The sequence below is a fragment of the Semicossyphus pulcher genome, unplaced genomic scaffold (genome assembly GCF_022749685.1).
Source record: "Semicossyphus pulcher isolate SPU_LCO1_2020_fin unplaced genomic scaffold, fSemPul1.0.p SCAF_4, whole genome shotgun sequence".
Taxonomy (NCBI): domain Eukaryota; kingdom Metazoa; phylum Chordata; class Actinopteri; order Labriformes; family Labridae; genus Semicossyphus; species Semicossyphus pulcher.
Genome location: NW_027211715.1, coordinates 12,401,425 through 12,545,603, shown reverse-complemented (window position 1 = coordinate 12,545,603; position 144,179 = coordinate 12,401,425). Strand labels below are relative to the sequence as shown.

Sequence of the window (144,179 nt, the reverse complement as noted above, 5' to 3'; positions counted from 1 at the left end):
ACTGATTTGGCCAAAATGTAGTATGCAGTATGCAAACAAAAGCAAAATGTGCACTATGCCAAAAATACCTGGATGTTGTACTAATTCAGAAAAAATCTCCAGTATGCATCAGACCAGTCCACCTTGCCAACTGTATCCCACAATGCAAAGTGCTGGAACGTCACAACGGCAGTTGAAATTGCGGTCGGCAGCGGCATTCCTGAAGAGCAGAAGGGGGCGCTATAGCTAAAGAAGCAGCGTCTGGCGTTGCACACTGTAAAATACATTTGAACAGCTCCATACTACCGCTGGGCGCAGTATGCAGTATGGTTAGTAGTATGCGGTATGTAGTATGCAGTATGTGCAGATGAGAAGATTATGGACAAGGGGGCGAGTAGAGAACAATATCAAAAGTATTTTAAAAAGTGGATATTGACTTTTTTAAAGGCGACTGGACTTGACAAACAGGTTTAAAATAATACGAAAATGAGGAAAAGTAAAACCTGAAGGTGGCAGTAATGCAACAAGAGACAAGTCGTGAAGGCCAAGGAGGAGGTACAGCACTAGTTCTGTTCATCAATGTTTCACATGTGTAGTAATTCAAAGCCACATTGAATCCACTTCAAATCTCTAACATCTCATTTCTTCCTCAGACGGCCATCCTCAAAATGTTGAAAGAGCTCGACTGTGGCAAATTCAACATCGTCACACTGAACGAGACTTTCACTTTCTGGGGACGATTCTGTCTGGAGTTTGAGAAACTGGACATCAGCCTCCGACAGTTTCTACACAAGAGATGTTATGAGACCCTGAGCCTGATGGAGATCCGTCCCATCATTCAGCAGGTAGGATTTTGTTATAAAACTAATTACAATGTAGAGTCTAAAGCAGGAGATACAGACATATATGACAGTTTAGTGACAATCAAAGTTTTACCTTCCATCAAAATATATCTTTCTTCTCAGTCTGAAACTGTGATTCTTACTCTTTGTCCTGATCTCTGTTGGCTACAGGTCTCAACTTCTTAAAGTATGCAGGGATTGTTCACGCTGACCTAAAGCCCGAGAACATCATGATGGTGGACCATGAAGGGCAGCCCTTAAGAGTCAAAATCATCGACTTCAGTTTGGCCCTGAACAATCCTGCTCAATACACCAGTGTGACTATAGGGACGCGATGGTACAGGTATGTGAATGACGACACGTCTGTGTATCTGCAGCCCTTTTCACACATGCACTCCTGACAAGCTGAAAGAAAAGTTCAAGACGGTCTGCCCCTGAAATTTTCTCGAGTTTCCCTTTCACTCGTGTCCCCGTCGGATCTCATGAATCTGGACGGAACATAGAAAGTGTGTGGCGTCCCCCACAACTGGTGAACAATTTTGGCGTCGGCCCTCACAGCCAGAAGCTTCCAAATCTGGTCATCTCTCCAACTTGCAGACATCTCTGCTTTTATCGTCTTGTAAATGATCCTTGGATGTTTAAATTCATCCTGTTATGTGTCGCTCTTCTGGTTTCTCACTGATAGCATGATGTATCATCACCCTGCCCACTCGCTTGCGGTGAATGTTCCTGAGTATTTCACAAGGACAATGTTTTCAGGAGTGCAGAGTGTGTGTGAGCGGGGCTTGTGACAGCTGATTCAAAAAGGAGGTCAAATAAGACAGCAACCAGGAGTTTAGCTCTTAGTGAGTCTTTAAAGTGTCTCTAATGTGTTCGTGTTTCTCTGCTTGTCTCAGAGCTCCAGAGGTAATCCTGGGACATCCCATCAGCGAGGCCATCGACGTGTGGTCTCTGGGCTGCATCGCTGCAGAAATACTGATGAACACAGTCTTGTTTCCCGGCTGTACCCAGTATCACACTTTGATAATCCTCCACTTAAAACCCACAAAACAATGTCAGTTTAAACAATAATGACTTTATTGTGAAAATGAAACAAAGCATTTGTTTAAAGCAATTCTTACCTTTCTGGCATGTCCCTCAGCACTTAGTTAAAATTTGAACAAGAACAACTCTGCCTCCCTTCAAAGTCCCACCCTCTTCCCCCTGCCTGACCTCTGACGCTCCCCTCCCTCCTCCATGCATCCCTGACGCGTGCGGTGAGAGAAGCAGCGCGAGTGAAACGGGTCAATGGAGTCAGAGGCACAGGTAAGTGAAAACTAACCAACAGTAACTAAATAATATTCAATTCTGCATGTGGTATAAAATAAAATTCCCTCCCTCGTAACATTTAGTTACCTTTTGTAGTCTGACGAACTACCAACATTACTATCATAATTATAGCATTTCATCACCTGTTTGTTTACAGTCAAATGCGTCGTTTTTCGGCAGAATTAATATTTTCTTGCTGTCATAACGTCTTACCTTGCCTGAATTGTCCCGGTAACGTTTGTCATTAAATTAGGAGCAGTTGAAGCAGTTTTGTTTAAAGGTTAACTTTGTTGAGAACCTGTTTGTCAGCTAACGGTAGCTAACGGTAGCTAACTTTAGCCCTCGTTAAGACGTTTAGCTTCAACATTTTTTTCTTTTAACTTAATGTTATAAAGTCACAAAGTAAAAGGCTCTTTCTGTTTTTTAAATTGTGGTGCTTCTTTGAGGAGAGTGTGGTTGGAGATCCCGACTACGTTCCGGATCTTCAGAGGCAGGGGCAGACAGCAGCAGCCTACAGCGGTAACCAGCACAGGAGGTATAAGAGCACCGAGAAGGGCAGGTCCTTCCAGGGGCTGCCAGGGTAGGAGCAGCAGGGGCAGTGGGGTGATGCAGAGTGGGGAATCTGCTGAGGAGAGGCCCGGAACCAGCAGACATGCTGCACCAAGCTCCACAACAAGAGCCAGAGGTCGGAGGGCACGTGGACCTGCTGTACTCAGTCCTGACGATCTCATCCGAGTCCAGCAGTTCATACAGTTTTGTATTTTTTCTTATTCACGTTGTTCAATAAAACCTTGCATTGTATAATTGCCTTTGTCTTTTTACTCACATAAAGTAATGTTTATTATGCTTTACTTCCATTATGCCCCTTTTTTCATATTCCCACTTCATCTGAATGAACTGCAGTGAATTACTAAAATCAATTTTTTAGAAAAACATTTATTATTGTACACAGTTTATAATTTTTTTTACAGCTGTCTTCTATAACAAATTAGTTATTTGGTCCCAATAAAAAAAACAAATAACATAGGGCATTTGCAAGATTACTGTTTAGTAATGCAAGCAAATCTTTTAGATGTAACATTCAGCTCTTGATGAGTTCCAGGGGTGCCAAGTCTTGGCTGGTGCTGGATGTCCTCCATTACTGTGGGAGTGGTGTACCTTGACGAAGAGTAAAAAAAAATCGAAACGTGACACAGGATTTAAATTGCATAAACTCAAACAGGCTAGATTTTATATAGATCTTAGGCTGCTTTGGCACAGAGTGATGTTATCACAATGTACAGTAAGTGGAGCAAGTGTATGTATCAACTTATTACAATTTAAAATTCACTACTGGTAAATGGTACTTCTTCCCAAGGATAGAAAAAGTCACAAACATAGACAGATCGGTCTTATTTACACATATGTCAGCTAGCCAGCATTATCTATTAGCCGGAGAAGTCTTCTAGCAATGTGCTGAACTAGCTCTGGTTACTGTACAACCAACCAAGTCAAACGCAACCCAATATAATAAAGAAAGAAGAAGAATTTCTAAAGAAAGAAATAAAGGTATTGATAACTACAGTCTTTTCGCTGTATCTTGAGACATGAAAGGATTTATTTAAACATTCATGGTGGTCTCGACCAGAATACATGAACCATCAGCTGTCTTCATTTCGACAATAACCGTCATCTGTCCGCATAGAAAAGCAAAACTACGAACGCTGGAGTCTTACTCGGAAACGCCAGAATTCAGCTGTCACTATTAACTTCAATACTCATTTTTCACGAAACCACCACGGAGACATCGGGGACACAAGAGAACGATTCCCAGTGCCAGAATTTGTCTTTTGTAAATGCTTCAATAAAACCCTTCTGCATCTAAGGTGAGCGATTCGTAGCATTTTATATTGTAGCCAAACAATAAAGTAGCTTTACAATATATTGACAAAACAGGCTACTTTTTCTACCCATCATCATTTAGACCCACAGAAAATATTGCAGATACTGTGACAGAAGGAAAGACAAAAATAATCTGATATATTTGACTTTATTTGTCGCAGGCTTTGCTTTGCTTTCTCTGTAGACAACGTGTGTGGTACCACATGCTGTTGGGTTCACGTCGCTCATCCAAAGTACGATGTACAATGAAATAGTAATTAAAAATATTGTATGGCTTTGTGTCTGATCGTGGGTATAAATCTTATCGATGTTGAATTAACTTGTGATATGTTCAGAGCAAAGACTATGGAACGTCAACGTTGGTGTCTTTGTCGATGCCTGTTCAAAACAATGCAAATGTAAATAAATTATTCAGAAACAATTATTGTTTTCAGTGTTATGTCACTAGTCTTTATAATCTGATGTTAAGTTAATTTATATTTACTGTGCCCCCCAACCCCCGATAATAATTAGCCTACATTAAGTACCTCTACTGACAAGAATTTATTTACGTGTGCGTCAACGTAGGTGATTTTTTTCGATGCCTGTTAAAAACGGTGCAAACGTCAATAAATTATTCCCAAACAAATCTTGTTGTCAGTCTTACATTACTATCGCTTGTCTTTATAATCTAATGTGAAGTTAATATGAGATGTGTTTCTGCCTTAATACAGCCTGTAAGTGAAAAATATATGTTGACATTCAGCTGGAAGTAGTGTGGTGTCAACGTGAAACGCCCAGATTAACTTGTGATTCAACATCTGTCTACTACGATCATGTTTCATATGAAACGATACAGACGTTTATTTCCTTCACCTTAATGACATTCTAAAACAATGAGTAAACAAACTCGTGCATCCAAATTACACATTAATGATTTGATTTCGCTGCATTTGCTACACCTGTGTGCCAACACTCAAGTGTAGAAAATGTAGGCTGATCAGCATGGGGGGAGTATATATAGCCTTGAACATCATTTCACAAACTTGTGGGTTTGTTGAGGAGTTTGGATAGAGACAGTTAGTTTGACAGCGAGAGACAGCGTGAGAGTGTGAGACAGCGAGAGACAGCGTGAGAGTGTGAGACAGCGAGGGACAGCGTGAGAGAGCGTCAGAGTGTGAGACGGTGTGAGACAGTGTGGGAGACAGGTGAGTGTTGAAGTTGTGCTTGTGTGTTTTTGTGAGGCTATTATAGCAGGTTTGTTTTGCATGTTTGTCTGTGACAGTGTGGTCTGTGTGTATTTGTCATTGTGCTTGTTGTATCTGTTAGTGTGTGAAAAGGTGGGGTAGGGAGGTAGAGGTGGGAGTAGGAAGGAGAAGGCAGAGAATAGACAGGTGAGACAGGTGGAGGTAGGTGGAGGTAAGTGTAGAGAGGGACAGAAATGGATCCTAAAATAGTTCGAGAGGTGCTGGATGTGAAACTCCTCAACCGGTATCCTGAAGGGTCAACGAGCAAGGACAAATTTGTCATTAAAAGGAGAGCTGACACCTTCAGGATGGAAGGTAAGGATGCATGCCATGTGTACTTCAGAAAGCAAGAGCATCTGCTATGGTAAAACTCCCAAAAAATGTAAATTACATTTTAATTGCAGATGGCAACCTGCACTACAACTGCAGGCGCAAAATGGACAGATCAGAGCATCTTGCCAAGGTTGTGCAGAGTGCAGAGGAGGCAAGCACAATCTTTGAGGAGTTTCACTCCAGTGAAATTGGCGGACACTGTGGTGTTGAAAAAACCCACGGTGCCATCATTCGTCGCTTTTATTGGCCTGGCATGGAGCAGGACATCCGCAAGTGGATGAGTTGGTAACCATGTCCTAAATTTTGAGGAGGAATTAACATTCAGGTTGTTGTAATGCACAAACGTCTGAAATGCGGTGTGTGTGTATAGAAAACCCAACATTCTGCAATTTAATTTTCAGCTGATAATTCCTCATAGGCCTACTAAATGCTCAAATGACTACTGCTAGTTTTCTATAGTGTGAAATTAATGTCCATAACATTTGTCATGATCCTGAAATCACGTTTGTCTGTTTAGATTAACCAATGTCCACAGTGCCAGGCCAGGAGAGCGGTCATCAAAGAAAAGCGGGAGTACAAGCCAATAGAGGTAAAGGAAATAATGCCATACATTGTCAACTTTCCAACACATTCCTTTAATGCTGTTTTTTGTCCTCACAGGTATCGGAGCCTTTCGAACTAGTTGGGATGGATCTGGTGGGTAAACTCACTCAAACAGATGGTGGCAACCAGTACATTTGTGTCATGGTTGATTATTTCACCAAATGGGCAGAGGCCTACCCACTAAAGAGTAAAACAGCAGATGAGGTGACAAATTGTATACTCGATTTCTTTTACAAATTTGGTTCACCTAAAAGACTGCTAACAGACCAGGGCTCTGAGTTTCGCAACAAGGTAAAGTAATTGTGCATTATGAATGTCAATATGAAACTGTTGTGCTGACACAAGTTTCTATCAATTCAAGGTGAACTATGGCTTGTGCGAGAGGCTGGGCATAAAGAGGAGCCTGTGCTCGCCATACCATCCACAGACTAATGGTCTTGTGGAGAAACTGAATGGTACTATACAGAGGTATGTTTTTTTGTTGTTTTTTTAAATACTGAGTTCTAGTTCCTGTTCCTTTCTGAACAAGCAAATCAAGTACCCTTATACTTTATGAACATGTTGCTGTATTGCACCAGAGAACCCAAATTCTCTCCTGCCTCATCATGCCTGTACTTCAATTTTTCATTTTGAGGTCCCAGAATAAATTGGTGGCTGATAATCCGAAGACTTGGGACAAGTACCTTCAGTCCACCATGTTTGCTCTGAGGACCAAAAAACAGCTCACCACGAAATACAGCCCGTATTTTTTGATGTTTGGGAGGGAGGCCAGGTATCCCTCAGAGGTTCCAGAGGAGTACAAAGTTGGCTTGTCTTTTCGTCCTTTAATATTTTTGTATTTGTTCTATCTTTATCAAGGGTTGTTAATCTCTACATTCTAACTGATTTTTGGCAGGTAACAGAAGAGAAGGTCTGCATGTTGTTGCAGAGCGAGACTGTCTGCGAAGGCCAGCAACTTCAGGACTCCACTTTTGCTAAAGTGAAAGCAAATGTGACAAAACAACAGGAAAAGGTCCGCAAAAGGAAAGAGGAGAGGGGCCAGGCGGACAACTTTGAAGTGGGAGATCTGGTCTTGCGCAAAAATGTGCGGCAGGAGCAAAGGAAAGGGGGGAAGCTGGAGGCAGACATGTTGGGTCCATTTAAGATCCTGAAACTGGACGAGAAAAATGCAGACCTGGCTTCTGAAAAAGGCAAGAAATGCATAAAGGTCAACATTGACCATTTGACTCATTATTTCCAGCCAGAGGAGAGGATCCCTGCCAAATTGGAAAAAGGGATGGATCCTTCTCCTCTGGCTGGCCCATCACAGGCATTAGGGCAAATGTCCTCTGAAGTTACACCTTACAAGGACCCTGAACATCCTGATGCCGAAATATGTGATTAAACCGAAAATGTACACTCCAAATTTAGCATTTCCTAAATAACTGACATTGATATCTTTACAGTAATCCGAGACATATGGGCAGGGAGGAGGACACAGACCTTATGGTCAAAAGTTGGGCCTTATAAGGTCCACTCGGAGAACCTTCGGGACTTGGCCCCAGGGAAGGAGTTGGAGAGTGAGGTATTTTACTCTTAATGACATTACTATTGGACTGATTTCTTTGAGCCTGTTGGAGAAACAGCAGATAACGTTATTCTTGTACTTCATAGGTTGTGAATGCCTATCTCAGCACTGTTGCCCGAGCAACTGGTGCTCTGGTCATAGAGTCGTATGCAATTACTTCCCTCTGGCAGGGGAAGCACAAAGATTTGAGAAGAGTAAGTATTTTGTTTGAGTTTTACATGTTCAATATAGTTATCTTTGTTTATGATCTGTTATTTATTTATTTTTAGCTTGACCTTATGAAACATGATGTGGCAGTTTCCGCTGTCTGCCATGATGGTCACTGGACACTCATTGTAAGTAATCTTAAATATTAATTGGGCACAAACATGACACTGTCGGTATGAGGGTTTGACTTTTTTGTTCTTTCATAGATAATGTATCTTAAGGAGATGAGGGCTTTGTACATCGACCCGTTTGGGGCAACTCCAGCCAAAATTCAGCAGTGTAAAGATGTGACAAGGTGAGTGAAATATGAACAAATGCATGTTTGGAAAATTTTTAAGGGAGCAACACAGGCCACATTAAATGCATTTCTTTAACTACTGTTCATTAAGCTAACTCACCCTTAGGAATTATTGAACAGGATTCAACTAATCAATATGTACTCTGTGTGTAGGGCACTTGTCAGGAAAAAGTGTCCTGCTCTAGGGAAATGGGCATGTACAACCACTGCCCACCCCAAACAGCAGGACACTACGTCATGTGGGGTTTTTGTTTGCAAGGTAACACTTTCTTTTTGTAAATCTCTATCCAGCAATCATTATGAAGTCATTTATGATGTACATTATTAGCTTGCAGAGCAAATCTTGAAAAAAGAAGATGTCCAGTACCCTGTGGACCAGGAGGGTGTGGCCAGGTTGCGCCTCGACGTTGCAACGAAATTGTTGACTGATTCAGGTATACAGTACACTTAACAGCGTAAATGTTGTCTATTACCATTGACACTATAATCATTCCTGTCTTATTTTTACAGATCTTTCCCAGCTCTGCAGGGCCTGTGGCGAGGAGAGCTCAGGGGCTGGGGTTGCAACCGATGAGTGGGTAAGAGGAGAAATTCAACAGGCCACCGTTCAGCTAGAAGACTGGGATGCACCTTGGATAGGTTACCTCAACATCACTGGGTGAACACTCTCAATCACACAGCTATTGCAAATGTATAGTTTAATTCACCCAACTTGCACGTCTTAACCTTTGGAGGACAATGGAGCAACTAATTTAAATCCAGAATCTGACGGTCATAAAATGTTCAACTATTGCTTCATTGTACATCCTGCTTTGGATGAGTGTGAACCTGTCAAAATGTTTAACAATGCCCTAAAGATTTGTTTTTTTTTCCTTTTCAGATTGAGTGCACAACATGTGGCTTGTGGTACCACACAGTGTGTGTTGGCAACCCCTCTACAGAGGGAGAGTATTATTGTAACGGTTGTGACAAATAAAGTCAAAATATATCAGATTATTTTTGTCTTTCCTTCTGTCACAGTATCTGCAATATTTTCTGTGGGTCTCAATGATGATGGGTAGAAAAAGTAGCCAGTTGTTAATACATGTTTCATTGTCTGGCAACAATATACAATGCTACGAATTGCTCACCTTAGATGCAGAGGGGTTTTACTGAAACAATTTACAAACAATAAAGGGGTCAGGATGTAATGATTGTAGCGTCATTTCTTTAAAATCATTTTGCTGTGTTGGGTGAAATCCTGTCTACACAAGGACGCAATTTCAACACATTTTATCTTGCATATAAGAAAACGTTAACACGGCACTTTATGGGCTGTATGGTGTAGATGCTGACGTAACTGATTGATACCTAACGAACAACTGTGAAACATGAATCGTCAATAGCAGACAGGGATAAGAACTCGGATTGAGTGCTGTTGATGCAGGATCGAATCCATACGTAACTAATTTTGCATAAAATAAATTTTTGATGACTGTGATGCACTGCTCACTTAAATAATAATTTTAGGCACCATGAGACTTGAAAATTGCTGTAAATGTGTGTGAATGTTTATTGAATCTTGTGCCAAAAGCAGATGAAATCTGGTCTACACACAAACGGGCTCGACTCCAGCGTTCGTAGTTTTGCTTTTCTATGCCGACAGATGACGGTTATTGTCGAAATGAAGACAGCTGATGGTTCATGTATTCTGGTCGAGACCACCATGAATGTTGAAATAAATCCTATCATGTCTCAAGATACAGTGAAAAGACTGTAGTTATCAATACCTTTATTTCCTGGTTAGTAGACGTGGGGTCCTAAAAGGCCACGCCCACAACACATCTGCGTACTATCACCAGTCAATCCAACCACCAGTTAATCTTGCACACCGGCGCTAACGCTAACGCTAGGCTAAATATTCCTGCACAAATAACATAATATTACAGAACGATAGTAACTGGTAACTTATGTTATCACATGTAATGTTGTGTTTTAGGATTAGGCAAACTAAAAGTACCTGTCCAGCAGAAACTCCGCGACCATCTCATCTCTTTTTAGCTCCGGATGTAGCTGAATTAGCCTCCTCCATTGCTGTAAAGCAGAGCCGATGTTGACTCCAGTCTTGCTTCTAGCCGCATCAAGCTCTTTCTTTATGGCAGCTTTTTGTGAAATAGTCTTCTTTGTCCTGATAATTTTCTCTGTGGGGGCAGCTGATGATGGAAGTGGCGGCTTGCCTTGGTCAGTCATTGTCAGTTCTCCGTTCCTTGCTCTCTCTCACCGCTCTACTGCTCTGCCAGAGAGGCGCGCGACTTGCAAGCCGTGACAGCGGTGCAACTGGGAGGTTACGCAGCGACGGATGACAGACAGGAAGCTCGGCAAATCAATTTACTCGGACCGAATAAAATGATTGGTCAGACTTTTATCAGAAATATATGAGAATTAAATATTGATGAGTTTCAACGCCTAGTGGATTTCTTTTACATTTTATTGTGCTATACGCTTATTAGGAGCATTTTATGATTACAAAAAAATAGTGTAAAAATGCCAGACAGGTAAGAATTGCTTTAAGACAAAGACTAAATCCATGAAGAAACACCTTGCAAACATCTTGCGTCCTGACCTGAGATCATTTATCTTTAACTTGTTGGTACAATTCTCCTGTGCAACATAAGATACATTAAGAAATTGTGTTGTGTCCACAGATAAGACATATCTTCTACACCATAGGAGCAGTTCCTGACCACATGGTGACCGCTTCTCTGTATGGTCAGAAGTATTTCACGGTCAGCTACTCAGCGCTGGGATGCCACACCTTGAGATTTATGGTATTATTTCATTTATCCGAGTCTGATTTTAATGTCTGTTTGACGCTGCTTAAAGAATGAACTTAAAAACTCACATCTCCAAAAGCGTCTGCTAAATGAAATTGTAACATCTCTTCTCTTTAGTCAACACTTGAGGCCAGAAACCCTCATTTGCGCCCACGCACCTTAAAGAGCCTGAGCGGCCTGATGAAGGTAGGACATCTCTCAGAAAATCTGTTTTTATACCAAGGACGTATCAGGAAACTTAACAAACTTCAGATTTACTGACTGTTTTGTTTTATTCTGCTCCAGTCCATTGGTCCTGGGACCTCTCTGGAGAAGATTGCAGAGCCGAAGAGTGCGACCGGGCGAGCTTTGTTGACCTGGTGACAAAGACCCTGAAGGTGGACGGTGCAGAGAGAATAACACCTGTAGAAATTCTCCAGCACCCCTTCATCACCATGAGCCACCTTGTTGGCACCTTTGACCACAGCTGCCAGTAAGTGTGTGTTTACATTCTGTGTGTTTTATCTGTGCTGATATATGGAGATCAGGCTCTGACTCTGTGATTGGTTACCTTTCAGTGTGAAGTCCGGCATGAAGCTGATGAGCGCCTTTAAGCCACCCTGCCCACAGAGCGGCATCAACACCAAGAGCCAATCAGCAAAGAGAAAGAGGAGCGCTGAGCAGGACACAGAACAGGTAAGTATTTAAATGATGTACATGTATTTATTATTTCTTGTTTCTGAGAAATAGTTTGACATTTTGAGATATAGTTTTATTTAAAAACAGTGACAGCATGTAGCTTCATATAAAATAGTCTTTGTCATGTATACATTGTGGTTTGTGTCGGATTAAACAAGTTTGATATCCAGTGAGCTTTAATTATGATGGTAGGTGGATTTAGAGACATCCAGGTCAGCTGTTTCCCCCTGCATACAATCTGTGTGCTAGGCTAAGCTAAGATAATCGACTCCCAGCTCTACAGTAGCTCCGTAGTTAATGCTTTTAACTCATTCATTTATCCAACTGATGTTCCTGATCAATCTAGAAGCCCTGACACCACCCCTGTGAAGCAAGCGAGGACTGAACGTGAGGAAGCAGCAAAACCGGGAAACACCAGCCCACAAAAGTCTCAGCTGCAGAAGCAAAAGAGGGATGATGCTGATCAAACCTCAGACGGCGACCCCCCATTAAAAAAGATGCCCACTGTAAACTTCGTCCAGAAGCTGATGGAAGGTGTCAATAGTAAGTAAACCTGGCAACACACACTATGATCCATTTAGAGACAAGGTCAGACTTGGTGAGATATTTGTGCAGTATTAGTTTGTTGAACAATCAAACACCTCTCTTACAGAACTGTTCAGTAGATCAGCCCGAGTCCGGTCGATCAGACCAGTAAGAGGACGAGGGCCGATGGAGATGCTGCAGGCTCCAAGGAAGAGCAAAGAACCTCCCCCGTCAAGACAAGGAGAATCCAATGATTGTATATGTTACGGGCAATGACTATATATAGATGGACAACGAGTCTCCATCTGCTCCCATTGTACATAATTGATGCCAAAATAGGCCCTGGGACAGGCGCTGCCATCTTGCGATGGTGACGTCATATGGACCCAGAGACTGCGCAGTAGAGATCGGCGAATGAAGCGGCTGTAGCCACTTCCGCTAACTTATTTGTCCGAGCTTTGAAGCAGTAATCAGCTCTGGTCATGTGACAATTTACACTAAACATGTGAAACTGCACATGTGTTATTAAGAGGTTTTATTCATATTTTCTGGAAATGCATTGATACAGCATTCAGTAACATTTTAGGACCGTTTCACTGAAAAGGTTTTTTATGGTCACTTTTGTGACTAATTGAATTCAATGTGTCCTCTCGCTGCCGTCTGTTTGTTGTTTCATTGCAGATTCACTAGGACCCTCCTCCACCCCGATCACCTCCTGTACGTCTCATCCATCGCCTGGGTCAAGCTCATCAGAAGTCCACTCCTGATCACATCCTGCATCCTTCCTCCACCACCTCCACCAGTGTCCAGACTCCATCGGAGGGTCTCCTATCCTGCTCTCGGCCTCACTACCCCTCAAAATACGTGGAGACGCTTCGACTTTGCACATTTCTTATTATGCACTTTGAAAATAAATAATTGTTCACTCATTATAAAGTCACTCCTGGTTAAAATATAAATGTTATATGAAGTGAAGAGTTTCCCTTTAGATGGCATGATTAGACTTAAAGATATGGTAAACAATTTGTTAGAGAAACATCTCTACATCCTGAACAGGAAGCATTAAATCAAATGACAATAGAAAGAAATTTGCTGCTTTCGCATAAATGTTAAAGTCTGTCCAATCACGTGATTCAGATCAAGTAAGACTGCGTTAGGCATGAAGTTGTTGACGTAGCCGAGAGGCCAGCTTTAGGTAGCAGTCTGGGTCAAACAACACAGGAGCTTCATCCAGGAGACCAGGGGCCTCATGTACAAGGGGTGCGTACGCACAAAAATGTGGCGTACACTCTTTTTCACGGCAAAGTTCAGATGTATCAAGAGTGAAATGATCGTGGAAATGTGCGGTGCCTCATGCCAACTTCATGGCTGGCGTACGCATGTTTCTACAGCTGTAGATCCTTTGGCGACACTTAGAGGTGATGCTGGGAAATGTGAAAACAATAAGTCCCCAGACTGAGCGATGTGCACAGACACATGAACAATTAACACTGATGAACAATTAACACACCCCCGTGTCTGCAATTACATGAGTGGATATAAAAGCATGCGCAAAGTGCTGCAAAAAATACCGTTAAAAACAATGGCTGCTTTAGCAGTATTAGAAGACATTGTAAATGGTGCAATACGAAGAGAGCGTGTTCAGAGACAGAGAGGATTTACAGGCACATGATGACAACTGGCTCATCAGCCGCTTTAGGTTCCCGAGGGCAATTCTCCTGGAACTGTGCGCGGAGCTGCGGCCGGCCTTGGAGCGCAACACAGCGAGGAGCCATGCGCTGCCTGTGCCCATACAGGTGCTAACCACACTGGTGTTCCTAGCAACCGGGACATTCCAGAGGGAGCTGGCCGACCGATCGGGACTGTGCCAGTCGACTCTGAGCCGAGCCATGCCAGCCGTGTGGGACAGAGTTATCCGCATGTCAGCCAGGTATATCAAATTCCCATACAATGCAGCTGAACAGGTCAACATTAAAGCGCAATTTGTAATGTCCTAATATTACTCCCCGTGATGCACATTGAGCATGTGCCCCCTAATTCTACCCCGTCTTCACAGCATCATTACTAGTCAGTGGTTAAAGTTAGTGACTTTTTTTTGCTGGTTAAACTACAGCTTAAGATCTTTCTAACAAGCCCCTGATTGTCTCTGTGTGCAAAGTACTCATGTTAATAATCCTGTGCGTAAAGTGTGCAATGTCTTAATCAGCCTCACCTTTTCCGCATTTTCCGCATGAACCTCTATATTATAGGGCTGTGAGCAGGCTACTGTATGAACACATTTGTTGTGATTTACACAAATACATAGGTATTTACCTTGGGGGTAATCAGAGTCACCCACATGTGCTCCCACCACCCCTGAGAGAGCAGCGTCACCCACAATTGCGGCTACTCTCTGTTCAAACGGGGTGGGCCCCTCTTCTCCTGTCCCTCCGCCTGTTTTGGCCACACTTTGGCGGTGGGCAGCCATCCTCCACTTCACATCCACCTTGATGTCTGACCACTTCTTTGTCCATAAAACCCCCCCAAAACCGGCAGAAAGGGCACAGATGAGAAAAGATGAATGCTGTGTGGGTTAGAAAGACGGTCATCATATAGAAATGTGATGACATTCCAGTTTGCTAGGACTTGCTTCGATAAGCGTCATTGCTGCAAGCGCGATTGATAGCAGGTGAGCAATAAGCGTCCGACCTTGGTGATGATACGATACCATACAATACGATATGATACAATATGATACGGTACGATTTGAAACAATACAATATGGTACGATATGAGAGGATACGATACGACACAATACAATATGATACAATACAATACGATACGATATGATAGGAAACAATACGATGCGATACTGTATGATTTGAAACAATACAAAATGGCACGATACAACACAATATGACATGATACGGTACGCTTTGAACGATTATAGCTGTAGAACGATTCTATACGACATGATACAATACGACATGATATGACAAGACATGATGCGATATGGCACGATATGATAAGATACTACACAACACAACATGGTACGATTTGAAACAATACGATACAACACGATACGACACGAAACGATACAATACGTTATAACACGATAAAACACGATACGATATGATTTGACACAATACAATATAATATGGTACGACACAATGCGATATGATACGACATGGTACGATACTATATGATTCAGTATGCTTTGAAACAGCGATATGACACGACGGGACAGGACATGATACAAGACGATGCGATGAATTACGATACGACAACACGATAGGATTCAGTGCGATTTGAAACGATATGATATGATACGATACAATATGATACAAAACGATACGAAAGGAAACTATACGATTCGATACAGTATGATTTGAAACAATACGAAATAGTACGATGCAACACAATATGACATGATACAGTACGCTTTGAACGATTCTATACGACATGATACAATACCACACGATATGACTAGATATGATACGATACTACACAACACGACATGGTACGATTTGAAACAATACGATATGCTACGATACAACACGATACGAGATGAAACAATACAATAGTTTATAACACGATACGATATGATTTGAAACAATACAATATAATATGGTACGACACAAAGCAATATGATACGACATGATACGATAGTATATGATTCAGTACGCTTTGAAACAACGATATATCACATGATACGATACGACAATACGATATGATACAGTACGATTTGAAATGATATGATACGATACAATGTGATAAACTTGTCCCCGTAGAGAAATTTGTTTTGGGCTCGCATTGTGCATAGATTGATGTTGACAGCAGCTTTTCACGCTTTGCAAGTGGTGGCAGGGTGAGACGATGACCCACATACGTGGCAGTTGAGACCGGAGCAGGCTGCGAAAGTGCGGCAGTACAGCTCTTGATCCAGGCGACCCCAGGAGGTGCCCTGATTAAATTGCTGCAGGCAAGCTGCTGCATTGGAGGAGAACTGGACGCGATATTGGTAGAAGCCTGTGCCGCCGAAACGGGGGGCTAACTCGAGGACCAAGGAGAGGTAATCATTAAGCTCCTGCCTACGGGCTGGGTATACAGAACAGATGACGTCTCTGTACAGGGAGAAGGCGTAAGCGAACTCCACCGCTGTCAGCTCCTTGGATCGAGACGGGGCCTTGGCAAGCATGATCATGATGCCGTCGTGGCTGTTGAGTAGGCGTGGTTGAGAAGGTTGGTCGAGGGAGGGAAGAAGCAACTCCGCAAGGTCGATATATTTACCAGTCAGGATCTGATGTCAAAGGTGAGCTGCGACGGGAGATGGTTTAGAAGGAGGCTGGTTAGCTGAAGGGACAGCTGAAGCCAAGGAGAACTGAAGACCGCCTGCCGGCAGGATTGTTGCGGCCAGAGGAAGAGCGAATGGCATGACGAATGAAGGCTGGTGGGCGAAGCCAGGTGTGGGTGCCAATCCAGTTGGCAGTGCTGATAGTGGAGGTTGCAGGGAGGAGAGACCTTGGCTGCACGATGCCAGTGGATGGTGGCGGAAGCGAGTGGGAGGAAGAGGCGGCAGGTAGAGGACCTGGCAACCCGGTGCCTTTGGAGGTTGGTGGAAGCTGGTGGGAAGGAGGGGCGGAAGGGAGAGGACCTGGCAACCCGGTGCCAGTAGAGGGCATTAGAAGCAGGTGGAATGAAGAGCAGAGGGAAAGAACCTGGCAACCCAGTGCCAGTATAGAGTGGCAGACGAAGTTGGGATTGAGAGGCAATGGGGAGAGAAGCTGGCAACTTGGTGCCAGAGGTTAGGCTAGGTTGAGAGAGTGAAAGCTTGTCAGAGTGAAGCAAACCTGGCAACCTGGGAGGAGCCGCGGGGAGCGTAGTGACGTCATGCCTGTGCGTGCTCCGTCGACGTGTGGCTACGGAAGTAGCAGCTTGTTTTGGAATTGTTTGATGCTGGAAGGAGTATGTAAAAACTTCTAAGAGTTTCACTTGTGTTTTACTTACGATGTCCCCGCTCGCTCGACTGGAGCGGGTAGGTCGTCTGCGGGATGAGCTCCTTGTTGGCGTCCGGACTGCCGGGCCGACGGATGTGGATAGCGGAGTCTCCAGAGCGATCACCGCACCGAAACCCTCCGCATCGTGCTGCAAGCCGATGTGCGAGGAGTCCGAGGCCGGGCTGAAGAGCTCTTCTCGGGAAAGATCCATGGTAAGTCAAAATTTGTTTGCGTTGAGCGAGTTCGATGTTCTGTGGCGTGCACGAGAAACGAGAACGGAAGGGTGAGAAGGGAGGTGCAACTTATATAGGCACATGACAGAAAATGAGTGATTGAGGTGTGGTCCTGCTCCTGAACCTCAGATTAACTTTATCTCCAATTAATTTTTGCCAGACATGGATGTGGTTAGCCTAAAGTTTGTTTTGATTTTGTTTGGGTGGGGGATGTGGAGGTGTAAGGTGTGTAGTATAACTCTATCTGGTAGATATGAGCTACTAAAACATTTTAGACTACAGCACCGGCATATGCAACATTACCCATGCCCACACATAAACTGCCCATGTACTTTTAAGACATGGAATGCTTTGAACATTCATTTAAGTAGAGTCCATCCTAAACAAAACATCCAGGAGCTGCAGGAATTGTCAACATACAGTTGTCATTTGTGCACTTGTAGCGATCTTCCTACAGAGAAGGATTATTTTGTACACATTGGCACTCATTTGAAGAGTAATGAAACTGTTACTTGTATGTTTGGGGGTTGCAGTTTTCAAACAAATGTATATGGAACATTTCACTCTCACAAGAACAGGAAACACAACCCACATACGTTGAAAGATTTCAAGCCAGGCGTAGTTAGAACCACTCGAGTTTCACAAGAATCCTCTGATAATCCTGAGGAAGATGCAGGTAATCAAGATGACTCTGCAGTTGAAGCAGACAGTGCATGTTCAAGTAGTGATGTGGATGTAACTAAGAACTTGCCTGAAGTAATTGAGAAAAAATTTGCTGCAGCGTTGCTCAAGTTAGAGCATTTTGCACATGTGCTAAGCACAAAAATTAATGAGTTCTTAGAGGAACTGCACTACTTGTTAAGTTCAGCAACATTGCCCCTCTCCATTGACATTCTTGAAGGGGTATTGCAGAAACATAGTCCCACAACTGATAGGTCTGTGGTAACAGAAGTAGCCACTGCTCTCTGCACATCTAACCCATTGCTCAAAGCCATAAAGAAGGGGGGTCCCCTAAGCTCAACTTATCTCCGCAACCAGTATTATAAAGAAAGCTTTAACATTGTAGAACCCATTGAGTACTTTCTTGATGCCAAGGAAAACAGAAGTTTTCAGTACCTCTACTGAAGTCTTTGCAGCAGCTCTTTGTTAAGAAAGATGTTGTGGACAAAGTAGTTGAAAACCACAAAGCACAGCAGAGTAATAGGGTGACTGGTGAACAACATACTTACAAATCTTCTCAGGATGGTTCACACTTAGAGCAAAACAGTTTTCTGTCAGGGGATGAGATGAGAATTTTGTTCTGTTTATACATAGATGATTTTGAAATTTGCAATCCTCTGGGTACTTCTCGCAGGAAACATAAGCTTTGTGGAATCTACTGGACTTTGAGTAATTTGCCTCCAGGCTCACATTCATCACTATCATCAATTTACTTGGCAGTCTTGTGTAAAACTGATGATGTGAAGAAGTATGGTTATGACCATGTCTTACATCCTCTTGTTTAAGATATGAAACCTCTGGAGCAAGAGGGAGTTTTCATTCCATTACTTGGCAGATGTCTTAAAGGTATGATCCAGGTTGTTGCAGCAGATAACCTGGGGGCTCACAGTATAGCTGGTTTTAATGAGAGCTTTTCCAGTGGGTATATCTGCCGATTTTGCACAGGAACAAGAACAGACATCCAAACAAAAGAGGTACAATCAGGGGCATTCACTCTCAGGACAAAAGAACTCCATGACACTCGTGTGAAATCAGCTCAGGAGAATGGTGCAAGCTGTTTTGGGGTGAAAAGACATTGTGTTATCACTAAAACTCTTTCACACTTCAGTGTTCACACAGGTTATCCTCTAGATATTATGTATGATGTTTTTGAGGGTATAGTGCCAGTGGAGCTTGCACGGTGTTTGGCATTGCTGATATCCAAGAAATATTTCAATCTTGAAACCCTCTACAAATCCATCCTGCATTTCCCTTACAAGTGTGCAGACAAGACAAATAGACCACACGTGATCCCACACACACTTTCAACTAGGAAAACAATGGTTTTGGGAATGCCCATGAAAATTGGGCTCTGTTGAGACTCCTCCCATTCATAATTGGGCATCTGGTGCCTGTGGGTGAAATGGCATGGCAAATACTGTTGGACTTAAAATACATTGTAGAGCTTGTGGTTGCTCCGACACACACAGATGAGTCCATTGCCTATCTTGAGGGGAAAATTTCAGAGCACAGATAAAAGTACCAAGAACTCTTCCCTGAAGTGCAACTTCTCCCAAAACATCATTATTTAGAGCACTATCCTCAACTGATAAGGATGTTTGGGCCTCTCGTCGGACTCTGGACAATGCGTTATGAGGCCAAACAAAGTTTTTTTAAGCAGGTTGTGCGACACACAAATTGCTTTAAAAAACGTGCCCCTCTCGCTAGCTACTAAGCATCAGCTCATGATTTCATATCACTTGAGATCATCCAGTTCTGAAAAAACTGCCTTCGAGGTCACAAATGTCTCAACAGTTCCTGTGGATGTTTTGAAACAAGAAATAGCTCAGACTATTGAACAGAACTTCCCTTGTACAACTGAAGTTCACCTTACCAAGTGTGTGTCAAGCAAAGGTATACATTTCAGAAATGGTAAGATAGTTGCTTATGGGTCTACAAGTGGACTGCCTGACTCCTTCTCCTCCAACTGGTGGTGATAGTGCTGCCCCAGTCTTGTTGCTTTGGTCTGAATCTGTGATAACCAGGCCCCATTAATTTGAATATTAGAAATGGAAATAAAAACAGCTGGGAAATAAATGTGGAATTATGAAATCAAAGTTCCCTCATTTATTTCAGGATTTATTTCATAGCCACATTGAATGGACATGGCATTCCATACTTTTGTCCTCAGTGCTCTGTTGAAATCAGATCTACCCTTGATAAAACAGTTAATCTTTTCTTTCTTCAATCAGACTGTCGTGAAATGGCTGCTCCAGTGAAACTCAGAATCATTCTTGGAGAAAACGATTCCCGGAGATTGATCCTTCCAGATGGGATGCCAGAGTCTGTCAGTGAACTTGCACAGCAAATAAAGAGACAGTGTGGAATTGAATTGAATTGAATGAATTCACCAACTTGGTCTCAATATCAGACATTCAGGACAAAAGTTCCATCAAGGTCATCTTTAACTTAGTTGCACCTGCCCAGCCTCTTCCCTATTCAGTTGCTGCCACCTCCCTGCTCCTTCCCTACTCAGCTGCTGCCACCTCCTGCCCTCTAGATGACTCCTCATCCCTTTCATCTGCTGGTAGCTCATTTGATACAGACATATTGTCTTCTCCTGAGTCCACCTCCTCAAGATCCACTGCATGGCCCATTGTCTTCCCCCATGCCCCGGTTCTCTTATGATACTCAGCTACAGCTGGACAGGGCCAACGCTGCTTTCAAAGAAACTGGAGTTTTGTTGAATCCTGATACTAAACTTAAATCTGCCATTCTTGATGGCTTAGCTGAAGCGAACGTCCAGTACAAAGTGTACCTCTCTGACAGGGAGTTTAATGAGGTAGCAGAAGCTCTTGTAACAACACATCCATGTTTGAAAGAGCCAGGTTCGGTCACCGGGTATGGCGGATGGAAGACAAGCCTGAAGTATAAACTTGGTGAATGCCTTAAAACACAAACCTGATGGCAAATGCAGTCCTGCATATGGTGTGAAGAAGCCGAAAAAAGCCGAAGTGAATTACCGCCCCACCTATCCAGCCAGTGAAACAGCGGAGACACTAGAAGAGATAACGGTGGCCCTCCACTCAGAAGTAAAGAAAAGAAACAATGAGCACAAGGTGGCAGCAATGATGGACAAGACCTTTGCACAACAAAGGCAAGCGGTAGTTCGAGAGGCACCCATGATAGCTGATTTCAAAACAAGGTGGCCAGCTCTCTTCCATGTGCGTGAGGTAAGTGAATGAATGTGTGAAAGAACATCCCCATTTTACTTTTATTGGAATATACTATTTATGGAGTGCACTGGATGTGTCATATAAAATACATATTGGCAAAATCTGAGGAGTAACTCCTGAACTGATTAGGATTTACTTGAAGGCCAGCAACAGCAGCCTTTGTTGGCACTCTGATAAACGGGGGCATTTGAATGCAAGAAACTAATATATAGATAAATACATGTATTATGCATTTACATGTCTTGAACGGGCTTAACTGCTATATCAAACGTGTACCTAATAGTGACATCACAATAGCCAAACTAAGTTTTGTCTACCATTGTTTTGTTTATTGTAGGTGATTGCAGAATTCAAGAGAATCACAACAATCCATTTGTAGTCAAAATTCTTCTCCAATCTGGATATTCACTCTGCAAACCTGATGAAGGCGTATGTCAAGAGAGGTGGAGTTCAAGGGAGAAAGATCAAGACCATCATGGCACCCATAACCCAGGTATGATACCAATGGAAAAGTGACAGAAACTTCACTGAAAACCTGGCCATTGTAGAAATGACTTTGAGCACCACAGCCATTCCCCCATTAGGGATCATTGTATCAGAGTGAGTGGCAGTGGAGTACATTGCTAAATATCTAAAAATCTGCTCTGATAGGAATGGTAACAACTATTTGTAGTGCAAAAATGCAGTTTTCAAGCACAAAATAAGCATTGACACTGTATACTATTATGAAGGCCTAAAATAAGGCACTACAAAGCCGTCCCTGACAGCAGTCTTTCATGGAGATGGCAGGTGTTCTTACCACATTGGACACTGTGTTTATAGTGATACTTGAAGGATGTGAACCCTTTTGGAATGTTCTGTTTTTCACACATTTCGGGCATAAATATTTATTAGGTAACATCTTCAGGTAGGTAGCATAGGTAACATAGGTTACATCCTCATCTAAGATACATTTATTTAAAGCATGACATGATTAAAGGAAAACATAAGGTAGTAAATAATAGTAAAATAACAAAGATTTTTGTCTGAAATACGTTATAACAGACTATCCCAAAAGGATTAACATACATTTAAGAATCGCTGTATACAATACTAGCCTCTAAACACTTTTAATGTTGTGACTTCCTGTGAATTTAGTTCAAAGTTGTCTCAAGAGTGTGAAACCCACATTGCTGGTTTGTTGAGATGGTGTTCCTAATGTTTTTTCTTCTTCTCTGATCTGCATATTGAGACTGACACTATCGAAGTCAGATGAGAATGCATCCTCAAAAGCCTTTGCGTGTACCTGAATGAAGATCCAGAGAAGCTATAAGGTGAAGGAATACCTGGTATGTTAATTCACCTGTATCTTCACTAAGGAGATGATCGAAGTTGCAGTGGATGGGGTTTCCTGTGGGTTCCCATTAGCTTTAAAATTAGGAAAAGATGAGGCCTTTAAAAACTTACAGACAGTAACACACACACACACACACACACACACACACACATACACCATACTCTCTCTTCCTCACACTCAGACAGTAACACACACACACACACAAACACACACACCATACTCTCTTCTTCTCCTTCTCTCACTCAGACAATAACACAGGCCATACTTTAACTCCTTCTTTTTCCCTTACTCAGACAATATACCTTATTCTGATGGAATAAAAAACACTGAACTCATGATTGCAACAGACAGGCCATTGGTAGGGCTTAGTTGTTGAAGTAGCTCACCATGACTCAAACAGTGAAACAATTTAATATCTTTAATCTTATCTTTGGGATCTTCGTGAAGGTGCAGAGCCCAGCGATGACCCCGAGAATGTTGGGATTGTTCTGGAGGGCGTGGAAGTGATGGGAGAGTTGGGCAATGTAACTTTTGCAGTGGCGATGTTGCTTGGTCTTGTCTACGTGCTAAACCTGAGCTACCCTCAGGAGCTCAAGTACACGTTTGAGGTTCTGCAGAAGATCATTATGGAACTGGATGGAAACAAACTATCCAACAAAGGACAAGTTCTCAAAACACTGCTTTCCCGTTGAGAAACATCGCCATTGCAAAAGCTACACCATCATCCTCACCTGAGGAAAACACCTATACCAACACATGTCCTTAGCGATGGCTTCATGGAGGGACCTATAATCAGTCCTTAAAGACCCTGTGCAATCCAAAACATGATTTAAAGTTTGTTATAAAGCTCAGAGTTTAAGAACATATTCACTGATTCTTAACTTTATTTTTTTGTTCCATTTTTAATTTGATTTCTATTGTTAAAAAACACAGTGTCTGAGACTGCCCACTATTTTGGGAGTTAAAATTGTATTGCAAGATCTCCCATTTGTTTCCACCTTTGATGCCAGCCAGGCATGTTGAAACTTGTTTAACTGTAAACATTTTAAATATGTTTAAAAAATGTTTCTGTGTTAAATACAGCTGTGGTTAAAAGTTTACATACTAGTTCACATAGACTCAATTTAAAATAAATAAAATTAATCTTTTTCCTCATCAATCTACACACAATACATCATAATGACAAAGCAAAAACAGGTTTTTAGAAATTTTAGCAAATTTATTAAAAATAAAAAATTGAAATATCATATTTGCATAAGTAGATTGATGAGGAAAAAGATTCTTTTTTTTCTATTTTAAATTGAGTCTAACGCAACAACGTTTGGATAAAGTGAAGGAGTATGTAACCTTTTAACCACCACTGTATGTTTTTGTTAACTTCTGTGAGTTCATCACAATAAACCACAGGTGCAAAATTTGACACTGTATTGTTCCCTTTTGTGTTAATAAGCAATGCACTGTGTAAAACATTTTGAAAATACAATTTTATTGCAACTTTTCACGTTTGTTTTGTGTTATGTTTCCAACCTTGACTCCAACCAGACTGTAGACTTTGTTGAAACTTAAGTTTCAGTTACTGTAACTGTAAACATTTTAAATATATTAATACTCAAAAGCTATTCTTTGAATTAACTTAATTAAATCATGGAAAGTATTTCCATGTGATTAAATGGCTTTCTTTCAGCATTAAGCAATTCTGTTGGGCTAACTTAATTTGCATGGGTTGGATCAACATAATCTACTAGTGTAATTGTACTACTGTAAAAATTAGTTGGATCAACCCTATTAAATTAAGTTGGACCCAACCATAGTAAATACGTTGAATCAACCTTAATAAATTCAAGTACATTAAGTTGGAATAACAGAATTGCTTAATGCTGAAATAAAGCAGTTTAATCATGTGGAAATACTTTCCATGATTTTTTTATGTTCATTCAAAGAGTTATTTTGAGTGGCTGAGAGGACGGTTGGCGACCTGGAGCTGATCAGTGATGTGGGAAACCTGCGTGCTGAGGTTTTGCAATGGTTCCATGATTCCTTGTAGCATACTTTCATGTTGTCCAAGGCGGATCCCCTGATTGGCGAGGGCATTTATGATTGAGTCCGGGTTTGCTGGGTCCATGTCTGGCCAGAGTATTCTGTGACGATTTGTTATAAATTGGAACCCAGAATGCAAACCAGACTGAAGAAGCTTTTAACAGGTTTTATTTGGAGGTATTGTGCAAGGGAGGGGGGAGTCCAGGGTCCGAGGGCTGTGAGAGGATACAGAGGAGTGTGACAGGCAGTGTGGGTTAAATCCTGGAGAGTGTGCTGGGTTTGTGGGCTGGCGTGAGGCGAGGAGTGAGGCACACAGTGTGGAGTGAAAATACTCTGGCGCTGAGGCTTGTGTCTGCAGCAATCTTGTAACCAGCTTGATTGCAGAGCAGCAGCAGGTGAGAGCAATCAACCTCAGCGCCGTGGGGGGGAAGGGAGCAGCCTCTGGAAGCAGGTGAAGGAGACAGCACACAGCCCACACAGGAAACAGAATCCAACTAAAATAAAAAGTGCAAAGTTCAGGCTCACCACACTTACAGATAATCTTTAGCGTTTACAGTGGACCGGGGATAATACCAGAACTATTCCTTTTGTGTGTTTGGAGGGACTCGAGCCAACTGAAACTCTTGTTGTGAACAGGGGGCAGGGAGGTAATTGATTACAAAGTGCTGATCGTTATTACTCAGTAGAGCCCAGCTGCTATAAAGGTGGAGGCTGAAGGTCATCTGTCAGTAACATTTGACAGGATTTTGTAGTCAATTGTTGGGACCGGACTATGCCTCTAAGTCAGATTCCACAAGTAAAGGGAGGTATTTAAAATGGCTATTAAAAGAAATGAACAATTATTAAAAATAATAATTAATTATAGAAATGATATGATTTAATTTACATTAAATCACCTCTGTATGGGGCACCACTTAACGAAGTTAAGAAAATAACCATTTAATTACCTCAGTCTCATAAAATACACTAGACTATCAATATAGACTATTACTGGCAAAAAAGGAAGTCATACACAAGAAGTCAGTCAGTACAGGCTCACAAATCCAAAAAAGTGAAGAGGCAATAATCCATAAACCAGGCACAGTCATAAACCAGGCACAGTCAGAAACCGTAAATTAGCAAAACTATGAATAAGCTGGAAAGTGATGTATTCACAGGAAAGAACAAAGGCCAGAGGCCTTTCTCATTTCTCTATTTTGTGCCTCCTCGTCTCCTCGCTCCTCGGTCCTCCTGTATGTGACCTGGAAATCGATGTCAGCACGCCATCTTGAAGGATGTCTCAGTTCATAAAATGCATCTTGAGGAGAGAGGATAGAGGATCGAGGAGGCTTGCCGGAGGAGCTACAAGCGAGGATACACCGGTGTATCCTTTGCGGAAGTCTTTCCGGCACCGTGACGTAAAAAGAGGTGTGAAACACAGCTGGAATATACAAACCTCGGCGGGAGCCTTTTGTTGCATATCTCTGCTCCTGGGACACCTGTTCCACCTGAGCAGGTATTATCCACGGCGTGTCTCACATTTAACAGAGTGCACACCAGACTATACCCACAGCATGTCCACATGTTGCTATTTCTTCATCAAAACCAGAAGACAAATTGTCTCCTACAAAATAAGGACAGGTGTAGGCCTGGACTTTTTATTTTAAGCTTCCACAGCCTGATGTTCATGTATTGACTGTTTTTGAGCAGAAACAAAACATAACATCTTCGCGCGAGGCACAGCAGGTAACTCATTAATTATTTAAATCTGCAGATTTGACGCCGTCAGGTCCGGACAGGATCTCATGTTTATGAAAGTTCTGTGTGCTGACCATCAACGAAAGGTCGGCTGTTTATTTACTTATTGTTGCTGCTGGATCACACGGCTGTATGCTCACGTGCGTGCATAAAACGGACACTGGACAGTTAATATCTGTGGGCATGATTATTGGTGCCATGTAGTTATGCTTGAGGATTATAATAAATGTATCTCTTATTTGTGTGAGTGTGTGTGTTAAATAAAAAAATAAACGTGTGACATCTGTACATTCGCGAGAGATTATTGTTGTGAAGTGAATTAAAGGTAACTTGTCATAAACACTGTTCTGCTGACAGAAATCATAAAAACAGCAGGCTGTAACTAGACAGACAGTTGACGCAGCTGTGCCACACATCACATTTAATTGACGTCGCTTTTAAATGACAGCTCTGATGCAGGGATGTCTCATGTTGTTAAATGTCTGTTGCCTCGACTCCTCTCTCCTCGTGTCTCTTCCTCACCTCCTCCGCTCGCATCACCGGTGGGAGGGACTAAGACGCGAGGAGAGGAGTCGAGGAAAGGACTCGAGGAGGTACAAACTGAGAAATGAGAAGAGCCTCATATGCTAAATGAGGGAAAACAAAGGAGGACATGAACAGGGTTTACTTAAGACATAATCAGGGGCAGGTGTGTAACGAGCACAGGTGCTGATAATCAAGGGACCAGGAGACACATGAGAGCAGTGACAGAGATTTCAGACTTTCAAAATAAAACAGGAAAAGTAGAGTTCAAGACAAACTGAATGTCACAAAGTTTGGTCACAAATATGAATTCCAAATCATCACAAGATGATATTATCTCCTTCCCCTGTCAAAGCAATTACATGTTAACAGCATCAGTCAAAGAATCGTGACGGTAGCCCCATTGGAACAAAATACATTTATCAAAACCATCTTGTAAAGTGTTTCCAATCTATTGTAAAATGTTGCACTTAGTCAGCTCCGGCCAGTTCCATCTCTGTTTACTGCTTCAGATAAAATTACATTTCTAACAGCCTCTGTGATCAGAGAAAAAAACGTCCTGATCAAACACTTTGTCCTGAGGTCTGGTTGTATTACAAACTAAAGCAGGCGATACTTAGATCCTACAGCCCTGTCAGCACTGACACCAGAGACCTCTTCCTCTCCTGAGAACACAATATCCTCGCTCTGTTTCATTTCTCCTCCTCTACAGGCTGTGCTTTCATCTTCCTGTTTAAAAGCTGCCCTGTCACCCAAACAAGCACCTCAGTAAAAGGAGCGGGACCTCCTCATCCTCCAGCAGCCGACACAGCCTTCAAATGCACAGGTATTGACAGTTACAATAAACCCTTAAAGAGAACAGTTTAGTGTAAAAGCAGCTGTTAGTGTGTCTGTCACGGTCCAGAGGGCCAGCAGCTCTGTTAGATATGGAATTTTACATTACTTGTCTGTGAGTCACGTTTGTTTTTTTACATCCTGCTGACAAGTGTCACAAAAATCAGGAACATTAAAACATTCTACTAGACAACCAGAAAAACAGAAAAAGGCACAGAAAACAGAACGTCCTCAGAGAAGGTATTCATATAGTTTAAGTGACTATCAAGTCCTGAATGTCTGAGTCACCCTGAAAGCACCACCAAGAAAAGTTTTTAAACTGTTTTATTCTCCCAAATAATTTACATTAAACAAAAACTAATCAGAGTGTGACAAAGAAAGAAAAAGGTGTGTGACAACATGTTCACTGTGATGGATTGCCTCAGTCTCTAATTTACATTTAATACTGGGATGAAGAGAGAGCACTGAGTGGAAAGAAGGAAATCAGAGTTATGGTTTAGAAAATGTCCAGCAGTGATGTTAAGTGAACATGATTTACAGTTAATGGGCTAAAATGTGAAAGACCAATGGTTTGATACTTTAGTGCTTCAGTTTCACACTTAAATGACACAAATTTACCTTCATAACCCCCTAAAATGTAGAAGGAGAAGAATTTTTAACAATGGAGCAAAGCTTTAGTGAGGGAGAGTCACACTGACATTGTGTCTTTAGTGGAGCCAACTCTCTTTTTTTACAGTCAGTCAGCAGCACTCTGCAGCCCTGTTATAAATCTACATAATGAGGCATTTATCAGTATAATTAGCACATGGGTTCATGCACACAGTCAGATCTGTAATGGCACATGACATATATTCTCCATTATTGACTCACACAGAGAAGAAGCGATCACCACCTCATCTCTCCCTTCCCCTCTCTTCACCAGCTCACCAGAGGCCTGTCACAGGTTTGTACCGCAGAAGACTCATCCACAAACATGCCAATGAGTCTGAGGTAGAGGGCAGGAAGTGATGACAGAAATCTGAAGTCAAAAGTCAAATGTAAGGCTGTATTAAGCACTTTTTACTGCACTGAAGGGTTGAAAGTAGAACAGTTGGGCTCCAGACAAACAAACAGAATAAAATATAAAAACAATAAACGAGAACCAGAACTTTTCTCCTTCCTGTATGTACTCTTTCTCTCTTTCTTCTTCTACCCTTTGTTTCTCCAGAACCATTCCCCTCCTTATCTTTTCTGCTCCCCACAGAGAGCTCAGTCCATCCAGAGGGTGGGCCTGTTGAGTGTCTCCAATCTAAAAGGAAGCAGTTCTGTCGGTGCTGCTCGGCTGCTGGACGACAAACACACAGCCCAAAGAGGCCCAGCAGTGATCTGTCTGCTGAAGCGTCTCCAGTCCGCCTCCCTGCATAATCAGGCCTCATACAGCATACTGTCCCGGACCCTTGGCTTTATCTGAAAAGACAGCATGTGTAGATAGACCAGCTCAGGGAACAATTTGTACAATGGAGGCCAGAAAAACAGTGGATATATTTCAGCCCAAAAGCCTGGTTTCCAGCTGTAGGAGCCTCATTCATTTGAGGAGGCGGTCTGCTCTATTCATCTCTTCACTCTATAATTACCTCGAGCATATAATTTCACTCCTGCAGTCTTTCTCCATTCTCTTGCATCACTCTTTATTTCTCTGACCTCCAACAATCCCTGCTAAAACATTCAGCATCTTAAGTTTCTCACATCGTTACTGTTTATAAATCCAACTGCAATCATTAAACATGAAATGTGTTGTGTTCAAATATTTTACTGTGTGGTTTAATCACGATTCATGATGCAACAGATCCATGTATTGTACCTTAAATAACATTGTGTGTTTTATTAGATAGTTATATGCTCATGAATTAGCCTTCAATAATAAAGAGATTTTCTTCTAAAGTCATAGAAATAAACTGATAACCAGCATCCTCAGCTGCCCTTTATTTAACAGCTAATAATCTTTGTCCATTAGTATCCATAGAGAGAGGCAGGCAGAATGATCACAGCTTCCTCTGCATATTTCAGCATTACTAAGAAAGCCTGGGGCCAAAGCAGTCTGTTTCTTTCTCATGGTGATCTTTCTCTTTTCTTCTGGAGTCACATGAAACTAAAGAGCAGAGCTGCCGTTTTAGTGGCTCCATTATGTTGACTCCACTGTAACAACAAACTGTAATCATGCTGTTGCAGTAATGTATAAAGTCAGATGTCATATACATTTGGGTAAATGTTGGAATTTGAATGCTGCAAGTCTTTTCATATGAGCTCTTCATGAATGAATAAAGCAAAGAGCCACTGATCTCTGTGGGTTCATGTCAAACAGGTGTTTCAGGGCAAGTGTAAAATGTCTGCTTTCTTTCAGACAGTTCCATCTGTCTTTTCATGGCATTTCTAATAAAGGTGACCGTGCTCGCATGCACAAGTATTGCATGTGACTGTTACTCAGCTCTTGTATCTTGTGCTGTTGTTTTTTAACTGGAGAAATATTCAATCCAGAAAGTAAATGAGACCCATGTCTGGAAAAATGCACTGAATTCTATTTGGCGTTGATACTAAACCAGAATAATGTCAGAAAAAAATAATTTTTCTGTGTTTTAAAAAATTACATCATTTTGTCCTACAAGTCATTCTTGCATCCCACATAATGTGTTTGTTCCACGCAGAGTCTACAAGTGGTGTCTACCAGGACCTTTGTTTAAATAATGGACGGAGCTGAGCAGCAGTCGTGTCCATATGGCCGCCTCCAGCTCTTCCTCCTCTCACGATCATATATCAGGACTCAGACGCTGTAAGCGGTCCTCCTTATGAATAAAGAGCTCCTGTCTGCACCACATCGTTATGCAAGATTGAGTAACAAACTGACACTTCAGACTTAATTGAGTTTAAATTCTTTACTGGCTCCACCGCTGGGGGTAATTAAACAAAGTGTCTTTGCATAAAGAGTTTCCAATGGTAGAGGCATCTGTCTGAGTGAACTGCACAAGGTTCCTTATCTGAGAGATCAGAATATAACGTTGAAGGCTTTCTTCCATCATCAGGTTATCACTCATTGATGATTTGTTAAACATGTGTCATTGTCAGAAGCGACAACTAGCAGACTCACTCTCTATTTTTCTTTCTCTGCCGTCTTATCATGTGACCTTTGTCTGTTTTATTCATGATCATTGTTTTAACCGTCCACGGCACATTGTTGAGCTGCATGTGAAATATTAGATGAAGTCTTTCAAGATGCCGTCTCATACGTTGCTCTGTGCTGTGTTTGATGTTTGCAGAGGAAGTCGAATAAGGACGTATGAAACTCTATTCTTTCTGCTTTTCTTGCTCATTATCGTCTCTAGCACACACACACACACACACACACACACATATACCAATCTTCAACCATCAAATGTACCGCCCGACCAAAAGAAACATCAGGAACATTTTACAGTCTTTGACCTCACAGCTGTCTTGCCAACAACAAACTATCTCTCAGACCTGCATCCCAGGTTTTCAGGTAAACTCTTCTCTAGCTGGACGGACTGCTTATTCAAAGGTTGTGGCTCTTTCATCAGGCACACAATCTGGTCACCCCCGTAGCAGCTAATGTCCTCTCTTGGACCTGGCCAGTAGAACTTGTTGATCCCATACTTATGCATGCATTTCACTCTTACATCCTCTTCAACTTCCAGGATGATTCGTGGGTAGGGTTCACCATCGTATTCTTTCATGATGACCTCAGGCCATGAAGGCTCTTCTCCCAGGCTCACCTCCTTCAGCCCATAGCAGGCACACTCCAGTAAACCCTTGTCAGCCTGGCAAAGGCAAGTTATGTCCCGGTATTTAATTGTCCCTGGAGAGAAACTGATAACATGGTGGATTTTCATTGTCCCTTTGACAGGAAGTTGGGGCGCTTCCATCATTTCCTGCACTCTCCTCTCAACATCTCCTTCTCCCACAAAAAAAAGAACAGAAGTGTCCACGTTCCTCAACTGGTGGAGCATGGCCTCTGCGTTGGGGATATCCCCTCCATTGCGGACAATCTGTTTGTATTGTGTAGCTGGGCCGTCGCTGAGGACATGGAGGTGATTAATCAGAGGGTATCTCTCCATAGCCATGTCTAACACAGGGTCGAGGTGGGCCCAGACAGCTGGGGGACCGTACCGCCTAGAAGGTGAGATAGAGCAGAGTCACTGGGGACTGTTCAGCTGCAGTGTACAGCACTCCAGTATGTAGGGCTGCTTGCTGATGTGACCCTCCGAAATGGACTGATTGAATTTCTTGAGAATACGTACAGGAGTAGTTCTCACTGACATCTACATGTAGTAGACATTTGTTTATCCTCAAGTTTTAATCTAAACAGCCTGTCATGAAATTCACTTGCAAGTGCATCCTCTGCTGTCATCACATTTTTCTTCACAGTGATTGTTGACCTTTTCCCAGACTCCTCTCCATCGTTCATTTTGGCGTTGTCTTCCAGAGACCATTGGGTTAGGGCTATCTCTGTGTTTTCAGGAGCTCTCAGCATTGTGTGGGTTGAGCAGACACAGTCTTCACACTCACCATATGTGCAGTGTTTTGGTTTTGGATGGCATATTGCTGCATCTACCATCTCCTCAAGGTTCTTTGTTGCTAGCAGACCTTGGCTGTACAGGGTGTTGGTCATGAACTGTAAGTTCTCTTAGTTTTACACTGACAGGTTTCATGATCAGCCTCTTTTGGCACCACAACCCAAAATGGTCTTAAGGTGCAGAAACAGGAATAGGAGACATAACGTTCATTTTCTGAAAGGAACTTCTGGTGCAGATTCTTCATTGTGTCAGCAAACGTTTCTGTTTTTTCTTCTTCTTTTGAGTGACAGTTTGCTTTTGTCCTGTTGTCATCTGGATGACGTCATCTCTTAAAAAGACAGCCTTTACATTCTGTTTGCATTCAGCCAGTAATCTTTTTCCCTTTTTTCTTTCATAGGTCATGAGCCCTGCGTCTGGTCTTTTACTTCGCTTCTTTGAAAAACCCAGAGCCGCCTGTGCAGCCCCCTGCAGCCTGTGTTTCGTTATCATTTTTCCAATTGTTGTTTTTGCAATAATTTGCTTCTCCCGTTCCTTCTTAGTGTTTATGTATTTATTTCTGATGTCCTCAATTATTGATTCCTACAACAACAATCTTTTCCTGATGCTGTTGTTAACTATTTGATTGTGCAGCGATGCATCTACTGTAGAACATGGCGATTTTTCCTCCTCTACCAAGTGCTACTACCTCTTCTTATATTTTTCTTTCTTTCTCTTTTCCCTCTCCAACAAGGCCTTTAGTTCTTCAAGCTTGTTCTGGAGCCTCCTTCTGTCCTCCCTAGCATTCCTCCATACATATTGCCTAAAAATCAGGACGCATATTGTCACATTTACAACACAAGATACTAGAATAGAAGGCCATTACTAACATACAACCCATCCAGAGAAGCAAACATAGAAACAAATACAAACATACAGTGAAGTGTTTTTTGTTCTGTCTCTAACATATGCACACACATACATTCAAATGTAATAAAGTCACCTAAACCTCCCTGACCATTCATTTTGTTTTCACAGGCATGCAGTGATGTAAAGCCCAGGGATCAATATAAGCTGCTTCTTTGTTTACTCTCTTGTTTGTAGTTTGATGCCTTCTGGTCATTCTGTGAGGTGGAGAAGCAGAAAGAGCAGAGAGGTGAGGAGCAGAGAGGAAGCACTGTCTCTGTAGTCTTTATCGTCATCTCCATCATCATCATCATCAGAAGGTCTCGCCCTTTGAAGAGTGTGTGTGTGAAGAGATGTGATCAGCACGAGCTCAGGGTTTGTGGCGCTGGAGCCCTTTTGGTGTCAGAGCCACTGGAGAGTCTGTGAAGCTTCAACGCTTCTTTAATGCTGAAGACGCTCTGAAGCACACAGCCAACAACAGTTCTCATGAGCTGCTTTGAACAGGACGGGGACTTCAGCTGTCCCCGCAGCACAGCAATTACGCCACCAATGAGCTGTCTGCAAATATCACATGATCAGTACTAAGACATGAGCTGTGTCTTTAAAAGTGTTCTCCCAGCAGGGATCATTAAAGTTGTGTTGCAAGTTTTTCCATCTCATCTTAGATCAAGTAATCTGAAACCAATCTACTTTATATATTTGCTGTATGGTTGTGATGTTTTATGCATTATAGTTTGGACAGTTGTCTTTTTCTCCTTGTCAGCTGACCTAGATCAAGAAGAAATATGGACGTAATGGTGATTAAACAAAAGATCTAAAGGTCACTAAAATCATCTTCTGGGAACCTCCTTGCTGCTCCCTTTGAAACTGAAATACTCTTTAATACTCTATACTCTTTAAGTGCTTTAAGTACATCTTCTGCTCACATGTTTGTGGAAACACACTGACTTGAACTGCACAGATTCAGGACCATGGACAGCTCCTTTAGCGCTCAGGGACAACATAAGTGCACAACGTTTTCTTCCTTTCACTGAGCTCCCTTCCAACATTCTCACTCAATTTAGATAAAGAAAAAAGATAAAGATAAAGCGCGGAAGCTTCATTTTGAAAATACACTCCGCCTATAGGAAGAGATACATTTTTGTTAAACCAAAGCCCTGCATGCGGCGTCACGTCTCATAGGATATCATTATTTTTTATATGCAACTAAGCAGTGGGTCGCAAACACAATGTATACCAGCACCTCTTTCAAGCTATTTTATACAGTATGTCTACAGGCATCACTCCCCAACTGTGCTTTTTACAAGCATTATAATGATGATTTTTTTTTTTATGTTAACTAAGTCAGTCAGATTATCACCGTAAATGTATATTAAGCAGTTTTGTGTTGTTTGGTATTTGAGGGCGCAAGATGCAGGAACTTCTGGTCATCACGTCAACCTCAAGACCAATGTCAACCCCCTCTCCCCTCACTAGAATAGAGAGCCTGCGGAGCGCGCTTTTGTTCAGTAGTGCTCAGCTGCTGGAGAGATGGGCACCGCTCTGGCGCTCCACCACTCATCACTCCGACTGAAGCACAGACACTACTCGAAACAGACCCGGCACCCAGAGCTGCTCTGTTTTCCGCCGCACTTTCAGGGATTTCTACGTGTCGTTGGATGCTTCAGCTCCTGTTCTCCTGTGAGGCTGCAGCATCGCTCTACATTACTGAGGACTGGACCTCACTCCATCCCGAAGGTAAGAGCTTAGCCGTTCTTTTCATTATCTATCTACATGTTTTTGGTTTTATCCTCCAAAAAGCACAAAAATGGTGTTCCACAGCATATATTAACCACAGTCAGCGATGAATTGCAGATGAGCTTGTAAACCCTGATGAGATGATAAGATCAGAATCACAGCTGCACTGTTAGACATGTGTGTGTAGCTGTTGTTGGAGAATTGTTCATTTACTCCTAAATTCACATCATACTTCTGTGGTTAATGTTCATATTGGGCTGATTTCACAAAGAGTAATCACTTTGTAATGTTGGAAATGCATTTTGATTTTATAAGAGACCTTTGTTTTCACTCATCCTACCACATGGCTTAGGGAAATTTCCATTAGAAACATAATATCTGTTTTCTATTTGATCATGTTTCTGCCTGTCTCTGTAGTTTCATCACTGTAAATTTAAGCTGCAGTTTAGAGGACAATTCTCACTCGTTTCCCTTTGAAAGCTGCTTGTGTTGAGCTTCTTCTGCACACTTTAACGTTTTTTGTGTGGCTGTAAATAAATGTATAAGACTGTGACCCCTCTCCTTCTCAAATACCCCTTTATGATTTCTTATCAAATTTAAAAAATTGTCATTTATTTGGGCTGAAAGTTTCTTATTGTGCACTTTGCTGTTCTGGACTTTATAAGGCTAATACTGACATTGAGTTGAGCAGTACAAACTTATGAAGGCTATGTAAGGAAATAAATTCCAGAACACAACATACTTGATAACCTCCACAGCTTCCTTTCACTTGTAAGTGCAATCATGCAATGGTTGCAGACTCCTCCATGGAGTTAAGCTCAGACCGTGAGATTAACTTTTACTAAGACAATCAACCTTCCAAACTAACCCTAACCTCACAAGGTCACTGTAGGATCTGTTTGACCAGCATTCCTCCTCTTGCAAAAATAAACTTCCCTGTTCTTCTTCCTGCTGTAATTCTCCAGGAGAGGCAGATAGAGACAGAGGGAGCTGCTGGACGGGTGGAAGTCGATAGCATCGACAGCCCCGACTTCACTGCCTGTCATTGAACCAAAGAAAGAAACACAAGACATTATCTTGGATGGCACTTAAACCACACAGGTCTCTTAGTTATCTCTGTTGAAGGAAAGTTTGCTGCCTCACAGCAGCACTTCCAGGCTACACAGGGATCAGAGTGGAGAAGGTCCGAGCTTGGCTTCACAGTCAGGTACCGTAACATGACTTTTAGTCTCACATTGGATGTTGTTGAGGATGGAATTAAAACAACATGGACTTTGTTTTGTTCCTGTCTTTGGAGTGAATGTCGGTGTCAGATAAGATAAAGAATGGCAGTGGGAGCAGGAGCAGAGTTACTCATGGCCCCCTGGGAAATGAAGCAGATTCAACCCAAATGGTCACCAGTCTCTTTTTCTCCTGCTCTCCTATTCTGTTGTTATTCTGAAAATATGTGTGTGTATTTGGACAAGTATCACCGGAAACACAGTGAGACTACAGGATCTACGAGCTGTCCTTGGCAGCAGAGATCACACTCCTCTTTTCTCTCATATTTTCTCTCTCCCGAGCTCCCACTGTTCCACACAACTTTACCTGTATCTGACTGCAGCATTGGCACAGTGATCCTTAATGTTGGAGGCCAAGCCAGTACCTGCACAGAGGCTGGCTGATGGATCAGGAGCTCCTGTTTCCCAGCTGATACAGAGCAGCACCTAGCTTCATTTTCATTCTGTGTCTGACTGTAAACATAATGTTCTCACTGGTGCAGCAGCCTTGTCTGTGTTTAACACTGTTTATGTGCATGTGAACTGCGGGTGAACAGGATCTGGCTCCACATTAAACTGCTCTTTAAGTCATTCTGCAGCTTCTGCTTCTTCCTGCCTTTCGCTCTCTCATGCATATTGTAGAAGGTCTCTGTGTTTGTCTCTCTGTCTCTCTCTCCTCTCATCACTCTCTTTCTTTCTCTCGTCTCACTCTGTTTACTCTCTTTTACTTTTGCACTGGATCACAGGCTCTGCTGTTTAACCCCATTGTTCTTAGAAGAGGTTTTTCTTTTTGTGCTATTGCTACTTCACTGCCGCTTTTTTACATTTCCTGTGTGATGAGGCGTTACAATGGATGAACAATATTCCCTCAGAGAGGGGTTCACTGCTTCTTAGTGGCTCTGCTCCAACTGTGGGCAAGGCCAAAGAAAGAATGACAGAAAGAAAGAAGGTAACAGACTGGGACTGACTGGGGAATTTTCCAAAATTATCTCCTCTGTGCATGAGGCTGCGTCCTCACATATTTCCATAATGTGCCTTCTCTGCGTGGCTGCGCTCAGCTTAGTGCAGACACTCGTAGCTGAAGACGTGAATGGGCAGGAATTCAATTTTGCACTTGAGTAGTGTCCAAGCAAGTGAACAGGAAACTGAAATCACAGACAGAGGTTTTTGTGAGGGAAATTCTCCTCTTGAAGATAATTTGCCGATGAACTGACAAACCCAATGTTATGAATCAAGTCTCTTTACTTGCATTTTACATGCAGCATGGAGAGAAGTACAGAAGTTCTCTGACTCTCCCTCAGAATGGTCACACTTATATACACTTTCAGCCCCCTAACCCATGACATTAAAAGCACACCCCCAAATGGTACTCACAATCAAAAGTTTGGGATTCATTAAACAGATGTCATTGTAAACTAAATTGCCCCCCATATAAGTTCTACATTTAAGGAAGTTACCCCCCTTAATGATTCCAGGAAAATTCCCACATTTTGCAAAGACATTAATGTTCCTTCAAGAGCAGCCAAGCAACTGCTCAGTATCAGTACTGAGGATCTGGCGGGAGTTAGTCACTTTGAATGGTGAGGGCCTCCAGTTGGAAGCGTGAGGTGCTTTGATCAGCTGTGATCCTGTTGTTGCTGTATTTAATTATTTTAATTCTACAATGGAAGAAGAGGTGTTCATTATTATGCTTAAATGTCAGTGCTGAAGGCTCATTGTATATGTTACAAATGTATGTAGCTATAGTGGTAGACAAGGTAGGAGGAATACTGGGAGATTCCTGCAGAGAGAGACTAATTTATAGACTTTGATGACCCTGATCCAATTAAGCATTGAAAACACTCACAGCAGCAAAATGTACAAATGTTTGTGATTTGTGCTGTCTGCATGTGGCAGTGGAGCCTGTTAGCATACAGTTTATCTTTTATCCCTGGTACCCCCAGTAAAAGTGTTGTTTTGCCTGCTTAATGAAGGCTTTACCTTTGCCCTCCAAAGGACGTCAGTCTGCTTGATGGAAAGCTCTGCATCCCTGCACTACTCTACCCGGACATGGCAAACTACATGGAGCAGAGCCTAATTGTGCTGCTGCTAGCTTTGCCTTGGCTAATAACATAATAGTTTGGCATTAGCCATATTGAACTAAGCAAAGCACTTAGAGCCAAGCAAATGAGCAGCACAGCTGGGCCATCGATGCCAGTGTCAGAGCAGACAAAGCCCAGGAGGCACAGAGGCAGAAAGGAATGTAGTTTGCCACAATTGTTTTTGAATATTCATCAGAGACCCCCCCCTTCTCCTCAAAGCTCTGCACCCCTCTCCCACCAAATATATTATTCAGAGGAAGCATTCTTCCTATTAAATACTATGAATAAATGATGACATCTGGTAACAGTTTTTGTCTGCTGAATTAATGACAGGGACACATTGAGTATCTTCAGTGACTGGAGACGGGGGTGAGGGTCTGGTGGGTTTCCTTGCAGCTGCCTTCCTTTGTCTCACCAGTTGGATGCAATGCTTCCTTTATCATCTTTCCTCTATCAGTCATTTCCTTAAACAGCCTGGAGGAGAAGCAAACACTACACAGCTGTTTGTTTTGCCATTATGCTGTTGTTTTCCCGTTAATTCTCAGAGAAGTTAATCCTCAGAAAAGGAAAGGCTCCCTGAAGGCTCTTTATGTGGTTTCAGCACTGGACAGCTCCTGAAGCATTGCCTGTGTTGTCAGCCTCATAGTTTTCTTTCATGGTTAACAAAAAGGACAGGGCACATGTTCACACACAGTGAGTGACTGAAAGATGCCTCACTGAAGGATATCAGGTGTCTGATGTTGACAGCATTGTTGTACGAGTTCTTTCTGTCAGACTGATGAGCTGCTGAGCAGGCAGTGCTTGAGCAACTGGTCGACCTGCAGTCAGTGGTTTTCAAACTCAGCCTTTTTGTGATGCTGGGATTTGTAATTCATTTCATTTTAGCCAACCGACAGATATCAGCAAATCTTCTCCTTCCGGGTTTTGACCTGTGTGTGTGTGTGTGTGTGTGTGATTGTGTGTGAGCACCTTTGTGAGTGTGTGTGTGAGTGGACAGGTCAGAGCCAGGAAGAGATCTGTATACCTATCATCTTCATTTTTATCAGTGTACCTTCTATCCTCTGTCTCTTTACAACAAACCTCAGTGAAATTATTATATCTTTAACCAGTCCTGACTTGACTTTGAGTCCTCACTCCTATTTCCCTTCATCTCCAGCGTATCGCCTTGGGGTGCTGAATGAAAAATGTGAGTCATCATCAAACTGAATGTAATAATATAATAATAATTGTTATCAGGTCAGATGTCCTGCCAGTACAGTCGCTAGTCGTTTTGCAGTCAGCAATAAGATTGCAAATGCTCCATGCAGCTATGAAGCGTGCCTTCAAAGCTCAGAGGCCTTGGGCGCTGGTTTAGCTCAGCGGTTAATTCGGCGACCATATATAGAGGCTACCGTCCTCAATGTTGCGGCCCCAGGCTCAACTCTCGCCCCCGGCCCCCGCCGCGCATCCCCACTCTTTCCTCCCCCATCTCATCAAAAGCATTAAAAGCCAAAAATATAATCTTAAAAAAAAAGAAGCTCAGAAGCCTTAGAGCCGTGTGTGTGTGAGCAACTGAGGGCTTGAAATGTTTACTCAAGGGGATTCAAATATGAGATTCAGTTTGTACAGGGGCCAACATGTTTTCAGGAGAAAGGGCACCAGTGTTTCTCTTACTGCTTAACAAACACTGAGAAAGCAAAGAAATGAAATATCATTGTTTGCTTTTCAAATCAGGAGAAAGACAGTCACCCAGTCAACCAATAGGGTTTTGTAATTTACGGTCATGCTGTAAAAGTAATAGAAAGAAAATACAATGTGGAAAATTCAGAAAATTAAGCGACAGAGCTTCAGACATTCAATCAGTAGTCATGCAAGAAACATTTTCATCAACTATTTGTGTTTGTGTGGGTTTGTCTGAGTGTGTCTGTGCCTTTTTTGTCAGAAATATCACATTGTGTCCTTACTCTGTCTATTTTCATGGGCTTTCCCCCTAAGCTGTAATTAAAGAGGTTGTCTGTCTGTCTAAGCCCCTTTTATATCTGTCTATCTCTGTCCTGATAATTACTTCTGTTGAGTGGTGCTGGAGCCCTCCGGTTTGCTCCTGGATGTCTTTGATAAATTTGGCAAAAGCTCTCAGAACTGTTGCCAGGGCACCTCGAGGGACTGTGGATGCCAGAGACTTGTGCATGCTTCCCTTTGGGTTTCTGTGCGTGTGTGTGTGTGTGTGTGTGTCCTGCTCTGTGCTCAGATTGATTGTAGACTGCTGTCTGTGATGGATCACTCTCTGCACTGGACTATTGGCTGAGCTGTTGATCCCTGACCACTGACTGTCTGTCACTTTGTCGGGTTATTGCAGCTGCACTGTGCTTGTGTATACTGTCATTAATAGATAATCATTGTTTCAGGCTGAGTCTTTTTCTGTTTACTTTCTCAGTCCAGATTTGATATTAAGTATTACAGTTCCATTGGCTTAGTAGAGAAACAGAGCAGCTCGTTTTTAGCCCTTTGGTTGTTGAATGTATGCTGGGATGTGTGCTCTCATGATGCCTGACTGCTCCATTGCTTGCTGATTTTGTCACGCACACACTAAGCACTAAAGCACACATGCAAACTCCAAACACATGAAACAGTCAAACACAGAAAAGCACTTGCTCTTCTAAGTTTGCAGGGCAGCAGGAACCTCAGGCGTCTGAGGCCGAGCTATGATTTCGACTGTATGTCTACTTTGGCTGTAGTTTTACAAGATGAGCACCCGAGAAATGCAAATTCTCCAAACAGCGAGCTGCCTCCACAGTGTGTGATGTGATTTAGCACTGAGCCATTAGCAGTCGAGCTGTGTGTACTTCAGGTGCTCTCACAGGGAATTGAGAAAGAAATACTCCCCGCAGCACTGCACACTGATTATAAAGCTCCCTTGTGATTTATGAGGAAAACATTTCTTTAGACCACCTTCACTGCACAGTCTGAGAACTTATAGACAGAGTTTACACACACTCATACACTCAGTGCTGAGGCGGCAGGAGAGCCATTTGGAGTGGATTTAAAGGGGCCACGGGAGATTCACAGTGATTCACAACGTAAGAGACTCTTCACTAAATTGTGGTACTAGAATATGTGTTTGTGTGTATTCAAAGTTCTACATGAGCTTCTGTCATCCCTCCATCTCTTTCTCTTACACCTCTCTGAATGCAACTTGTGTTGGTCACAATTTAGCATTTAAGAGGCCAGTCCCTCAATCAGGCTTCTTGATTGTGCTTTTTCTTATTAATCAGGATCTCAGACAGAATATCGTCTTCAACAACCCATCACCTCACACCGGAGCAATCACAGCTTTTGTCATTTCTGATGTATCACTACAAACAGCCTTAATTAGCTGCGTTTTTTCTTCAACCATTCCTGCTGCTGCTGATGAAGAAGATGCTCACTAGTGTTGTGACGTTCGCGAAAGATCCGATTCTTTTGAACGGCTCGCGAACGACGGGAACCGAGTCTTAGATTGAGTCATTGATTAATTGTTCCGACATTATTCTGCTGTTTCCTTTTACATTTTAAAAGCTCACAATTTTAAATATGCGTGTGTGTTGACACGGGAGAATATAATACAGGCACGTTCGCGAGTCCGAACATTAACAAGGCATTACAAACAAAAATGTCACATTCACCCTTTCACACACACATTCACACACTGATAGCAGAGGACTAAGTGCCAATCTCAAACCACATCTAAGCCCATTCACATTCCGATGGCTTTGCCTTCGGGAGCAATTTGGGGTTCAGTGTCTTGCCCAAGGACTCTTCGACATGTGACTGTAGCAGTCAGGGATCGAACCCCCAACCTCCTGATTGAGAGACAACCCAGCCCCAGCCGTCTATCTTTTTCTCAAAGTAGCATTTATTTGCCCCTCAGTATTGGCACCTGCAGCTGCTGTACTATACATCTTCTCTTGACATGTGATGGCAGGTATTCTTGTGTGATCTCATAGCTTTCGACATATTTTTAAGTACAAAATAACCAGCCCATATCCAGGCCATCTTCTTTGTAATATACAGATACAATGTTAACATAAAACATGTTGCTTGTCAAGTTAAAGTTGGAGGAGCTAAGGAGATATGAAGCAAAATGAAACCCAAAAGAATTCTGACTCCAGTTCAGCACTCCAAATTCACTTTTTTTATGTGTTCAAAGGATTATCACGACTTTGTGGGAAATACGCTCGTTTTCTGTTATGCTGAGATTATGATGAGGCCTCGCTCTGCAACTTAGCTAAATAAAAGATAATAAATACAAATGACAGTATTTAATGCACAAATAAGAGAGTTGTATGAACCTAAAATCTATTGAAGCAAACTGTCGTTTCGGTCTTGTTGACAGAGCACTTCCATCTCTCCTTTTTGCATTTCTCTCAACACTGACAATGTGCCAAATGCTCCCACCGTCTCTCTGCTACTTGTGATGTGTTGTGAGCTGATCCTGACACTTTCTCTTCAACTCATTGTGAGTGAACAGTCTGCAGGCGGTACTGAGCTTGAGGTGCTATCAGTAACACATTACACACACCACAGGCTGGAAAATGTGTCCAGTTACTCTGTGATACATGTTTTGGTTGAATGCATCCATCACTCCTTCATACGTTACCTGTCCCTTTGAGTGTCTCTTTTCTTCCAGCAAATTCTTCCGCCATCATTCACCAAACACTGAATCAAAACAGAGTGGAGGAAGCAGAGGAAAAATAGGAGAGACCCCCGGTTTGGAAATGCACATTTCAAAGCCGCTGTAAGACCATTTGGTCTTTAGGACATTAGACCAGTCATCTGAAATATTTCGTACTATTTTCTAGATACTCTATTGCCTGATAGAGGATCATTTTTGCAGTGATTTCTTTGGATTAATTAAGCATGTGCTGTTAAAATCTAAATGTGTCTCTGGGCTGCAGCTCTGCATCTGTGTAAAAGCAGAGAATGAAGGGTGAGACGCAGCCATTGCTGGAACAGTTGGCTGCACTGACAGGAAAGCATCCATCAGGGTTTCATGTGTGCAGCAGGTTACCAGGTATGAGCCCAGAGGAAGAGCAACCTGCACCCATAAACACACACTGTAACAAACACACATGTAAATTGCCTCACTTATTACTGTGGGACCTTTTATTTCATGCATGTCTCTTCTGTCACATCATGCCTGTAAGGTCCCACTATAGAGGTAATGCATAAGCATTGGTGAGAGCTTTTGGCTGTGTGTGGATGTGATGAGATGTGTAATTAGACAAAGCAGCCCGACATGTTTGAGAGAGTAAGGGAAATGAGCCAAGAGAGAGGTCAGAGGAGGTTATTGTATCCTGTAAGATTCAAGGTTTTGCCAGTTTTATGCAATAAAGCAATTACATTTCTTTATCTTTCTCAATGCCAGACCCATATCTGAACTCCCTTCTTATGTCTCTGGGCCTGAAGGAACGCAGCGGTATTGAGGATTAATAGTAAGCAGGGTACAAGGCTACAGTATGAATCAGCCGGGTTTGATCGAACCGCCAAGAGTCCATGTGGAGGAGGTGGAGGTTAACATCACCGATCAGGGTAATTAATCGCTCCAATGTTGTCCTTAAGTGTGGAGCTGGAGAGAGCTGACACCTGCGAGGCCTCTGTGAGAGGAACAAAGAGAGAGAGAGGAAAAGAGTGAAAGTAAAAAGAGATGAATGGAAAGTATTCATTGTTTTTTAAAGAGTTCATAGAGTAACAATGAATCAAATGTGATTGTGTTTATGAAATAAGTACTCTAACTGCAAAAAGACATTTTCATCCTTCATGTCGCCCATTCTGCCTGTAGTCTGAATGTATGGGGTACTGTATGTCCGAGTTTGTGTGAGTGGATGTTTAGGGAAATTGCAACAGGCCCCTAGAGTGAAACCTTCACCAGGTCTACCTCTGCCAAGAGCGAGGAGAAGGGATACATACAGAGAAGAAGGAAAAGGAATGGTATCTCAACGAACAGCCCAATAAGTCGGAGTCACACAGAGAAACTGTCTCTAAGGCTCTCTCTCTGCTCTGTGGTGAACAATTAGGGTTTCATGTTACAGATGGTCCAAGGAAACTGCCCAGCATCTCTCTCCCACCAGGTTAGTCCGATAAAGAGGAGAATGATGGTGGTAACTTTACATTCAGGCTCTCCTCATATATCATCTGTAACTTTCTCTCTTCTTTTTCTTGTTAGTCCACATTTTCCTGCCTTGTTTTCTCTCTCCTTCTGTTCTCTCCTTCCTTTCTTTCATAATGCTCCTAGAACTCCACCTGTCCTCTTTGTCTTGTCGTCTTTTATGCTTCAAAAAAAACTGTGATTCCTCTTGTCTTGCAGCGTTGAGTAATTACGGTACAGGCTGGAGGAGGTGACGTAGCCACGCCTGCACTCTTTCTCTCTGATATTTAAATGAGCCGTTGTGACCTTGTTTGTCATGATTTTGCGTATGAATCTGCATGTGGTGTCTAGTCTACGGTGGCCGACAAGGACAAACGCACTGCAACAGCCCAAATGATTTCCATTAGAAGAAACAGGCTGCAAATTCAGAAACGATGTCAATTCAAAAACACATAAGTCCAAAAAGAATACAATGATGGAAACGTGCTGGAGCAGAGTGTCTCTTTTATTCATGTGCTAGTACCTAATAACATGAGCAAAGAAATCACACTTTTGTTGAGAAACGGCTCCCGATCAAAACATCGCTATGCTAAAGTAACCGCTGCTAAATGTAGCTTCTGTTAGCCGTCCAGCTAGCGGTGCTCTTTGGTTACTCTGTCCAGCTCGGCATCAGACTGTTTAAATAAAAAGCGATGATAAATATGTAAAAAGTTATTATGGTAAAAACCAACACTGCTGCTGCAAATAAGGCGAGACTACAATAACATAACATAACATAACAGTGCCTCCCATTTGTGATGCCTGTATTTGCTGTTGCAGTGCGTTTGCCCTTGTCGGCCACCGTACCAATCTCTTATTTCGAGCATCATAAGGAAAAGACATTAACATCGGTCACGTGATACATTACAAACAGGGCTGATTAATTCCTGTCTAAATGTAATGAAAGGCTCTTCTCTGCCCTGGTGTTTGATGCGGGAGCAGGAGTTACCTGCAGTGTGATTGAAGGCGGCTGCTCTGCTCTGACTCTGTCATTCATAATCAGCAGCCTTCAGGAAGATTCATGCTGCCATGTGCTGCTTCAAAGCACTGAGCCATTACACATGACACTGAGGGCTTGATATATGACGGGCTAATAGCTCTGCACTCCAGCTGCAATGCTGAGGAACAACAATAAGAAGCATTAAACTGTTGTCAAACAAGATTAGAAGAACAAGGATCAGTTTAGTATAAATGGCAGCTTGTTGTAAGGCTGATTAACAATGAGTGACTGTAATGAACAAGTGACAGTTTGTTTCTGTTTTATTAGTTTGGTTTATATTGTTAGAAATAAGGAACTCAGCTACTATGCAGCTTTCTCTTGGACCTGTGTGTGTTCATGTGATGTGAGGTGGGAAAACACATCCACTCTGCTGACTCATCAAGAAGAAACAGCATTTCTGAGTGTAATGGTTTGAGCTCTGTGATGCTGGAATCATTCTCAGTTTGTCGGCTCATACAGTAAAAATGTAAAAGTCCACTTTCCCTACTTTGGGTTTAAATATAATAAATGTTATCAGCTGTACATTCAGCTAACTCTGTCCTCTGCTGTAGAGCAGGTTGATTTGCTTCCAATAAAGCAGCAGTAGAAACTAAATGACTTTATGACTTTACTTTCAGGCTGCAGCGCCTTCATTTTCTCCCTGACTTTCCTTCTGAAGGTGGATTCAGCAGAGATGAAGAAGCACGTCATGGCTGTCTCTAATTGTCCCTGCTCAGGAGTTAGCTGCAGGTGCTAATCTGTTCCATTACATTCACTCTTGTGATAAAGTTACTTGGAAGGTTGTGTAAAAAGGGGGGTGGCGCTGTATGCCCTCATGTTTTCTTTTAATTTATATTTTTAATATACTGATTATTCACTGTGGGAAACCTTGATAGACTTTAACATTAAAGTAGCTTTCATGAACATGTTAGGAGCAACTTCCAGTTGTGTAGATGAGATGAAAAGACCATACTATGTATCAGAGGACATAGATTTTTTCCATGTGCAGATGAAGCTTCTGATTCGAGGGCTACTGATAGCAAACGAAAGAGCTGTGCTTGTTCTTGTCTCAGAGGATTGGGGGCGGGGGGGTATTGATGCATGGCTACGTTTGGTTCATGCTGCCTGCCTGCTTACAAACACACACACACACACACACACGCATATTTGTCCAGATTAAAAAGCAAACACAAACTGAATGCACATGGCTGCATACAAACTTCATAAACACTTGACTATGACGTGCTCATCCAAACATGAGGATGCACAGTGATTCATCACATCATGCATCTGTCACAGCTCTGCATGAAAGCTGCTAGAAAAGCTTCAAACTGTGTAAAACTGATATCATGCATTTTCCTGTCGTGCTCCCAGAGAGACCTGCCAGGTCAGAGAGATGATCACCGTGCCTGAGATTGATTCCAGTTTGTCGCTAATTATATTATTCCACTGTTTGAACTGTTGAAATCCAATTATCAAACCGTCTGTGTAGCTTACAAGATTGGGGCGGCGCTGAGGTGAGGGGAGGATTGGAAGGGCTCAGTGTGAAACAGCAAGCTGCTGGGAAACACTGTCTGACTGTGAGATATGAGGCATTTCATCAAAGGAAAACCTTTGTACAAGACGCTTAGAAACACTTGTTTAGGCTGAATGAGGGCTGCGCTTTTTCTGACTTAGTCACCAGATAAACACCTCTGGTGTGAAGTTTGGGGAAATACAGCACATTTATTTCCTTTCTGGAAGCGAGTAAGATGAAATGATCACTAAACGACGCTGCAAAAACAGCCTGAAATCAGCACCTCAAATGGAACTACTCCCCTCTGTGAAATGTCAATTTGTGTTTCTGCCTCCTGTTGATTTATGTTACAGTGTTACAATTTCATCTAGTAGACGCTTTCGTCCAAAGCACCGTACATCTGAGAGTTAATGCAACACAAGCAAGGATCTAGACTGGAGGGAACAACATGCCAAAAAACAGCTTCAAGTCTGATTGGACACAGGTGCCAACAGGCAAGGCACGGAGGCATCGTCATCATCAACAACAACAACATTCTCAATATCATTACATGTGGAGTTGTATGGAACGTGTGCACAATGTAGGTGGCCCTGCTGCATGCTTCTCTCTCTCTCTCTCTCTCACACACACACACACACACACACACACACACACACACAGACAGACACACACACAAACACACAGACACACACACACCCTGAAATTAGTTCTCCTGACCGGACGCTGGGAGCAGCTGAGCCCCAGCAGGTAGCTCATGGGGATATTTCCTTATCTTTATTCAAGAGCGTGTTTTTCATTTTGAGAGCATGACTTATTGATTTTGCGTTCAGATTTTGTAATACTTTCCTTCAAAAACCTGCTTTTGCACCCAAATAGCCCCTGTTTGTGCTCAGATTTGCTCTTCTTCTGTTCAAAACGTATGTTCGCACTTAAATATATTGTGCTTCCACAAATTTCCTGTGCTCAACCATTCAAACATTCTCCTCTCACTCAGACCACTTCTGTGCGCTTCTGAAACATCCGCTCTTGGAGTGTTTTTCTGCTCTTGGATTTTTTAAGCACCAGCCAATAAGAAACCAGGTACATGGTCGACCAATGATGGTGACTCTACCCCGTTGTCAGTGCATTAGCTTTACTTCCTTAGAGCTCCCCATATGGGCAGTTGGGTCAAGTGAATCGCCAAATTCAAGGACCTCAAGTAGGTTTTTACATTTTTATTTTAATGGTGCTGATACGTCGTTGAACTAGAATTGATGAAATCATATTTGAGAAAGAATACCGAATACTGTTGCTCGGCAACGTATAAGACAATGGACACCAGCATGTTTCTTTTTTCTGTATTTAAATGTTCATGAATGGGGACATTACCAACAGTAAGAGCTGACATACAAGGACAGCAGAAAACAAAAGTAAATTGAACATTTCAATTTTACATTGCGTTACAGTACACTGTCCTCTTCAAAAGCTCAACCTTTGCTTTGTCACAGTCTACTCTATTTTAAAACTACTACTTTCACTCTATGGTAAATACGTCCTTAAATGCAAGCCTATAGCCAGTGATATTTGGTGACGTCAGCAACAGGGTAAGCATTGGGTTGTGATAGCTCGATAGCGTTATGAAAGCCATATTACAACTAGTGTTTCTAAACTAATGTTACTGATCCCAGAAGGCACATTATGGAAGGTGGTACCTCTACTGTATAACCAGCTTTATAACTTGATGAAAAAATGTCAACATTGATGACTCCTCTTGTTTATACTCCTTTATCACACCTTAACTTTAGTTGCTCACAAGTAAAACTTAATATCTGCTCATTCCTCATTACCGATTACGCAGGAATAACAGACGCACATCGACTCAACGTCTGAGTTATGTATAGTAGAACTGACAACAGTAGATAATACTTATCTTACAATTACATCTCTGGTTCACTTACTTTCATTTCTAACCCTGGTACAAACAAAGGCTGACAGACACCTGGGTATTTGGCCATGATATCCAGCAAGCCATACAGCCTCAAGCCATCCCTTTATCAAATACAGAACAGTCAACTGACTAAAAACAGCAACATGAAAGTTTCAAGTGCAGAGCAGGCAACTGACTGAACAGTTGCAGCATTATTCATTATACATGTGTTCTTTTCTCACATTTTCAAGTCAAACCTTTAAGCACCAAGATCTTCAACATACCGGATTATTCCGTCATTTTGCCCCAAGCCGATTAATCCCTTGAACCACCTTAAATTAAACAGCCAATGCCTTATGTGTTGTTAAGAAACACATCACATCAAGCGATATAGCTTACTTGACTGATTTGAGAGATGTGTGAGGGCTTTCAAAGAATCAAACAAATTAAGGTACTATTATGTTGGCGTTGTATAACCTTCTGATTACAGGATTGTATGATTGATTGTATACTATTGAGATAGTCGGTTTAATGTTCTGACCTGTTGATCAGTTAAGTCTCCATGCTCTGTCAGATCTACACTGCTGAACAGTCCTCCTTTGTTAAGTCAAGGAAGGCTTATACACATTATACATTACATAGACTGTCTTACTATTAGGGCAGTCATTTTGCTGTAATTGACATTTTAAGGCTAGTCTATCAACTAAATGTTCACACTCTTACTCTTGATAACCGCTCATTATATTGGCCATCCCCCACATCATCTTTGTCTAGGTTTCCAAACTCCAAGGACCCAGTGCACCATATTTGTCTTTTTAGCATGTTGCTACCGACTGGCGAACTGCAGGTTTAAGTAAATTATCAGTAGTCAGTGGTTGCCTAGATTACCCAATATTGATAGCAGACACTGAAATGGAGCATTTATCAAATACCTGAAAATACCTTTGTCCAAGTCTGACAGCGAGTAGTTTGTTCTTCTGCCATGTGAGCCCTTTTTAAAGAATCCCTTCTCAATAACTGCCACCATTACTTAAACATGATTAGAAATATGTAGTGCATTACATTTCATGATACAATTCACAATTAGAAATGTTCTATATACAACATTTAAAGTACCAATTGTATGCAACTATTGAACCTTTTTGAATACTACTAGCAATTACCTGTCAAAACTTCTCTCCGGAGAGCCCCTGTGTCTATACCAGCCTCTCCTCAGAACACGACTTTGACTCGGTTAGCTGGGAATGCTTTCTTATGGTGCTGCCATTGCATCAGGCCCCTCTCCAACATGTTTTGCTGAGACACTGTGATGTCAAAGGTTTTTTCGTCTGTCAGCAAATGCCTGGATAACATGATCGACATTAATCAAACAACAACAATCAGACAATTACAGGTGCTGCACAGTGGTGCGGTGGTTAGCGCTGGCGCCTCACAGCTAGAAGGTTCCTTGTTTGAACCCCGGTTCGGACAAAGTGGGCCTTTGTGTGGAGTTTGCATGTTCTCCCCGTGCATGTGTGGGTTCTCTCCGGGTGCTCCGGTTTCCTCCCACAGTCCAAAAATCAAAAAGTATTTTTGTGTCAGCCCTGTGATTGACTGTTATTAACAACTATTCAAATAAAATTCAAAGCATATTTCTGTTTGAGTTTGAAACTGTTATTAACAACCAGTCAAATAAAATTCTGACCATATTTCTGTTTGAGTTTGAATCCATCATTATCATTAACTCTTTACTCTGTTGTAGTGTTCAGAATATTTTGTTGTGAAAAGAATGTTTTTTATTTAACTCATTGCTTAATACTTGAATGTTGATCTTAAATGAATCAATTTGACCAACATCTTAAGCATGTGATGTTGTAGTGAGCAGCTTCTGTAAGAATCTGTGCGGAAGCACCAGTCCAGTTACTTTCAAGTATCTCACTGTTGTGTTTACTTTGTAGAGCCAGTGTGTCCTTTTTTCATTTAAATAAGTTAACAGTAAATTACAGTAATCTAAGACTGAAGTTAATGCTGCATTTTGAAAATAATAAAGAAAAGGTATTTTTTAAGTAATTGAATATTTAATCCGATTTTTCTTATTGATTGCTTAGATGAAAAGTATTTCAGTTCATGTCGGGAGCTGTGAATAAGTCTTTACATTGAAATGTTCACCTTGTGTGGCTCAGTGCGTTCTGTGAGTGTTCAGCATTGAACTGAATAAAGTGTTTGACAAATTGTTCCAGTTTAAAGTATTTGTTTTGTGTTAATGCAACTTAAAAGGTTTAAGGTTTCCTCAATTGAAATGAGTAGACACGGGAGAGTTTTAAGTTGAGATAAACTATTTAACTAAGTTTATAAGTTCAAATACTAATTTTAAGTTCCACGTACTGAATGGAATGGGTACTGTTCACTTAATTTATTTAGGTTACCTTAACAATAAATAAAAGAGTTAGGTTTCCTCAAATGGTTTGAGTTGAACTAACTTATCAGGTTTTACAGTATAATTGGATACATTAAGCGCTCACTTCTTTAAAAAAAAGTACAGCTTACTAAAATAACACATTCTCAACACAGAATCATTTCACACAACTTGACACAGTTAAAGGGGCTATATGAAAGATTTTACATATATTCATCAATCAAATATCATTTTTCATTGCCAATGTATGAATGGATAGTAGACGAACTGATAAATTGAGACCTTCCCCAACTTCCTCCATTGGCCCTAACAACCTGTGGGCTGATTTTTATGTAAAGCACTCGGGACGTTTTTTCCGGGAAATGAGGATGTGATGTATCTGCGCGTTCGCGAGTACCTCTGCCGAGAGCTCATTCTACGCCATTACAGTCGACAGTGTGCAACACGAGACAATGCAAGCTGTGAAATGGAGATGGATAATTCCAACAAACGACCGGCACCCACAACAACACCAACACAAAGTACACACAAGAATAAAAAACAAAAAAAGTTTGATCTAGTGAAGCCAATCTGACCAAAAAGGAAAGTGAGCGGTTTGTGTCCACAAAGGCTTAAAAACAACCACCAGGAATGAAAAACTGCCCATCCCTCCATTGCCAACTATGGCTTACACTACAAAGACCATTACACCGAAGAAGAGAAATGAGAAAAAGGCAAGCTAAAAAGAAAGAGTTGGACCTAGACCAAAACAAAACGAGCGTAAACATTGGAGCGGCATTTCTGAGATGGAGAGAGAGATAAAAAAGTGATGCTGAATTACACCAGCTTCATGTCTGCTGTATTTGTTTTAAAAAAAATGTTTCCACATTACTAAGATGTCTGTGGTGTGACGTTATATTGGTGTTGCAGTCGGGCTAACATTAGCTTTTTCTCAATGCAGCTGCTGTTTAGCGTTGTTTCATGGCGGTGTGGCTGAAAATAGCTTTGTGAAGTGCCCAGGCAGTATTACCGTTTCAGATTTTCTCCTGATAGTTCTGTGTGCCTGTGCTCTCACGGCTAAATGTTCTCGAATGATGTTGAAAGTGGTGCTGCTTGCTTGGATTAATGTTAAACAGCAAAGGAGGCGTAAAGGCAAGTTACTGTTGGAAAACCACAGAGCTAACGCAAATTCTGAATTATCAATCATATCTAACTAGTAATAATAATAATAATAATAATAAGTAACGAATGCAAAATTTAGATTTATTGTAAAGCCTTGGAGTGAGCAAATGCTGTTAGAGTAAAGAGTAACCGCCCGTACTGGATGCTCTAAGGAAGTAAAGCTTATGCAATGGTGTAGAGACAACGTCATTGGTCGACCCGGTACCTGGTTTCCTATTGGCTGGTGTTTAAAAAGTCCGTGAGCAGAAAAACAATCCGCGAGCAGAGAACAAATCCGAGAGCAGATGTTTCAGAAGTGCACAGAAGTGGTCTGAGTGAGAGAACGGTTGAATGGTTGAGCGCGAACATACATTTTGAGCAGAAGAGCAAATCTGAGCACAAAGGGGGGCTATTTAAGTGCAAAAGCAGGTTTTTGAAGGAAAGTATTACAAAATCTGAACGCAAAATCAATAAGTCATGCTCTCAAAATTAAAAACACGCTCTTGAATAGAAGTTAGGGAAATGACTCCATAGTAGCCCTGTATTCTAAGACAGATGGGGTAGCACCAGATACATAAGGAAATAAACCTTGGCCTGGGCAGGTCTTATCAATTCTGATTCTCCCAAAGGATTGATAGATTTACCCATATACCCTAAGACCTTTCCAAAACACTTTTCCTTGACCTTGATGAAACACGTCATGAGGTCAAGGAAAGGTGTGAGGAGAATTCAAAAGGAGTAAAGAAAAGACAGCTGCAGTTCAGAGAAAACGTCTGCGCTTGCACTGGGCGGATGTGACTAATGTCACGTGGTTCTGCCGTGTAAAAACTACAATCTACCAATGATTGACTACATAGGGCGCATCTATCGCCTGATGCTTCCTTACTGTATTGTTTTGTGCATTCATAAAAACATGGACAACTCCGTGAAAATGTGGACAACCTCATTAAGATGTTTACAATGTGTGAACCGTACGGACCGTCACAATGAGGCAACTTTTAGCAGCGACAGTCTGAGGACAGGCCTGAGAACAGCTGCTGTGTTCATAAACGTGCACTTCAAACTTCTGCAGCCTGTTTAAGATTAAGAATTATTAAATCGTTGTATGTATGTTTTTTAAAATCTCTTATTTTACTGTATTTATGTTACACAGTCATATCCTGTTTTGTTGTATTTGTGTTATTTGTTACACGGTCTTATTCTGTCTTATAAACTTATCTTATTGGTATAATTATTACTGTAGTCTACACTTGTTCTGTCTTACTATGAGCTCGTAATGTGTGAAGCACACAAAACTGCAATCTAACACTTATTTATTTACCATGTCATGGGCAAAAGAACAATTACATTTTAGATATAAACCTTATCAGTGTCATTAAACAGAAGAAATAAAACAGAACCGTGGGTCATTATTGTCTTCTCTCCTTTCATAAATGATGGTCCAGTGTTTCCTATGCTAAAGGAGATAAAAAAGGAAGCAATGAAGCTCCTTTCCTTATCATTTATAGAATTCGAACCGCTCTAATCATGGCTGACGCTTAAACACTTCCGGGTCGTTTCATTGCGTTAGGAACCTTCCAAACCAAAAAGAACTATTTGACTGCAGCCGCAGTCTGACCAGGGAATAGTCAACGCTTAGCAGTGAAGCTAGAAATAACCCGGCTGCCCCATCAAAGCCAATTTTCATCTTTCCACAGAGGTGTCTTTACTCTCCCCCTCAGTTGTTCCTCTTCTCTGCATCTCCAGCTTCTCACACCTTCCTCACGCAGCTTATTTACACTTTAACAGCTTTCTCTCTGTTTGCTGCTCCTAACAGGAACTTGAAAACACTGCATGCATCAGCCATTCTAAGCGTTATTATTTAATAAGTACAGAAGCTGAAGCTCCTGCTGCTGTCACCGTGCCTGCCTTCTATTCACCCTCCCTCTCCCCCCTGGCGTTCTTGTTTCTGGTCCTTTGTGCATTACATTTCTTCCTCTTTCATTCCCACACTTTTATTGTGTTCCCGGCATGGTTATCACAACGCATTTTCTTCTCTTTTTTTTCTAACACTCTGTCTTTTGCTCAAATAACAATTAATCCTTTTTTTCAGTGTACTTTGAGAGAAACCTTTTTTTGTGGCAATTTCTTCTTTTTAAATTCCAGTTTCTTCCCATGTTGTCAGCCAGTAACTGTGACACTGAACGTAATCTCACCTGTGACGAAACTCCTCTCCCGTGGCCGCAGTAGTGGAGGAGACTTAGCAAACACACATACATCCCACATTGGCCACTAACAAAATACAGATACACTATCTGTTTGTGTGCATTAAGGTGACTTGATTTGTGTTTGTTTGTTTGTGTGTGTGTGTGTGTGTGTGTGTGTGTGTGTGTGTGTGTGTGTGTGTGTGTGTGTGTGTGTGTGTGTGTGCGTGCGTGTGTGTGTCCTCCGCCTGTGCCTCAGATGGATGTCTGTATCTGTCACTGTCTCTGATGCTGTGATGTTGATGACATGCAGACTGATTTAACAGCACATCAAAGCAGCACATTATCCCCGTCAATGGGCATTTTTCTGATTGTGTGTATTACAGGCACAGAGGCCACAGACCCATATGCTTCCCAGTGTGTCGTCTGCTTGTGAGATGATTTAATGAGCTGCAGTAGTGGATTGGATGGAATTTGGGACTTGGAAGAGCTGAGGTATTGGACAAGAGAGAAAAAGACACAAGACAAGACACAAGACAAACACACACACACACACACACACACACACACACACACACACACACAACACACATACTGACAGGGTGACAGGGAAATACATATAATTCTAATTGCCCACATACTATCCATCTCTATCATCCTGCATGTGCTAGTGAGTTTACAGCTTTCACTACAGACATTCAAAATGCCCAGGCTTTAGGTGAGCCTCTGAAGTATCTATCTAGATTTTTCTGCGTTTCTCCTTTTCCAGTGTTTTTACGCACTTTGTGTGTTTCTACCTACAAGCTAACCCAAAATTAACCACATGAAACACCTTTAAACAATTAAAATTCAGTGGATTTGTTAAAAAGAAAACCCACAAATAACCAAATCATCAATTATAGTTCAACTAAGGACAAAATAATAACACACAAAAACACAAATTTCCAAGCCAGGACAAGCCAGCAGTCCCAACTCAGGAAGCCTCTGTCTTCTGAGGTCAGCACAGGATTTTTAACGACTCATTTCAGGACCAGGTGCACCTCGTTAAGCAGTCAACATCACCTGGGAAGAGCTGGAAGAGACTACAGGAGGGGAAAAGGGACAAACAGAACAAGGAGAACATACAGCAAGAACAACTGTAAATTCAAGTCACCGTAACCTTTGGGAACTTGCTTGCATAACTCACCCCCCCCCCCATTTTATATTTAAAGAACTGTTACAACTATGAATTTGTTCATGTTATTTATTAATTTAGAAATTAGACAGGCTTAAAATGTTTAACAATCAGATATCTGCTGTAATGAAAAGCACAGAGCATCTTATATTCAGACTTTGTCCTTTATCACAATCCACATAAAAAAACTGCATTGACTTCATCATTTTTTTCACTTGAACCCTGAAGGCATCTGCCACTTTTTAAAAACTTGTGTGTACAAGGTGTCAGGGTTAGCTATTTTCCCAGTACCCTTGTCTCCAACAACATTTACATTCCAGGCGAACACAAGCAGGCGGCCAAGGGGACCATGATGTGCCCAGAACAAGTTTAACATTTGCTACAGTATAAAGTGGCTTTGCAGATGGCAAATGAGAAGTCCTAGACTCTTGAAAATTGCCTGGCCATCCGTCCTGCAAGTAAAAAAGCTTTCTGCCAACTAATTTTTCAAGAGAATCTCTCTCAGTCTCTCCCTCTCTCTATCCCTTTACTTTGCCTCTTCCCTTTTCTTTTATCAGTGTTGTATCTATCTGTCTCAATCTTTGCCCCTTTTTTATTCACATGTGCTGTAGCATCAGCCCTTCCTTTTTCCTTTTTGAAGGAATGATCTACTTCCAGCTAAATCCACCCATAACAGGGTGCCTGGATGTGTTGGCTGCAGGCGTGTGTGGACGCCTTGTGTGAATGAAGGAGACCTGTGTGGCTCTCAGCTGTAAGTAATAGGTTTCTATATAGTTCTGGGCAGCCCTGAAGCTCATTCCCACTCTGCACCATCAGGAGGCTCAGCAATGTCAGCCCCTCTTTGGGTTGTGGAGCCTGTTCAGCAACATGTGGTACTCTCTTTCTCTATCTCAGTTACCATTTACAGCATCATGTTTATTTCATATCGAAGCATTAAAGCAGAAAAGCATCTGGATACACCCACTTAGTCCACCAGGAACACCTAATGCAAAACAGGTAATGCACTTTGTATGGGTTTGTGTCTGCGTGTGCAGACAGGCTGTGTAGTGAAACACTTCACTGTAATCAACACCACCTTGCAGCTCCACAGTGATAACTCTGGATTAAGCACAGTCCCATCCTCGCTTTTATTTTCTCTCCCTTCCGTCCTTATGTCCTTCCTTTCCAACAATTTTCAGCAGCTCCTCATTCATGCACAACAGAGATTAATAATAATAATCTGCCTAAAATTTAAAAAAACTTAAATCGCAGTATAACAAGTGAAAATGTAATTACATACAAAATAGAAGCAAAATCATTTAAAATAAAAGCTCTGTACACATCTACAAGAAGCATTCAAGTGTGTCTTAAATTGAGGTGTATGCAGATGTATGCACTAAGGAGCTTATACCATGTGCATGCATGCACGTGTGAGTCTGAGTGTGCATCTGCACATGTCATTAACACTCTAAGCTCACAGTTTCATTTACATTCCCATAGGTATTTTGTACATTACCTATTCAATTTCCTTGATACTGCAGACTTCATTATAATGTCAAGCTGCTGCAAGTTCTCCTTCATAACCTGCGTCTTTATCAGCCTCTAGAGCTACAAGGAAAATATTACTGCCTGAGTGTGCCCTGTTTTGTGTAGGTATACTGCATGTAGGCTACCTGCCACTTGATCATGAAGTGTGCCTCAGCCGTCAACTTTAAGGATAACAGCATTATGGATAACAGCCTTCCTTAAGGGGTGGCTGTGGCTCAGTTGTAGAGTCGGTCGTCTTTCAATCGGAAGGTTGGAGGTTCGATCCCCAGCTCCCTCAGGCTACATGTCGAAGTTTCTTTGGGCAAGACACTGTACCCCAAATAGCTCCTAAGTTGGGCACTTTGCGTAGCTGCCTCTGCCATAAGTGTATGAATGGGTGTATGAATGGGTGAATGTGATATGTAGTGTAAAAGTAGCTTTGAGTGGTCGCAAAGACTAGAAAAGCACAATATAAGAACAGTCCATTTACCATTTACCATCTTAAAGATATAATAATTTTCCTACAAAAATAAAATATAGAAAAAAATAAAATATAGACTTTTACAGATATAACATAATATATTATAATGTTGTGGTTCCCTGCGCCAATCACAGCGTAGGGTAGGACAACCGGAGGTTAGCATGCTAGCGCAAAGGTAACCGGTGGTTAGCATGCTAGCGCAAAGTTAACCATGATGCTGTGGGTGTTAGCTCGGCGGGGTGAGCATGTTCTCACATGAGAGAGTGAGAGTGAGCATCTGGTGACGAAGAGCCCAGGAGGTGGGGCCCAGTTTGAATGTGTTGTTGACAAAATGCAAGGGAAAACCCTACTTATTATACCTTTAACCATAACCTATAATAGTTGTCGTAAAGTGGTTTGTATGCAACCTGTGGGTGTTACGTAGGGCATGGGTTTTAGGGGAAGTATATCTCTCGTGTGTGCACTAAAAACCAAAACATGTGTACTAAAACCATGTATATATCCTGCTAATGACGGTATTGCAAAATCCATGTTGTGGCAGAATGTGACACAGGTAAAAAAAAAAAAGTAATGTAAAACAAATTCCCTGCATTTATACCCCACCTAACCTCTTAGATTAAGTCAAGTATCAGCCACCTGCTCTATTCTAGATTAGTTAGATTGAGGGTCTATGAAATCCAAGAATGCATTAAGAGCTTTACTATAATCGGGTGGATCAGGACACCAAATGATTATTAGAAGAATGGCACACTCATACTCATATTTGAAATTATATATTATATTTATTTTGTGCACACGTTCTATTGCTATTCTCAATAGCACTACTAGCTGGTGTATTTGTTATGTTGTAACAGGAATAAATAGTCATAACTTCAAAAGCATATCATTTGAACCCACATTATCTCAAATCATGGATTTTTAATGCACAACTCAAAAGGTTACTTTTGCTCCTCAAGACCTAAAGGGCCATTTTACTTGAGGGCCAGACCTTACTGTGAAACCACCCCTTAGAGTAAACTTCCTCTCATTTACCCTGTATGAAAAAAAGAGAGAATAACCATAATAATGATCACTTTATTTTCATAACAGTGAATAAATGATTGGATTGATGGAGGAAGCACAAAAACAAAATTAGCATAAACATGCACAAACAATGTTGACCATGCACATACAAACATGAATGTGTTTATGACTAGAAAAATCATCTGTAACTCAAGACAACTTTGACGCCTTCAACAACTTCTGCATTCATATACACATCATGGCAACAGTTATACAATGTGTTAAAGTATGAACAGTTAAATTCATATAATATCTGCACAGTGTTAGTGTTAAAATCCTTTGTTTAAACGTTTGTTCAGCACATTCATCACTTCAGTTTGAAGCATGTAGGGATGCAACCTCATTTCCTTCCAATTTATTTCTTCAACTCTCCAAACATGTTTTGGCGCTTTGCAGTCCTTGCAGCAAATTGTTGAGCAATGGCATAACGGCCCAAATTGTCTGTTTCGTCCTGCTGAGTATGCAGGACAAGTAGACCATTCAGTCTCATTTGTGACATTGTGCTTCTCATGTCTTCAGTCTTCTAAGTTTTGAGAAGCTCCTCTCAACTGAGGCTGATGAGCTTGGCAAGACCAACAGTATTTTCAGCAGTGTCCTGACCTCGCTGAAAAGCCTCCTGGCAGTCCTTAGATTTTGTATTTTAGCAATTGCCATTTTCACCACCTCGGTATTGCTTCTGTTTGGGTTGATATTGATCATGGTGGGCAACGTGCTCAGTTGAAGTTTCAACTGACGTAGGTCACAGTCACCTGCATAATGTTTAGGCACAAGGTCCTCGGCGCAGTTTTCCTTCTCGCTTGTTTTCACAATGAGATTCTCCAGGCTGGCATTTACTGTGGTGTCCAGGTTACGAAACCTCCTCAGACCTCTTCATCATCATTGAAATCATTGGATCCCAAAGCTTGGATCTGAAGAGCTGTTTTGCGCAGTAGTATGTGTCAGGATCACTACAATCTTCATCCTCAACTAATCTCCTTAGTGGCCATCATGCTCTAGGCATTGTGGGCTTGTCATGTTTTTCGGACAGACACAGACACCAACAGGCTTCACAGATGAGATGGTGACATAGTCTTCTGCAGAGAATGCATCTGTGAATTCAAGGAGAGGACCTAGAGCCTTGCTCACAGAATCAAGATCTTGCCATGTTAGCACCAGGTGTCTGGTTGATCTTTCAGCAGCCAAGACCTGTGTAATGGCCTTTTCTGGTTCTGACAACCGCTCTGTGGGAGATTCTGTGACAAGTTTGTGCTGAGGTTTGTGCTATGATTTCAATAATTGTACAAAAAAGAATTCAAATAAATAATTTCAGTAAAAGATTAAAAAGTGTGAAACTAGGCTAGTATTTACAATTTGGTTATATTCAAGAACATTTAAAAGTATTAATAATTTAAAGGACTATTTACAATCATCTATGTGCCTGTTATAGTATAGTGTGTGCATGCTTGCGAGAGAGAGAGACAGGGAGAGAGAAAATGACATGAGAGACAAAAACTAAAGTCCTAATTGAAGCAGAGTTTGATGATTTTGTATAGTTTTTCATTAGTCATCATTGCCAAACTCTGCTTCAATTAGGATCTGCATAAATTGTACTTTCACTTCAGCTCTTTTTCTTGGTGGCAAGCATTTTGCTGCAGGGATCAAGCTCATAAAAAAATTAGACTGTGGTCATTTTTACATGTAGTCGCAGGGCACACACCGGTATAATTAATAACTTTATTTAAAGTGCCATTCAATTTAGTGTCAGGGCCCTGATATCGTGCATCATGTCTCACTGGAATAGCTGTGACACACCTAAATGGAATGGGACCATCATTTATTTCATCAATTTAACCCTGTGTTTACCCTATCAAAGATTGCAAAATTATGCTACGAAAACTGCCCATTCACTTTGACTATATCGCCCTACATTGACAGGTCCCTTGCTCCACCTACCTCAACTTGCGACACCATGGGGAGAAGAAGAGACTCAGCAGTACAGTCCTGTCTGCCTGTGTTAAATGCATAGTTAGAAGTTGTTGGCCTCTCCTTCACGTGTGGCTCCAGAAATGAAATAATTGCCATAAATTTCCACCTCTTCTGAATGCCTCCTTCTACCCCACTCCTTTTCTCCTTCTCTGCCTTCCTTTCCTTCAAATATTTCCATTTCTTCCTGCATTCCTCCTCTTAACACAGGGTGAAAAAGGATGTCAGCTAACAGCTAGTCAGCTCTCTATCATTAACCCTTAACATAACAAAGTAGTTGAGACTCAGTTTGTTTTGATATCTCTTGCCGTTTGCAGAGAACGACGTTGAAAGTGAGCTAACGGTCGCACAAGACAAACCACAACACATACCACAAACTGTAACGTTACACTACGTTAAAGTGAACTATTTGTAGCCTACAGTTGAAATTAATCAAAACAACTTACCCGAAATTTCAAGAGCAACGCTTATTTGCCTCCAGGCCAGTTGTTTCTTGTTGACATCATGGTAGTTTGGATTAGTAAAATCATAAAGCTCTGGGTATCCCGCAACAGCTACCACTAATCTCTCTTCCATGTTTGATGTTTCCATGGAAATCAACCGGATGTCGTCATCCACACAGAAGGCCCGCCTTTCCATTCATCCGATTGGACAATAAGAAAAAAATGGCCATGACGTCGGGCGCTTTTCTGCTTTGAGTTGAAGTTTTTTCAACTCAAGGTGCATGGAGCGTTTCCTCAAAAACACGAGGCGCACAGAGCGGAAAAATGCGAGGCGCTTTGCAACGCAAAAGCAGTGCGCAAAAAGCGTCCCTCTTTTTGAAAACAATGACAAAAAAGCTGCCCCCAGCTGCTGAAATGCGCCCTGTCTGATCGGGCCCTTAATCAGTCGCTTAGAGCCCTCATTTTCGAACGTTTCAGCTATTCTCTGCTGCGTCATTTGGTTGTTCTTGGGACGCACATCACTAGCTGCTGTCTCCTCATTGCGTGCCTTTATGGCCTGGTCATACTGGATGTTGTGCTTTTGCTTCAAGTGGTGAAACAAGTTGGTTGTGTTTCCACCTTTTGCTGTAACAATCTTCTTGCAAATTTTGTTGGTATGTTGGACAATAATTTCTCATGCCTCTCCTTCCCCTCATAACAACTACACAAAGCTTAAGTAGCGCCAGCATGGTAAGCAAAGGTGCATATAAACGGTTCAATGTCAACCAAAATTTATGTCTGGAGATATCTAGAATACGTCACCGACAGACAGACAGACAGACAGACAGACAGACAGACAGACAGGTTATCAACTCAGCCTATTAACTGAGATCATACTTTTTTAAACTAAAGCGGGCCTGAAGCCTCAACTATTTCTGTCATATTTCCATTTCCTGCATCTCACTTGGGCCCGTCCCACTTGACTCTCCCGCTGTGCTGTCCTCCTCCTGAACGTAGTGAAAGCAACAAGGTTGGGGAGTATGACAGGATTTTCAAATAATCATTCATTAACATTTTGGCTACGTTTTCACTGTTCGCTCTCCTCACCTCACTCTCTGCAGCTCCAGCTGTCTCTCCTCCTGCCTCTTCCCTGCTTGTATTTGCATTCTCCTGATGGGACAATTGATAATAACGAGGACAGCGCTACACTAGGGTTTGTATCTTAATAGTTAGTTACTGTCATTGAAAATGCTTGGTGTACACTAGACCAGCCTTGTTGAAATGAATAGTCACGTTACACTTAAAAGAGCTGAATCTTAATATGGCTTCTTCGTCCTATCTCCACAGCTGAGAGCAGCGGATGAACATTCTAGATGAACACATTCTAGATGAGATCAGTAAGATCAAAGCTTGATGAGTGTCATGCAGATGTTGAAGCATATTTTGTGCATCTGTATGAGACGGCCATGAAAAGCCATTGGAATTTGACGCCTTGGAATAATAACAGGCTGTGATGTGTTAGACTCTTTGGGTGGCTAATGTGAGGTCTGACTCAGGTGAGCTCATCTTTTGAAAGGACTCGCGGCATGTTGCCTGTCCCTGAGCTGCTTTTGGTTACATACAATAGAGACACACAAAAGAAAACTATAACTACTGTCATAGTCTTGGAATGTTGTCTTATTCACAGCAGTAAATGTCTGAAAGTCAAATGGAAAGACTTCAAAGATAGTGGGAAATAATAGAGGCAGTAATCAATAGCAGAGTGGGTGAGCTGGAGAGATGATGGGTGGAGAAATAAAAGGAAGTAGTGTAATATCATGGTAACAGTAAATATAACACTGGAGGAACATTTGAGTTGTTTCTATTGATGAACTGGAGAGAGAAAAAGAGAGTGAGGCTGTGAGTAAGTTACCAAGCTCTTAGACGAGGGAGGATATGGCTTATTAATTTAAGAGTATTTCACTTCTGGGCCTGGATGCAGAATGTAGTGGCAACTAGCAGTGAGTTGCAAACAACTGATTGACTGAAGAGCAATGAGGGGCAGGGTCAGAGGCAACATGGATCTTATAAACACAGGATTTTCATACAGGACACCGGGACTTGTAAGTGGGACTGAGTCTGCTAAGGAATCTTACCCTTACATGGCAGCTGTGATCCTTGAATGGTCTGGTAACTCTTTCTAGCTGTTATGAAGTGCTTTTAAGAGAGTAGAAAACTCTCTTTTAAATCAAAACTCACATCAGCAAGTGAAATAATGTGGGTCTGGAGAGTGAAGACTCCTCTGAAGAGAATCACATCAAAAGGGGTAATTTCTCACCCTCATTGCAACCACACTTATGTATTTCTCGCTTCATTGAAGTGATGCACTATGAGGCAATGAGCACCTTGTTTAATCAGAAAGTGTTCCCTAAAATAAATGTACACCTAAATGCTCCATTATGGTAATAGCAGCTCTGTATTCAAGTGCAGTCCTACCAAAGATATTAAAGTAAGATGCAGAAGAAACATAGGACTGAATTATGCTATTATGTAGTAGTACATTTTTAATTATTCAAGGACGAAACAATTTGTGCAGTTTTTAGGGTGTATCTGTAAAAAACAATGTGAATCTACACGGAGACACGGTTATATCAGCTTCTATTCAGCCGTGGCCCAGCGGAGGTATTTGATAAGAGGTCACTGTTTTTGTCCTTGGCTGTATCTCTGAGATTTAGTCAAAGCAACCGCCGCTGCTGTAACTGACACCAGCTATCTGTGTCCAGCATCTCCTCTACCAGCCGCCTAATCCACGCCACCCCCACCCCCATTACCTAATCTCCTCCCCCAACAGCTCCTCTCTGCCCTCAGGTCTGTTCGGCCTGCTAAGTCTGCAGAGATGCCATATTCATTATTTACAGTCAGGGTTTCTGTGGCCCCACAACAGGGCAGGGAATTGCACCTGGTGAACCAACCAAGCATGCAGTGTGTGTCAGACGAGCCTCACAAGGACGATGTGTTGATCTCAGCTTCCATTGTGTGCTCACATTCCCTCTCTCTCTCTCTTCCTCTGTGTCTGCAGGTGCAGCAGGATGCAGGGCGGACTGCCTGTGTGTGGACTGCAGCCCCTGCTGGCCCTCCTTCTGCTTCACACTGTGGGCTGTGGTGAGTCCTCATTACGCTGTAGGCCGTCCCCGTCATCTGACCTACAGTGTAGACAGAACATCACTGCTCATAATCATGTTCATACGCAAACCTTTGAACAATCAGTCTCATAATTAAAGTAGAACATTACTAAACTTCTCAACTGTGTGTTTGACAGACAACTTGTGCAGCCCTCCTGCATATCACAGTGTTGATCCCCTCTATAGGTGAACACTGAGTTTGGATCGACCTCCTTTCACCTACCAGGTTCAATGCAAAGAATGCAATAAATGATGTCCTCAGTGCAATTACACTTGTGAAAACATCCGCTTAAAGACCTGGTTGTAGAGCGAGTAGGGAAGCAGAGGGGCTGGATGAGCGGCAGAGTAATGTGTGATAAAGGTTAACAGGTGTATCCTTCCAATCAGAGATAAGCAGAACCTATAGCACCACATGGGAGACTGCAATCACCCTGTTTTGTCCTCTCGCCTAAAGATCTTTATGAAAGAACATTTCAGACAGACAAGAAGAAAACATGATATATTATCTTATAAGAATGAATTTAAAGGTATAATAAGTAGGTTTTGTCCTGCATTTTGTCAGCAACACATTCAAACTGGGACCCTCCTTCTGGGCTCTTCGTCACCAGAAGCTCACTCTCACTCTCTCGTGCGAGAACACGCCAACCCCAACACAGACAGCTTCACGGTAACCTTTGCGCTAGCATGCTAACTGACGATTAGCTTTGCGCTAGCATGCTAACTGACGGTTAGCTTTGCACTAGCATTCTAACCGCTGGTTCGCTTGTCCTACCCGGTTTGAGGCACCTACCTGTCCAGCACAGGTTCACTGTGTTCGCTGGTCTGAATGGGGCCCAGTTGCTAATTTGAACCACACCCACACTCACCTTTACGCTGTGATTGGCTCAGAGAACCACAACAGCGCCCCTCCTGAAAACATCCAATGCAAAGCAAAACAACAGAATAGATGCAGAGGAAAGGGTCTTACACACACACTCACCAACACACATGTATAGAGGCCCATAAGTGCTGATTTATAATATATTATATTTGTAAGACTCTATATTTTATTTTTCTAGGAAAATCCTTGTTGTTATGCCTTTAAAGTACTGTATTTGTGGAAAATAAATGAACTTTCAGTAATCTGTTTTAAGAGCTCAAAACTTTCTCAACACCTGTAATATAACTTTATTGGGAGATGCATGCTAAATTAAGGCTTAAGAACAATCTTCAGGTTCTTGAATATTTCATGCTATTAAGTTTTAGAAGTAAAAGGTTTAACACCAAAACACACGTGAGGGGCTTTTAAAACTTAACTGTCACAGCTTAATAGCCCATTTATTCCTCTCCTTCCATCTGCTGATAATCCCAACAGCACTTCCGAAAAGAGGCAGAAATATGAGATGTAAGGAGAAAAAACAAATCTGACATCTCCAAAGCTCACACTCATCCTCTCAGCTTTTTCTAAGACATGAAACCATTTTGATATTTTGTGAAATCCCTGAATACATTTATTTCAGATTTATATTTTCAAAGCTCATTAACATTTCTTCTGATTGGCTTAAAAAGCTGGATCTTCATCCTCATTATGTGTCAGCAAGTTATCCACATTGTGGAGAGGGACTTGACATTTAGCTTTTGTAAGAACATCTATTTTACTTACTTTTTTTAATGCTTCTAACACAGTCTGGCTCACAAAGAGTTTGAGGCATGATAAGAGAGAAGTGTAAAGGTGGAGATTGGGAGTGAAGTAAAGGAATGGCAGTGTTCAACTTTAAGAAATAAAAAAGCAAGCTGAGTTGACCCGACTGAAGTCCAGTTGTTTGTGTTGGACCAGCTGTCATTCTTTAACACAGCGATCAACTAATGCTGCCAGGCCTCTGTCGGACAGCTCATCTGCAGGAGTAATGACAGAAACACATTTCTACACTCACAAACACAAACATACACTTAATCAGCTGATACGCAGGCAGCAGCAGTGTCGGGTGATGACAGGAGAGGATGCACTCGATCAGTCCCAGCAGCAGAGTGGCAGGCTGACGGCTTTGATGTGGACAAATTGAAGACAAAGGCAGAAAGAAAGCGAAAGAGAAGGCGAGAAATAGAAATAATGTCTGCAATTGTCTTCCTATTACAGTGAGAATGCCATCACCGCCCCCCGTGTCTGTCTGCAGCTCTGTGGCAGCCACATAAAGCCTCTCCCACTGTGTTTAACAATTTGATGATCACGTGGATGCCACTGTGAACCAGCAGAAAGAAAACAAGAAAATGTCTGCAAGCTGTTGAAACTTCCAGGAGGAGGTGGAGGAGGAGTCCTCTCACACTTTGCCCTTCTCAACACGCAGACAGACACAGACAGAGGAGGTCAATAAAAGGTCGCCTGTTAACATTCAGTCCTATCATACTGGCTTGGACTAAACTCTCCAGTGTTTTACAGTGGAGGACTTTTACTGAACTCTTTTTTTCTGCACTGTTCTTGCTTTGTGTTGACATTCAGATTCAATGTTTCCCCTCCTCTTTATCACCAGCAGCCAGGTGAGCCTTGTTTAGAAAAGAGAGACAAAGAGCAAATTAAACACAGATATCCAAACAAAAGACAGTCTCTCTGGGGACATGCTTGTGATAACATTTCCATCTAAATGCAGATTTTATATAACCATGGCAATACGTGCCAACACATTCATTACCACAGAGGTAGAGGTACTTGTTTCCCCTTTCAATGTAATTCAGTCTTTTCAGGAGGATTCCTGCACTTGATTTCATTTGATTTAGTCTTTACAAATTGCAGCAGCAGCTGAAAAACAAAGATAAACATTAGTCTGAATAAAATGGTCAGAAAGAGTGAAAGAGGAGAGAGGATGTGAATGAGATTGTGATTGTAAAGGTTGGTTGGCTTCATTTGTGCCTCTGTCTTGCTTTTGGCAACATAAGGAGCATAATGTTCCACAGATGGTGTTTAACCAGGAGGAACCTGGAGAGAGACTGACAAACAGGTTAAGGTTTATTGATGCCTCTTAGCTGACGAATACATTTGCTTGGTTTTGTTTCAATCACACTCTCTGCAAGGTGTCTTGTCTTGTGATCAACTTAACTCTCCATGTGTGTGTGTTAGTGTGTTTCAACCGGAGGGTCACATCTGTGAGTGTGCGGTAAACAAAGATGAGTGACTCTCAAAAAGGATGTGTTCTTTGAGTGAGTGTGTGTGAGAGAGCAACAGAGAGAGGACATGAGTGTGTCACTGTGTCAGTCTGTACACACATCCTGCTGAATCAAAAAAGTGCATCTCCACTTTTCCATCATCTCCTCTTGGCAGCTTTTCCACATCACATCACTCCAGTTTCCCCGTTACACAAACACTACCTGCTACCTTTTTCATTTCCCTCTCCTGTTGGCAAATCTGCTCCTATTTTTCTGTACTGTCATATTTTTTCCTCTGTTGGTGTGAGAGAAAGTGCATTACTGCTGCTGCTATGAAGTGAAACAAATTCAAAGAGAACAATACTGTGCTGGCCCGGTAAACTGAAATACAGGGAAAGAAAATAACATTTTTAACAGATTGCAACAGTCTAGAACATTAAAAATATTAGATTTATGGAGAATATTACTATATTGAACACTTTTGTTTTGAAAGGTAAATATGATGCTAAAGCAAACAGCTTATAAACTTAGCTTAGCATGACTAGGCTTCAGGAGATTTGAGAAAAGTGCGATGCGAGATAGTGTCATGGTATAAGTTTTAAACAAAAAGGAAAAGGACCCAGGTGCAGACAATGGTAAAGAGTTTAATTAACTAATGCAAAAATGCAAAATCTATAATCCAACAAAAGACAAAACAGAAAACCAAATGTTAGAACAAAAAGTCTTACAGTCCAGGTAAAAGAATAATCCAAAGGAAAAACCGGAAACACACAGGAGCAACAGGGAGCCACAGGGAAAATCCACAAAAGATGATGGTATCACAGGACAGGATGACACAATACACAGGTAACACAACAATGAACCAGCAACGAGACAGGGGAGCACAAAGACTAAATAAACTTAGGTGAGGCTAATCAGACACAGGTGAGGCTAATCAGACACAGGTGAGACAATCAAGAGCAGGTGAAAACAATCAGGGCAGGGCACATAATCAAACAAGTAGGAAACACAAAGGCAGGAAGTGGATATCACAAGAGACAAGGTGACAAAGTAAAAATGAAAATAGATGATCCAACCAAAGAGACACAAGTGAAATACTGAAGACTAAATTGTGACCAGAACATGGAATACACCAAACACAAATCTAAACAATAAGAATACATGACAACAACAGACAAACTGACAAGGTAAAACAGGAAATGATATCCAAATACTATACCATAACTAAACTAGTATAGCTCATGACAGATAGTCTAACATAAGACAAAACTAGCTAGCAAAATATTAGTGTTAATATGAGCGTACATTAATATTAAGATAATTAAACTAAATAAGAATAAATCAGTGTTTCTTTGTCCGTCATTAGTCGGGAGGAGCCTCTAGCCAAGCAGCCAATAACATAAGCTCAGAAGGATTTCCTTCTGTGAAATGAGCCAGGTCATATAATGCACTGTGCGATCCTATCTAAGTGTACTTAGAATCAACCGATACTCATTGTATGTATCTGTACGAAGCTAAACCAACTAGCTGCTAAATTAAACCTCAGTTTTCTCATTTTCACTCTCCCCCAGGACAGACATGTTTTTACCCAAATTTATATTAATATTTATTACATTTATTTAATAAACAACAACAAACTGATCAGAAACACTGGTCTTGCAGGGTTATCACTGCTGGTTACTGCACTGCTTTGCTTGTTTATTTCTCACCTCCCCTCTCGTCTCCTCTTCTCCCTCTGCCTCTGAACGACTCATGCATTTTGTTTCACAGGTCACCTCACTCAAGAGGCTGAACTGCTCTCGAGTGCAAAACGAGAGGCCTTCTCAGAGCACAAATCCTGTTTGATGCTGCCGTGCAGAGCATCAGCTGGTGATGGAGTCAGACAAGTAGTGCTGGTCTAAGGCGATGTCACTGGGAGAAGCAGAGAAGTGAATATTTATGTCTGTTTATGCATCTGCAGGGAGGCAAAAATGTGATGGTGTGTGCTTCAATAGAGATGACCTGTTTCACCTCTGTGAGCATTCCAGGACACACACACACACACACACACACACACACACACACACACACACACATGCACACACACACACACACATGCACAAAGAAAGCCCTCTTCACTACATCCACTATCTGAAAAATCAGCAAATATGATGAAACTGAACTGATGAAAAGTCCTTCTTAAAGAACAAAGATAAAATAAAAATAAGATGAACAGTAGTTGAGCAGAGGAACTGAAGTTTTTAATCTTAAAGCTAGCAGGTGGTCGTACTGCAGGGGAGGAAGAGGACAAAAAGAGAGTGACAGGAGAGGAGGAGAAAATGACAGAGCAGACAGAGGGACAGAGTGTTCGAGCAGCTTGCACAGCGGTGTGTCTGTGACCGCTGGGAAAAACATTGTTCCACATCTCTGCCATCTAATTACAGACAGGTGAGGCGGCCTCTGTAGTCAATCAAGTAAGTCAATCAAACATGAGTGAAGAAGATAGTCAGATAGTTAGATAGATAAGACACAGAAAGTGTACATTGAAAACTGTCCCTGATTAAAATAAAAACTGGATCATTTACCCCACTGTTCAAACAAATCGCCTGTTCCTAAAACCTATGCAGTTCATCTTCTGGTTCTTTCTTATTTTTGCCTTCTCTTGCTGCACTCATTCTTAACATCTTCATATTAGATTTCCTCTGACATAACTTTTTCTCCTGATCAAATTCTATTCATGTAGTTTCTGACAGGCACTGTAGGAGACAGTATGTGTTTTGAAGGAACATCCTAGTAGATTATAGGTGCCGTCAGCTTTGTGCTGTCTGCATTAAGGCACAGTGGTGCTTTGAGCTGAGTCATAGCAGTTTTACAATGAAAATGCTAACATACAGATGTTTAACAGGTAAGGTTACCATGGTCACCATCTTAGTTTAGTGTGTTAGACTGGAAACCTGTACTAATATAACAGCTAAGACTGATTGGATTGAATATGTTTCAGGTGTTAGGTTATTGGGAGCAGTGCAATTCTTACCTGACAACATTGGATGAAAGTTAGATGATCACTGATGTAAAAACATTTCATCCTAATAGGGGATATCTTTATTGATTTATTTTTTCCAAATTTCAAAGAACTGTATGGGCGGTGGTGCAGTGGTTAGCACTGTTGCCTCACAGCTAGAATGTCACAGGTTCAAACCCCGGTTTGGGCAAGGGCCTTTCTGTGCGGAGTTTGCATGTTCTCCTCGTGCATGCGTGGGTTCCCTCCGGGGTTTCCTCCAACAGTCCAAAGACATGCTTGTAAGGTTAATTGGTGACTCTAAAATTGCCCATAGGTGTGGGCGTGAGTACGAAAGGTTGTCTGTCTCTATGTGTCGGCCCTGTGATTGACTGGCGACCAGTCCAGGGTGTACCCCGCCCTTCGCCCAATGGCAGCTGGGATAGGCTCCAGCCCGCGACCCTGAACAGGATAAGCGTTATAGATAATTGATGGATGGATGGATGTATGACGTAGAGTGGATTTCACATTTCCTTCTCCACTGTAAATGAGCCACCTTTTTAGGCAAGGTGACATAGGATTAGAGGACAATGATAATGTAATATATATGACTATATCACCGTAAAACTCTGATGTTCTGATGCACCACACTCTAAATGTCTCATTATTATACCCTTTCTCTCTGTCATCAGCTGTTATCAATCAATCAATCAATCAAATTTTATTTGTATAGCGCCAAATCATAACCAGAGTTATCTCGAGACACTTTGTTATGTTATTTAAAGAGAGGCCCAACATGAATCCACCATGAGTAGCACTTATCAATATTCGGCACATTGGCAAGGAAAAACTTCCTTTTAACAGGCAGAAACCTCGAGCAGAACCAGACTCATGTTGAACAGCCATCTGCCTCGACTGGATGGGCCGAAAATGGGATAGAAGGAGATGCAGGATAGAGACAGGCAAAGAGAGCAACAACAACATATGTCCTTGTTACATGAACAACAACAGACACATACTTATGGTTACAATGCCAATAATAGTGGTAGACTAGGGTGAAGATAGCAAAATAAATAAATAAATAAATTAGCGAGAGAAGCAGAGTAATGATAAAGGCTGAGGTAATCGTAATTGTAAAAGTTGAAGTCAACAGGTCTACTATTAGCATTAGCAGCAACAATAATGATACTATTGGGAAGGCTGATGTTAGTAGTTGTTGCAGTCGAGCAGGTCCACAGCAGCAGGTGGTCTGCAGCAACGATCTCCAGGAACCTTCAAGACAAGGGAGCACAAGAACTCCCAGGAAGATATGTGGTTAGTAATATTAATGGGACCAGAAGATACAGAGTTAATGAGCTGCATTAATATGACAGAGAGAGAGAGGGAGAGAGGGAGAGAGAGATAGAGAGAGAGAGAGAGTCAGAGAGAGAGAGAGAGAGAGAGGGACAGAGAGGGAGAGAGACAGAGAAACACAGAGAGAGAGAGAGAGAGAGAGAGAGAAACACAGAGAGAGAGAGAGAGAGAGAGAATGAGACAGAGAGAGAGAGAAGCTTGTTGTGTCAGATCCCCCCGGCAGTCTAAACCTATAGCAGCGTAACTATGGGCTAGTCCAAGCCTGAGCCAGCCCTAACTATAAACTTTACCAAAGAGGACAGTTTTAAGTCTACTCTTAAAAGAAGAGAGGGTGTCTGCCTCCCAGACCTTGACTGGTAGATTGTTCCAGAGGAGGGGGGCCTGGTAATTGAAGGCTCTACCTTCAACACTACTCCTATAGTCTTTAGGTACCACAAGCAGGCCTGCATCCTGGGAGCGCAATGTTCTAGAGGGGTAATATGGCACTATGAGCTCTTTAAGATATGATGGTGCCTGACCATTAAGAGCTTTGTAAGTAAGAAGAAGGATTTTAAATTCTATTCTAGATTTTACAGGAAGCCAGTGCAGAGAGGCTAATACAGGAGAGATGTGATCTCTCTTCCTAGTTCTTGTCAGCACACGTGCTGCAGCATTTTGTACCAGCTGCAGAGTTTTTAGTGACTTAGTAGGGCAGCCTGATAGTACTGAGTTACAATAATCCAACCTGGAAGTAACGAATGCATGGACTAGTTTTTCTGCATCGTTTTGAGACAAGATGTGTCTGATTTTTGCTATGTTGCGAAGATGAAAGAAGGCTGTCGTTGATATTTGTTTTATGTGGGAGATGAAGGACATATCCTGATCAAATAGAACTCCCAGATTCCTAACAGTAGTGCTGGATGCCAGGCTGATGCCATCTAGGGCAGCTATATCATTAGAGAAAGAATCTCTAAGGTGTTTTGGGCCGAGCACAATAACTTCAGTTTTGTCTGAATTAAGTAGCAGAAAGTTTCTAGTCATCCAGATCTTTATGTCCTTTAGGCATGCTTCTAGTTTAGATAGCTGATTGGTTTCGTTTGGCTTCATAGATAAGTATAATTGAGTATTATCTGCATAACAATGAAAATTAATGGAGTGTTTCCTCATGATATTACCAAGAGGAAGCATATATAAGGTAAAAAGAATCGGTCCGAGCACAGAACCTTGTGGAACTCCATGACTAACATTGGTGTGCATAGAGGACACATCATGAACATTAACAAACTGAGATCGATCTGATTGTTATGATGAAAGTAATATTTGTGTCTCTTTGGTGGTGATGGTTCTTCAGTCTGCACAGAGGTGGTTGATATCGATCCCATCAGGCATATCCAGGTTTGACGAACAGCTTATAAAAGGACTTTTGATATCTTCCCTCCACAGTCTGGCCCCGCCTCCCACTGTTCAGGTAGCACAGTAATGGTTTGTTGGATCAATGACCAATAATCAGAGAGACACAATGAGCTTCTGTTCTTTCCCTTTTACTCCACTATCAGGATGATCTGATGGAACTAAAGATCCTGGAAGCAAATCATGTTTTCTTCTGCAAGAAGCAATGAACTAACATTTTTCCTATGTAATGAGAAATAATGTCCTGTGGCCTCATTTAGGAGACAACACTGATTCTCTCTCCTCTCCTCTCATTAGGTGTAACCATCGCAGACACTGTGGTGAATATGCGGAAGGTGACCCATCAGACCATCAGTGAGGAGCTGTCCAAAACCATTCTCCTCCCCTGCCTCTTCACCCTCCACCCCAGTTCCAGTTCATCCCACGACCCCCCCAGGATCAAGTGGACCAAGGTTTGGGGCCAGAGAGGCTCCGATGGCCTGCAGAAGGAACAGTCGGTCCTGGTGGCCAAAGACAACGTGGTCAAGGTAAAATAGAAGATGAAAAGTTGATGAACCTCTCACTGGTGTTTTAGTTGTTTTCCTGTCATATATTCACCATTCCCCTTCCTCCTCTGACAGGTGAAGAAGGCCTTCCAGGGTCGTGTGACGCTGCCTGGTTACAATGAGAACCATTACAATGCCAGTCTCGCTCTGTCAGGGCTTCGCTCCAGTGACTCTGGTCTGTCCCACTGTCGAGCAGGACACGGTTCCTCTGGAGGTCGCAGGTGAATAAAACTGCTTTTTGAGTTGATGTCATATAATTATGGTGTGAAATGTCATGCTTCAACAAACCCCACTGTATGGTCTTATAAAACATTTGGGGGAGAATTCACGATTAATTAATTGCGGCTGCTGAAAGCACCATCAATTGGGAATCATTTGCACTCGCTATCTGCTCCGTCTCAATGTCCGATTCACAAAGCAAATTGCACTGATGATATTCAAGCGCAAACACGGCCATAAAGTTTCGCAGATCTGTGCATTTTACTCTTGTTTTGCGTCTGATTGTGGAGAGAACCTGTCTGCACCTCCGCTCTCTGCTGTGCGGTGCTGCATTCTCATACAGTAGTTGAGCGCACACTGAGGGATCTCAAGTCCATCTACAGATCGATGATGAGCAGGGACAGGAGGGGGCAGCTCTTTCAACAGTTTATTGTAGAGTCCAGACTTGACAGGTGTTAGTGTCGCTGTCTGTAATGCAGCTTCATTTTGTAAATGAGTGTGCAACAGCAGCTCGTGCAGATAATAATCCCCGTCATGCATAACGGCTCCAGGCCGTCTCCACACATGTGGACAAAGTGTGCCCGTGTGCCGAGGTTGAGCCTCACACAGCCTCGGACTGATTACTCTCCCGATTATAATAATAATGACAATATATTATTAACAGATTGTTTTTAGACACAAATACATTTTATGATCTCACAAAAGGTGGAATTGTCGTCATGTTCACTGGAAACTTGTGACAGCCCTAATAATAATGCGCTGCAGTTACCACCAGCTCTTTGCAGACGGTAATATTGTCACTCTAACTGTACGGCGCTGTTAGCAGTGCTGTTTGTGAATTAAGTGCTTTTTGCCACGAGGTTCATTTACATACAAAGGGGCCAAATTTGCCCTGAATGTTTGCATAATGACTCGGATTCTTTTTGTGTCATTTGCACAGGTTTTAGCCGTGCAATCCTTTAGTGAATTCCCCCCTTAATGTTCTGCTTTATTAGGAATGTTTTGAAGATAAGAATCTGGAGATCATATCAACTTTCCAATCTTCGCTTGTGTACGGCAGCCCTCCCTTCTCCAAGGTCTGCTACCAATATTAAAGAGTCGGTTTATATGTCAGACTAAGGCTTTTGTGGCTCAACTAAATAAACCATTATTGCATCACCCGATCTGTATCCAGGAAACCCATATTTGTGGAATTATCAGACTACCTGGAGGAAGCTCACTGCAGTAGAACCATAATTACTTTTATCTCTAGAGCTTTCATCAAATTCTTTCCAGGCCACCCACTAATTTTAAAAGGTAATATTGTAATGACCACTGGGAATCACACTATTCACTAGCCACTGCACACGGCTGCTGTTTTCACAAATCAATGCTGGTGGTGCTAACAGCAGCTCTAAAAGCCTACAAAGCCTTTATCTTTACTCAGATACACAGCACGCTACAGTAGTTACCATTACATTGCCTGCATAAGACTGAGATGTGAATAAGTGCTAGCAAACAATTAGTAAGCAACACCCCTGTCAGATTACATAGGAGACCCTGCGTCCTCCCCCTCTTGTCCATTCAATTAACAGGCCATGAAGAGAGAAACCAATTACGCAGCTGGTGAGGAGTAGCCATCTGCAGGGCTTAGTCTTAGTGTAAAGACAGCTGTGGTCTGCCATGTAGCATGACTGCCAATTAATTCCACTGAGTGCTTAACGTGTTAATGAACAGGTATTGATACTGCTCAGCTATATCAATATCCTATTAATCCGCCACGCTCCTCACATGGACTCATTTGTGTGTGCCTAAGCTCCTGTAAGACGTCCTATTCTTGCCATCTTTTTCTTCTTTTCTCCCCTGCTGCCTTTGTCTCTCTCTCCCCTCGTTTTGTCTCCATTTGTTTTGTCTTTGCACATATTGACGAGTCAGTGGCCTATCTCACCAATTAGAGAACATAGCAATTGATTTTGTGTGTCAGCCATTGTCTGTGCTCAGATATGGCTGCCTAACGTTACTTTATGTGAGAACTATTGATCGTGTATCAGCACTCGGCCTGCTGAAGAATGTATTCTAGTTGTTTTCAGCAGCTCTGCTTAACATAGTTTTTACCAAAGCAGTTTTATCCTGGATTGCTAGCTTTCAAATTTTGACTGAGCTACAATCTTAATGGCAAAATGATGCTTTTCTCACCCAGATTCTGGAGTGCTGATGTTATGTAGATCATTCTGTTCTGTTGTCTTTCCATCATGTGTGCAGCAGCAGCAGCATGATGTCATTGTGTGTATATTGCATGTTACAGTGTACAATAAAATGGAAAATAACAACAACAATGGGCAACATCTCTTCTGTCTAATGATAAGCCGAGCGCCTGATGCAGATGAGACTCACGTACGCAGGGTGCTGAACCTGAACGCTGTTGTTCCTCCTGCACAGATGGAACAACGTCAGAACATGATGGGATGTCTAGAGGGCTTTGTGTTCATGTATCTGTGAGCGTGTACATGCTCATGTTTTAATGGTTAAAGGTTGCAGGTCATACATAATTCTGTGACGATGGAGGTCATTATTGCAACTAGTTTCTGTAGTGTCCTCTCTACTTGCTATCACACGCTGCTTCTCTGTGTTCCAGGTGTGGTGTTTCACTACCGGGCCCCTCATGACCGCTACGCCCTGTCCTTCACTGACGCCAAGAGGGTGTGTGTGGAGAACTCAGCAGTCATCGCAACCCCAGAGCAGCTGCAGGCGACCTTTGCTGATGGATATGACAACTGTGATGCTGGCTGGCTGTCTGACCAGACTGTACGGTGAGGATTTACACTCTGCAAACAAAAGGTTACTCTGTTTGAATGTTTGGGGATGATCACCAATCACAGAGTGCTAGAGGCAGTATCGGCCAATACAATCACTGATCACTAAATTGTGCAGCAGTAAACTTGATGCATTCTGTAGAAGTATGAATATGACAGCATGAAAGTCATTTTGATCTTCTTGGTGTTTTTATGAACACAGAACTGTGTAAAATAATTGGACCTAATTGTTTGTTTGCACACTGGAATGGCAGTTAACTACTGCTGCCCTCTGAGCTGTCTGTCAGGCTGCTGTCTGTGTTTCAGCCAGTCAGAGCTTGTCTCTCAGCAGTGTTCTTCATATCTACATTTTAATATCAAAGTCGCTCCAGCAGCAGATCGACTCTAATTGGTCCAGATCCAGAAAGCTCCGACTGCACATGAGCCAGGAGGAAAGAGTCCAATTAATACCTTGGAAAAAATACAGACATCAGCCATCGCTTCATCAGCCACGAGCAGAAATAAAGGGGCTGAGGCCAAAGACTTACAAGACTTAGTTTTCTTGTTCTGCTCTGATAGAAACAAGCTGCTGTTTAAGAAAAACAATGTTGGTTTATGGTCATGTGCGGGCATGTGGGTCTTTTGCATGTATGTTTGATTCGGTGTTTGTGCCTTTATTTGTGTGTGTCTCTTACTGTACTGAATAAGTCCCTGTTTGCCCAGTGTAATCTTTTAGTCAGCCTCTCTGCCTGTGCCCTGGTGCTGCTGGAATCAATGCTGTCATTGGAATAATTGCTCAGTAGGAGAGTATATAGATTGTTGTGTTCTCAGCCCCACAGGCAAACTGAGAAACTGAAAGAATTCCTGATTCTGACTTCTTCTCCCTCTCTCTCTCTCTCTATCCCTCTCTCTGGACTTTCTCTGCAGGTATCCCATCCAGTCGCCTCGGCCCGGTTGCTATGCCGATCGATAGGACTCACCTGGAGTCCGTACCTACGGCAGTAGGTCAGTAGGTTTGATGTCTACTGCTTTGCTAAGCAGCTCCAAGGTAGGAGTCGGGAGCTTCAGCCATAAATGTGGGTTTAGTCCTGCATGGGTCCACTTAGCTGTGGGTGTGCAGCACGCAGGAACACTGTGACCAGGATTTAATACTCTGTTAGCTCAGAGAGGAAGAAGGCAGAAGCCCGTGGTGTGGACCATCTACAACCACCCCGACCGAACTGGCTTCCCCGACACCACCACCCTGTTCGACGCCTACTGCTACACAGGTACTGACTAACGTCATGCACCATCATTGTGGTAATTACCATGGCAACAACAGAGGGGTCTGGAGACTTCTTTCAATTCTTCCATTCTGGTTATTAATTAGCACGACATGTTTGTGTCACACATGAGGTAGTTGCAGAGAGATTGTGTGACATTTGTGTCCCCCTTGTGTGGATTTAAGGGCTTGTATGTTGTGTGTAGTGATCGGGCGGAATTGATTGTACACCACATTATCTTATTTTATATTGCGTATTTCAAAATGTAACACTTCTTTTTCTGGCTTCTATTGATTGTAACTGACATTTGACAATTATATTTCCACAGAAAGGAAGAAAGTGACTTTTCATCTTTCACATTATCAGCTTAAAAATGTGTTATTGAAACAAAAGATCTGCATCATTAAATCAAATCAAATCAAATCAAATTTCATTTGTATGGCGCCAAATCATAACCAAAGTTATCTCGAGACACTTTACAATAAGAGCAGGTCTAGACCGACTCTTTGTTATATTATTTAAAGAGAGGCCCAACATGAATCACCATGAGTAGCACTTAGTAACATTCGGCACATTGGCAAGGAAAAACTTCCTTTTAACAGGCAGAAACCTTGAGCAGAACCAGACTCATGTTGAACAGCCGTCTGCCTCGACTGGATGGGCCGAAAATGGGATAGAAGGAGATGCAGGATAGAGACAGGCAAAGAGAGCAACAACAACATATGTTCTTGTTACAACAACAACAACAAGTAATAAATACTTATGGTTACAATGCCAATAATAGTGGTACACTAGTGTGAAAATTAGCAAAAAATAAATTAGCGCGAGAAGCAGAGTAATGATAAAAAGACTAATGTTAGAAGTTGTTGCAGTCGAGCAGGTCCACAGCAGCAGGTGGTCTGCAGCAATGATCCCCAGGAACCTACAAGACAAGGGAGAATTCCATGGAAGATATATGGTTAGTAATGTTAATGGGACCAGAAGATACGAGAGATAAGAGAGACAAAGAGAGAGAGAGGAAGAGAGACAGACAGACAGAGGGAAAGAGAGAGAGACACACACACACACACACACACACACACAGAGACAGAGAGAGAGAGAGGAGCTCAGTGTGTCAGAACCTCCCCGGCAGTCTAAATCTATAGCAGCATAACTATGAGCTAGTCCAAGCCTGAGCCAGCCCTAACTATAAACTTTATCAAAGAGGAAAGTTTTACGTCTACTTTTAAAAGAAGAGAGGTTGTCTGCCTCCCGGACCTTGACTGGTAGATTGTTCCAGAGGAGGGGGTCCTGGTAATTGAAGGCTCTACCTCCAACACTACTCTTAGACTTTAGGTACCACAAGCAGGCCTGCATCCTGGGAGCGCAATGTTCTAGAGGGGTAATGTGGCACTGGTAATGTGCTCTTTAAGATATGATGGTGCCTGACCATTAAGAGCTTTGTAAATAAGAAGAAGGATTTTAAATTCTGTTCTAGATTTTACAGGGAGCCAGTGCAGAGAGGCTAATACAGGAGAGATGTGATCTCTCTTCCTAGTTCTTGTCAGCACACGTGCTGCAGCATTTTGTACCCGCTGAAGAGTTTTAAGTGACTTATTAGGGCAGCCTGATAGTAACGTGTAACAATAATCCAGCCTGGAAGTAACGAATGCATGGACTTTTTCTGCATCGTTTTTAGACAAGATGTGTCTGATTTTTGCTATGTTGCGAAGATGAGAGAAGGCTGTCCTTGATATTTGTTTTATGTGGGAGATGAAGGACATATCCTGATCAAATAGAACTCCCAGATTCCTAACATTAGTGCTGAATGCCAGGCTGATGCCATCTAAGGCAGTTATATGATTAGAGAAAGAATCTCTAAGGTGTTTGGGGCCGAGCACAGTAACTTCAGTTTTGTCTGAATTAGGTAGCAGAAACTTTCTAGTCATCCAGATCTTTATGTCCTTAAGGCATGCTTCTAGTTTAGATAGCTGATTGGTTTCGTCTGGCTTCATTGATAAGTATAATTGAGTATCATCTGCGTAACAATGAAAATTAAAGGAGTGTTTCCTCATGATATTACCAAGAGGAAGCATATATAAGGTAAAAAAAATCAGTCTAAGCACAGAACCTTGTTGAACTCCATGACTGACTTTGGTGTGCATAGAGGACACATCATGAACATTGACAAACTGAGATCGATCTGATAAATAAGATTTAAACCAACTTAATGCAGATCCTGCCAATTAAATATTCTAGTCTCTGTAACAGGATGTGATGGTCTATCGTGTCGAAAGCGGCACTAAGATCTAACAGGACGAGTACAGAGAGAAGTCCTCTGTCAAGACATATTGATCATATCTAGTAAAGAAGTGCGAATTGAGGGAAAGACTTCCTTAAGCAGCTTGGTTAGAATCGGGACTAAAAGACAGGTTGATGGTTACCAGTGATTCTCAAACTGTGGGGCGCGCCCCCCCCTGGGGGGCACGGCGGCATCACCGCTCATTTGTTTTGTTTTGTTTTCGTTTGGAAAATGTAGCAGGCGGAAATATGTTTTGACGTCGGACAACCCGGACTCATTTTCGGGTGGAACAGTACACAAACTCGTTGCCCTGGTGATTTCCATGACAGATTTTACATTCAGACACACACACACAGAAAAAGTCTAGCATTGCCAATGGACAAGTATATTACAGGGGTGAAACGAAAAACAGCTGACGCGTCAGATACCAACAAGACAACATCGGCCGACGTAAATGCTGATTAACCGCCAAAATCCAAGAAGTCAAGAAAATATGACGACGCTTATCTTGCTCTTGGATTCACAGCGAATATGGTAGGAGATGAAGAGAGACCTGTCTGTGTTACATGTATGAAAAGTCTAGCAGCTGCAGCAAAAATCTGTTTGTTGTTTTTCTTAGCACTAATTGAACTTTATTGTTATTGTTCTGAAAAAGTTATTGCACATTTTATTATATTTCGATTTGAAAAAGTCTGATGGAGCAATTGAAATAGTTTGGTTTTTTTTGCACAGGAAATTGATAAAAGTTAAACTTGACCCATTTGTGACAATTTTGTTGGGGTGGGGGGCCTGGAAATTTTTCTTTCTCCAAAGGGGGGCATGACAGCAAAAGTTTGAGAACCACTGGTTTAGACGAAAATATCAGAGAATTTAGCTCAGGAAGGTCAATTGGAGAAAAACAGTCAAGGTAAACATCAGGTTTTTGAACAGTTTCCAAAGATACATCTGCACCAGTTAACGGCAGGAGGTTACAAATTTTGACTCTAATCTTTAGGATTTTGTCATTAAAGAAGCTCATGGAGTCATCACTGCTGAGGCCTATAGGAATACATGGCTTAATGGAGCTCTGACTCTCTGTCAGCCTGGCTACAGTGCTGAAAACGTACCTGGGATTGTTTTTATTTTCTTCTGTAAGGGAGGAGTAGTAGACACCTCGAGCATGCCGTAGGGCCTTCCTGTATTTATTAAGACTATTTTGCCAGAGTAAACGACATTCTTCTGTTTGGGTGGATCGCCAAATTCTTTCAAATTTACGTGACATTTGCTTCAGTTTAGTATCCGAGTCATACCATGGAGCTAGCCTCTGTCGTTTAATCAAATCATTTAAAGCTAACAGCATGAGAGTAGAGCAGCAGTGCATTTATCAACACACAGAGCTGATAGATGAACCTCTTCATCAGCTTTATTGCACACTGACGTTAATATTTAAAACAAATAAAGCATTCAGATAGCTGAAAGACAATGAAAAATTGTAATATGTTTTGTTAAATAGTTAATCAAAATAATATTAGAAGTTTGTTCATTTAAAATTGATGGGGTTTTGTTGTAAAAAAAATTAGGCCCACGTGATTAAATTCTCCACAGAGCAGCAAGCGCTGAACGTTTGAATGTTAAGATTAGTTCACTTCAATAGAAGGAGGGAGGTAAAGTGAGGTTCAGTGCTGTGTCATGCAGCAGCAGATAAAACAAGTCACATGAAAAACAAAGCTGTTCCCCTGGTAAAATGTTGCTTTCATGTGTTGCAGCCGACCAGCCAGCGGGGGTCCAGGCTGCAGATACTCAGACTTTGTACCAGACCACCAACCCAGCAGCAGAGACCCTCTCCTCAGTCACTGAAGCCCAGCACAGAGCCCCTTTCTCCAAGACTTCTACCTGAGCACGTAGTCGTCCACTTAAAGCCAGTAAGAAGCAGCCAGCCCAGCCAGGAGGAATCTGATGGCCCAAAGAGAAGCAACGCTTTGGGCCTCTCTGACTCAGGGAGTCATGGAGGTTCTGCTCATGAAGAAGAAGATGGAGGCTTTGTTGGATCATCTAACACCGCTACATTACCCTCCATAGCTTCTTCCACTCCCCAGGCTCAGACTAGTAACAGTGTGTTGGCTGAGTTTGTTAACACTCTGATGAAGCCCTTTAGGTATTGGAGAGGAGGTGAGGGGGTGGAGGAGACAGAGGAGGGACCTTCAGAGCTTGAGGAAATATCAAGAGAGAACCAGACACAGGGAGAAGCATCCAGCAGAAACCAGAGTGAACCAAACCCCAGTGGAAACAAGGGCACCATGAAGAATGCCATCATGGAGCACAGGAGTGGTAGTTTTTCCTTCAGGGCTCCTACCAGTGGACTACAGAGTTCAGAGGAAGGTCTGTCTGAGCAGGAGAAAGAGGTGATGCCACTGGTTCGATTAGTGCCTGCAGTCCAAATCACAGGGCAAAGTGACACCAGCACTCAGCCAGGAGAATGAGCCTCCAGCACATCTGCTGACGAGCCTCCATCCACTGTTCACGGTATGAGCTCATCATTAACTTGTGTCTGTGTTTAGTATGTAATTAAGTTGGAAATGTAAACAGAATCTAGATTAAATTAAAACAGCTCTATTTAAAATAGAGGTGTGGTGCATTTAACTGTCCCTTGTAAATATAGGATTAATGTCATGCTTCTTTCTCTATTTTCCAACCTCTCTACTTTTTGCTTGAGTCTGCTATAATATCTTCCTCTGCAGGGCAATTTGAAGTATCAAGTTTTAGAAAGCTTTGTTAAGAAATAAGGACAAATGTTCTGGGGAGTCGGAAAAGGCCTGACAAATGCAGGGGCCCATTGTTAGTTAGAGTGTGTTTGTGCTGAAGAACCTGGAGGCCCTGTCAGACGGGTAACATCCACAGTGGAGTGAATTACCCTCATGAGTGCTGCAGTGCAGTACAACACATGCAAGGATAGAAAAGGTCAGCATTCACCCTTTCAGCTTATGTCTTCAAGAAAGCACCCTGATATCAACCTTAAATCACTGACTTTAATTTGTAACTGGAAGGTTGCTGGACAAATAACTAGCAGGGCAATGGACATTCTGTAAAGTCTAATAGAGCTGAGCAATCATTGGAGAAAAGAAGGAAAAGTACAGATAGAAGCCAAAAGGAGCTGTGTGCTAAAACCTTGGCTTGAAGAAGCAACTTTCTGTTAATGGCCGCCACAAATAACACATCCTTGGCTTCAGCTCAAGAGGAAGGATACAAAGACTGAAGTCTCTCCCACAGACAGCCAGAGGAATGATTCAATAAAGGTGAGAGGCTTTTCTGACCAGCAATCAGCAGCTTTATTAATATAAATACTCACTGCTGTGCTACCTGAAAGCCAATACCATCCCACGAGGTATTAATGAAAATCCAAGCTTTAGTCTGCATGCATTATTCACAGCCGTATCCAAATAACGTGGAGGGCTGCTCTGCCGTTCGCTCTCACCTCCATCTATGTCTCTGCCAATTAAGCCCCGACTCTCTGAAGGTAGGCGGTAATGATCACTACAGGGAGGACGAGCAACACAAGAGGGGGATGAGTAGAGTAAGGAGGAGGGAAGAGAGGGGAAGACGGAGAAAGAGGGGTGAGGAATAATCGTTTGTTTCTTTAACGTTGCTGTGACAGAAAGCTGCCTGACTGATGGCTCTTCTTAAACCAGCATGTTCTTGTGTTTCAAATACATGGGCCAGACGTGGCCATCACGTGGCCACGGGGATCTGGCACCGAGTAGTTCCTCGAGCATCATTTTGTTAAGCCCTTAGTGGAGCGATCTGCCTCCAACAATGGAAGGTTGATTTTGAATGAGCTCCACGCATAAGCCTGTCAAGGAAAGCGTATTTGCTTCACAGCAGTGTCATCGACCCCCCAGACAGAATTTTTATGAAAAAACACAAAGAGTTGTCTGTGCTGACACTCAGTGTAGATGCTCCTGACGTGAGTCAAACTGCCACGCATAACTTCCCTTCAGTCTCTTTTATTACACGCCATAACTTCAGATGGGCTGCAGTGGCATCACTACCATCTCTCTCTCTGCCTCATTGTCAGCCTCCTCTCACAATTTAATATCATGTCTGTCTGACCCGAGAGATTCTCTCAGCCCATTTACTCCAGTAAAGTGGAGTCAACACAGCAGAACCAGTTACAGTGTAAGCACACAATTACTGTCTGAACAGGGTTTATTATGAGTATGTTTTTCAGCATTTCACTGTTGAGTTGTAGCTTCCGTATGTGTTTAAAACGGCACCATGAAATTTTCGCAAGCTGTGTCTTCATCTCATTTTATTCATTACATGGGTCATTACATAGATGATCAAACCAGATTAATGTATTTAATTATTCACACTTTCACCAGTCGTAGTAAAAGTATGTAATTAGCTATTTGTATTATTAACAGAACAGTTAGGCCGGTCTACATGGCTCTTATGGAAATGAACCTCAGGCTCATAAAACTCATTTAGGCGTAAGGCAACGACGGACCTTCTGAATAATTAACATACATTGTAATATTTTATGCATGGACATATTTGTGTATGTTCTCCCTCTCAGGGTGATTTGTTATGTTGGGTTGTGTTGCACACTTGCTGCTGTATCACTGTACATGCCATACCACTGCACTGCTGCCCTAAAAAACACACGCCAGCCGTGAGTCACACATGCAGACAGAATTAATTATTGATGCGTGCAGACAGTGTTTGGTTTAAAGCTCTAAGCTGATAAGGCAGTGGACCACTTCATCTAAATAAACAGGTCTGAGATGGGAGCTTGTTATGGAGCATGTCATTTGCTTAACGTAATGCAAGTGCTCCTGTGTATTTCCACACAGGAGAGTGTGTTCCTGAAGGAGGCTGTTTGAGGTCAAAGAATCCAGACGGAAAAGAAAACAGGAACAGAGAAGAGAAATTACTTTGAATGCATCTTTCTATCCTGTTGGTGTGTTTGTGTCTCTGACTTAATCTCTCCAGACACCACTTGCATCTAGATAACTTAGATAATACTTAAAAATGAAAACTTTACACACTGGTGTTTTAAAAGGCCATTTAAAAGTATAAATCCCCCTAGAAAAAGACTTGGTGGTGCAGGCAGAGAAAAAGAGAACATATGAAATAAAAACTAATCGCCCACACCAGAAATCCTGGTGACTCACATCGCTGATCCAGACTCATGTTTGCAGAATTGTGTTGACACTGTGCTCACTGTAAGGGTTCTGTGTGGCTCATGTAACCAGAATTGAGTTTTAATTGCCTATTAAACACCCACCATTCCCCACCCACATAATGAAATTATACCAATCAGTCTATTTTGTTTCTCTGTTCCCTTTAGAATTCACTTCATCAGGTCCCAATGAGACATCACCACCCAGTGAACATGTCAACATATCTGGAACCAAGGGTCCCAGAGGAAGCTTGACCTTTGATCCCACCACTTTCGTTGGTTCAAATCAATGCTGGGCTCCAAACCAAGCCCCCCTGGAACTGTGGTTTATGTGGGCAAACGTCCCTCCTGGGAGCCTATGGAAGCCAAAGCAGGGCCACTCGAGATGATGACCCTGCCCACCTCCCTTCGACAGGACAATCCCGAGAACTATTCAGGCCAGGAGAGAGACCAGGAGAGAGACCAGGACGGAGACGATGCTAACAGTCCATCAGCTGCCAGAACTGCATCAGGAGAGGAGAGGGAAATGGAGGGGAGCAGTGAAGGAGGCAGCTTCCCTGGTGGGTTTGGATTGGCGTTCCGCCAGTTGGACCGATCCTCGCTATCCTATCCTGTCTCTATAGTTGCCCCCTCCTAACTGTCTCTTTTTTCACTCCCCCCCGAACCACCGGCCGAGGTGGAGGGGTAGCATCTGTATTTAAATCCAGTTTTCAATGTCGATTGTCACCGCTGATCTCTTTCTCCAGCTTTGAGCTGCAGACATTCACTGTAAACTTCACTACACCCGTCCTGTGCGCTGTGGTCTATCGTCCGCCTCAGTTAAATAAGGATTTTATAAAGGACTTCACAGACTTTGTGGCAGGAGTGACAGTGAACTAAGATCGTTTTTTAATTGTTGGAGACTTTAATATCCATGTCTGCTGTGAATCCCGTCCCATGGTGAAAGACTTTCTGAATCTCATTGACTCTTTTAACCTCACTCAGTCTGTGTCTGATCCAACACATGAGTAGGGACACGCACTGGACCTTATATTATCCTTTGGTCTGCAGTTAAATGTCAGTGAGATTTGTGACACACATATTTCCGATCACTTTGCTGTCTTATTTAATGTTACACTGACTCACTCCCATGTTAAACTGTGCGCACAGTTAACCATTCAACTGCTTCTGAGTTTTCTGCAGCGTTTAATCATTCTGTGCTACATACTCAGGATCATTATGGTACGCTTCTGATGGTAGATCATCTACACGTTTCTTTGGACATTTTAAAAAACAGTCTATTGCATTATCAGAAAGCTGTTAAAGCTGCCAAGAGTCAGTTTTTATCTAATCTTGTGTCAGTCAATAGCCATAAACCCCAGTACCTTGAATACTCTTTTAAACCCCTGTGACCACAATGGTGTTGTTCCTACCCTTAAACTGTGTGAAGATTTTCTAAGTTTTTTCATTGGCAAGATCTCCGATATTAGGTCCTCTCTTTTGCCGTCTGCATTAGATCCTGCCGTCTCTCCCATTTGCCCTGCAGTTTTTGACACATTTGAGCAAGTGTCTCTCTCAGCTTTAACTGATATTGTCCAGCACCTCAAGCCTTCTTACTGTCCTCTTGACAGCATCCCATCCCGTCTTTTTAAGGACGTTTTTCGTATCATTGGGCCCTGTGTTATGGATCTGATAAATTCATCTTTGATGTCTGGATGTGTCCCAGCTGCCTTTAAACATGCTGTGGTACAGCCCCTCATCAAAAAACATAATCTTGACCCCACAGCTTTATCCAACTTTAGGCCTATCTCCAAACTTCCTTTTCTTTCTAAGGTCTTGGAGAAGGTGGTTAATGAACAGCTGCAGTCCTTTATTGATTTAAATGGCATTTCTGAGAAGTTGCAGTCAGGTTTTAAGCCACCTCCTTTTAACAGTTGACTCTGGTAACTCTGCGGTCCTGGTCCTTTTGGATCTGACAGCTGCCTTTGTCCTATCTCTCAGACAGGAGCTTCTCTGTCCAGCTCGGCCAGTATTCTTCGGCCACTTCCCCCCTGAGTTGTGGGGTGCCTCAGGGTTCTATTTTGGGCCCCCTCCTCTTCTCGATATATATGTTGCCATTGGGATCCATATTTAGAAAGCATAATGTCTCATTTCATTGCTTTGCAGATGATGTACAAATATACCTCAGTGCAGGTCTTATTAGACTGCCTCGATGATATTCGATCTTGGATGGAAGTGAACTTTCTCTCCATGAACAAAAATAAAACAGAGATTATTTTATTTGGCCAAAAAAATCTCTTAGATGGCTATGATAGTGCCATTGGCACCCTTAAGTCTCACTGTCACCCTTTTGCAAGGAACCTTGGTGTTATTTTGGACAGTGACTTAAGGTTCGATAAGCAGATAAGCTCTATTGTCAAAACGAGCTTCTTCCAGCTAAGACTACTAGCAAAAGTAAAGCCTTATCTCCCCAGAAATGATTTCGAGAAATTTATTCACACCTTTGTTACATCACGCTTAGACTACTGTAACTCTTTGTTTGTTGGTCTTGACCAATCAGCATTGCACCATCTACAGGTAGTCCAAAATGCAGCCGCCCGCCTGCTGACTGGAAAGAAACGACGTAATCACATCAGTCCCATCCTTGCATCTTTGCACTGGTTGCCCGTTAATTTTAGGATCCAGTTCAAGGTTTTATTAAATGTCTTTAAGTGTTTAAATGGTCTGGCACCGTCTTATTTATCAGAGCTCGTACAGCCTCACAGTACTTCCAGAGCACTTAGGTCGTCAATCCAGCTGCTCCTGGCAGTACCTCGGTCCAGACTCTCTACTCGTGGGGACAGAGCCTTCTCAGTGGCGGCCCCAAAGCTGTGGAACAGCCTACCTTTCCAGGTTAGAGCTGCACAGTCTGTTGAGCACTTTAAAACATTACTGAAAACCCATCTTTTCTCCTTGGCGTTTAGTCCCAGCTAAGCGAGAATTCTTGGCTTCTATTTTTACTTTTATTTATTATTATTATATTTATGTATGATTATATTGTATTTGTATTGTATTTTAATAACTGTACAGCACTTTGGTCGACTGAGGTTGTTTTTAAAGGTGCTTTATAAATAAAGCATGACTTGACTTGACTTGACTTGACTTGGTTTCAAACTGAGTCCTGAAACAGAGATTTCACTCAGCCAAAGCCAGACTGAGCTTGTGAGTATGGCAGAGCACACAACTCTGTCCTATTGACAGCTATCTGAGCAACCCACCACCCCACCTCAGGGCTCCCAGGAGCCAGACACAGCAGAGGAGGCCAGGGGAGAGATCCTCTATGTCCACAGGCCTACCGAGAACCTCTCTTCTGCTTCTTCTCAAAGAGGAGAGGGTAGTTCAAATTCAGGTTTCACTCCTCTTTTTAGGAAGTTCACAAAAGGGCATGAACAGAAATGACCTGGTGTCTTCTACTCCTGAAGCCTTAATGGAGGTGCTGACAACAGTGCAGCTCCTGATTACCAGGGACACACAGAGGATGGATCCTACCACTACAACAACTGGCACAGAAAATTCCCCAGACCGCCCTACCACGGGGGAGCCATTTATTTCAATTTCATGGGTTCAGGAAGAGAAGGAGAAAACAAGCACAGATAACTCACAGGGTCAACTCTCAGCTACTCCAGCACCCAGTGAGGGATCTCAAACATCTATGGGCATCATCCACTTGACTACCTTTACCTCAGACTCCAAAGTGGGCGTGACAGAAATGGAGTCAAGGTCTGCAGTGTCTGAATTCTTCGCGGTTGGCAGTCGGTGGACACCTTTCAAGGGCATGAACGACAGACAACAAGGACACCAAAGAAACAAACAACCCCTTTGGAATTATTTTACCAGACTGGGCTTTTGGACTCATCCCATCAGGTACGTGAGCTCCCTGTTGTTCTTAGTCAGTTAACTTTGTCATTATTATCTTCATGATTATAAATGATTATCTAATCAGAAGTGATTTATTTATTTATGTGTGCTGCTCAGAGACAGTCAGAGACATCACTCACATCAGCACTATCCAGAGGTGTCATACAGTACAGTAACAGCAGTATGTTAACACTGCTGCTGCCCTCCACCTGAATTCACAGCCTCTGCAAACCGCCTCAAATAGCTACACCTCTATTTCCTTACTGTGTCTGTCTCTTGTTGTTTCATTCTACATCAGCCCTCTCTCTCTCCCACTCTGACACACATCATGCATTCTTAATCCAGGCTTGTTCTTTCTTTCTGCCTTCACATCCTCTTCCTTTCCTCCCCCATCCTCCCACGTTGGTACAGACAGACAGCTGCAGACAGCAGGGCAGTGCACTGAGGTGAGACCAACCAGGTCTTGGTGAAGTAATTAGGGGGTCACAAAGAGTGCAATTAGGTGAACTGTCGCGAGGCCGATATCCTAGCAGCCAACAAATCAATGCAGACACAAACTACAAGACGGGACTCTAATTGACTGCAGTCTCTTCTCTCATTTTTCAGTTTGTCGATGTTGACTTGCCTCTTGCTCTCATGTTTGACTCAACTTGTTTCAGCACGCTTTCATTGATTTCTTTTGATATTTAATTCACCACAGAGTTGACGAACATAACAAAGGTTAGAGCCACTTGTCTCCTCGTCCAAAATTGTAATCTTATCAACCAAAACATGTTTGCCAAATGTTCAATGTCTCTATAAAATTACAGAAATATTTGGGATTCTGCTAAACTATTGTAACTCATTCATCTTCAGTGTGTCTGAACACATGAGCTGATAGGGATTCAGAAGCTGCAGGAAGTCCTATAAACCAAAATAATTTAGCTGCCCACATGTCACACCATCACATACAAACACACACACAGAATACGTCTTAATCCTTCACTGTGAGAAAGCAGAAACATTTCATTTGACTTTTTTAATCACTCATATCTTCATTTCCATATTGTATAATCCTAAAGACAGGATTTGTGGGACTTTGTAACACCACAAAAAAGTTACAAAAATGGTTTCTAGTCAACAAGTATAGAAGTTCGGAGCAGTGGCATTGAGCCTTTTGAGGTGACAAAGTAATGCAGGTGAATCCTGTGATGTCAGCTGTCTGTCCAGCATTTAAATTCCCAATGCCAGTCTGACACTCTGGCAAACAGAGAACAGGAGGCCTCTGAGTTATAGCTGTCTTAACAACAGCCTTGTCCCAGGCTCAAGATGGATCAGACCTCTGGCAGCATCAATAACATGGCAGGCAGCCCTCAACCAAATCAGAGTGTTACATTTGGACGAGAAAAGTCTGTAGGCTGAAATGTGTGTGTGTGTGTGTGTGTGTGTGTGTGTGTGTGTGTGTGTGTGTCTGTGTGTTGGTGTGTGTGTGCGTGCGTGCATGTGTGTGTGTGTGTGTATTTGAGTTTTTTAGGGGAAAGAAGGAGATAAACAGAGACAGGGACGGGCTGGGGTGGCAGATTATCAGTTTGGGTCTGTGGATAGATGTTCAGTCTCTCTGCTGGCTGTTGGAGACCTTGAAGTCATGAGCAGTGACAGGGCACATTCTCGACGCTGCATTTAGAAGTTTATTGATTTTCCTTTTTTTCCCTCCCTGATTTTCTCATATTTTTTCCCCTGTACGATCCTCAGCCTCAGCAGGATCCTCGTCACTGCTTAAATACTCCATTGGGCTCCATGGTGACGAGGGATGAAACAGCGTTACATAGCACTCTGTGCTGACTGAGCAGAGGCGCTTTGTATCCAGTTAACCAGGGGAATAACGAAGCAACCAAAGTGCTGGAAATGAGCTGAAGTACTCTGTGCTGAGAAATCACACTGAGCCCTTTGTGAACATCGCTGACTGCTGATAATTATAATACACAGCAGTTTAAAATCCACTCAATTTGCTTAAAGTCTGTAACAGCAGGAAGTAGTTAAGGTTATCCACTCTCAGCAGGTCGGAGCTGCAAAAAGAAGGTGGCCTATGATTAAAAAACAAAACACTGGCTTATACTCAGACTCAGAGACAATTCAATAATTGTAACTCCTCTCCCTTACTGGTGAAGTCAAATGTCATAGGTAGGCTTTACGAACTTAGCTAGCATGTCTGTGCTATTGCTAACAGACCCGCTATCAGACCTTAGCAGGCTAAAGCTCTCTGGAGAGCCTGTCGCTTTAAGAGTTACTGTAGCAGAGATAAGAAATAGGAAGAGGGAGGAGATTAAAAGAGAATAATAAGGAGGAGGAGAATGCAGAAATAGAAGTTATCAGTCTTCAGGATGATAAGATGTGTTTTACAAGGTTACACATTACAGCAACTAGAAGTTGTCTCCACACGTGTGCAAGCACAGCATCCCATTAAACTCTGTCTCTCCATGGAACAATTCAAGTACGGTGCCTGAAACAGGAACAGGAAAAAGGTAATTGAACATCACAGCAAGAAGCTAAATGAATTATAATTCAGTGGAGGATTTTCTGTGTAAAAAATCTCAAGCAAAACATCTGTTATCAGACTGATCACTGATATTCTGGAGATCACAAGTGTTGATTAATATATTTAAAGGTTTATGAAACTAGCAGCTATATTTGTAAAGCTAATGCACCATCAAACTGGTTCTAATATTCTGCAGTGAGCCTGAAAACACAGAAAAACTGTCTTAAACAGGCATTTTTATGGCCTCATTAACATACTTTATCTTTGCTGCAACAACACAACCTGCTGATTATTCAGCCTCTAGGAGCCCCATCACAGGCTGCTGTATTTTATCTCTACATTGTGACCCAGAGCTCCTTTATGGCAGATGAATGAATGAATCTCTTGACTGTTACTGGGATCAGATCTGCAGCAGAAATAAAAAACAAGCTTTGTTGTTTTTATGAACATTCTCTCGTCTCACAGCCTCTAAAGATCAGTCGGCCTGTAAACCAAAGTGCTGTTAACGTCACACAGTAACAATGGATGCTGAGCTGCAGGTTTTTACTTCCTCTGGGCACAGCATGCTCTTCTTCATCATGTGTTTGTGTTGTTAGTACAGTGCCTTATGATCACATCAAGCATTGCTGTAAGAGAATTTACTTCTTTTTCAAACATTCAACTTTCACGACTTTTACAACAAGCCACCAGTTGTGAAATGATGGAGGGATGGATGGAGACAGAGATGTTGGCAGGCGGCTGTCAGAAGGAATATAATCCTCTGTGTGGAGTCATTGTGAGGCTGTGCAGAGCGGGAGAGTTTAACCTGGTCGGGTTATGTCAGTACCTGTTACAATACTGCATTCAGGTGCTATCAGATGAGACGACAGGAAACTGCTTCCTTTCACTGAGAGAATATTTCACCTCACTATCTCTATCTAACAGGTCTGTCCTCCTAGAGGACAAAGGATGCAGAAGAAACAGCAGAACACAGCCTTGCCGTTTTTCAGATCTTTTGGCTTTTATGGCGTCAAATGAAGAAGAATGTGGAGATGGATTTATTATGATGAGAAGTGCTCAGCAGACACAGAGGGAATGGGACGTCTATTATGCGAGTATCACACCTAACAAGATGTGAATAGCAGCATTCCTGAGATGTTACTTTCACATTTATATTATCCATCTGCAGTCAGACATACGTATCTGTCACTGACTCAGCCAGTCACTCATGCAGACACACGCCGTCATAAATGGAGCTGCCTGTCATCAAGGTTAACAGTGAGAGGTATGATTTCAAATGGAGGTACTTTCTGGCCACAGAGGAGGAGGAGAGCACCCAGCTGGGCTTTAGGAGCTGCCATATTGCCTGACTGACTTCACTCCTGCTGTCGGTGAAGGCAGTGCGGAGTCCCAGCATCAGTCACAAAGCAGCATGCAGCAGTGGGTGAAACGGGTGAGGGGTTCCTTCTGTCTCAGACACACCCACAGATGTGTCCCAGCAGGGAGCTCTCAGTGACGGGGCCAATGACAAGTTTCAAGAGGAGGAATGATACTGAGATAGAGGGTGGAGGTGTGAAGGTTATAAAATCAGGTGAGGTATACAGAGATACAGTCAGGTGTTTGTGAATGATTTAGATTCTTTCAGCCTCAGCCGTATCAAACGGACCTAGAGAGCACATAAAATAAATATAAAACCACAAGTGAAAGTGGTTTAAAGGTTTCTTTCATATCTTATAAATATAACAAGTACAAGTCTCTGTTGTAGATGCATATCAAAATGAATATCTTCCATGATTATATTTCGTATCAAAAAGCAAAGTGTAAAGCTGAAGTGTTTTACTATTTACTATTTTCCTCCTCCCTCTCACGATCAGCTCTCAAAGCTCCTGAATAAAGAGACCTAAATGGTTAGTAGGAGGTCCTTTTATATATAGCTCATGCTGAACACCCTACCTGCTGGTGTTCAGCATAAGTTACCATTGTGATACTCCAGTAAGAAGTGAACCACCTTTACAGTACTGAAAACCTGGAGTTAACCCTTTAGTGACCTTGATAACCACAAATCCTGCTTCGCAGAATACCCCCTGGCATAGTAATTATTGCACAGTTGCCTACTTACTTCTAGTCTTGTCTGCTTATTGTTGGATAATATAAAAAAGGATGTGTTGATTCAATGTTCTATTTTCACAAAGCCCTGAAAATGAGACACATCGAAGAGAAGAGGAGAAAAAAAACAAGCTGGACATGATGTGTTTGTGATGATAAGACAAGAAGGACGTTTTCCTGCCCCTCTGACAGACCAGATCATGCAGTTTATTAATGATGACTGGAGATGCCACAAGTGTCACTAACACCTGCAGGATTGACTCACACCATAAATATATGGCTGTAAATTGATAACAGCACCATGTAAATAAATAACTGGAAACAGTTTGATATATTGGAATGCTCATAGTCATTTCAGTAATGTGGTGTTGTTTGCATCTCTCAGTGTGCTCAGTAGTAATTGGTTACATATTGAATGTTTGACATCACAGACTGCAGTCTGGATGCTGTTTTCAACTCTATCAGCCCTACACTCAAACTCTCACACATACACACACGTGTATAATGCAGACAGACAGCTCGCCCTGCATGTGGTCAGACAGACAGATATAGCTGCTCCCTCCCTGCAGAGCTCATCAATCCTTGTCTGTCAGAGGCTGCTCTGCTCGGGCTCGCGTGTGTACGACCTCATGAACTGTATGGATGAAGAGTTTGGTGTAATGGTCCACGCTGCAGACTGTCAGCCTCTGCACACAGTAGATTGTCTGACTCTGCAGACTGACTGCTGGGGCGCTGACATCATCAGCAGAAAGCAGAGCAGATCCAGCAACAAGTAAACGTAACCTCTGTCCGTCTCCATAACTGCTTCTTTCCTCCCACATGCAGCTCACCTCTGTAAATAAATCCCTTCAGTCATCTGAGTCTGCATTGAGGTCTAAACCTTTGTGCTGTGAGAAAGCTGTTATCTAGATTTCAGCAGAAATAGGTTTCATTTTCCCCTGATGTGTGTTCTGCTTTCCACAGCAGTAACTGAAGCTCAATTGCAGTGAGTGACTTGTCTGGCCTGCGTGAGGACACGATGATACATGGATCATATTCCTACCTGTATGTCTGTCTGCTTTTTTCTGTCCATCCTGTCAGACAGGAGCTGGAACCTTGGACTCATTCTGGTCAAAGAGATGACTCAGGAAAAGAACACTTTGACCATGACCTTTGTCATTTCAGCCTCTTATTGGCATTTCTGGATACAGTTCTAGATAGGAGCGATTGAAACACTCAATGTTTTAAAAAAGCCTCACTGCTGCTATCTGGGAAGGTAATTCATGTTTATAAAAAAAATGTCACACAAGTAAAGAGACATGAGGACCCAGGTTGGTGTAGCTGAATGGTTCTGATATCATGGAACCATCATCTCATTGATTTGATTACAAGAACCTTTGTTGCCTGTAAGATCTCGCTCAGTCTCTCCTCTTGTCCTGTTCGCCTCTACGCTATAAGCTATTTCATGAAGGTGAAAAAACTATTAATTATCTGCAGAAAATTCTTTATTTACTCTTCAGATGTGACAATGCATCTGGCTCCACATTCTGCATTGACAGAGCTACTCAAACTAATGTTTTATGTATATCTTTTTTTGCTCTGTATCATCACTAAACACATAAAACACTTGTTCACTTAACCATCATGGAAGGGACAAAATGAATATTTCACACCACGGACTCATCGAGCCATCACACTGATGATGCAACGACTGTATTTAAGGCCGTACTTTGCAGTTTAGCTCAGCCGTCCATATGTCTCTAACTGCTCTGTGAGCCTCAGCACCTTTTAGAGACGTACTGTAGCTTCAAACTTTAACAGGGGAGCTCTTGCTGGGTCCAGGTGATGGCTCGTCACGCTCATAGATGGGGAACACTTGAACAGGCCAAAGCATGATCTCTGTCTCAGCAAAGCTATTACAAGCTTCAGTGAGTCCGAGCACAGCAACATGCCGGGTGATAAGCAGGTGGATATACAGTGAATGTAAAGTGTGTGTGTGCAGTTTGCTGTGTGAACGTGTGTCTTACACAGTTACTTGTGTCTAGTTCAGTGTTTCTTTTAGCACAACCTTTTCTGCAGGCTTCAATTATGTTACATTTTCTAACCACTCAGCATCAGACTTCATAAGATGCAAAACATTTCCTGTATCACAATCCTTTTTATGATCCAGTTTTAATCCTGGTGTACGTATGAGTCGACATTGGGAAGTAACTTCCCAAATATGCCACAGCACTAAAATAATCTCCCTCCTGAGAGGCTCAGAAAGACTTCAGATGAAGTAAACGTCACACAGGGGAACATATCTCTGTTCTGCACTGGACTGAAGAGAAGTTGCAGAATCTGCTCGATGTCGAGGAAGAGGACTCAACATCTGCGACTGTGTTTAAAGCTGAACTATCTAAGGCCTAATCTGCCATCTCCACGTGTCTAAAAGTTAAGGGCGACACAGACTGTCCAGAATCCAGAACTGCTGCTTCATGTCTGCACACTGTACACATGACGTCAGCACTGAGCCTGCAGGCCTCTGTTTGTGGACAGCTGGTGAACAGTCTCATTTGTGTGTAATAAGCCGTTACTAATTGTCTTTAGATTGGATCAGTGTCCTATTCTGCTGCAGCTCAGCTCTCAGTCTGTATCACCACAGACACCATTTATCAGAGCTGGTGGATGGTAGCTGAGGTCCTTCATATCATTATTTAAGGGTTTTAAGACATTACATGCACACATAAACGGTTGTCACTATCAAACTTATAGCTCCCTGGCGATCTCCCTCCAGAAAGCTGCACAATATTATACTGAAATGTAGAGATATTGTCTATCTAAGTCCGTACGTCCCTACTGTAAATACATTGATTATCACGGGTGGTATTTATGGGTGACTGAAGCAAAGTGATCAGATTAAAGTAGTTTGTGAATTAAAGCTTAATGAAGTGAAGAAGAGAGTGCAATTAAAGTGTGTAAGTAAGAAATAACCTTCGAGAAAGAGGGTAAATCTACATGTGATGTGCTTCTCACAGAAACCTGAAGCACTGTGCCGATCAGCTGTCTCCGGTGTTCACAGACATCTTCAACACCTCACTAGAGACCTGTCACGTGCCAGCCTGCTTCAAGGCCTCCACCATCATTCCTGTCCCCAAAAAGCCAAGGACCACTGGACTTAATGACTACAGACCCGTCGCCCTGACCTCTGTGGTAATGAAGTCCTTTAAGCGCCTGGTGCTCTCACACCTCAAGGACATTACAGACCCTCTCCTGGACTCCCTGCAGTTCGCCTACAGAGCCAACAGGTCCGTAGACGACGCAGTCAACATGGCCCTCCACTTCATCCTCCAGCATATGGCCACCAATGCCAGGACCCTGTTTGTGGATTTCAGCTCTGCCTTCAACACGACCATCCCGGCTCTGCTTCAGGACAAGCTCTCCCAGCTGAATGTGCCCGACTCCACCTGCAGGTGGATCACAGACTCCTGTCCGACAGGAGGCAGCACGTGAAGCTGGAAAAACACGTCTCTGACTCCAGGACCATCAGCACCGGCTCCCCTCAAGGCTGCATTCTTTCCCCTCTGCTCTTCTCCCTGTACACCAACAGCTGCACCTCCAGTGATCAGTCCATCAAGCTCCTGAAGTTTGCGGAAGACACCACCCTCATTGGACTTATCTCTGGTGGGGACGAGTCCGCCTACAGGTGGGAGATTGACCATCTGGTGACCTGGTGTGGTGAGAACAACCTGGAGCTTAATGCTCTGAAGACAGTGGAGATGGTTGTGGATTTTAGAAAGACCGCAGCCACACCCGCCCCCATCACCATCAGCGACTCCACTGTTTCCTCTGTGGAGTCTTTCCGCTTCCTGGGGACCATCATCAGCCAGGACCTCAAGTGGGAGCTGAACATCGGCTCCCTCATCAAAAAGGGACAGCAGAGGATGTACTTCCTGCGGCAGCTGAAGAAGTTCAACCTGCCAAAGACAATGATGGTGCACTTCTACACCGCCATCGTTGAGTCCATCCTCACCTGCTCCATCACCGTCTGGTACACTGCTGCTACTGCCAGGGACAAGCGCAAGCTGCAGTGTATCATCCGCTCTGCAGATTTTGTATTATACGTATTTTATATTTTCATTCTTATTGCCCATTTCTTATATTATTCTATTTAAGTCTTTTACTTCTGTCTTTTTATTCTAGTTCTGTGTTCTGCACCAAACCACCAAAACAAATCCCTTGTATGTGTAAACCTACTTGGCACTCGTTTTTTTTAATCACCTGACAGCAATAGTTTTGATATGATGTGCACATGCGCACATACCTGGGTGGTACAACAAACCCCCTACCCTGCTGCTGAAAAAAAAATCTTAGAGGAAACACTGCTTTCCCATGCACCATTGTTGTGTTGACAGTTACCATGAGAACGTGGACAAGTGTCAATCAACATGAGATCTGCCACACCTACACAGTCCTGAGAAATGGTCTGAACAGCCAAATGAGCCGTTTTTCAGCAAAGTTTTTTTCAAGTGGTTTTGAACGTTTATTTTCACTCAGATTTTTGAGGATGCTTTATGACACACTCAACTCTGATATCATATATGCATTTTTGATATTTGAAGCCGAGTTTCCAGGGCCTTTAAGTTTTGGGTCCTTTTTTTACAATTGGTATTTTTTCTGAATATATATATTTTTTTATCAGAATCAGACAAATAAGTTAGTTATTTAAGTACATGTTTAATGAAGAACATCACTCAATGACACCTGTAGATTTTAACATTGAGGAGCAGCACAGTAAAGGTCTCAGGAGCAATTAAACACTGAGCAGTTAGTAGTGGATAAATGCTATGTTAGTTTTATCAATGGCATGACCTTTCTCATTATTCATCAATTGTGCAGTTGTTTTTAGCAATTTAGCAATTTCAACATTCATGCTGCAGACCTTCATGGTCCCCGGAGGAAAACTTCTGACTTTGGTGATCCTGAAATATTTCCTTTAGCACCACCAGCAGGTATTCACTTAGAAGTGAAATATATCAACATCTTTGTCACAGAATGCTGCTCAGACATTCATGAACCGTTTCAAGGAGGTTAAGATTTAAAGGTTAAGTATCATCACTGGCATCAGTTCAGAAAGCAAATCATCCCAAGAAACATAAATTATCTGAACAAGGTTTATTTCTCATATCAAGTAATTGCATTTTAACAAAAGGGACAACAAACACACTCGGGATGGATCACATCTAATAGAAAACACACAATATTAGAACTAATCAATAAGTCAAAATACGATAATTTGTCTCAAAGAATAATGAATAAATAATGTTCTAAGGTAAATTAATATAGAGACAGAATACCTGAAAAGATAAACTCCTCTAACCATGACTGACCTGCCGCCGCATGTGAAATCAAAAGAGTGAGTGAAAGGGAGAGCCGTCTTTAAACAGGTAGTGAACAGGTGAACTCAATCAGACTAACGAGGGGAGAAAACGAGTGCAAACAGGAGCCAATCAGTGGTGAGGAGAGGAGAGACAAGGAAGTGAACTGTAGGAAGTGAGGTAGCTGATGAGACATACAAATATTTTATGGATTGCTGTGAAATTTATGTGTGTAATTACAACCCCACAGAGCTGCTTGCATATCTGTGGACTCTTAGTCATGTTTAATTTTGTATTAATGCTTAACAGACCTTTCTCACAGTCATAGTGGGTGAAGCACATGGCTGATTATTTTTACATGAATTAGCTGCTATAGAAGCTACATAAGAGAAAACAGTAAGAAAATTAGATATTTTACTTTGCCCTCAGATGATCTTCATGGATGAAGAAATTGTGTTTCCAAAGGGTGTTCTTTCATTAGTTTGTCTAATCAGTAATCATGTCTACTATTAGATTCAGTTGCTTCCTTATTTACCCAATCATTATGCTCATTATCTGCTTCGAATTTTGAAATGACACACACACACACATACACACACACACGCACGCACACGCACGCACACACACACGCACGCACACACACACACACACACACACACACACACACACACACACACACACACACACACACATGCTTTTTCAAACTCCATTAAATGTCACCTTGATCTTTCAAGAAAAACATTTAATTTTACGGTGGATTAGAGACACCAGCCACATAGAATCCACTGTACTGTAAGCATTTCATAAAAGTGACACATGAGCTGCCTTTTAAAGCAAACTCTGCAGAAATGTTTCATTTAGACAGTTCAAATATGTCAGGGTCAGAGTTCTGTCAGGATATGAGGGTAAGTTTGAGTAAGAATAGGTTTCACTTCACATCACTCATTTTAAGAGAGCAACAGTGAAAGTGGATTTATTTTGTTATTGATAGTCTTCAACCTACTGTTCATCTACTGAACACACTGAAGATACTGTTGGTGACATGCAGTTATCAACTGTTTCTTGATGCAAGGACAGAATGTAAATAGTCAGCAAACCATCATTTGAGCATTACATTTGATCGCACTAACCAGCTACTTCGTGGAAAAACGCTCTAAAACTGACCACATGCTGCATTTTTACGTGTCATGCACTGCTCAGCACTTGCAGATTTTACCATCTCCATCAGTCCATCCTCTAACCTTTGAGCAATGTTTTCACTTCACATACAGTGCTGTTTTTTCCTCCCTGCAGTTGGTTTAAGAAATGAGTCTGTCTCTGATGGTTTTCGTCTTTCAGTGAATCATTTTTCTGCATTTTCAAAGTCAGTCTTTCATCATCTCTCCTGCCCCGTGTATCAACAGCAGCCTCTCTGCAGCAGTGGTCTGTCTCCCTGTTTCACAGGAAATTGAACCCACACTGATGTTACTGTATATATCATCGGCCTGCAATGAGTCAGGGTCACACAAACATCCAGAAATACACACACATACGCACAGCATCTGCTCAGACATTATTAAGTGAGTGTGGCTGTTATTATGGAGAATATGCAGTGTGTTAGACCGCCTGACAGATTGTGTCAGGGGCTGCAGTCCTATCAGGATTGGATAATAAAAAGCCAGTTAATCTAGCAGGTCCCTATAGTCCTGTTGTGCACACAGAATAAAAATTATGACAGCTCTACGCTCTGACTGTCCTTGTCAGATTCTCCTCCTCGCTCTGTCCTATCCTAAAATATAAGAGCAATAACAATTTTATCTCCTCAATCTCCACCATTCATCTGCAAAACATTTGCCTCCAAGAGGCACAGAGTTATCTCCTCAGCAACAGTAATGTGCCATGAAAATAGGTGCCTGTGCCAGTATGCAAGAGCAGATTAATTTATGAGGACCTCGGCTCATCAGGAGGACTTGGAATGAGAGGCAGGAGAACGGCAGGAGGGGGTCGACTCAGCTTTGTCCTTCGCTTGGTGGGAATCATTCAAAGCAGGACACAACAAATGCAACAACAGCCAATGTGTCACCTTGTAGAAAGTCATAGAGACAGGGACGAGTCTCTGTGCTGTCTGCCAACTCTAGTCTTTACCTCTTTCAGAGAGCAGGGAGAGGACGGGCTCAATAAGGATAATAAGATACTTTCATAATGCCTTTCTCTGTAGGAAAATAAGAATAATTTCCAGTTGGCAGTTAACCCTCCAGTTTTTCCCTCTTTTTCTGTCTCTACAGTCGACAATAACCCCTGCCAGACCAACCCGTGTCTCCACGGAGGGAGCTGCCTGCAAGAAGGTGACGGCTACAGCTGCTACTGTCCTCAGGGCTTCTCTGGAGAGAGCTGTGAGATCGGTGAGTCCCCGTCGGGTCAGGGAGACCTCAGAGGTCACAGCATCACACAGATGCTGTGTCACAGTGTGTTGGGATAACATTTACTAGATGTTCTCTGGCTTTGAGATGAACTCAGAAGGAAAGCACCAGCAGGATTCCCCTCTGGGTTTTGTTTTTTTATTTGATATCAGGAATCTGGATCAAATCTCAACCATTCAAAGTGAAGAGGAGCTTTCCTGTCATGTCCTGGAGTTTTCAATCAAGCTCGCTGACTGAAAGTGGACAGGGAATATTAATATGCTGCAAGTCAGCCAGTTGTGACAGAGGTTGTTGAACGTGTGCTATTTGTGCATAACTGTGTGTGTGTTTCTGTGTGTTTTCACCTTCTGCGCCAGGAGAAGCAGGTGGCTCATCTTTCCACTCAGTATGATGGGAGAAAGTGGCTTTCAGATAATGTGTGTATAATATTTCCGGTGTCTGTGCATGTGGGGGCATATGTGTGTGTGTCTGTGTGTGTGAGACACACAAGGACACGCGGGCCACAGAGGAGCCCTGAGCTCAGTGAGGGTGGAGCATCTGATTAAAGTGCTGGAGCAGCAGCTAATGTTGCTGCAGATGAGGGAGGACAGGAAAACAAAGAAAAGAAGAAGTAGATGAGACATTGGCAGAAAATATCAAAGTGACTTTTTATGAGACTTCCAGCAACATGAACCCCACAGGCTGACACTGAGCTTCAACACATCACAGCTGGTACAAAGTTGTTGACGTCATTCAGACTGGGTCCTGGCATCTCTGGCTTTGAAGACATGCTTCTCACAATAAGCTTAATTTGCTGGAGTGAATCTCAGTTACTCTTGTTTGTATGATGTGTGCTGTTTAACAGAGTGAAATCACTTTAAGGATTAAGTGTTAACAGTAATTAACAGATGCACCTAAATTAGAAAAGAGCACTAGGGATGCTGAATGTGGTTTCAGTCTGTGTTATCGAGCTCTGTGCTCCATATTCATGCAAACAAAGAGAAAGGTTTAAGGGTCATTGCTCATGAAAGAGGTCAAAGGTCAGGGGTCATGAGAGGCGTGGTGTCCTGCGTCTGATTATTAATAATCTTTAGTGCTTATTTCTAACAGACCATATTATGCAACACTGAGGTGTGTCTGTGCATTAATACTATTGGAGATCAATCAACAACCTGCTGTTGGATCAATAATTTGTGACAACTGCAGGTTAACTGCATCAATTACACACGTTTGTAACGATTTGCTGCAGTTGATCTGTTTTGGAATTTTTAGTGAATGATGCAAAACTTAAAATGATCACATTTCAGCCTCATCGATGGGACAAAGAACATCTATAGAATATTTATTTACTCATTACTTCTGCTCTCGTGAGTTTTAATCACCTCGTGTTGTGATATTGATCATGTTCCTGAGCTGCATATCTGATGTTTCTAATATTAATTACGACCAAAGGAAAAAAGGTTAATTGCCTGTAACAGTAAATACTTGACCACAATTTACAGGCTTGACACAGAGCTGTTATTACAGTGGAAGGAAAGTGTGCCTTCATGTCTGCGTTTCACAGCTGCAGCTTCTCTTTCCTTCAGTGTGTTTACCAGCTCATTAAAGGTCTCTCTGTTTCCCACCCTGTGGTTTCAAATAAGTTTACACAATGTTTAGGAGAAGATGTTTTTGAGAGCTGCATTATTGATGGCCTGTGTTTCTGCTTTTTATATTCCTCTGTTTCTGCCCTCCTCACCCTCCAGCATGTTGCTCTTTGGCAGACCCACAGTACAGTGCTGTAGTGAAGTTGCTCTGCAGTGCAGAGGTTGGGTTGGAACAAAAGAAGCAGAACCCCCCAGCATTTCTCCCAAATAACACATTTCACCTCCTGCCACACTTCCTCTCTCCTCCACAACTCCTAACCTCTCCCCCCTCTCTCTCTGGCTCCGTGCTTCCGTTTCTTTCTCTCTCTCGCTATAGTTTCCTGTCACAGGTCAAAACACTTATTCATAGAGAAATGCCTCTGTACTCATGCATAACATGAAACTTATTCAAGCTCACACGCTCACTCACCTGCAGACTCTAATTCTCAAATATGCTCATAAGAGTGTGCACGAAATATAATCTCCTCTTTTCTTTCTCTCTTTCAGTATGTACCCTTAGACTGTATGAAGCACTAATGCATAAGTCATGTTTAAAGAGGCCGAGAGAAACGCCCCGCTGGGCTTCTGCATTAATTCATCCTCTGAGACCCACTCCTCTCATCTGATTGAGCTTGAAAGATTCATGAGGTCGAGGCTATTAATATCATCATCCACTAACCCACCTCACCAGTGTGTCCACACCAAGCGTCAACCTCCGGTGTTGAAAAATAAAGCCAATGCGGAAGTGCAAAAAACTGCAGTTCCTTGAGTGGCCACTTGAGGCCGGTTCCAGAAAACAAGAAATAACATTACAGCAGGTGGGGAAATGCCAATGTTTTCAGCCTGGTACAAAAAATGGTTTTATTATAAATAGCATTTTTTTTTGTTCAAGATAACTGTACGTGGGGTGAATTTTTTTATAACACACCCGTTTTAATAATATTAAGCCTTAAATCATAGGGGCCGGATCACTTGATTGACAGGTGGATCCTGCTGGCTGTCTGCTAGATGTCAACACAGACACACAGACACTGAGCTTAACTTCACCTGTTTGTGTTGCGAGGGGATTTTTTCAAAGTTTGGACAAATAATCTGTCTCTGTGGGATTTATGGAACTTTATGGCTGTGCAAGAAGTCTGAGCTCCAGCTTTTCGGTGAGTTAAATGTTAGTGTTACTGTACTGAAATATTTTTAGCACTAAGTATCAGGTATACTGTGCTCGCTTTAGTTACTTCTTAGCCTGTGCAGTGTTTGTCAAACATTTATTTAATCGTTGGCCAGTAAATAGGAGTCAGGAGTTCAAGAGATTACAACGGACTGCAGTGATGAGAAGATCGGTTATTTTAAGTTTCCTGTTACGTGCTCACCGGGTGAGCGAGCAGCATGTCCGCTACTTCTTTAGTCTGATAAATAAACACCTGCAGTCAGTCACCGACAGAATCTCCTCCTGGCAAAGTCAAACTAGCTCATTCATTATTTGTACAGTCTATGGCTAATAACCGCTAGCTACGCTGAGGAGCATATAGCCTAGCTTCATAGCCGTAGCTGGCTGATTCATGCGGCCTGCCCATAGAGCTCAGCAATAGGCTTTAGCTCGGTCGCACTCCGCCTCCTTGTCTGCCTCTGGATTAGCCGGCTCTGGCATTTCCAATATGGCGACCCCCAGCGGCGGCGCAATTCGGGATTCAAAACGCTTCTTCAGAAACCAATGGGTGACGTCACTGAGACTATGTCCATTATTTATACAGTCTATGGTCCACACATCTGAGCCATGAGGTCAAAGAGGATGGGATGGGTAAGACAGGCTGTGGCTGAGGATAATGGATGTTTTATTGTAGATACACAGGAAGTTAAGATATTTGTCAGCAGACCCCCAAAGTCAGGAGGTTTAAGGAGAATTAAGGCAAGAGTCAGACATAGGAAGTAATAAAGCTGCAGAGAGAATAATACTCAGTGAGTTGCAGGGTGTAAAGGTGAAGACAGATGGAAAGGGCCTCTGCTGCCATGCTGCTCCCCTCAGGACATCCCATTCACTCCTTCATTAATGATGGGATGGATTTATGTGTTTGGCTCCAAATCCTCCAAGTTTTAGTGCTCAGGTCAATATGTTGTAGAGTTTTACTGCTGTTTCTTAGCTTGAACTTTTCCTGCAGTTTTACCTCCATGCTGCAGAAGAATGCAGAATCAGAAAATTATGATGAAAGTAATGATGAACAATTTGATTGATCACATGTGGAAATGGAGACCTGCAGATGTGCAGTTAACCTCTGTTCACACTCTATAAACGGCTATAAAAAGGTGTGTGTGTGTGTGTCTGGGTTAATGACCTGCTTGCCAGGTTTCCAAGCTTCCTCTCTCTCTCTCTCCCACACACAAGCCCGCACGCACGCACACAGACACTTGCTACGTTGACTTTCTTCATCTTTGCTGTCCTCCTTTGTAATTTACTCGTCAGCTGAAGTGCTGTTACAGTGAATGAATATGTATGCGTGTACCTGATAAGTGTTTGGTTTAGCTCCGTGTGTGTGTGTGTGTGTGTGTGTGTGCGTGTATTGTGACTGTGTTTACACTGGGTGACAGCTGTAGGAGGAAGTGAAGCATGTAGAAAGTGGGACAAATTGATTTCCCATGAAGACCAGGAAATGACTTGGATACTGACACGAACACAACTGAACTAGGACCTTTGTGATGATTCAGAACGGTGTTGTGCTTTTCTTTGACTCACTGATTTACATGAAACAGATCAAGAACCTGAACAAAGACAAACCTTTGAAATCAGATGACTGTACGTTCATGCAGAAACAAGAACAAGTGATTCTACCTGTTCAACCCAAACTGATGATAATTCAATGAAGTCCACAGGATTGTTGTTTTCATTCTTGGAAAATCATGTAATGCAGTTTGCATTTCTCTTCAAAGATTCATCATCAGAGCCCCCTCCTCTCAGATCCTTGTAGACTTTCACTGTCACTGATTCACTGATTTTGATGGCACTGAGAAAGAAATAGAAATAGATCATTTATTTCTACTATTTCCTCTTTAAGTGTGTCAGAAATAGTGACAGGAGGCAGAGAATAGCCTGTCGTTCCCCCCTCTGGGGAACTTTTCCACTTTAAGACCAGAGTTATTATTATTTTTAAATGTGATGCAAGTAAGGACCAAGAGAAGGAAGTGAGGAAGGACAGATATTAGAATAGGTAGAAGGATGAACTGTAAAAAGGAAGGATAGGAGAAAGAAAGCTCTACAGAAATCATGAGTCTACATGATGGAGGAGAAAGGAAGGATGAAAGAATACAGAGAAGGAAGCCAGGAGACGGAAAAAGGAGTAAAGAAAGGAAAACAAATAAGGAGGAGGAAAGATGGTGGAATCGAACAGACAAAAGTCACAGCATTAAGCAGTCCATTTTAAGAGTTGGATTTGTAGCTCCCTTAAGCTGAGGTAAAGTGTGTTAATGATCCACCCCTGGGTGTATCTGCAGATAAAGATGTGAGAGAACAGGCCAAACCCCACACGGCCCTGAGGGACGCTACTGCTGTAACGGCAGGAGCCCTAAAGGGACACCTGTAAACCCTCCTGACTCAAAGGACATGAGCCTGCTGAGACCCACAGGGGCCAAGGAGGATAAAGCTGCCATTTAGAGATCTGCAGAGGGACGGAGAGAAAATAGAAGGTTAAGAGACTCAGAAGTGAGTAATGAAGCAGAATAATGGAGGGAAGTGAGGGAAGGAGGACAGAAGGAAAGTAGAGACATTAAGAAAAGAGAGGAAAAAAGAAGGGAAATCTGCAAATGCTGATAATTCTCTGAATCTATTCTGCATTTCCTGTGAGGTCCTTCACTATCTCCAGCTCCCTTCTCTCCTTCTGTGAGGAGAGAGAAATAGAAAGTGAGGCTGTGATACTGGAGGCACTGTAGCAGCTGGCTCGGCTTCACTGTCCCTGGCTTCTTGTTCCTGGCCACTGAAACCCCCTCCCACACTTAATATAAACAGACAGTGAAGATGGAGCCAGTGAACACAAACACACACATGCACATGTTGCATCTCATGAATTAAGATGCATCTCAAAACAGGCAGGCTTACGGCTCACTTTGCTCGCTTCGCCTCGGAGCACTACAAAGTCTGCTAAACTGCGACTGTTCAGTACATCGTGAAGGCTCCAAGATGTAATTGCATCTGGGCCGAGTGGTGAGGTAACACATCCCTGTTCATCCCAACATCTTAGCAATGTAAAGGGATGAAGCATCTTCTCTGTTTCCAGCAGACAGCAGTATGAAGGACTTTTATCCAGGCGCTGGAGCCTCTGATGGATGATCAGCGTCACACTGAGCTCTCAGGAGAGCAGCACAGAGCCTTGGGCTGGACCAGAGCTGCTGTGTTGTCTGTCTGCTTCCTCTCCCTGCTGATCCTGATGCTTTTGTAATCCACCTGCACCCAAACACAGCTGAAGGCCCGAGATACTAAAGTATACTGCTACTAAACACACACACACACACACACACACACACACACACACAAAGGCACACAAACCTACCTGCACACAGAGGCACAAACAAATGTCCACTCATAGGTGCTAGCAGACGCACAGTTCATATGATATGATTTTTCCTGCATTTTCTCAGCAACACATTCAAACTGGGCCCCTCCTCCTGGGCTCTTCATCATCAGAACTAACTGTTGCACTAGCATGCTAACCACCGGTTGTTCTATCCCTGGTTTGAGATACCTACCTGTCCAACAGAAAGAAGGCCAACTCTGCACCGCTCTTTCGCCATGTTCACCGCTCTGAATGAGGCCCAGCTGCTAATTTGAACCACTCCCACACTCAGCTGTACGCTGTGATTGGCTCAGGGAACCACAACAGCGCCCCTCCTGAAAACAACAAAATAGATGCAGAGGAAAGGGTCTCACAAGGGTCTGCACACACAATCACTAACGCACATGTATAGAGGCCCATCAGTGATGATTTATATTATATTTGTAAAAGTCTATCTTTTATTTTTCTACAAAAAATCCTACTTATTAGACCTTTAAACATTTGTACTTAATAAATGTAACTACATTGTAAACACTGAAAATATGAATCGCTACTATTCTTAATCCTGAGAATTGCAGTTGACAGCAATATTTTGTCAGCTTTAGTTTTTCAGTCTTGTCACATGATCTTCACCAGCAGACAGTTTTCCAGCTTTCATGGATGGTAGATGTCAGATGTTCTTAAACCTTGATAATGAAAGTTTGGACAAAAGTGTCTTCAGGTCCTTTTGGCAGCTTTCCTGGAGCTTTCACAGCTGAGTCAACTTCATCTCTGATTGACCTTGTGGAAGACTGTCAACTAATCACATCCTGTATTGTTTAATACCATATTTCATACACATGTGGCTTAACACAAGTGTACTGTTGGCTTAACATTTGCTAGTCTTTGTCAGTAATTTTTTTATCCAGAAATGTCAAATTTAATTCAAAGTCCACTGGTTGAATCAAACAGTGAATCTAACATGGGGAAATGATCTCATAGTTTTCCTGATCTGGCCTTTTAATAAAAAGTGAATTCAGCTCACGTCCTGCGATGAGTGTGAAGTATCTCTGGGATTAGAAAAGCCTGAGGAGATTTATCTCACTCAGAAAGTATCCAGGGTTATAATATCCCATCATCATTCGATACTCACTGCATATTAATAGAAGTTAAAATGAGCTTGACACAGATTATTCTCCCTCTGTTAAATAAGTTTGCCTCTTAATCTGACATCATGGAACCAAAGAAGTTTTAGAGCTCAAAATGTGGAAGCTGAAGATGAGCGCCTCCCCTGGTGGCCTGCTCCAACATCTACATGTACAGCTAAGAACTGCAGTCAGATGAAAGTTATTTTTTTCTCTACAAATACACCTTTCACATCACACATTTATCTGATCCAGTAGTAATATTAAAATATTGATTATTGCAGCTTTGAGTTACTGTTTCACAAAAGGATCAACGTGTGGAGGCAAAAACAAAATGTTGCCAAAAACAGTGAGAAGTTTAAGAGTGAAGAAGATAAGAGTGACACTTGTTTAGCACTAAATCACACATACATGAAGTTTATGCTGCTGTTTTGGATGTTCATTTAGTAAATTCACACAATGTGCTGAACCAACACAAACACTTAAATGCAAACATCGAAGAAGTGTAGTGTACTCTTCACCTGCACTGTTCTCTGTCTCTCTGATCTGTCTCTGCTGCTGGTTGATGAGGCTGCACACCAGCACACACTCTGTTAGACTGTGTTCTTTCTGCTGTGTGTCACAGAAAGACTGATTGGGAGTATTCCTGCATGAATTTGCATTTTCTTCCATGTAGCTAACAAAAAAGTCTCCCTGCATCACATTAACATTGTCCCTTCATGCAATCCATAGCACCCTGTGAGATGTGGAGTCTCTGGGTGGCATTTACTGGTTCAAAGGTTCTCTGTGGAATTGATCAGACTGATGTTTGATCTGTTCCTCTGGTTTTTAGTCTGCATAGAAAAATTTGCTTTTCCTGTTCTGTTAGGACAAACTGACTGTCAAATGCCTGCGTCTGCCTCCAACACAAGACAATGGATTATACCAGCCTATAATGAGAGTCTGATACATGTATTCACAGGGACACTTTACATGTGTGAACAATCATTTCTTTAATTCTTATTAATCAACTCTCTCCTTCATTCTCGTCTGAATGTTCTTTTCCTCATTAACGTCTTTCTTTCTCTCTGTAAGACTTTTTATCTCTTTAACTTGTTTCATTGTTGCTGTCCTCTTCATCTTCTCACTTAATGAAACTCTGTTTGACGAGGTTATTCACAATGCTGAAGCGATTACGTCTGAGACGTTCACAGAAACAGGACTCTCACTCCTTCAGAAGTTTAACTCAAATGTTAAAAAGCTCTGAGAAACAAGATTTAAAGGTCAGACGTGGAATTGAATTCCACTGCTCCCGGTGTTTTTCAAACACTCATTATGTTGACAGGAAGAAGGCTGCAATCTTAAACTCAATACATGTTTGTGTTAGTATTGACATTCAGAATGGGCAGCTGGCATCTTTTCTCTCTCTCCTCTGCACTCTGGCTTCAAAACAAACACAGAAACAATCACTTAAAATCACACTCAGAATAAACTTAAGACTTCTAAAGAGGAAATTGCTGCTATTTTTGTGTCAAAGTCCACAAATGCCAAGTGAAACATATTTCAAATGCTTCTTGCTTTGACATTTCTTTCATTTGATGTGAATATTTATGAGTGGAGTTTAATGGAGGACATTTAAAAAAAAAGATCCCAACAACAAGCACAGATGTGAGAGAGGACACACATGGCTTCATGTGGTTCTCCTCCCTCTCTCCATCACTGATAGATGTGGTTGGGTGTGGTAACAAGTGTGCATCCGTAACCACAAAGCACAGTGATGTAATACTGCACGGACATACCCACAAACTAAGTTGTTAAACCACTGGACACAAGTTTCAATAATATCTTAAGAGGTGTTGAAACTTCAGTATTCCTCAGTATTTCTCGACAACATTAAATATTCAAATCAGTTCAAAAAGAATTCTTAGTTAGAATTGATCAGACGTGTAATGGTTGACAAAATGACATTTCAGTAAAAATGCTGCTTATAAAGCCTTCACTGGACCACTGAGGATCTTTTTTACATCAGTTGTAGACGATCTTCATCATCACTGGTGTCTGTCAGAATGTATTGATCCTCCCTACCTTCGGCTCAGATAAATCTCCCATCATGCCTCATGCTGCTCGTTTGACACCTTAATAACAGGAATCAGTGCTTTAAGATCCAAACGCTTCAATCTCTTAAGCTGAGCTTTCATGATGTAATTTGTGTCTCGTGTGGGATTTTTATTTATCCACACACCTCTCAGGACTCTCTTCTTCTCACTCTGAGTCCTGACGATTTAAAGTGAAAATATTTGATCGAAAGAAGAAGAAGCTTCTTAAATCCTCAGGAACACAGCCAGCTATTAGTCTGGATCCTGCCTCATTATCTGAGCACAAGTTGTTCTCTACTTCCTGTTTATTCAAAAGAAAGGTCACTGTTTATAACCTCTAATTTGTAATGTTATTATTGTGTGGATGGCAGCAGAAAGCTGTCATTGTTACCATGCAGCACTTTTTATGGCCAAGTTACCTGACCAGTAAAATTATAAGCCATGTTTTAATGCTGCCAGTGCTCGGCTCTCTGAAATGACTGAGTGCAGTTTGAATGGTGAAAGAGCCGTTTACTTTTTATTTAGCCTGAACATTCACGAACACTGTGGCTGGTGAGAGACTTTAAAGTATACATCTCACTGTTGTAAAGAAGTCAAAGACCCTCCAGAGGAGGCAAAGTCATAGAGGGGACAGAAGGACAACAGTCTTTGGGGGACGATGGGCAGGATGTGGAGCTGAGCTCTGGTCAGGTACACAGGTAATAGAAATGTAATCTGATATATTGAACGGACAAATGATCCCAAAAGGGAAAAGACTGACCCAGAGCTCGCTGTCTCTTTCTCTGTCCCTTTTCAATTATTCACACCCTGGTTTTGACACACGCCTGCAGTGAGCCTGCAGATATTCTGTCAACCAACACCACCCTCGGTTTGTCTGTCTGCTCTCTCACTATCCTCCCTCATATTCCTCTCTCTCCATTTCCCCATCCTCTGTCCTCACACAGGCCAGCTATCCTTGAATACACACAGAGAGGCAGAAAGAGCAGCTGACAGATTTATTCTGCAATCAAACCTTCCACACAATGTATTTTTTAGTCAACGGTGAAACACATTAGAAAAGTTTGTTAACAACATAAACTTTTAACATCCCTTTGCTGCCTCTCCTGGTTGATTCTGTGCCAGCAGATAAGTGGAGCTCTGCTCTCCTCCACTCCCCGGAGACCGTGCTAGAGCCCAGGCCTGATTCTGTTGTACTGGGGAGTGAGCCAAAGAGCCATGGACACACACATATAAATGCACAAATACAGTGTCACAAACAAACACACACACACACACACACAGGCTGCTACACTCTGGACACCTTTAAATAAACTAAAGCTGCGGATGTTTGGCTCTAACGACGCCACTGAACGGATGTCTGTCAGCTAGCATTTGACGACCTGAAAGTGCTGCTAGCTAGTGCTAATGTTTTTTCTGACTGTTACCGGCCCTGTAAATTGGCCTTTGATGTCAGTGATGTTGGGGCTGTGCTTCTCTAAGAGGACTCATCAGGGGTTGAGCTTCTGTTGGGCTATTTTGGTAAGAGGTTTGACATTCATCAAAAGCGTTACAGAGGCCTACGCTCTTATTCCTGCTCTGGTTCATTTTGATGTTTGTGTCCTTCAGTCTGCCCCCTAGTGGACGACACAGGTATAACCCCCTGGTTTCTGAAATGAAACTCTGTTCTTGCAGGGATTTAAAGTGGATTTCCAGAATATTCGGGGGAAGAACATCGTGATTACGGAAACCCTTTCAAGGTCGTCGATCAAACCTACCCTCAGGTGTTTTGTGTTGTGACCAAAGTTGATGATTTCTGTTGTCTTTCAGGCATCTTTTGACTTCAGCCACTATTCTTCTCTTTCTTTGTCCATTTGATTGCTCCTGGGAGACGTAACTAACACTAACGCTACAGTCATCGGACTTTCCATAAGCGTGAATATCTGCTTCAGACCAACACAAGAAGCTGTTCTGCTGCAGACTGAGCCCACCTGAGGGCTCCAGCACATCAAGGCCACAAGGTAAAAAAGGTGTGTTTAGGGTAGAGGAAGGGGCGGGACGTCAATACTGCGGTTCATGAAATGAGAACAGAAGGGAAAAACAGAAAGCAACATCAAAGAACAAGGAACACTTAAGGAGAAACAAACCAAGAAGAAAATCACAGCAGCTCTGAGGAGAGTCTCTGATGTTAGTTGAGGACACTTCTGAGGCTGAGCGATGCCAACCAGACATCTCAGATCTGTTAGTTGGGGACTTCGTCATAGGAAACATTTCAACCAAACGCAAGAGCTACCAAATAGGGAGAGAAACGAAGTGAACGGCAGATTTCCCTGCAGAATCCGAGGAAGCACTGGCAATAAGAAACCCACCTTTTCTAAAATGATGAGGGATGTTTCTCCCGCAGTGATGTGCTGAAGAAGCTGCCTCCACCACTAAAGGTTGGAGGAGCTGCATGGAGGGAGCAACAACTCACATTTTCCTGCAACCTTGATGAATGGAATGTTAAATAGCTGTTTTTCAGTGTGCAGTGAGCTCTTGAGGTTCCAACTGACCTGTCCTCACGAATTCAAACTTTTTAATAAATTACAAAAAAAACTACTGGACAAAATAATGTTATTGCCAAACGTTTGTTTTGCTTTATTATACGTGACTGAATGCCATCAGATTGGAACTCTTTCTTGATTGAACATCAATTTGTTTTATTCTTTCTGTGCTGGCTGGAATTTTGATTTGGATGGGTAACCTCGTTTAACAGAAATGTTTAAAATTGTTTCACCGATGGAAAATATTAAAATATTCTAAATATTCAACTTTATGTGGTTAGTTTTATGTTGTTTAGGTTTGCTTCAAAGTGACAATCTCAAAGATTTCAGACTCGCTCTCTTAGGCACCACCTAATGGCAATATACACTAATTGTTTTTATTAAATAAAAATTGGCTCGTCTTCCACTCTTTGCAACAAACTAAACAGGTTGAGCTTATAAAAGGTTCTTTAGATCTGTATCCACTTATATATTAAGCCCACTGGGCGACCACTTAAAGGGAGACTTGTGTGGAATAGTGTCATAATTAAATTCTAAAAGGAAAAAAAAAGGATCATTATTATATTTTCCACTAAAAGCTAAAAGTCATAATTGTATAAAATCATACATTTGAAAACAATTTTGGCAGTAAAAATATTTGAATTTGTAATTTTTTAAACAATTCAAATATTCTTTAAAACATAAAACACATTATTAATTTGATTTGTTGGCAGTAATGAGATGAAGACCTGCGTCTGTACACTGTGACCTCTGTGTGACGGAGCTCTGACACCTTCATGAAACATTTGTCACAGGGTGTTTATAAAATAAATCTTCATACTTTTGTTCTTAAAAATTTTTTAGACATGAAGAAACCAAATATTCTGCTGAAGTCTACTCCTGTTTTAGTTTGACAGTTCACAAATATAACCCACAGACTTGTTGACACACTTCCCAGTTGCAGTGCTTCCTCTCATCAAACAGAGGATCTGGGGCAAACGCTGCTGTACAATCATGTAATCTGATGATTTCTTGATCCCCATGAGGAATTTTGTTTTCTTTTTCCTGCCAGCAGCAGAGGTCAAAGGTCAGGCACTTAAATTGGGGGACAGGGTGAAGACACTGGAAACGGACACTGGACTTATTCAATGCTGCAATCTTCACCAGCCCACCACGTTGCATCTCTGTGCTGCTCTGACCGCTTTGCAAAAGTCTTTTATAATTATGATAAAAAAATCAAAAGACAAATCTGTGTCAAAGTCATCATTTTTAGATTTTCCACCACCACTGCCGAGAGCACTCAAATAGGACGCCGTAAGTTATTGGATTTTTTTTTTTAAAACTAACACAATTCAGTTTAATCAACATGAATTATAATGTATGTGAAGTCAGCATCATGTTAGGGATAAAGCTAATGCACACTACTTACTTTATTTTTCTAAAAACATGCTCGTATTCGCTGAACGTCCGCATGAGGATTTCAAGCTCCACTGGTGGGACATAGGAGGACCTCTTTTTGTTTACCGTTGCCATGGTGAATCGTGGTATCGGGGCTCCATTAATGCTGGCTTTTTATAGTCAGCGTGCACGCACTTAACTCCGGCTGAACCTACTCAGAGTTGATTATACTAACTCTGATCCGCTGTTCTGAAACCAAAAAGCCAGCAAATTTTAACTCAGAGTAAGTCAAACCACAGACCAGGGTTAGACTGAGACCTTTCTGAAACGGACCCCTGTTCTGCAATCTGTTGTTACTTATTTGCAGACACATACTATATCTGCAATAAGTTTATTGTAGCCAGCAGACAATATATCAGTCCAGACAGTTCACTTGTGGCGCTGTAGTTTTTTATCATCTTTAAAGTTTTCTGCACAAAAGACGGCAAAAATAAGAGGAGCCTAGCAGGCCTAAATCTGAAGGTACTGTTTGTTCCTCACCTGAGGGCTGTAAGAGGATTCATGAGTAAGTCAGGTAAGCTGAGCCGAGTTCTCAGTGTCACAGAGCTGCCTCTCTTCTAACCTGGCTTAATAACTATGGTCACTGCTGTCCCTGCTCTCATGTGTCTCCTGGTCCCTTGATTATCAGCACCTGTGCTCGTTACACACCTGCCCCTGATTATGTCGTTAGTAATCCCTGTTCATGTCCTCCTTTGTTTCTCCTCATTTGTCTTTGTCCATCCTTGTGAGTTCATCACTTTCCAGTTACCACTTTGTTTTGTTTCCGTTTTTGTCACAAACAAACACACACACACACACACACACACACACACACACACACACTATGCCACTATGCAGCTTCCTATGATAGATAATGTGTATGTGCCCGCACCGGCCCCTCTAATAGCTGATGTCCAGAGCTCTGCTTTATTGACCTCAGTGCTCCTTATAATTCTCATCTCCTTACCTCAGTGCTGCAGTGTTTAATGAGGCCAGATGCTCATATTGGACTCAGTAGCTGTTTTCTTTGTTGGCAATCTGCTCATCTGTCATTTCACAGAGTAGAAGGAGGGTTATTTTCATTAGATTTCAATTACATAGAGTCCCTCAGAGGTTCATGCAGGGATCTGTATTCATGTAGTCATTTATATTATAGCTTTTGTCGAGATGCTTGTTATTTGACCAGAGATACTAAAAGTCACATATTTATAATCCTGCAGTCGTTTACCTTGTGTCTGATGGTACTGATGTTATTATTGAGTTGAGCCTTTAACAAAGAGCTCTAGGTCTCACATGATTAAAGGGTCATCCAGTGACTTAGTTTGTGGAACCTCTTTAAGTTGGGAGATTAGCAAGAGATTAAAAGAAACTGTGAAATGTCAGCAGTGAAGGCTAAGAGATCCAGACTTTTAGTCTCTAGTGTGAATAAAGCTCCAAATATGTTCTTTCAATTCCCATAATGCAACACAACAACATCTCCAGTTGGTTATGCAGACTTCCTGTTAAAAAAAAATCTCAAACTCATGCTGAGAGCCCTGATGACATCACTTTGACAGGGTTTTTTTTGTAAAGCGCCCTTCAGAGCCACAAGAGACTTTATACAACTGTTTTCACTGTCACAAGTAGCACTCTTTGTGACAAGTTAACAGCTTCCTGAATAAAATCAGCTGGTTTACTTTTCAAGCTAAAACATGATCAAGACGTCGCTGTTGCTGCCCCTTTAAAAAATGACATCAGCATCTTAAAGTCGAGGTGAAATGAAAAATGTAATTTTAATCCTTTTAGATCACATCCCCCGTAATATTGTGCATCTATTTGACAATATAGGCCAAAAATATATCAAAATCCGATCATTTTTTCTTCCTGTAAAAAAAAAATATCCCGTGTGCTTACGTAGGCTAGAACCAACCAATTTCAACCAATCAATCTGCAACATTTAGCCACAGAGCACCAAGAACGTTCGGTCTGTTAACTAGCTACTGCACTGTCGAGAACGTCTGTCTATGCCCACTTATCAACGATCAAATCAAATCTCTCCAATGATATGTCTCTTTGGCTTTGATTTTTTGTTGTTTTATTTCAGTTTTATCTCTTATCTTAGTTTTTTCCCCTCCCCATCATAAGTCAGACTAACAGACTGAATCATAAACATGGACATGCAGAGATATGCTGGATCTCTACTTCCTGCCTCTATTTCAGCCTTTAATATCAGCCAGCTCAAAGCTGGGTGCCAACAGTGAAGCTGTCATGCTGTTTTATCCAAACAGACTCTTCGGCCCCAAACACTGTCTGGCTGCAAAGCCGCTCCAATCCAACCCTGAAACCTGGCAACTTCCCAAAATCACAGCATCATATCACTCCTGTCTTTCTCCCCCTCCTTTGTTTTTATTTCCTGCTCTCTGATTTTGAGCAGATCTCCCATCCTCTCTTCTTTTTTCACTCAGACATTCCTCAGCTTCCCATCGCGCATTCACTCACCCTCACCTCCCCTCCCATGACCCCTTGCCAAAGCCCGGGGACTCACTCAGTTGTTGGATACAAGCTGCAGTTTTTAATCAGACAGAGAAATACAGTTACCGTTTTTCACCACAATGAGAACTCTCGCCTCTCACCTGCCTCTGCAAAATATGTGTGTGTATGCATGTGTTCAATATGGACGACATTTAGACTTTCTAAATAGAGAGATATCTTCTGACTGGTTTCAGTGGTTTGGTCTCTACCTCATATTAGTGGCTCCCAGCAAGACAGCGGTTTCATCAGTGTGTGCTGTGTTGTTGTTGTTTAACTGAATCTCTTCCTCCCTGTCATCTCTATGTCTCTCTCTTTCTACCTTCCACCTCCCCTTGTTCCTCTCCCCGCTCCTGCAGCTCAGGTTTGACAGCAGAACTGCAGCACGTCCTGCAAACACATTGCAGTTACCATCATGAGCTTCAGTGCATCCCAAACCGCTCACGGATGAAGTTCAATCATTTTGCTTTAATTCTAACTTCCTCAGAAACCCCTCTAATCTCTCCAAAAGTTCGATCTCTCAGGGGTTTGTTCAGTAACAAGCTGTGGCAGCTAGTTTAAAAAGCAGATGTTTGAAATGTGCTGCTCTTGTGTGTAAGTGTGTGTGTTTGTATCTAATCTGACTCGCCCCCTCTCCCTCTCTCTCCAGACATTGACGACTGCCAGTCAAATCCGTGCCAGAATGGAGGAACCTGCATCGATGAGATCAACTCCTTTGTCTGTCTTTGTCTGCCCAGCTACGGAGGAGCTACCTGTGAGAAAGGTAACACAGCGCACAGGAACATTGCAACTATTGAATGTGCTTTGGGTGGAGGAAGAGAGTGGAAAGGGAAGAAAGAAGAGAAGGAAGTAGAACGAGGGAGGAACAAATGTTTCATGAAGAGAGAAATGTTCAGGAGATGGCAAAAATACATATGAACAAGCCAATACAATAAGAAGGGGGTGAGACAAAGAAGGACAAGGAGGTTGAGAGAGAGAGAGAGAGAGAGAGAAAGAGAGAGAGATTGTGTAAATCTGAAGTCTCTGTTTTCTTATTGCTTTTATCTCTTGCAGCTCTGCGTTCACAGAAACAAATGTTGCAGCTGTGAAAAGTACAATTGACAACAGGCGTCGTTCTGCCATTTAAACATGATCTCATGCTGTAAATGAACTCATTTGTTCCACTGAGGCTTCCATCCATTTAAATGTCATCCAATCGCTCTCTCTGTCAAAAACTGTCCAGCTCTGTGTGCCTCATTTACTGTGTGTTCTTGAGCGTGTGTTCAGGTGTATGCGTTATGAGCTGAGCCTCGGATGCTGGGTACATCCAGACTGATTTTATCTGTAGCTTAATAAATCTATATTTTTTATTAATAAAGTTTTCTGCAGCATTTATTTTATCATAATAGTCAGCACTATAGGTGTAGCTGTGCAAACAACTGAATACTTCCCCTATTATTACAACAGCTGTGTATCAGTAATGAGTGTATGTTTGTTAAGCAGAAAAGACAGTTGTGTTTAGAGTAACAGAGACATCAGTCACTTGTGTCTCTCTGGTCTCAGCTCTGAGACTGATTGCGGAGCCGTCCTGCGGTTCTCTCGGCTCGCTGCCTGATCAGTGGAGGCACAAACCAGATCTTTCTCAGCCTGACTGAAGGGAAAAGTGACGGAGGAAGCATCAGCTGCTTTCTTCTCGTCAGCCTCTTTCCTCCAGTCTGTCTTAAATCCATCACTCGCTCCATGTCTTGTTTCCTTTCGTCTTATAGAGAGAAAAACACATAATGTAAGAGAGGATTTGCAACTTCCACTACAGAACACACCTCTGTTTCATGTGTCTCCCTCTCTCTCTCTCTCTGCTGTCACTTCCTGCACTTCTCACATCTTTTTGTGCCTCTCATCTCTGGTGCTCTGTGGGAAGTTTTGTCACACTCTGAGTGTATTTGTGTGCGTATCTCTGAGTGTCTGCATCTGCTGTTTTGCAGTGTGTGTGCGTGTGTGTGTGTGTGTGTGTGTGTGTGTGTGTGGATGTCAGAGCTTTAAGGTTGGAGATCTTTACATGGCCACAAATATGCATTTGTTGTTACATGTGATGTCCCACATTCCCATCTCACCTTTATAAACAACCCTTACATTGCCAACTAAAATTCAGTCTTAACCCTGTGAAATAGCTCTGTGAAGACTTTTTTTTTTTCTCCCCACTAGTCCCATACTGATACAGTATTTGCCACATATTTAAACAAACAAAACCTACCTGTGTACCTTCCCAAATATCAAAATATTTGTTCCTCTTTTTTTGTCCAGCAGCAGCGTGGATAGTCTATCACTACGACTCCAAGCAGTAAAACTACAGCGGGGTAGTGACAAAACAACCAGCTTGATAACAACAATGAACCAATCCACAGTCACTCACTTTGCCTTATTGCTTCTCTGCTCTGTCTCTGACTGCACCGCTGCTGCGTGGGAAACAGACGACTCTTCACAAAGCTCAGCACAAAATTCATGTTTGTGCATCCTCCAGGTCTTAAGAGGCTACGAGTTCAGTTTCATGTGTTCTAATTATAAATAACAGGAGCCTGAAGATTTACCTTGACAATATTGGTCTCTGAACAGATAAAGACACAAACACATGCAGCGCACATACACACAAACATGATGCAGTTACAAAGCCTGACAGAGGCGATTCAAACACCATCACTCTCCATGTGCTGCTGTGTTCAACACTTTCCACTTCTCCATCCTCACTGGCAGGCTGAGGGATGAGGGAGTGATGTGTTCTCATTCAAGATGCTTAATGAGACAGGGTTCCTGAAGCAACTGTCATTCTCTTCTCCCGAGCAAAGGCGGTGCTGGTGCAGATAGGAGGCAAAGAAACGGGGAATAAAAGGAAGAGAAAGAAAGCATCAGAGTGGTTCTGACTATAGATGAAAAGAGAGAGAGAGGAAAGTCTGCGTTCCACTGTCCACAATATCATCATTAATATGATGATATTGGGGATCTTCATGTCAATGAATTTGATATATTAATGATGTTGTTGATGTTGAGGATATTCATGATGGTGATAATGTTAAGTATGTTGTTTATGTCGATGAATATATTCTTGATGATGATACTCAGGATGTTGTTTTCAATGATAGTGAGGATATTTAGAAAGATGACGATATTGAGGATGTTCTGGGGAGGATATTCATGATGATGATAATATTGTGAGTGCTGTTGATGTTGATGATATTGAGGATATTGTGGATGATGATGATATTAATAATCATTGATTTATTTTTGAAAAACATTTTTTATATTTTAACAACCAGCCAGTCTCCAGAGGTATTTGCTGAATATTTACAGCTGACATAACCTTTGACCCTGTGACTCACCCCATGCAGCCCTCAAGAGAAGTTCTGTCCTCGACTAAAGCTAACCAGCCAGATGATGAGCTGGAAGCTAAGAGCGTGAACATGTACACAACACAATGACACAGTTACACATTTCTCCCAAATCAGCCCAGAACATCAGAGAGAAAAAGATCCCTGAAGCCTTGCTCAAACTAAAAAACGAATTGATCTCATGCATGAAAATAGTGTTTTCCTTTATGTGAGTGCTTTACATTGATAGACCTTTACCAGACCCCCAGAATAATGCTGGCAACAGCACAAACAATGTTGGTTGTGTTTGCTGTCCTCACCTTACACTAATAACAAACTGTGTCCATTTAAATAAACTGGAGCAGCTTTTTGCCTGTTTACTGTAAAGCCTGTGCTGCCCTCACTTTGACCTCCTCCATCAGCATCGACCTGCAGAGACACGTGTGTGCCGATTATGCAGAATGAGCCTTCTGACTGACATCAGTCATTCATGTAGCTCTGTGGCTGTTTTACTGTAACATCCATCACTCCTAACGGTGAAAATCACACGAGGATGTTCCATTAATCAATACTGCAGTCATAAAACCATTACAATTCTACAGCCTCTCTCAAGGTCTCACCTTTTATAGCAGCAGATTCTGCATCTTTCTCTGTCTTTGTTTCTCTCTCTCTATCTCTCTCTCTCTCTGCCTGACAGAGGGAGAACAGGAAGAAGAAGATGGCTTGAATAATGTCTAAATGTTTGAAGAGGTTGATTTGATGTCAGACTTTGAGCCTCTGTCAGTGAGTGGGAGAAGAAATCAGCAGAGACTTGATTGAAGATCTGAGGAGGAGAAAACATCTGTTTATTTTTGATCTCTGCTATTTCTCTCTCTACATTGCTTTGTTTCTGTGACTCTTTTATCAGAATCAGAATCAGTTTTATTGGCAAAGTATGTGGGCACATACAAGGAATTTGACCCCGGTTTTACTTAACTCTCAATGTCCAGACACGAAAATTGACATCCTACGCTTAAAACAAGGACAGGTTAGTCAAGGTAACACAGACACTTAAAACACTAAAACTAATGTGTATGTAACTCCGACCAAGTCTGCATTTCTGTGTGCCTCATCCACATACACAACTAAGACAAACCGTTAAAAACGTTTAAACCGTTCCTTCAATGTCTGCTCTGCACTCTGCTTTGACCCAGTGCATTCATTGTATTTAGTGAAATGGTGTCATTGCACTTCACTGCACCGAACCTCAACAACAAAGTGAATGAAGGAGAGCTGAAGAGTATGAGAAGCACTTACACTCTCAATGCAGTGAGAAAGTTTCAAGGCCCTTATTTCATATTACAGAATAGAAGAGCTTTCATAACAGACTCCTCTCCTCTTCTTTCCACAGCCAAAACTGTGTCTCTGCATACTGAGCAGGGCCCCATATGGCCCAATTTGCACCACCCAATTTACTAGTGTCGCTTCAGATTTGTTGGAGAGGAGGCTGAGGCCTTTTGCCTGATCCAGACACTACAGGGAGGGAGGGAGGGAGGGGGTAAAAGAGGGGGCAAAGATGAGGGGACACTGGGGGTGGATTAGCTGACAGCTCACAGTCACAAAGCTAACCCCCAGTCAGATGAGGGGCAAAAGATGAGAGAGATGGGGGGAGAGAAGGAGCGAGGGATGGAGGTAGGGGGGGAGGGAGAGCAGACTGCTGACAGGACTGTGACAGGGTTTCATTAGCAATTCAGCACTGTGCACTGGAAGCTATTTCTAAGGATTGTTGTCATTGGAAAAGATTAAAACGCTCTTTTACTGGACTAAGCTGTGTCACTACCTTCTGTCGGTTTAAAGTCAAATCAAAGAGAAGACACAGAGAGATGAAGGGATGGAGACAGAGAGGAGGGCCACAAAAGACTGAAGGAACAATAAGAAACAAAACAATACAAACAATACAATAAGAAATAATACATATTAATGTTACTATCTGACCTCTAAACGACCCTCCTCCTGTTCTGTGCTTTTATTGACATGCTTACATGTGTCAGCCGTGGATTACAGAAACCCACATTCCTCTTCCTACGTGGATTTTCCATTGACTAATCATTGTCTTTTTCCCTGATCCCCCTGTACACCTGCAGACACTGAGGGCTGCGATCACACATGGAGGAAGTTCCACGGCCACTGTTACAGGTACTTCAGCCGGAGACACCTGGGAGGACGCCGAGAAGGACTGCAGGGAGCACAGCGGCCACCTGGCCAGCATCCACAGCCTGGCCGAGCAGAGCTTCATCAGAGGTGAGCGGATGTTGATCATGTCGTCAGTGTAAATGTTTCTAAGTGTTTTATCTGAACATAATACACAACAGGAACAGTTGAGTGATGTTATCAGGGTTAATGATGTTAATCAGATACTTGATTCAAATTCCAGCAGGTGTACATGTAGATACACACATGCCTGTACAGACGTGCACTCAGATGCTCAAACACACATGAATGAGTTCAACCCAAACACCATTACTGATGTTTTTCTTTCACACAAACAGAAATCTCATCACTGCATAAAAACAGTCAAACTACATTATTGTTCATCTCTCAGCTGAGGCCAGAGAGGGAAGACGTCAGAGTTGTTCCTGCTGCTGTTCAGTTCCTGAGTCAGGCCTCATGTGTGGAGCCTGTGGCTCAAAGAACAACATGTTACACATTAATGATCACTGTACTGATTTTACATGTACAGTAATGGTCAGTTTACCAGTGCTGGGAAAACATGCAGTGTTTTCTGTGACTCTGTCCATGATGATGTCATCAGAGGTTATTGTTACATACTGGGCTGTGGATAAAAGATGTGGGCGTTTAGCCACAGATTGACTTAAATTATGCTCTTACGTGCTGTTTCTTACTAGATCTCTCTACGCGATCTCTCTTCCTCAGGTCTGAGCCATGACAACACCTGGATCGGGTTAAATGATCGCACAGTGGAGGACGACTTTCAGTGGACCGACAAAATGGACCTGGTGAGGAACAGCTGTGTGTGTTTTGTCTCTCAGTCATCTGTCCGTCCCAGAGGAGTTTACAGCTCCAGAGAAACTGTGTCAGTTTATAGGTGCTCTTTATCACAGCTGGAAACATCCTGAACTGTAGAAAAAAGAGATATTTAGACTTGAACTTGTTTCTTTTTGTTTTTCAAAGTAAATATTTTAACTGTTACGTTTAACTTCAGATTTCCATCACTAGTTTTTTTGCAGTAAAGCTTCATCATCTGATAATGACAGCATTTCTACATCATGCAGCACTGCCATTAAGAGTTGTTTACTTATTTGCCATAATAATACACAACAGAAAAGACAAACACAACACAACATCAAAACAAACAAATAGAGAGTCTTGTAAAAAAGAAGACGTATAAACAGTGATTGGTTTTAATGTCCAGGATATTATGAAGAATTAAAGTTAAAAAAAGAGCCTTGTTTTTGTGAAACTTGTTTTTGTGTTTGTGTGTGCAGCAATATGAGAACTGGCGTGAGAACCAGCCAGACAACTTCTTTGCTGGAGGAGAAGACTGCGTGGTTATGATCGCTCATGAGAACGGCAAATGGAACGATGTGCCCTGCAACTTCAACCTGCCCTACCTCTGCAAGAAGGGAACAGGTGAGAACAACCAAGAGGAGAGGAGAGGAGAGGAGAGGTTTTGAAAGTCCCTTTATTTACCGTTGACAGGAGAAAACTGATCACTGTCACATTTTCACACTCTTAGAAAAAGCAACAAAAACCTCAACAACACATGCAACAAAAAAAACAAAATGATAATTTCTCAAATCAAATATTCACAATGAGCTCTCCGTGCTCTCCCACAGAGAACAAAACCCCCTCTCCAGCCCACACGAGTGAAAGCCTGCACATTATCCATCATAGAGGCATAGGCATGTTCAACCCTCAGTCTGGCCTTTAAAAGTCCCTCCAGAACCGGTACCAGCTCCACACTACCAGCACCCTGAGCCCGGTTCCTGCGAGTCAGCCAAATGGCCAACTTGGCAGAAGCGGATATAAAGTTCATCATTGTGTGTGCAGTCTTTTTCTTTGCTGAATACTTTGGTCCAAAGATAAACGGAAAGAAAAGAAAACTCCTCTCTGAGGGCCTGAAGCCAAGATTTCAAAAGCACAAACAAACGGGACACTCAACAAACAAATGAACAAGAGTTTCAACCTGGGAACAAAACAGACACTCCTCTCCCACCACAGCATCAATGTGTGCTCTGTATCTGTTCGTAGCTATTGCCCCGTGTACAACCCTCCATTGGAGGTCTGCTGTCTGCTTCTCAATGGGCAGCTTTTACAGGGACCGCCAGCTGCCTTTCGAGGGAAACGTCTGGGCTCAGTTCACCTCGACTGATTCATCCCTGACAGAGACCGGATAGTCAGGACCTTCACAAAGAGCTGGTAAACTGCCTTTTTCTCCACATCCTGAAACTTGACCGGGTAAGGAGTTGTAAGGGACAGCAGCTGCCCCCCCCCCCTCTTGCCAGCCCCCCATTGCTGGGGTAACAGACAGAGAGGGAAAACTGTACTTGCACCCCTCAGTCCACTGGTCACACAGAGTCTGGTTCTTTGCAAAAGCCATTAGATGGTGTGGCAGAGCAGTACAGACCTCCTCCACCACTCTGTTGATCAGTCGTGTGGAGGTGATGTTGCTCCTCTCTCTTAGTGCTTCCACGGATGTAGCCGTCAGCCTCATTAAGTGGCCCAGTTTGGTGCAGCCAGCCTCTCTCAGACTCACCCGTAGCCAGTGAGGTCCACATCCTCAGGCTGCAACAGGAAAAGCTGCTTGTCGTAACCCCAGCGCCCAGCTCTCCTCAGCAGCAGTCGAGCTGTGTCCAGCCAGCTTGGGCCACAGTTGTATAGCAGTCTTTGTGTTGTCCAGAGTCTAAACAAGGCGATTTTTGATGGGATGTTAACAAGTCCCTGTCCACCCTCATCCACTGGCTGATAAAGGGCTGCTGCCTGAACCCAGTGTCTTCCAGACCAGAAGAAGTCCAGAATGACCCTCTGTATGTCCTCCAACAGGCCTCTAGGTGGAGTCAGAGGGACGAGTCTGTGCCAAAGAGTCGAGGCGACCAAGTTATTGGCGATAAGAACTCTTCCCCTATACGACAACTGCGGCAGCAACCATTTCCATTTAGACAACCGAGCGCACACTTTCTCCTTAACTCCCTTCCAGTTCATTTTTTGACAGCCCTCAGTGCCCAAAAAAACCCCAGCACCTTCAGCCCCTCCCTCCCCCACTCAAGTCCTCCAGGCAGACTGGGCAACACCTGATCCCTCCACTGTCCAACCAGCAGAGCCTCACTCTTTGCCCAGTTCACCCGTGCTGACGTTGCCTTTTCATACGGGGACACGGTGTTCAGCAGACACCGAACATCCCCCTGACTGAAAACCAAAATATTCACATCATCCGCATAAGCAGAGAGTGTTGGGAGACGTTCAAGCCCGCAGGACTTGGGCAAAGAAAGCCCGCTGAGCCGCCCCCTCAACCTGCACAGCAAGGGCTCAATTGCTAAACTGTATAGCTGTCCTGAGATGGGACAACCCTGTCTAATCCCTCGCTGTACATGGATAGGCCGACACAGCCCTGCCCCCATCTTCACCAAACACTGTGCGTTCTGATATGATAACCCAACCCAAGACAAAAACCCATCACCAAAACCAAAAGCCTTCAGGGCAGAAAACAAATACGAGTGTTCCACCCTGTCAAACGCCTTCTCCTGATCCAAAGACACAACACCACAATCAACATTATATAATTTACACAAGTCAATGACATCTCTCATGAGGAAAATATTGTCCATTATTGTCCTGTCAGGTACACAATAACTCTGGTCAGTATGTATGATACTTCCCAGAAAGTCCTTCAGTCTGTTCGATAAAGTTCTGGAGAGTATTTTATAATCCGTGCAGAGGAGGGCGACCGACCTCCAGTTCTTTAACAAGGCAAGGTCTCCTTTCTTTGGCAGCAGGGAGAGTACTGCCCTCTGACAAGACACCGGGAGAGAACCTGTTCTCAAACATTCCAACAAAACACTGTGAAGATCAGATCCAACAATTTTCCAGAACCTTTTAAAAAAGTCAGCAGGTAACCCGTCTATCCCAGGGGCTCGACCTGAAGCCATGTGATTCACAGCAACAGTTAGCTCCTCCAGAGTCAGCTCACAGTCCAGAGCAGCCGTTTCCTCCTTGCTGAGCTGAGGAAGACTCTCCAGGAGCTCCTCACGGCACTCCAAGCTACAGTTCTCAGCCCCAAAGAGATCCGCGTAGAAACCCATGGCATGGCTCCTCATCTCAGCTGGATTGGTTGTAACTCTGCCCCCTGGAAGCTTCAGGCAGGACATCAGCTTCCTCTGTGCCGGCGATCTCTCCAAGTTAAAAAAGAAAGAGCTTGGGTCATCCATGTCCTTAAGCTGAAGGAAGCGAGACTGGACCAGGGCTCCCTTTACCCGATCCTGCAGGAGGGAGCTCACCTCCATCCTCTTCTCCTGCAGTAGAGGGCCCATGGTGGCATCTGGGCTCCGATGTAAGCCCTCCTCAATGGTCTTGATTTTGGTCTCAAGGTCTTTAACTGCTGTTTTTAACCGAGCAGAAGAGTGAGAGGTGTATTGTTGACAGAACACACGGATCTGGGCTTTACCAACCTCCCACCACAACTTCAGGGAACCAAAGTCAGTTTTTTTTATTTGCCACTATTTCGAGAAAACCTAAAAGCTTTGGCAGAAAATACTGTCATGTAGGAGTTTGTTATTGAAATGACAGGAGGAATTAACCCTTTCACCTGGTGAGGTTATTAATTCTACGCAGACAAAATGGTGGTCTGTGAAACCGACCAGACTGATGTTACAGTGAAGCAATTTAGGGCTGAGAGTTTTTGAAATGTAAATCTGATCCAGTCTGGCTGCACACACCCTGTTGTTGCTGACCCTGACCCATGTGTACTCTCTAGATTGAGGATGTTTGACTCTGAAGGTGTCTAACAGATCTGAATGAGAGATGACAGAACGAAGAGCCTGGGAGGATGGTGGGTGGGGTTCCTCACCTATTCTGTCTACAGTAAAATCTAAGGTACAGTTAAAATCCCCCCTGATGAGGATCTGGTCCTGATTATAGGACATCAGCTCATTTTGTAGCAGGTTATGAAAAGCTACTCTTTCTGCTCCAACATTAGGAGCATAAATATTGACAAAGCAGAACACAGAGCCGCCTATCTCTACCCTGACCACCAGCAGCCGGCCCTGCACCACTTCAGTACAAGACAACACATTAGCATTAGCAGAGGCTCCAAACAGAACAGCCACCCCTGCACTAAAGTTTGTTACATGGCTAAGCTTACAGGAACCCTCCCACCATAAACCCCAGTCCGTCTCATCAGAAGGATTACTGTGTGTTTCCTGTAAAAACAACACATCAATCCTTTCTGATTAGAGACTTCAGATATGAGTGCTCTCTTGTGTCTGTCTCTCCCACCATTGATATTCAAAGACCCTATTTTAAGGCTACGCATAGAGAAGTGAGACAGGAGAAGCAGACCAACAGAAAACAGCAAAGAACAGTGGAAAGAAGAGGACACCTTGCGATGCATGATCATTTTTACTTCTTATTTTTTTGGACAGTTTTACCGCTTGCTTTTCTCAGAGTTGTGATGTGTTTTTTCAACCTGAAGTGTTTCTTTTCATCCAGGAGGTCAAAACCAACCTGTCTCTTTAGAGTGCTGACTGATCTGATGAACTTGTCTGTGTCTCTGAAATAGTCGCTCACTTTCACTGTTGTGCTCACTTTCATCCATAAACTGGTTTATTTCTTGTAAAGAATATAAGTCAGTGCTCCTGTTGGATGTTTCGGTATTGTCTGAGTAATAATCCTCCTCCATGTCCTCTCCTTCACATGATGCCTGACTGCACACTGCCTGTCCTTCACTAACAGTCACACCTTCACCGGTGAAACTGGACGAAGCTGCTTCCTCAACATTTTGATGGTTTCCTTCAGCAGCTGCAGACTGAGAGCTGCTCAGGTTTACTGCAGCTACAGGTGCCTGCTGCGCTTCAGGCTCACTCTGACTCTCCCTCTCCAAGCTGTTACTGTCAGACTTCAAACCAGCGTTTCGGGCTGTGACATCACTCACAGCGCAATCCGCCGCCGTGCTCACTTCAGGTCCACCAGACGCAGACGCGGAACCGGGCGCGGGCACGGCGGTTGTGACGGCCGCCGCGTCACCGGCAGCGCAAGCAGCCCCCTGCTGTCTATGCGGACAGGCAAAGCGCTTATGCCCCACATCTCCACATTCCATACACTTCATGTGCCCTGAGCTCGCATATACCATGTAAGACCGGTCACCGTGCTTCACTCTGAATGACACCTCCAGACTTTGTGTAGGCGAGTCCAGGAACATAAACACCTGCCGCCTCAGGGACTGCACGTGCTTCAGTTTAGGATCTTTACATCCTAAACTCACAGTTTTAAAGCCGCTTGCAAACTTCCCAACCTGCGGAGCTCGTTCTCCAGCAGTCATGTCCGCCACCTCCACTAACGCTCACACACACCGGAAACGAAGAGAGGAGAGAGAGGAGAGGAGAGGTTTGGGTCCCTTTATTAAGGTGTGCCAGGAGAAACTAGATCACTGTCACATCTTTACTTGAGTGCAAAGAAACAATCAGATATGTCCTAGAATACAACAACACCTCTCACCAGCCAAAGAAACATTTAACTAAAATAAAATAAATAAGAAAAAGCTCTCCGTCTCCACCTACAGAGCACAAAGCCCCTCCTACAGCTCATACATGCCTGAAGGCCTGCATATTGTCCTTCATTTGATAATGAACATATTCCCCCCTCAGTCTGGCCTTATAAGTCTCTCCAGAAGCTGCACTGGCTCCTCACTATCAGAGCTCTGAGCCTTGTTTCTGTGTGTCAGCCAGATAGGCAACTTGACAGAGCCGGATAAAAAGTTCACCGATGTGTGTACAGCCTTTTTCCTGGTAGAGGACTTTAGTTTAAAAACAATAAAAAGAAAATTCCTCCAACAGAGCCTGAAAGCACCTCTTTGAAAGCACAAACAAGTGGTTTGGTTTCTCACAAATGCACTTAGATGCTGTGCAAAGGCAGCACAGACTTCCTCCACCACTCACCACCAATCAGCCTGATGGAGGTGATGTTGCTCCTCTCTCTCAGGGCGTCTACAGATGTACCCGTCAGCCTCATCACATGGCCCAGTTTGGTGTTCTCAGCCTGGCAGACCGCAGTGTTTGAGTCCTCATAGTTATTGGAAATGAAAGGCTCCTCAAACACCCACGTGCTCTGAGTCTCATATGGAGGCCTTCAGCTAGTATAGCCAGACAACTTTCACAGAGCGAAACTTCAGCTAGTCAGTGACATATAGCCTGTAAAATACCGCTTGGTCACTGTTGGCTTCAATCACCAAGTGGTGAAAAAAATACATGTATAATCTATGAAAACATTATTTACATGTGTGAACTCTTTCTCAACAAGCTTGTTTGTTCAACAGTTAAAGCAGATTTCCAACAGTCTGTATAAAACAAACCAAGTCAAACAAACAGACGATTCTTCGTTCAAACTTGGCACGAACAGGCAGACACAGTCTTATTTCAGTTATTATTACACTTAATCTTTAAAATATTGCTGATATTAGTGAATGTGAATGCGGGCGCTCAAAACATCTCATGGGCAAAACATTCAGAAACAACATGAGTTGAGAGAGAGCACAAATCTTACATTTGCTGTGAAAAGTCCTTTGGTCTGTGGCAGTCGGTCGTAAGTGAAGGTCCAGATGAAGAAAGTCTTCGTTTGATGTTTCCTGTTTCCAACAAATCGGTGACTTAAGGCAGCTTGAAATGTGTGTGTGTGTGTGTGTGTGTTTCTGTCAGTTTGAAGGTTTGTTTGTGTTTAATGAAGATCATTTCAAAATGATGCACCTGGTAACAAAACATAGCAACCATGAGAAACATAGCAACCATGGAATGTTCTGGTCTGTCCTAAAACCATGTCTGTTCTAACGCTCACTTATCTCACCTGAGATGAGGACAATCATAAGATAGAACGTGAAGGAGAGAGACTAAATGTATTTCAAACTTTTAATGTAAAGCAGCTGACAAGTGTTGCAGCCTCATCCTGTTAAAGCACAGAGAGTGACCAAATGGACCCTCAGAGGATTGTGAACATCCTGGGTATGTCATACTTTACATTATACCTGGCTCTCTGCAGAGGAACACATTAGCTCTGAACCTCTTTACTCAGTCCACATTTACACTCATTACTGCTCACCAGCACTCCTTCTTCCATCTCCCATCATCCTCCAGCTCATCTTTAAAAGGTTCTCCACGTACCTCTCATGTCACAGCTTCATTTCCTCTGACAAATGTTCTGTTTCAGTCAGGTGAAGACTGTCTGCAGGCAGGAGAAACTACTCATGACCAATGCTAAGAAGACAGACGTATTAAAAGCCAGGAGACACAAGAAGCCACTGGTGTCTGTGGTCCTTGTCCTGTGATCTGGGTCCTTATTTAACTGCTAAAAGTTCCATTCCTAAACTTTTATTTATTTCTCATAAACTGAATAATTAAAACATCATATAGGAACAGAGGTAAAAACAAACGTATTGCGACATGTTTTGGAGCTATTGCACAAAATATCATCGGTCATGATGAATAATATATGAGCTGAAGCAGTTCAGATTTATTAGTTTAGTCCACATTTTGTATTTATTTTATTTGCTATCACTTCACCATCCATCGTCATTGTGTGCACCCAGAGTCCCCAGCAACCAGCCCACCTCTGACCGTAATCAGTCATTTACAATCACCGCCATCTTTTCATCTCCCCTTCTCCTCCCCATCAGCCTCTTCTTCACTCTGAGTAACCCCATGTAATGTCTCGTCTTATCAGTGGAGTTTGTCAGCTCTGTGCTGTGTATTCTCCTCCTGCTCTCTAAAGCTCACAGCTAATGTGATCTGTTTGTCTGCTCAGCAGCGGCTCCTACGTCTGATGAGGTGATAAAAGCACCATGTGAGCTTATCGAACACCTGAATCAGTCACACAGGGACCAGTGAGGGTGATGTGTCAGGCAGATGTGCATGATGATCTTTAAATCTCTCCAGTCACAGACAAGCATGAAAGAAGAAGATTCACCAAGCTCACCTGAGCAGCCGCAGACCTCCACAGGACGTGGACAGGACGTCCACAGGACAGCAGATGTCCAAAAAGCTGCTCGCTCACTGAACTAAGCTGTTCGCCGACTCAGACAAAAATGTTTGACCAAACACTATTTGAGTAATCCAAACCAACAGGTGAAACATGAAATTAATAGTATTTAATTTTTTCCTTCATTTGGGGAACAACTCACATCTCTTCTAATGCTCACTAATTAACATTTTATATTTTGTTCCTTCAACACATCAACAAACAGAAATGTGCAGAGTTGTCTGCTGAAAGCATTTCTCATAAAATCACAGCTCCACTTGAGTTTAGTTACTTTTTTTTTTAAACAGCCGAAGAAAAACAGGAAGTGTTGAGAGTAGAGAGTGGGGGGTGACATGCACCAAATGATCAGCAGACCGGGAGTCGAACCTGCAATCAGTGCGTTGAGGACTGCAGCCTCTGCATATGGGGCGCCGTCTCCACCAACTGAGCCAAACCAGTGCCCCAAGTTTAGTGACATTTTATTTTATCTCTACTTCAACACATTCTGACTTTGCTCCTCTTTAATGTGACAAATCATTCAAGTCTGCAAAGGTGAGAAAAAATGGAAAACTTTCAGCCTTCGTGTTCAGTCAGGGATCGTTTTAAGTAAAAGAATTATGATGAATGAAATTGCAGTTTAAGGTTGACTCAACATCGTCGTCAAGTGACTCCCAGGGTAACCACACATCTACCTGCTGTCTCCACAGGGAGACTGACGCCCTCTGACAGGAGAGTTAAAGAATGTGTGAAGCTGTTTGAGTGCCTCCCTTAGGCTCGTCCGTCCTGTCAGTCTCTGACCAGAGTGTCAGTCCTCTCTCCGTCTCAGCTTGTGTAAACATTTTTCTCGTTCTGCCTCGACTCTTTATGTGTCTAAAACGCTGTGTTACTTTGACAACTGCCCACTCACTGAGTGACACGCTGTCCTGCAGAGCTGAATCCACATTTTGATGTTTGTGTGTCACAAAAATCACAAAACTGAATTTGAAAATAAACACATGAACAAACTTTGATATTGTGTCTCCTGCTGTGTCTGTCCTTGTCTCTACAGTGCTTTGCGGAGCCCCGCCCACTGTGGAAAACGCCTCTCTGATTGGTCGAAAGCGTTCCCACTATGACATCCACTCTGTGGTGCGCTATCAGTGCGCTGATGGCTTCCTGCAGCGCCATGTGCCCACTGCTAAGTGTCGAGCCAACTGCAAGTGGGACCGGCCAAAAATCATCTGCATAAAATGTGAGTTTTAAACGACAGCATTTTCCCAGAGCAGGACGGCAGACAACAATACTTAAAGCAGTATTTCCATTTGTTAGGTCATCGTCACATTTACATTTGTTTTAGCACACACAGCAGCATAGGTCTGTAAGACAAACCTCCTACATGTACTGCCCTCATGAGCTGCTGTCACCATGCAGACTCAAGCTCTCCATCTCTGCTCTCATTATTAATAATTCAGAGAATATTCTCGTATTCACACATGGAAGTTTTATTTATGGTGTGAAATTAGTGTCATCACAGTTTTTCATTGAAGCTACCTCTAATTGTAGATCAATTATGATTTTAAAATCAGTGATACTGGTCCTTTATTTTGCAACTTTTAAACACTGTGTCTCCTTTGAGCCCTAAAATAAACGTTATTGTCCCAAAATAATTTAAAGGACTCTCTCAGACTGTGACAGATTACTTCAGAGGAGGTATAAATATTCAACAAACTGCTCCTTGTATTCTCTCAGCTCACAGTGACAGTAATGATGAAACACTGAAATAATGTAGCCTCTGTTCAAAGTGATTAAAATGATTTTTCTTACGACTCTTCATCTTTAGACAGCGTTGTTTTAATGGCCCAGAGTTACAGAGCCGTTATCGTTCATTACAGACGACACTTCTTTGTTGGTGAGATGCAGAGAGGGATAGAGCAGCCTCGTTTGGCAGATCAGCCCAGGAACAAGCTCATACTGAGGCTGTGAGAGGGCGGCTGTAGCTCAGTGTGCTCTTGTTGAAGGCGCTCAGTCTCCTGAATATGAGATAAAACAGATTCCCTCATAGTGGAGACAGTTAAACCTTCTGCAGAGAACATGTGGCTTTGACCTTATTTTGATCCCTGTTCCCTCGTCTCTTACCTGGTTTCACCTCTCACTTACTGTCTGTGTACGATACTATCATCTCTCTCTTACATCAGTTTTATCTCTGACTCATTTCTTAATAAGCCCCTGCTCATCTTTATTTTGGCGTCTCTCACTTCCTCTCTGTTTGCTCCACCAGCTCGACGAGCCCACCGTCTCCAGCGCCACCACCACAAGGGCAGGAGGGAGCACAAGAAGCACAAGAGGCACGGCCACAGAGAGGGAGGACACCACGGAGGAGAGGCGGGTCAGGGACACAACCACGCCCACCTATGAACCAAAAAACATCCCCTCTCCTTTTCTACTCTGCTGCAGACTGAACTTTACCTGTGTCCTAGTCGTCCCTGTATCTCGCCCCAGTTCCCCCGACAAAACTTCACACCTTACAGCCCAGAACGTTCCCCAGACGCCCTCCAGGCACCGCACAGCCCTTAGCTCCACCCCTGGCTCTCTCAGTCAGCCTGTATCATAGTGAACTCTGAGGCCTGCCACAGAGCTGCCAGGCTTCACAAGGACAATAACAAAACTTTGTACTCTTTTTACTTACCTTTTTCTGTTTTACTTTATTAACATGTCTGTCTCTCACCAAAGCTCGAACTTAAAGAACTCAGCGATGACCTGCAACACGGGGCTATGCTGACCTGTTTTTGAAAACAGATTCACACCTGACATTTTTGGAGGGAAGTTGTTCGATAAAAACCATAAATAGGGACAAAATCATTGAAAATACCGGAACAAGAAGACATCCATGTTGTTGACTTGAGCCTTTTGTCTTTTGAATAAACTTTATTTTTTCAAAAAAACTCACGACTGCTGATTTTGGTTTTCTCTTTGTGAGACATCATGCTTATTTGATTGTTAGCGGTGTATGTTCTTGTCAGTGTAAGACATTTACTTTCGATCAGATACTGAACCCCAGAGGAAAACTGAAAACACATCGTATCTCAGTTAAGTTTCATCACATAACAGCAACTCGATCTCAAAATGCTGTTGTTGTGTCAAACATCCAGCCGTCATTGGAAGCCATTGATGGTCTATTCACGAGGACATGTTGTACTTTGAACAACATTAAATGTTGTAGTGTCACTGCAACGGTAGATTATTTTTCACTTGTTTAAAAGTGAAATGAGAGACTTCACATGTTAGCAAACATCCAGCAGATATGTAGCAACGCTCCTGTGGCAGGTTGGGACCTTTCCTCCTCTCTCTGTCTCAGACTCTTAATTATCACCAGCTGGCTTCAATATTCACTAATTAGTGGGCGGGGCAGCACAGCTCATATCTCTGTGTGTGTACTGCTGCTCTTCACGTCTCTCACCTGGTACCAGGCTGTTGGATCTGCCTGCACACACAGTTTAGCGTGGCGGTCTGCTGCTCTGTCCCTGTAGCTGGTTTTCCACCCAGTGTGAGGAAGGCGTTTCAACAGTGTTTTGGTGCTGCATGTTTATGGTGTGATGTTGGCGTTATATCTGTTCTGCTTTGCAGTGTTGTTTGGCTCCTCTTCTAATGGTAGACCCTGAGTAGTACTACTTCACTTTGAACTTTGTCACCAATGAATGAATGTGTTTATGAGCTGTGTGCGCTGCTGCAGATTGTTTTCATGAGTTGGGTGATGAATGCTTGTGCTGCTGTCAGTGGAGGGACACAGTATTCAGGCTGCAGCAGCACTACAGCACATCCAGCTGTCAGCTTTTGGTGTTCATGACAAACTGACTGCACTGACTCTGTGACATTTTACAGTATTTGATTAAGGAGATGTTAAAACTTTCTGGGCTGATTGGGGAACATATTAGGTTTTGACAAAGGTGATGTACATTAATGCTGAACAAACCAGACCTCGAACTTCTAAAGTTTAGTTGTTGGCAGCTGTATCTATCACGTGTCTCTGTGGGACAGATTAGTAGTTAATGATAGCTGTGGTTAATGATTTAACACAAGCTCAGCTGCCTAAAGCCACAGACCCTACCCTTTGAAAAGTGGAAAGAGAATGTTGGAAATTAGAATGACATGATGCAGCTCAGCGGTCGTAAATCATTCAGTTTAAGAAGACAATTATTTGGCGTTCTTCAGGGTTTAACAATAAAGCAGCAAATGGGCAGAAACGTGAGGCACATCTGTCGACTGCTGCAGCAATTAACACAGCATGTTGAGTCGTGGCTCTGTTTCCTGGCAGAGCTCCTCGCTCAGCTCTGTGTTGATGTTCTGCTCCAGTTTGAGTGAGGTTCTCTAATTAAATCATTAGAGAGCAGAGCTGTTGCACAATATGCTCCACTGTCTTCATTACAAAGCACGATCACTTGTTAACTATTCTCTCACAATGAGGGAGTGTCTGCTTTTATTCGTTGTCACTGTTTGTGGGAAAACTCACTTTTTTTCGGTCTTTCAGCGAGGGTAAAGGTGGACATGCATTCTTTCACAGCCTTTAATTACAGAAAGATCGATGAATGACCAAAGGAACTTGTTTATTGGGGTGAAATGCTGCCTGAAGACAATATACCGTAATGCAGGTGTTTGTATTGCTGAACACAGCATGTAAGAAGTGCAATTCTTTTGTTCCCTCAGGCTTTGCATCCTGACTATGTGTAGCTCTGCGATGGGCAGGATTTCTGTAGTGTTTCTGCCTCTGCTTCATGCTCCAGCAGTCAGAATCCCTGCTCGCTCATGATGTGGTTCAAGGCCCACAGGAGAACCCTCGCTCAGCCCTCTGTCTGCAGCCTCACCACCACAACCACATGCTTCTGATATCTGAAATGGGCTTGTAGTGACCACAGGAGACCACAGTATGAAGAGAAGCTGCAGCTTATCGTTTAATGGTGAGGTCATGGGGATTTGTCATGAGGAATAGCAGGGATCTCATGGTTGAGGGAATGTCACTTGAATGTTCAGGTTATAGTTTAAGAGTTAAACAAAGGAAGAATAAAATGTTGGATTGGCAAAGCAGTGACCTTCGGCTTTAAGAAGGTTTTGTTATGTAGCAATGACATTTTAGGCTGACTGTTTCTGGATACATATATTGTTTGTTCTTTGAAGTCTTACACATCCTTGTGTTCACCTCTCTTCAGCTTTCCAGACGTCCTCATACTCTGTATTCCAGTGGGCCAGCACAGCTGCATGCATGACCTCACCTCCTGTCCTCTTAATCTCTGTGTCTCACTTTATTCAGAGCAACATACCTTTTGAACATGAGCAGCCGAGCATCAGAGCAGCACTTCAGACCCTCCTCCCTGTTCTCTCAAGGTAAGAAGAGGCAATGCTCTACATGATCAGAGATTACTCACTCCATCTTTTTCATTGTTCCTCATGTCAAACTTGATCACTGAACGCTGCTGCAGGAAAATGGGATTTGATTTCCTAAATGTTGTCAGATGAAGCAGAAACTTTTGAGCACACACCTTTTTACCTGTATTAGCCGGCTATATCTCAGTGGTTTAATGTGCTTAGAATCAAGGTTTACCATTGATTATGTACAATAATGAATGGACGTGATGATGACACAGACACATGAAGATGAAACATTGATTGGTCTGATACAAGTTCTACAGAGCAAAAATAAACTTCTTCCTGACTGCTGGTTTATTTTGTAAAGCCTCAATGACCAATATTTTCTACATTAACAATGGACAAATTGTTAAAAGTGAAAGTTGTTGCTCATAGTTCTGGACTCACTGTTAATTGTCACTTCACTGTACAGTTCCACTATGGTGCTACAAAGCATCTGTTTTTATCTTCATGGCCTGCAACTTTAATTTCCCTGCTCATCACACTCATTCACAGAATCAGCAGGAAGCTTAAGCAAAACAAGATCTGAGTGAGTGCCCTCCTGAATAAATAGCAGGTGCATTAAGGTACTTATATTTGTGTAATAAATCATAGTGAAATAATAAGTGTGAGTTAAAAACTTGATGGCCATATCAGGTGAATAGCTTTTACCTGTAAGTAGGTAAGTAATAGTAAATGATGGGGACATGAGTGTGCATTCTTCAGGTGGTGACCTCGCTTCAGAGGAACGACCACAAAGTGAACTCAGGGAGGTGAGCAGGACAACCTCTCAACAAGGTGTTTAGCTGCTGTCAGACGAGCTGCCTCTTTAATCTGTGCAGTGAGCTCTGTATTTGGAGCAGTACATGAAGAGGAGGGACCAGCAGCTGATGGTGCACACAGGCTGACAGGTGGAGAAATAGAGGTGGGGAATGGGGGTATGTGCAGGCATGTGTTTGTTTATGTTTCTATGGTGATGTTTTGGGGACAGGCTGCAGAAGTCCTGGGGATCGGGGCCTGAGGTCCGTCACCAAGGCAACAGCATCATTGTCTGGGTCGATTCACTTGATCTCAATAAGGTCAAAACCAATTGAGAGTCTTTCATTTCATTTCAATGCATTTCAAACAGTTTCACTTTCACTTCCCTCCCATCCCAGGGCCGAGCATAATGTGCTCCTCTGCTCTGGTCCTCCTCCACCTCCCCCAGGTACACCCACCACACAGGAGATGAACTCAGCAGACAGGTGCCACACCTCTCAGAATGATACCATTTGGAAATAAGCCTCTGGGTCCATTGTGTTCCCTGAAATTGAGTTAGTCCATCAGCTGACACTCAACAACTCCCTCCTGCTCCTCCTCCCACCTCCCCCCCTCTCTGTCTCAGTCAGGTCCTTTAATGTTAAAGCTTGTGGAGGAGAGGGCTTCCATTTGAAAGTGTTCATAAAAGAAGCACATTTTATATTAAGAAACTGTTGGGGAGATGTCTGTCACAAAGGGTGTAATAACAAACGGTCCACATGCAGGTGAGCAGGCAGCATTAACTAAATTTCATGAGCACAAATGTTATCAGTGCAGAATGATTGCTTATTTTTTATAAAGTAAGGGCTGCAAAAATCACAGCCATGCTTCTGTAATAACTTAGGATATGACAACCACTTTTAAAATAACAAAGCTCCAGCACTGCTCTCTGACTTAATGAATATATCATGGTGTCCTGAAGCAATGACCCAGTCTTTATATCTCCTGCAGAGCCGACCAGCAGCAACTGTTGAGACATTATTTATGATCAGGTCAGACAGTGTGCACAGATCTGCTGGTTGGCTCAACATGTTAATGAACTACTGTGTCACAAAGTAAATGAGTTATCCATCAGGAGAAGTGGTTAGAGATCCATCCATCTCAGGCAGCACATGTAACCTAGTTACTGATGCAGTGAGGCTCACAGTAGTGCAGTGATGGGAGGAAGGTAGAAGCAGGAATCTGCTGCACTCAGTTAATTATCTGTAACCACTCTGAGCTTTCACATCAGATATGTTTGGTCATCAGACACACATTGAGTGTTTTACAAGCAAACAGAGACAGAAAGCACACAGCATAAATGAATATGGCTGTTAGATGTCACATTAAAGGCTTTGCGGTTTAACTGAATGTTGCTGCTGTCAGTCATTACAAGGAAGAACAGAGACTTTATTCTGCTGTTTAATCTTTGATCACACTAATGCACACCTCATTTACACAACATGAAGATACAAATGGCCTCTGAGTTAATGCTGAGAGGGACATTTCTGAGGGAATAATAGTTATTAGAAAGACAGTCACGTAAAGCTCATGGTCAATCAGCTCTGGATGATTTTTTTTAAATATGTGTGCACAGAAGTCTCTGGAGTCGTCCTACTTCCATAACACACAGTAAAAAGCATTATAAGTCAAATGAATGGATATTTGCCATCTTTATGCTGACTGAAGATGGCAGTGATTCTAATGTGGATAGTATATCTATGAAAATATATTGAAGTCAGATCTCATCATGTTTAAACAGAGTCATATGAAAGCACAGCAGATGTTGCTGGTCGATCAGCTGGTCATAGGTTGAAATGACACATGTTCAGTTCTTCAGTGTATAATGTTGAAAACTGCATTTAAAGAATGTTCTCTTCAGCACAGCTCACTATGAATGGTCTGTGTCGACGTATAATCTCCATAAGTGTCATTCTGTTGCATTAAACATGTCATAGTCTCAGACAGTATTACCTTATGAGACCCCCTCAGGCAGATAATTGTATTTTTCTGGTTAGTTTACGTTTCAGATTTTTCTTCCTCTGCAGCTGCTGGAATCTAAATGTGATTACATGAGAAGTGAACGGTGATGCTTTAAGCCAAAGTGATACATCAATGTCAGGCAGGACTGAGATCTGCTGCTGAAATATGATTTCATCTGCAGAAATAAGTTCACAACTCCATAAAATGGCAAATGTGCTGGAGCTGCAAATATGGCAGTTTATTTTCAGAGAGTGGATGAAAGCATAAAGAAGAGAAAATAACTGTATGTACCTACAGGAAGCAGTGATGAATATGTTTGGTCCACTGTAAGACATTACAGATGGATCTGGAGCTCCAGGACTCCATGTTTGACCTGTGAAAGAGATCAGAGAGACAAATCGAGTTTGCAGTTTCATCTCTCTTGTGATTGAACTTCATAATTTACAGAGAGAAGAACCGAATGTGTGTTTAATGATAATGATGGTCTTGTTGCAACATGGAAAAAGGTTTTAAGCTGCACTAAAGATAACACTGGTGATAACATTTTATGAAACTCCTGTTGTGCAGAAAAAAAGTGCACAACAAGTCCTGTATCTGTTGTCAGGAGAGCAGCAGCTTCCTGTTTTTCTCTCGTTCTCAAATTCTCTGTCTTTCACTTTTCACTATCAAATGGCACCAAAATGCCATAAAAACAGAAACAACCCAACTGCACACCTTTTATTACGCCGATGTTTAATGAATGTTGTAGTAAAAATGGAGCTCAGAGGAAAGTAATGGCTTTGTCTGTTCTTTTTGGCTCATGTCCCTCATCGCTTCTCTACATCACCTCAGCCACAGGCCATTTCCCCTCATCGTGTACAACCTGTAAAAACCTTACGAGGGCCTGTAACCTGAATGGAGCTCACTTAACTGAGACACAGTATAACATCACACTTAGGAGCTATCACTGTCAGAGTGTTGCCTGCTCTTCTTCATGTGTGGGTTGATGTAAACGCCACTTTTCTACAACAGAATGTCAAAGAATGCAAAGTGACATCTGTCAAACTGCATGGAGAATCATTAAATAGCATCATGAGATAGACTCCTCCTAGTTGTGCTCTTTTTTATGTGCATGTGGACAGGGCTCTGCTTTAGATGTGTGCTGGAGCTGTGAGGCATTAGAGCACTTGTGTTGCAGGAGTTTGATCAAAGATGCGTCTATTCAGTTTGATGTGACCGTGTATGTGCTGCAGTGGATCTTCTTGCATGCAAATGAGGTTGTTGTTGAGATCAGTGGTTGTGTTGCAAACATTAATTGTGACGTTTCCCCTGTGACTGTGTGTCAGCCTGCTGACTCATTCAGAAACACATTTGACTCAGTCAGATATGTGTAGACAGATAAAACATGTATCAGAACTACTATGTATGATGTCAGACACTATTCTGTCTGTCTGTCTGTCTGTCTGTCTGTGTGCGTATGCTGGGGAGGATAATGAGCACGAAAAGCAGAAAGAAGAGGTTCATACATCGTTTTTCGACTTCCTCTGCAATCATCAAACGCAGCACAGAGCAACATATGAGACGGCATCTTTAAAGACTTCATCTAATATTTCACATGCAGCTCCACAATGTGCTGTGAATGGTTAAAACAATAATGATAAATAAAACCGACAAAGGTCACATGATAAGAGGGCAGAGAGAGAAAAGTTTCTCGGTTGTTGCTTCTGACAATTAGTCGTGTTAAACAAATCATCTTTGAGTGATAAACTAATGATGAAAGAAAGCCTTCAACGCTATATTGTGATCTCTCAGATAAAAAACCTTGTTCTCGTTCTCTGATGTTTCCTTTCACTCAAACAGATGCTGCACGGTTCCTTTCTCTCCCTCGCTCATTGGAAACTACTTGTTCAAAGACAGTTTGTTTAATTACCCCCAGCGGTGGAGACTATTAAGAATTTAAACTCAATTAAGGCGAAAGTGTGATTTTTTTTTTTACTCGATCTTGCATAAAGATGTGGTGCAGACAGGAGCCTCACCATTCAGAAGGACTGCTGACACATTTAATGACTCTCTGTGGCTTATTCCAACACAAATATAGAAGACATTTAAAGATGTGAAGATTTTCTCTGTGACACAATGACGGAAGTTTTTTAAAATATATATTTTGTTTCTTTTTCTGTGTGTGTCTGTGTGTGTCTGTGTGTTACTTTCAAGTCATTGTTACAGTTCCTCTATTGAAGCTTCTCCTCTGATGTTAGTTTTGTTTGTGTGTAGCTGCACCAACAGGCTGATTCTTCATTCAGTCTGCCAACAACTACATCACATCTCAGCTGTCTCATGTTTCAAACAGCTGATCACCAGCAGCACCAATCAGCTGCTTCATCGACTCTTTGAGTAATAAAAAGTCCTGCTGGTTCACGGCTGTAGTTCTGAGACAAGATTGCCAAGAAATGAAAGACTAACTGACTTCTGGTCTGTGCAGTCGCTGCCAGCATGTGTGTATGCACAATGTTTGTGAGCACAACTACTCTAATGAGCTTCTTTTGCTTTGTGTATCACCCTAAATCAACAGAATCGGATAAAGAAGCATCTAAAGTAACCGATGGAGTTCACGTTAGCTTGATAAGCTAACTACCACAAACAGAATCTGCCAGATGTCTGTCAAAACATGGTCATCCCTGTTGACCTGTAAAGTCAAAATGGGTGTGAAACACTAACAAGGTTCCCATCCTTTTAAAAGTGTCAGTCAGTCCTGGTACTCGAGCTGTTCACACGTCAGTATTGTACTTAAGTATTTACATTAACCAGGGCAGATAAAAGGACTTAACACAACATATTCTTTCCCTCATTTTAATTCACCCTGACAAACACCTCATGTCAGACTGCTCTCCTGATTATTACAGCATGATCACAGTTTGTTGTTACAGTGGAGTCAACATAATGGAGCCACTAAAACGGCAGCTCTGCTCTTTAGTTTCATGTGACTCCAGAAGAAAAGAGAAAGATCACCATGAGAAAGAAACAGACTGCTTCGGCATATAACTATCTAATAAAACACACAATGTTATTTAAGGTACAATACATGGATCTGTTGCATCATGAATCGTGATTAAACCACACAGTAAAATATTTGAACACAACACATTTCATGTTGAATGATTGCAGTTGGATTTATAAACAGTAACGATGTGAGAAACTTAAGATGTTGAATGTTTTAGCAGGGATTGCTGGAGGTCAGAGAAATAAAGAGTGCTGCAAGAGAATGGAGAAAGACTGCAGGAGTGAAATGATATGCACGAGGTAATTATAGAGTCTGAAGTGAAGAGATGAATAGAGCAGACCGCCTCCTCAATTGAATGAGCGTCCTACAGCTGGACACCAGGCCTTTGGGCTGAAATATATCCACTCTTTTTCTGGCCTCCATTGTACAAATTGTTCCCTGAGCTGGTCTATCTACACATGCTGTCTTTTCAGATAAAGCCAAAGCCAGGGGGGCCGGGACGGTATGCTGTATGAGGCCTGATTATGCAGAGAGGCGGACTGGAGACGCTTCAGCAGACAGATCACTGCTGGGCCTCTTTGGGCTGTGTGTTTGTCGTCCAGCAGCCGAGCAGCACCGACAGAACTGCTTCCTTTTAGATTGGGGACACTCAACAGGCCCACCCTCTGGATGGACTGAGCTCTCTGTGGGGAGCAGAAAAGATAAGGAGGGGAATGGGTCCAGAGAAACAAAGGGTAGAAGAAGAAAGAGAGAAAGAGTACATACAGGAAGGAGAAAAGTTCTGGTTCTCGTTTATTCTTTTTATTGTTTATTAAGTTTGTTTGTCTGGAGCCCAACTGTTCTACTTTCAACCCTTTAGTGCAGTAAAAAGTGCTTAATACAGCCTTACATTTGACTTTTGACTTCAGATTTCTGTCATCACTTCCTGCCCTCTACCTCAGACTCATTGGCGTGTTTGTGGATGAGTCTTCTGCGGTACAAACCCGTGACAGGCCTCTGGTGAGCTGGTGAAGAGAGG

General features: G+C 42.5%; 1 pseudogene; it reads left to right on the top strand.

The window, feature by feature from the left end:
* The first annotated feature begins 64,333 nt into the window (after window positions 1-64,333).
* On the top strand, window positions 64,334-134,439 carry LOC138607279 (neurocan core protein-like; annotated as a pseudogene).
* The last annotated feature ends 9,740 nt before the right edge of the window (window positions 134,440-144,179 follow it).